The sequence below is a fragment of the Agelaius phoeniceus genome, chromosome 1, assembly GCF_051311805.1.
Source record: "Agelaius phoeniceus isolate bAgePho1 chromosome 1, bAgePho1.hap1, whole genome shotgun sequence".
Lineage (NCBI taxonomy): Eukaryota > Metazoa > Chordata > Aves > Passeriformes > Icteridae > Agelaius > Agelaius phoeniceus.
Window position 1 is genome coordinate 12,076,950 of NC_135265.1, and position 144,179 is coordinate 12,221,128.

The following is a 144,179-nucleotide window of genomic DNA, read 5'->3' on the forward strand; positions in this document are numbered from 1 at the left end:
TCATAGAAAAGGTAACTAGACATTGGAACGAGCTGCCCAGGGAAGTGGTGAAGTCACCATCACTGGAAGTATTTATTAAGGAAAGACTGGACATGGCAATCAGTGCCATGGTCTGGTTGACATGGTGGTGTTGGGTCACAGGTTGGACTCAATGAGCTCAGAGGTCTTTTCCAGCCTGGTTGATTCTGTGAAATGGGCAAGGGCACACTGGAAGGAAAGGAAAGTAAATGCGTCAGAGTTTTTCCAAATGTAGAGTCATGAAGTGTGGAGAAGCATGAAATTCCCCAAGTCTCGCTGTTGCGTCATCATCAGAGATGCTCCGTTTATTGCCAGGAAGCCCATTAGTGAAATTCTGTGAATTCAAAAACAAAAAAACCCCACCACTCAACCTGGAACTGGCAGGAATGTACTGTACAAACAAACAATTGTCCATTTCATCAAGTGGAACTATAAAACAAAACAAAAACTGACTTGGTCATTAAAAAGACCCTGCAAATTATTGTAAAGAGAGATGTTTAACTTATGGGAAGGGTGGAGACTATTTTCCAGCTGCTGGTCAGAGTAAAGTGAAACAATTCAGTGCTACTCTGACCAAGAAAAATGAAAGCAAGGAATTCAACATTCTGATTTTGCACAATAAAAAATTAGGTCTGTTAGGCAACTGGAACAATCTAAACCATAAGAAATTTGATTTTTTTCTATATAAAATTTCTCAGTTACATACATATAGGAAGATTGTATATACATGTCCATGTCACACTACTGGCATTGCTTTCAAAGCCCATGGTAAAGAGAACTAAGTATTTATTACAGACATAAGTTTTTCTAGTCAGAAATAAGTGTTTAAAAAAGAATAACCTTTCAAGTTCATTTACTGGTTTTCTTTCATCAACAATCAGCTTAACAATCTTTATGGTCTCATTTACCTCTGCAGTTAAAAAAAAGCCAGTCACTATAAAAGTTAGGTTTAAAAAATTTCAACAACTGTTGTTTTCAGATCTTGTGGCAAATTACTTATTTTTTCTATATAGTAAGTCAACATTGAAAATAATATTTTTCTGTATGGATAAATATCCATATATATACACATTGGTTTAGAATATCTTGCAATTATATGTTCACCATTTAAAATATCTTCCTGAGTTCTGATAACAGCAAGAATGAAAATAAACTTATCATATTTTAGTTTGGATTATGAGATGGGTAAATCTGTAAGGTTTTGCTGTGAAATATTCTAGGATTTGGGGAAAATTGTGTCTTTTGGTAACTATGAATCACAAAGTTTTAAAAATACTTAATAACTAAATGTTATTTCAAATAACTCCTCTAAAAACATGAAAAAAAAAGTGCTAGAAATTTAAATTCATTGAAAGCACTATTCAGAAATACATGTTTCATATTTTTCAGGTTGCATGAAAATCCAGATATAGCTTTATAAGACCAGAGTTTATAAAATGCCTATGGCATGATGATGCATTTTCCTATAATAGCCTGCTTAAAAAAAAAAAAGGAAAGACTTTAATTGTTACTGCAAGTCAGGACAGATTTTCTTATGACTGACAAATCTAGAAGATTGAGTGGCTTGTACAAATCTTCTAAATGTCCATTTCTGGGAACTGAAAATAAACTGGCTTCATTCTCTCCACATGTATTACCTCCTCTTCCCATTCATTTTGCACTGAAGTTAAGTTTTCCTAAAGCAAATTGCAGACTGCTTACCACATGTAGCAATTAAAAAAATTATCTTCTATAATTTTGTCACCTAAAATGATTAAAACCATTCATGTTTATAAAAATTCTCATTAATTTAATTCAATCTTTTTATGCTATCAGTAGATGGAGTTAGTCCAAAACCCTGTTATCACCAATTCCAAAACTACCATGATCCTCTTACACAGTGTCAAAAATCTGTTTTATTATAGAAATGTATCTACCTTGTGTACATCACTCCTCAATTTAAGCATACCTGCACAAGTGCCATAAGCCTAAAATATTTTATTACAAATGAGGCTGGCAGCACCTGGTTTATGAGGTTTCTCTTTATTTAGCAGAGGAGAGTTTTGACATTAGGTCTCCTACATCAGGTTGCAGGTTTATTTGCCAGGCTTCACATAAATGTGGGTGACTTGCCATGAATTTTTAAAGAAATGAGTAATCCTAAGTTTTCCCAAAAACCAAAATGAAGGTGCTTAGTCTCTGGAGACTTCCAATTACACTGTACAGCAGCATCTGTTTTTTACCACCCACTCAGCTACTTTATCAAAGCTGCAGATACGAATTGAAAATTGAAGCCAAAGTCACTGTAGCAGAAACCATCTCAGATGTTTCCATAGTCATCTGTTATATCTTTATAGATTTAAAAATCCTCGTTTCTGGAGTAGTACTTCATAAACAAGGACATTAAATTGTCACTGGAAAAAATCTTTTCATTTTGGATGGTATTATCCATTCTTTATTGTTTCCCCCCCTTTTTTTTTTAATCCTGAAACTTTTCCATGCAGTAATTAATAATAAAAAAACAGCTGGTGAAAGGCTGAAAGTGCCCTGTATATTTCTAATTTCATCGACTTGTTAAATGTCAGAAGTTTTTTAATGACATTTTCTTGCAAGTAGTTGGTGGAATCTGGTGAATTATTCAAGATAGAGGTTAATGCATACTGGCCAGCTATTACAGTGCACATTACATATATATTTGAAGGGAAAAGAGAAGTAGCTATAACATTAGGCAGTAATGTCTGCTCTATAAAAAGGATTTCTTTGGAACAATTCCAAAAGGGACTGAATTAATATTGGAGTACATCATACACTTTTGTTCAAGCCTTCAGTTCTGGAAGCCTTTGAGATGCTTGAATTTATCAGAACTTCAGCTCTTTGAATTCGTTTACTCAAGCCATGTAACATTCTTCCCCTGTACACTCCTGAGCCTGACCAACATCTATCCCACATTTAAGCACAGCACAGATCCTGTGTCTGAAACTCTCAAGGGAGACAGTCTGGTAGCTTAACACAAAATGACACAACTCTACTTTAGTGGGAAGACAAAATAGATCAGCTCGAGAGAGGAGTCAATGAAGTTTAGTTTTAAGGCATGTCTGGGGAAGAGCAGCAGTGCCTCTTCATCTTTGTGTAACAAATGAAACACATATTGCACTGGAAGGCTGTGCAGCTCTCACACTGCCTGCACTGCCTCTGCAGGAAGTCTGGGCAGGCACAAGATTTAACTAAAATGTTAACACCAGTAGGATGGCTATAATATTCATCTCAAGTCGGTGCAGCCTTCCTTAAATCTGCAGGTTATAATCTTCCTAAAGTGAAGGATGCCACCTATGCTTCTGACTGGTTTTATCCTACACTGTATAGCAAAATAATTGGGTTTTTTTTTTCCAAAAATATTGCCCTTGTATTCGATCACAGACTGATAGAACAGTCCAGATTGGAAGGGAATCTCTGGACATCACCTGGTCCACTGCCCATGGCCAGAAGCACCACACATGGCAGCAGACACTACCCATGGCAAGGACAAGGAACAAATTCCCTTTTTAGCTCAGTCTCTCACTGTATCTGGTGTTCCAGATCTGTTTTATAGCAGCTGACTTTTCCAAGTACACTTTCCAGAACCTTTGTACCTAGCTCAGGAGCCGAGTCCACATTAGGAAATATGTAAAGATAAAAAATATGATGAGGCTTAGGAAGATTCCAGAGAGTTGAAATTTGGTAGAGTTTTGCTATAATTAGGTTTCCTTTTTGTTGAATTCTTGTTTCTGTTATTGGCTTTTCTACTTCTTCATTAATTCTTTCCCAAAACAGGAATTTCATCTGCCAATCAAAAAGTATACATTTTTCTGATAAGAATTTAATGAGTTTCCATCCTTTTATACTTATTACGTCACTACAGGTTTTTGTGCACCTTTTCATGAATATACTTCTGTGTTAAAAGCATAAATGACTGCTTTTAATTTATGGTTTTAACGCAGAAGTACATTTTTTTTAAATTGCAATGACCTTTAAATAAGTGAGAAATCCTATAGAATTTAGTTAGAATTAAACAGTGAATTTTGAGGTTTTCCATTTTAAATTTTGAATGAAAAACTGTGACACTTTAGGGAACAGCTGGACTATATAGCTAATTAACAGACTTTCCATAAACATTTTTGTATTTTTTTCTGATAGAATTGAGTTAATTAATAAAAATTAAATGCTAGCAAGGCCTATATTCATTCACACAGAAACAAGGTAAATTCAGAGAAAGTTATCCAAACAAAGGAAAACCTTTAAAAGGGTAATGCAAAGTTAAAAGATGTGTGGCAATGATTTTGAAAATATTGATGATTTTTTATGTCATAATTATTTAAAGTATTATTTTCAGGGACTGGATGATCAGTACTTCCAGGAAGCCAGGCCTTTTGACTGGTGCCTTGGTCTGGATGCCAGAAAAATGACATCTATAATGCTTCATATTACAATATTGGTGAAAGAGATTATATAAACACAAAGCACTTCCAAACACGAGCTCAGGAATATCTGACACAGAGCTCAGTTGTTGCATGAAAAGTTGTACACAGAAAGAAATTAATGAGAATTTTAAAACAGATGTATAAAGCTCAGGAATAGAAAGCAGGGATTATTAAATCCTATGGAAGGAAATGATACCAAAAGTAGTAAGGATTAATAATTTTCAAATGAGTTCAGTCCTCACCACAATGTTTAAGCAATCTGATCATTTGTACAATTATTTTAATTAGGCAGTGAAGCAGTTGTGAGAACTGAAAATGAGGCAGCTCCTGAAATTTTCTGGCTTTTAAATTAGAATTCAATCTGGCTGAGTTAAAACTTTCTGAAGAATGTTTACACAAGCTCACAAAAGTGTGGAAAAAAATATGCAGGGACCTCTAAAATCACCAAATCCAGCTTCCAGCTCTGGCACACACTAAATTTCATTATACTTTTCATGAATTTATAAAGGTCATATGTTAATGCAAAATACAATTTATCACTACTCCAATTAGAAAATTGTCCCAGAATCCAAGAGGTTGTAAAATTCCAATTAAATACTGGTATGTTTAAAATGGTCCCCGTAGAGTAGAGTGTCTCCCAAAACAGCTGTGCTAAGTACTCTGGAGGGCCTGGCCCAAATGAAATCAAGAAGCCACCAAATACAAAGGCACAAGATCTCTGGAGTGATGTGTTGTCATGGCTGTCACTCTCTACAACCTACTCCTGCCACTCAGTTATGCCACATACTCAGAGCTTCAGTACTCAAACAATACCTTCCTTTTGAAGCAAATTAAACATTGGTATGCAATCACAATTTAATCACATTTGCCTTTTCTTCGAAAATGTAGTGAAATGTGCTGAAAAAAGACAATACTGACAGTCAAGTAAAATATTCTTAAAACATCATAATCATAAGGTCATTAAATCACCATTGGTCTTCTACATTCACCCTCTGGATTCTTGTGTGCCTCATGTCCTAATAGTCATAACTGATAACTTCATAATAATCAATAATATAATGTAATCAATAGTCATAACTGATAACTTCACTTTCACTTAATTTAAAAAGTGACACACTTTTATAGAGTTGTTTGGGTTTTTTTTAAAGCAACCTGAATTTCTTATCCATGAATCTCAGGTACCTATAGCAGCAACAAAATACTAGTATTCTCTCCCCTTCCTGGTAAATACTTCAGTTTTAGGATTTGTCATTCTAAGTTATGATGAATTTGCAAGACAGCTTCCTTGTGAAGACTAAAGATTGAAATAAATATTGTGTGAACATGGTTTAGATCATGCTGCAGCCTTCTCCACTAGGAATGGTAGGAATGATTACAGGCTGATATGACAGGAAAGATATGATTATGGTAGGAAAGACATGATTATCAGAGGAAAGAGTCTGTCCATGCTCGCATTATTGAGTCTCTGGAGACTTTGCTGTTCCTGGCTCTTCTACTAACACAAGCTCTCACTTAGGCTTTTCTGTTTTACTCTGTAATAATATTTGGGTTGCTTTCTGCAGACAGAAAGCCTTCTGTTAAATTTCCCAATGGACACTCTTCTAGAGATCAGAATTAAAGTAATAAAGAAAAAGTGATTGCTCAAAGGTCACCAGAATACAAAGTCTGAAGGTCCAGATCTTCCAAGTTCCATTTTGGGGACTTAAAGACAATTTATAACCTATATCTTTACGAGGCCTAACAAAAGTTAATTATTTCCTCACTATCAATCTTGTTGAACTAGTGAAAGCAAATTTTTTTCTTGAGAGCTATGATGCTATCATTTCAGTTCAGGTCTTTAATTTGAAATTCCAAGTGGTAAAGTCAGATGCTTAATTACCAAACTTGGGTTCCTTTTTCTGAAGAGCAGGAAATTGCCTTCTTTCAGATCTCACTTTCACTTTCTGCAGTCACGTTTCACACAGCAAGGTGTGCCTTTTCAAAAAATAGCTAAAAAAAAAATAGGTGGGGCAGAGTAGGAACAGCCCTCCCACACACATTAATCCCAAACAGAATGGGATCTCCTAGCAGAAGGAATTTCTATAGTTCCATAGTGAAACTGACACTATTCCATTACCTCATTTTTAGAAAATGAGCCATGGTTTCCTCTGTCAAACCAGCTGTAAAAGGCCAAAACACAATAAAGACTTTGGTTCTTATGATCAATAAATTTACTGTGAAATATTTTTCATTATTTAATTATTTTAAAAGTCTTTTGTTTCTTTGCAAATGCTTTAAAGAGAAACATAGTAGAGCAAAATTTTACCACATCAGTGCTGAGAACCTTATAAGAGGAAAACCACAATACAGGAACAAAATATTCAAGTAAAAAAGCTAAAAGTAGTTGAGGTGCCAGTGTCTGCCACTAATGGTGTTGCAGTGCAAAAAAGAAAATTATATTATCCTGAAATGTGAAGCCTAATGTTGAAAGTCAAGCTGGGTGGAAAAAATGACGTGGCAAATTTTCAAACACAAACATTTGTCAGTCATCTTTCAGGACAAGAAAAGAAGTCTATCATTTTAACAACACACAAGTAGCATTTATGCTGTTAAGATAGTCTAATTTTAAAGGAAAATAAATTTTTAAAAAAATCTGTAACTGAAAGATTTGTAGATTCAAATAAGGTTATTTACATCACTACAAATTTTCTTGTTTCCTCTTTTCATTTTTTCTGATTTTTTCTTCAAGAGAACATATTTGAATCCTGACATTAACAGATGATTGCAGACCCTCACAAAGGTGAACTGGAGGCTCACAATATGGTTATTTCATCAGTCATCTGGGAAAGGGCCTCTACTAGCACACACAACATAAAGATAAACCTTTTGAAAGCTGATATGCTTTAGCTGCAGCCCCACCACACTCCTTCCCTGAATACACTCACCAAAGCAGTCAAACCCAATTTTATTTGAGGTACAATAAAATTCTAAAAAGAACAGATATGACTTTGTCACAGAATACTACTCAATAATCCTGGCCCTAAATGAATCCCTAAGATTTAGGTCCACATCTGCAGCACCAAGGTAGTCAAGGGTCTCACACTGAAAGGTGTGATCACATTGAAATGGCAATCAAGTCTGAAAATGTTCCAGGCTCCAGCACTGATGTCCACTTAGCCCTGCTCTCTATTCAATCCTGACGTGGCACTATGCTAAGACAGGACAATCCTCAATTTGACCCTTCCCCAGTGGCTGCAGGTATCTTATAGTAAATATTGAAGTCCTGTATCCAGAGTCTACTGCTGAAAAGATGCTCATGAGACAGCTCCAAGACAAGATAAAATGAGGCCTGTTTTACCACACACATATAGTTATTCTCAGACAAGTGGCAGAAGTTGCCCTTAATTCCAGCTGTTAGGTTCATTACAGTTCCATTGATGATTTATGAATGGCACATAGAGAATTGACATCCACTAGAATTATTAAAGTAAAATTATTGAACATGGGCAGATATTCTGTAAAGGGGCAAACTGACAAAATACTACAGATGAAAGTTACAAATATAATCTGTATGTAATTTCCAGAAGCTGGATGTTAGGTACCTAAGGACTTCCAAAATTACAAGCAAACCCACACAGAAAGAGCATCAAAAACCTGGTGCAATCCCCTTTCTTTCAGCAAGGGATGCAGTGCTTAACATTTGGCCAAACTATCACAGAGAAACTTCAGGCAGTAAGATGAAGGAGCTCAGATAGGTATAAAATAACAAGAACAATACAGTTGGATGTTCAGCAGGCCTGCTTTGAGTTTTAATGGGATTTAAAACTCCCAGGGAGAAAATGTAATGAAATTTTATTGTTCTTACTATTATTCTTATTACTACTACTACCACTACCACTACATTTTCTGATTTTGTAGGGGTTAGTTCTCTTGGAAATTAATTCTCTTCAATACCTCAAACCTTCAGTAAAATAAAAATTTCTGCAGATTACTTCATAGTACTTGGTGCAGCTTCTGGAATGAACATGTCTCCATATACATATATGTGACATGTAATATATGTGTGCATATGAGTTTGTGTTTTATATTCTGAAATAAATATAATAGTTATAGAATTATAAACTAAGAAGTTCACACAGGAAGAGTACAGTTAAGCTTTTTTAAGGTTCAATTACTACAAGTACATACAAACTACATGGAGTAAGTTATATGAAATTCTACATTCATACTGTAAATACAGAAGACAATACTATTCATATTAAAGAATCGTGTGCCCTGTATTTTAACACCTGCATGTGAATATTTACAAACTGTTAGTAATAAAGTTATTTTAAAATCAAGGAAGATAAAAATGAACATTTTGTTCTACAGACTTTAGGGGTTTTTTCTGTTTAAATAAAACCTTCAAAACATGACACCCATATACAGCCTCTCTGTTGCCTGGAAATCAACACACCTGAAGGGATGGAATACTGAAAGAAGATAGTTTCACTCTGCATCATCTACTGAGGCATGAGTGATGAGTAGGTGGTCAGAAATTAATAGAGGTGGAAGACTATTTAAAAGGGACTCAGCTGACAGAATGGTAGCCCAGGAGCCCTACAGAAGTGCACAACCAGGAGCTGAGTATTATCCACAAGGTAGGCTTCTTTGATTCTTTTACTGCTTTTTCTAGATGAAATTTATTTACTCATTTCATTTCTTCCTTTTTACTTCACCACTGTAACACAAAATGAGTTTATGAAAAAAAGTCCAATTAAAATACAACCTAATATTTAGAAGAAACTGCTCTAAATCATGTTATGAATTAGAGGTAGCAAAGTTGCAGGTTAATATGAATTACAGCAAACCACTGAAAAACTGGAAAAACTCATTTTTAATTCATTAATTAGTACAAAATAGTTTATATTTAGTCAAATTTACTACAGTAAATAATGTCAGTTTTCTAGATACAGTATTTATGAAAATAAGTATTTAAAAAAACCAGAAATGAATTTAAAAAAAACCTCCACATATGCAACCCTTAATATATTATATAAATATAATTATATATAATATATATAATTTTATATATATATATATATATATAATCTTTTAAAAAGGGTTCCCTTATACAATTTTTTTCTATTTGTACCTTTCAAATGTCCCACCATAAGAGCTGAACTTGTTAGGACTATCACAGAACATCTGTAAATGCAGAACACAGTGAACAAGCAACAGCTAACAATCACCTACACTTGTGTTACTCAAAACTGTAAAACATTCCTGATTTTATTAAGCCTCCTGTCTTTTCCTGCTAGTTCCAGAACTTGACAATGTATTGCCCTGGGAGCTGCTTCTTCCTCTTAACTGCCTGCCTTATTGCTACATCCCTTGGTAACCCCCAACACAGCAGCCACCAGTGTTTCCAAAGCGTGCCATGGAGTGAGGTTTTACAGAAGATTGAGCAACTGGTAAGTCAAAGAATAAAACACTGCCACAATCTGTAGATGTCATTTTCCATCTTTCTTCAGTTTAGGGGTAAAGAATTCTCAGTTGTGTAACTGCCAGATTATGATTTTTGCTCTCACATAATTAAGAAGTTATGAGTCAGATGTTCCTTCTCTCCAAAACCAAAAATAACCAAAAATCTTAAATTTAGATCTTAATTCACACTCATCCTGTTGAATATATGACATTTGTGTACCTTCCCAAGAAGAGTGCAGAGTCATCTGGCAGTCCTTCTAATTGGCCTCAGGGGAAACTGTAGCTCCATAATGTACTTTACCACAACACAATCTCACTGAAAGAAAAAGACATCCACAGTCACAAAGTTTTTGGTACAAATACTCTATGCAGCTGGTTTTGAAATCAGCTCTATGAAAGATTCCTTACCCACTTTTGTGGCCTGCCCTTTCCTCAACTCTGTACATATTGACATCCCTGGAAAATTTGAAAAAAGTTGAAACAAGCAGCTATTCTTCCCATTTCAGACAGCCTTGGGAAGCAAATTAATCTTCTTCAAACTCATGAGATATAATATCAGTGTGGTCAGTTTTACACTTCATTGTAAAGAAACCAACTGAGAAGTGACTTCTATGAATTTTTTACATTATAAACCTGGTTTAGCAGATGCTTATAGTTTCTTCTTTATGTTTTCTTTAAGAACAAAAGAGGCTTTTCCTTGGAGTGTGAGGAAGTGAGCAATGAAGATTTGTGTTTCCCTGAGCAGATGCTGAAAGCAGTAAGTAGAAAAGCACATGTACTTGACATTATCTCATTGTAGTAGCTCTACCTCACACAGCCTATTCATCTTGTCATGAGATTTCTATACTAGAATTGTGCAACCTTGTATTACAGGCTTAAATGATAACTCTGACTGTTGACTTTTCAGCCTAAATTATTTCCTGAAGAGGCTGTTTATGGAAATAACTGTTTTCTTACTTCTCCTACTATTTAAGTCACTTTTAATGCCACTTTTATAAGGAAAGGGTTAGATTTTTCTTGTTAGTCCTGCTGTTTAAGGGGGAAAAATTAGTTAGAACCAGTCTGGTAGAATAGAAACCACCAGAACAGCATGCTGGCATCCGTTTCAGTCAGAAGCAGATCCCATAAAGGCAGTGCAGGGGTAATTCTGTGTACTACTCAGCACATACATCACTTTATGTGCCCAGCTCACTTTGCATCCAGATCTGCAATGCCACAAAATAAGATACTGGCTGAGAATGTGGCAGTGCACCCCAGCAACTCATTTTGAATGTTTCCAGCTCATCTCTTCAATGGATCTTCTAAAAGGCACCCAGGGAACAAAAGGACAAAGGATGCAATATTGGCCTCTCCTCTGTATTTCATCTTCTCCGAGGTAGAGGGAGCTGCCCTTCATCAGCCGGGGACTGTGCCTGGGAGGAAAGCCCTGCACAGTCTGATGTCTTGGGCCTGAATTCAAAAGATCTGCTTCTTCCTCTTGGCCTTTTATTGACTATTGTGTATGCATTGTAAATATAAAAGTATATTAATGCAGCCCAAAAATGCGAGCTAGATTAATTTTTCAAAATAGGGGTCCTCCTTATGAAAGCAACTTGAATTGAAGCAACTCATGAACTGCAACTGCAAGTTTAACCTACAATTTCCGATTTTCAAATAAATGCCATCTTTGCAATGCATGTTACTAACTAGATTTTTTGTACTGAAAAATTTAGAAAAGCACAGGAAAGTGGTGAAAATTATTTAACAAGTTATGATAATTGGACTCAGGTAGTTGAAAAATTAGCTGATGTTTAAGTGCAGACTTTGGAAACTGAATTTGTTTATACTCTTTTTTTTTGTCATCACAGGTTAAATATGATAATGCTGCCATTGTTCATATATTGCATGAAATTGCTGAGTTTTTCAAGAGAGCAGACACTCCTTTTCAAAATAAGGACACTTTTCTAAGAGAAATGTATGAGACTCATGCTCAGCTCAAGATATGTGTAAGTACAATTTATTCATTTATATGGCATGATATTCAAGTCAGGTATTCATGGTGAAGAAAACTGACAATATGTCCGTTGAAAATGCAATAGAAAACTTAAAATACTACATTTTAAAATAATGATACCTAAATTTTATGTCTGAAAGTAAAGAGAGGCATCTTTCAACTCTTTTACTGACCTGTATGATACAGGCAATTTTAAATTCACACATTTTATTTGTGGGCTTATTTAAAGATGTGATGCTAAAAACCAGTATTTCACTTTCTTCTCCTTAAAGACTGCACTAGTTCTAAAGAGAGTTACTTACTATTTTAACTAAATATCAGTTTCATGCGTTTTTCTTCAAGTATGTATGACTTCTGACAAGACAAGCTAACATAAAAATTACATGCAAGTTGTAGGCAAAAAAATCTTAGGTCTGCATTCAGCCTATTTCAGCTGAGTGAACTACTTAAACATATGTGCAAATAGTTAACTCAGTTGGGGTCAGCTTAAGAACTATTTACAGAGGACAAAGCCTCAGATTTACTGTAGCTTCCCTTGGAACTAATGCCAGTGCCAGGCACCAGATTTGCCAACAAACCTGCAGGAGAGCACAACTGGGAATACAAAGAGTGGTGCAGGGGAGGGAACCCCTGCTCAGCTCTACAGGGCAGGGAGCTTTCCATGGCTGACAGTGGCCTGAGCAGGAGCACAGGGGCACTGACCTCCAAACCCACTCTGCTGCTCCTGCCAGGAGTTAGTGACTACAGCCATGGACAATAACTACTGCTTAATATATATATATATATATATATATATACACATACACATCAGTAATTATTTTGTGTTACTAATTGAACATAATCACCTCTGTACATCTGGAACACTGAACGTCAGTGCCCACCAGTTACTCTGAAATCTGTTTCCTTCAGACAGCACACACTGACAAAACCAGTATTGCTCAAAACAAAAAGATCCATAGACCCTTGCCTTGCCCTGAACATTGGTGTATTTATTTCCTGATCTCTCTGCAGACAGTGTGTGCTGCACTACCTTTAGCATTAACCCACTCACCAGGCTTGCATATGGCAGCAGAATTACAGTGCTCCCAGTTGATAACCATGTCCATCAGAGGGCACTGTTTGAACTTTTATATACTAGTCATCGTGCAAAATAACAGTTTTCTCTCTTCTCTTCTCTTCTCTTCTCTTCTCTTCTCTTCTCTTCTCTTCTCTTCTCTTCTCTTCTCTTCTCTTCTCTTCTCTTCTCTTCTCTTCTCTTCTCTTCTCTTCTCTTCTCTTCTCTTCTCTTCTCTTCTCTTCTCTTCCCTTCCCTTCCCTTCCCTTCCCTTCCCTTCCCTTCCCTTCCCTTCCCTTCCCTTCCCTTCCCTTCCCTTCCCTTCCCTTCCCTTCCCTTCCCTTCCCTTCCCTTCCCTTCCCTTCCCTTCCCTTCCCTTCCCTTCCCTTCCCTTCCCTTCCCTTCCCTTCTCTTCCCTTCAGCTGAAGCCCAGACGTAACATTAGCCATGAATCTCTGGTGAAAGACTGCTTCAAGAAAATGGAGGAATTTGTGGCCAAGGTAAGTTTCTTCGGCTGTTTCTTCCTGGACTGTTTTAATTTAAGGAAGTCTAAAGATAAAAACAGCTTCTTACACTGGAGGTCCCACTGCTGATCAAAGCTGCACATATCTGTGAAATTGTGCCCCAATTCCATGCAATAGAGATTATCACTCACTGAAAATCTTCTGGTGCACACTCATGTCAAGGCCAATGTATCATCATGGGCTTTTAAAAAACATTTCATTTTAATTCAGCACCAAAACCTATGACAGTCTGTGCCTATTTAGAAAAACTTTGCATCACATTGGTCAGGATTAGCCATGTGTCTGTTGGTGGAAAAGAAATGATCATCACATATACTAAAGAACATTTATACTTTAGATAGACTTCCTAAAATTAATATTATTTTTGTTCTAAAATTTCTTTTAAATAATTATATGCTTCTTCTCAACTCACATTTTGCTTGCCATAATATTGGATGTAATTTTTTACAAACCAGTTAATAGACACTTCTTAATAACCTTTTTTTTCCCAGTCAAATGACCACTGCGTTTGGCAAGAGATCCATGCACACTCCAGAGAGATACTCCAAAGAATTGAAAACTACTCTTTCAAGAGAAGGGCAAAGCATTAGCAAAGTCAGTTTCCATCACATACTTCAAGGATCTTCTATCAAGTCAAGATGTAAAAATTAAAGAAAGAAGCAAATACACTGCTTGCCTTTAAGACTATAAACAGATTAACTTATTTTTGTCAAGATATTTTTCTACACTAATATAAAAACTTAAGCCTTAATAAAAAGGATGCAAAACCCCCTATGTGAATATATTTGTATTTATTTGTTTTACAAAAACAAAGGTGATATTTTTCATAAAATAGGTATCATAGATAAGGCCCTCAAAAACTGTTTTCCAGCTAAAAAGTCAGCATATCTGTTACAGTATTTGATTTCACATCCATCAAGCTATGGAAATACAAACCTCTGACAGCCTAATGCTTTTCCAATGCACATCTCACATTTGCACTCTTGCACTTTTACCACTGCAGTCACAAGGCTCCCGAACCATTCATGTGTGAAAAGATCAGCCTCTTTCCACAACACTGTGCTGCCAGGCTTCCACAGCCATTCAGGAATTCTGAGATTGCAGTTTGATCATCCAGACACAAATTTTATATATTTACAGATATTTAAAAAAAAAAAAAAAACCACAACAAAACAAACAAACAAAAAATCTCTACTTTCTATTTCAAAGACTAGGCCCCTCAACAGCAAAACACCTTTAAATGCTCACATGGTATCTAATAGGCACTGGCAGCACTGCATACTGGCTGGCACATTTTTCCAAGCAGCTCACTGATTATTTCAGAGCCTGTAGAAGAAGATAACATCTATGAAGCTGACAGTTTTGAAGGAGAGAAGGGAGGGGTACAGTGAATGAACAGTATTTCACAACATCTTTTAGCAGTGTGATACGCCTTATTCCTGTGGTTCCTGATTTCTAGGCACTGGTTTTCAAGCTGTCTCTTCAGACAAAGATGTTAAAACAAATCAGGAGACTGCAAAAGATTCTAATATTCACACTTAGATTGCACAAAGATGAAAAGAGTAAAAATATTTGTAATACCCTTTGTTTTAATATCCTATGTGTATAATTTTTCTTACCATTTTTGGACATTGGTTGGTTGGTTTTAAATCTGGTTTGAGTCTTTACAGGCAGCTTAGCACCTCACTTCAGTGTGACTTTCCCAAAGTCACAAGATCCCTTCATCTCTCCTTTCAAAAATGGCATCAGAAAAAACCCCAAACTTTTATCTTTTACAAAGAAATATTAGAGTAACCAGTTAATCAATATTAACCCCTTTGGACCATCACTTTGTCACCAAGTTTAACACAAAACATAGTTGTATTCTTTCATGACATATTCATTATACTGTCCTGTTCACGCATCATCTGAATTGGAAAGTGTTCACTCAGCTGAGACCTGATCAGTGTGCAGACACTGTTCCAGCTGAAAAAAATAACCCCCTGAAGTCACACAGAAATCAGTACAAGAATCCATATTCTTCAAAGAATAAATTCCACTAAGCAAAATACTACAATAAAATAATGAACAGACTTTCCACATCTTTGAACTGAGGGAGTGTTTTGTATTCATTACTTTCTAAGGCAGATATTATTAGACATTAGTGTTATTTTTATTTAAATCTGACCTTTCCATCATAAATGGTAATGTGCCAGTGTAAGCATATTATATATACTTATAGCATTAAATACTTAAAAATATAGTAATAATAATAATAATAATAATAAAGTCTTATTGTCACTTTCTAATGTGCTCCCTTGATTATAATTCAATTCAAAACATACATACATTTATTCTGTAACATGTAGATATTCGTAAACTGAGTCTGAGTATGATTATTTTTCTAAAGCATATGTCTGAATATTTATTTTAATAGTGGTCATAACTTGTTTTAATCAGATTGGAAAGTACAAAAGGCATTTAATTTATTTAATGCAGAAAGTATAAGGAGACAAAAACAACTTTGCAAAAGTAAAGGAGTGAAGAGATGCACTGGGCTTTCAAGTTTCAGATAATGATGAATGCATCATTTTTACAATATATATCCCAATCTTCTACCGTAGAGGAAGATTGACTAGTATTAGGAAATTTTTAGGCATCTAGCAGTGACACTGTGCATTTCAAGTAGCCAAGGACAGACACTTTAGTTTCTGATGGAATAGTTGGCAATTTCTAACTTTGTTTGATCTTCAATGAATAAACCAACCTATGCTCTCTTCATAAGAGCACACACATTTTTCTGTGTATTCACAGATTTGCAGACAAGTTAGAGCAATATATGAAACTAAGATATCTGTGATATTCTGTCTGGGGACATCAATCACAAGTCATGGCCACAATCCACTCTGTGTGCCAGACAGTGACAGAAAGTTTGGACCAGAAGGTATATATATATATATATATATATATATATATATATATATATATATATATATATATATATACACATCTATCTATCTATCTATCTATCTATCTATCTATCTATCTATCTATCTATCCATCTATACATACATAAATACATACATACATATATATAAATTTATATATATTATTTTTTTCCTCCATTCTCAGGAAAACTCTGTACAGCTCAGGGTAGTCCAAAAATATCTGAGCTAACTTTAAAACACTTGGCCACAGCATGATCAAAAAACAGCCTGGATATCAATACTTCACTTGGGCTCTGAAGAGCAGAATAACAGCAATCTTGGTTTTATACAACAAAAATTTAACATGACTCAAAAAATACCAATGCATAACTCACTATTCATGAGTGGTTTATTCAAATTTTTATTTTTCCTGACAAACAGCATTAGAATTGCAAAGGTTTTTTATGCTTTGGGGAAAAAAAGACAGAAGTTATTTAGCATCTTCTAAAACACTAATTTTGCAATGAGAGAGAAAAGAAAAGGCTGGAGGAAAAAGATTTTTTAAAGGAAGAGAAATAAAAAGATGAAAGAACTATCATGTTAAACAGCCTACACTTTTTCTTGGAAAGCTGTAGATACAGGATTAAATATATGTTATCTTATTTAGCATATGTTTATGAAGTATTTCAACATGAAAGTATTTCAGAATATAAATAAAGCAAGCAGACTGTACATACTATGAAATGACATCTTTGGAATAGACTACATTTATTAATTTTTCTCCCATTTGAAGTCACTAGCATGCACAAATTTAAAACTACTCTTTTCTAGTAATCTTTTCAACTACTTATGTCCAGCAAATGATTTTATCTGCCTAGAAGAATTTTTAAAATCAAAATTTAAGCATAGTTTATTTTACCAGTTGAGTATTCACACTCAAAATTTCATCTTAAAAGCATCTTTGTAAAACCTTATTCCTCAGTTGCAGCCTTGATAATTACAAGAAGCGTGTACATCCTCAGATGCAGCAAGCAAAATCTTTTAAGTAAAGAACATATTTTTAAGGTACAATACTGGAAATTGACTGGCAATACTGTATTATATTAAACATCATTTTTACTGATACCAGATTAATGAGTCTCTAATTCCAACCTATGAAAGAGATGAGCGTGGTCACTCTTTCCAAAACATGTGTAGATCCATGATGACTTTGAAGGTTTTCACACCTGCATGCTGATTTCCATAGGCTTTTCCCAATATCATGCAATGTAATTTGATTTTAAACTCTTCCCTAGTCTGTATTGGATAACCAGCATCATTAAAAGTCTAAATTTACCCTCGTTATAGTCAGAACTGATAAATTTAACGAAGCACATAGCACAGTTTGGTTTGTCACTCACATTCAGCATGAACATTTTAGTGTACCTGATATAGTAAGAGCTTGTAGCTGCCCTTGACCCAGCTATCTCTCAGCAGACATGCGCCTGGTGGCATACAGGAATGGCAAGAATGGCAGGAGCAAGTTTAAATGGACATATTTATGCTATTAGCATATGACAACCAAAATATACACTAGTTATTTGATGTTTGGAGTTTTAATCCACTCCATTTGCACAGAGCCTTCTCAAGAGGGACAGGGAAAAGCAGCACAAGGCAAAGGCACAAATGGGAAAATTCTGCTTACTACTGATTTTACTCAGCTATAGCAATTGAGCTGTTTAGCTAACAACAGTTGTTGTTCAGTTTTTAACATGAACTCACAGCTGAAAACAAGAAGAAATGAGTGCCACAAACCAGCTTCTAGACCTTAATGAGAATACACGGCTTTCAGTTTAATCTGAGCTAACCACAGCATTGGAAGAAAGCAGCCCCACATTGCCTTTTTATGTGATCTTCACTCAGACATACCAGAGGAAAAAACCTTGCTACAGCATGGCCTGTTACAGGCTGGGGGAGCTATTTGTAGCTCATAAGAAAAAAATAGCTGCTCTGAATGATTCTCCAGAGAACTCTCCTTCGTTCCTGATCATAACAGAGAGCTTCCATTTAGCTTAAGCTCATATGAGTCAGTCCTCACTGCATATCAAAACACTAATAGTTTATGGTGCTTTGATGAAGGGATAATTTTATACTGTTTTGTTGGACTTTGTTAACAACACACTCTTCACGTGAAAACCTTATTGCTGTAATCATCCTAAGTCTAATTTGCTTTAGATAATTTCGAAATGCTTAGAGAAAAGTGGTAAGGATTTTATAACAACCATGTTGCTCTTTACAAGTTACTTTTAATACTCGATCCACTGTGATACAACAACATTATTGAATTCCACTTCTTGAAACCACTCAAGTCCAGTACAATTTAATAGTCTCATTGTCTTCAGGTAGCTTGGAACACCAAAATGTTTTTTCTAATGGGAACTGTTCACAGACAACGCTCTTTCTGACAAACAGAACAGCAGTTCTGCAATAAAGAAGCTTTATAGCTAAAGCTTTTTCCTTTCCATGTTTTTTTATTCTCACCCCATCCTTTTTCCTTCTTCACTTGCATTTTCCCTGGATATACCACAACTGCATATCAGAAAAACCTGGCAAAGTCTAGCTGAGTTACCAAGTTGTTTTCCAAGTAAGACTTTTTTGCAGCATCGAGTCCTGAAAATAATTCCATCATCAATAATCTGAGTTCATAAGACAGTCTCACTAAAATACAGAATTTTTCTGGAACCACAGGTTCTCCTCTAGAAGGGCAGGTCTAGCACAGAGGAACATGCCTGGCCTGTGTCCAGCTCAGCAGATTCACGATTCTTTCTAGACTCAGCCTTGAAACTTCAATGGACACATGGCTCCAATGTCTCTACTGTTAAACTCGCATAGGGTAAATTTCAAAAACCATCTAGATGCAAAATCCTGTGCAACATTTTCTAGGGTGACCCTGCTTGAGCAGACAGGTTGGACCAGATAACCTTCCAGCCTTAGCCATTCTGTGATCTGTGACTTTCCTCTCTTTTGTCACAGAACTGTTAATGCTGCTGGTTAGAGTGAATTATTGCTCCTGTTGATGAAAATGAACATTCTGCTCCGGCTATTTAAACACTGTCTATCTTTTTGTTTTGTGGATAACTTCTGCCTCTTAAGAAATATAGATAATATAGGTAAAATTGCTAGTGAATATTAAACATTACAGATGAAAATACTATTGCCATATGGTACTCTCTTATATCTGAATTCTTCATTTCTGGTCAAAGAAATTTTCTTATTAAACTCTTACGTCCTGAAAGATATAACTAGATGCAATGTTCATTTTTAGTACAATATCTAGATGGCAAAATTATTTAAAGCTAATTTGGAAGCTACTTCAAATTGTTATCTCATGTTATTTCATAAGGTCTAACTTTGAATGCCTAACCCAGAGCAGAGGTGAAACTGTGCTGCAAACCTGGTGATGTGAACTGATTACAAGGCTGAAAAGGTTGTAAAGCTGAATTGTCGCAGACATCTTTTGTGAAAATCCTTTCCTTTAGGATTTTTTCCCTTCTGAGAAGCTGAGGCCTCAGAAACAAAATGTAAACAATGGTTGTCTGCTGCTGTGGAATGCAACACAGGTGGATCTGTGATTGGTCTCCTGTGGATCTTTGGATTTAGTGACCACTCACGGCAGAGCTGGCCCTTGCTCTCTGTCCGAGACACGGATCTTTGTTATTGATTCCATTCTATTCTTGGCTAGCCTTCTGAGAGGAAACCTTTCCTTCTATTTCTTTTACTATAGTTTTAATGTAATATATATATATATCATAAAATAATAAATCAAACCTTCTGAAATATGGAGTCAAATCCTCGTCTCTCCCCTCATCCTGAAAACCCCTGTGACCGCTGTCCCGCTGAATCAGCTCCACGATAAAGGAACAGAGTACAAATCTCCCATTTGCCCTCCCCGTGTGATCCATGTGCTGGACCCGTGCTCAGCAGCCTCTCCCTCCAACACCCACACTACACCTTTCCTCCTAAGGATAGTTATTGCCCTTTTCCACGTGTTTGCTGACTGACATTGCCTGAAGGTGCCATGGAAGGGATTGCTGCTCCAGACTTGGCTGTGCGTGCGCTGCCAGACCTACTCCACAAGTCATATTCACTTTCATTTTCAGGACTGGCCTAACTCTGCAGCAAAATCCCCTCCTTTAGTGACATCACCTACAGCAGCAGGCACTGTGACCTCTTCTCAGGGTGCATGGCTTTTGGGAAATTGTGGCTCTAACACCTGCAAAGAAAATGCCTGTAATTTCAATAATTTTGGCCTCTTCATGCTTCTAACAATTCTCTTCCCTGGACAAGGAGGTACCCCTTGGGTGTGAAACTGTTAGCTATGAAATGTTTCCTCTTTTCTCATTAATCACAATCCTGCACTGACTCATGCTGTTCACCCACACAACTGCACAGTAAGAATTTCCTCACAGCCCAAGTTTCTAAAACTATACTGGTTCTTTCTCAAACAAAATTATTTTCAGGCTGGCTGCAACTCGCTTGGCAGTGGAACCACATGTGTAAGCCACACCTGATGATTTTAGCCTGCAACTGGCATTCTTCCCTTCCATGGAAGATGCTATACCATGCTCCAAAGTACATCCTACACTGTGACACAGGGGAGGAGATAAGTCACATGGACTCTCTGATTCCCTGGATGAAAAAGGTTGAAGAGAACTACACCAAAACGCTTGTGAATGCAATGGGAGACCTGTGCCAACCTTCCTCCAACACTGAGATTCTAAAGACAAGATGCTGTGTGAGGAATTTGGCCTCAGCAGCAAATGGAGACACTCAAGGTCAAAGAAACACCGCCTTCCTGGAAAGGAAATGAGCAGCCTAAGAAAATTGACTGTAAACATTAAACATTAAATGTGCTCCATCTATGCCTGATCCAAACAATCACCATTCAATTTACTCACAATATGCCATCTATTTTCACATAATGATCCTAATGGTATTACTCAAATGTATTTTAAAAGGACTTTGGTCACTTGCAAAAACAGTCAAGTAAATCAATTTTTCTTCATTTGAATTCTAAGGGGATTCAAGGAACTATTATGCGAGTAAAGAAAAAAGAAAAACAAAAAGGCAAGAAACCAGATATTTAATATGTTTGAATATGGATATTTAATATATTTGAGCATTGGCTCAAACTCTTAAATTCTTCAATTCTACGCTACACAGAAGTTTACAACATTATTAATTCTGTAAATAAAAGCAAAACCAATCTGGTTTGGGCTTTTACTCAGCTCTGTTCCATGGTTTAAATATGTCACTTAAATTCTCAGTTAAGCCTGTCAAACTATTCCCAAACTGTAGGTTCTGGCATAAGCAATATATTTGGGCTTTTTTTGGGGGGGGCTTTTTGTGCTTGACTTTTTTTTTTTTCGGGGGGAGGGTGGGGGTTGTGCTACAGAATCTGAGATTAGACTTTTTCTGGTGTTGTTCTGTCCGAGGGATGCATACAAATGCATTTTCCAAGGAATTCAATATTAAATGCATCTTTGCTAACTTATTAAATTTCAGAGACAAGGAGAAATGAGATGTTATTAATTCCCCTCACAGGAAGAAAACAGATCACATTGCATAAGGCATCCAGACTGGCTTCTTGCAAATGAAAATGGCTCTGCCAGTTATTACAGGCTATATTTAAAATTCTGTAAAGGAAACATTACATATTTTTCATCCTTTGTAATGGTACTGAATCAATGCCATAAAAATATTTAGAAGAAAGAGCATGAAAATTTTAGCAGTTAACTACTATACTAAAACTATAGTATGGGAGTGAAAAAAAAACTCCTGTTATTCTTATCTTCAATTTAAGAAGAAAGGAGGACAGAGGTGGGAAGAAAGTGGAAAGTGGTGAAAGGAGAAAAAGAAAATGGATAATAAGATAATAATAAAAGGAAGGAAAGGAAGACTGCTCTTGAAATGCTAATTATTTGGATGGAATACCTTACTTCATTGCAATCTCTAGGTACTTGTAACCTCTCTCAGAACCTACAGGCTGCTAACACACGTGTAATGATGATCCCACTCTCAGCTCTGGTACCAAAATTGTTTTTCCAGTCTCCTCAGTCGTTCAAACACAACCCTGTGGCACTGTACTCCCCAGAGAGTTTTCGAAAGAGACAAAAACGTCCTGTACACTCTGGAACACATTCCATTTAGAGCAGCTATGCTCTCCCTCCACCTCACTGCCCCCTAAATCAATGTCTCCATTAGGCTTAGGCAATTTTTACTCCTCTTTAATTCGAAGACACCATGCTGAACAAGAGCCTTTGGAGGACCAGGGTCACAGCACGTACAATAAAATCTGCAGTCATGTATCACTCTGTCCATCTGATAGGGTCACAGCACGTACAATAAAATCTGCAGTCGTGTATCACTCTGTCCATCTGATAGGGTCACAGCACGTACAATAAAATCTGCAGTCGTGTATCACTCTGTCCATCTGAGCAGTCTATCACTAATGGCTGCCTGAGGTCTCCACAGCCACCTAAGTTATTTTAAGCATTGCTGGAGCTGCCATTTTCAGGCAAGGCACAAAACTGCAAAGAAAACATGCACAATCTCTATTGCAAAGAGTGAAATCTATCCTCAAAGGTAAAGTAAACCAACAAGAAATATATATCAAATCCATCATTTAACAGCACAAATAAAAGCAATATAAATTCTTACACTTCAACAAAAGCATTTGGTAAGCAGGAAGTTGGATTTACACTGCAATGGACAACAAGGTCATCTATTTAACTCTCATGTATTACAAAACATAAAGATTGCAAACTATAAACCACAATCAGTTTTTTTTTTTAAATAAACTAAAATTCTCCAGTATTACAAGAACTGTTGAATATTTGGGGAAACTGCTGCACAAACAAGTATTTGGGAGGACTGCATTCTTAATTCATCATATCAGTAACCATGTAATTACGTTTATAATACTTCAACTATACTGCCATGATAACTCTGTAAAATTCTATTCTTTGTGGAAGGGAACAACCCTTGTGATGCTTGTAAAACATCAGAGCTTACATTTAGGAATGAAGTTACACTAACCAATCAAATTAATGAGATCAGATCATTACTAATGGTAGCATTTTTTGAAATATAGTTATGAGCACATAATTTTAAGTAGAAAAACATTCCTGTGATTTTTTTGGTTGTTTTTCTTTTAGACATAAAAATTATTCCCAATGTCATAAAAAAGGGGAAGAGACTACTGTCTCCTTGAGCAGCCCTAAGTTGCACAAATCATCTACATTCTTTATCTCTCCTAGTTCTTTCAGACTTTTCCCCTTGCAGGTATTTCCATCAATCCTGCTAAGGGAAGGAACAGAGAAAGCTTCAAGCCAAATCATCCATTTGGCCCCAATCCACACAAGCACTTAGTTGATGTGCTCTGTATTCACGTCTTTTCAGAAACAAGTGGCTAAACATTATTCTAACCAAACTCTGTCAAGGAATATGGTATAACAAATCTTCAGAAAACTCCTTAATATCATTCACTCTTTAACAGTAGCGACCTCCATGTAAAATTCCACAGTGCACACCTTTATATATATATATATATGTAGTCTAACAATTCAGCACATGACTAGGAAGCAATACTCACTGAGATAAGTCTTGTCCAAGTACATTGAAGCCTTCCTCCACAATCTGCCCACCAATCAGGAGGACATTTTCTAGATGGGGACACTCCAACACTCCTGGTGAAGCTTTACCAAGGATTCAGTAATTTAGATGTACTGTACAAAAGGATAATACCACGGATAATCAATTAGGGCATTCATCTAAAAGAAAGTTCTGCATTTTAGACAATGTTCTAAGTTTATTGTTCACATTTTTACACTGAGCATCAAACTAAACAAACATAATTTGACAATTATCCCATGAATAGTAAGAATTCTCCTTTGTGTCTCAAATCCTTTCGTACTACTTAAGAGAAAACTGCAGAACTCCCTCATTCTGAGAACACATGAGTAGTCCATATCCTTTTAATGCAGACTATGAACGGGTATACATGGCCCTACCCATTTCCCAATGAGACATTTACCTTTTGTGGCTCATAGTACAGCCAGTTTGCAAATTATCCTGTGGTGCCAAATGATGGCTCACTGCGGAAGTTTTCTAGGTGAGAAAGGCTTTCATTTTCTTCGCCCCCAAACATGGAGAAATAGCTTGGTCAATTGTATGATTGATTAATTGACTAATTAGCACAATGTAGTGTTCAGCAGGGTTTTTTCCTGTTTCTGAGGGTTTTTTAAACCTCTGAGCAATTATCATACATGTATGACTAGCATGGCTCAATTTTTCCAAAAAGAGTGTATCTTACACTATGTATCTTTCACAGTAACACAGATCCTCTTTGGTCTGCAATAATTTTGGGTGGCATTTAGCTCAGTTGTGAATTTTCCTACCCAATAAAACACAAAGAAGAATTCACTTTTCAATTAAGAAGTTAACTCCAGGTCACATCAAACCACAGAAAGAGGAGGTTTTAGGGATTTAGAACTTGGTTGGATTTTTTTAAATAATCAAAGTTTGAAAGTTAGATAACCCAGACATGCATGTTGTCTGAAGGTAACACTAAGTAGTAAATTTAGGAGCTGGCAGCAGGAGGAAGGAAAAACAATGACACATAATGAACCTGTTGGGCACAAATTAAAAATGTGTATGTGTCATTTAAGAAATCATACATGAATTTAGCAGAGAACAAATAACATCAAGCCTAAAGACCACACTGACATATTTTCCATATAACTACTTATAGAATATTTTCCATAAAACCCTGGAGGCTTCAAAACTACTATAAGCTGAACAATAGCTTTTGGTTTTAAAGCTATGTAACAACATTCCCATTCAAAATGTTTTGGCTAGGAATTAATTTGCTACTGATTTATCATGTTTTACATTTAGATTCCAAGATAAAAATGGAGTGGAAGGAACTACTTCTTCAAAATGCTGTTCAATCATTGTCTTTTTTATTTTAATTTAGAACAGTTATAATTAAGTAAACATAGGAATTAAATTTGTGCTTTTCATTTACAGAAGGCCAGATTAAAGTGCCATTAGAATCTCTTGTACTTTTATTTCAGTGGTAATTTACTCAATGCCTTACATTTGTACCTAACCTTTCAACTGAAGAATCAGTTACAGTAAATTCAAAGCAACAGCCATTTGACATTCAAGGAAAGGCTGTAGCTCATGTTCAATAAGTGATTTTCCTTCATGTTGAATATATGCTGATGTTTTGTCATTCCTTACTGAAAACAATAAAAAATCCTCTATAGTTGACATGTAGGACCAGGAAATATTGTCATATGGGAAGTAGGGGAGTATTATGAAAAAACCAGTCAGTTCTCTTAAAGAAATCACTGTCTCCATCTGCTCAGAAATGATATCTAAATGACTTATTAGTTCCTTCTTTTCATGCTTATCTGCGCCTTCCATGACTAGCTGGCATAATTTTAAAATGTCAGAATTTCTGTAAATTCTTCCATCTCATTTTCTGTTCTCTGCCTGGTTTTTAATAATACTAAAAGGTTGAATATGCAGAATTTATTTGTCTTTATGATTCCAAAGTGTCATGAAAGAAAGACAGCTGAGCAGAAGAAACTCCTCCAAGCACCTCAGACAAACTTGGAAGTGTGGGCTCAGGTACCATAGATGCCAGAAAATCCACACCCAAGAAAGGTCTAGCTGTAGAAAACTGTTTCACTTGGCTGGAAATCCATTCATTCAGTTCTGGAATCCATGCTGTAATCTCATTCTCTTTAGGCATAACTTGTTCTTCCCAGGTGAACCTGATTTCAATGGAAAATGCTGTGCTGAATGTGGTACTGGGTGCACCTGTGGTACCACACCCAAAAGATGAACTGCTGTACAGTTTAAAGCAGCACCTGTAATGATGCTGGTGTAGCAAGGGGAGGTGGGTAGCAAGCCAAAGTATGTTAAAGGGTCAATCAGGATTTTTTAGGTCATGATAAGATTGAAAGATGGGCAGATGTGATTGACCTATATGGCACAGGGAACAAGCAGGCAATGTGAAAAGGATGCACTGGACCGCCTGCAATGGTCAGTATCAGACAACAGTCAAACTCACCTGTCCTCTCCCTGTTCCAGCTAAACTGGTTCCATTTAGCATTACAGTAACAGGACAATTATAGCACCTAATGTAGTGTGCAAATGACCTGCTGAGGCTTTATTCAGATACACAGTTTATCTGAAAAGAGCCTATTCTCTTAGTGTCAGTATGATTTATACATGTGTACCTAGCTGCATTAACAATATCTCACAAGGCTAACACTGCTTTCCCCAACAATCTTCAACACTTAAGCCAGGCAGTCACTCACTCTTAAGATTATAGGCAATTGTATTGCTGGAAGATATTTAAGTGTATCAAGACAGCCTCAGGAACAAACAGTTCCAAATCCTTTCCTCTCCTCCCACCTCTAAAAACCCGACACAGCCAAAACACAATTCTTCCCTGACAGCTCTGCTGAAGACCAAGGAGTAGCTATAATAAATGATGAAAATATAGGCAGATTCCTTGTTACACAAGGTGGAAAAAAATTAATCACAAGTTTATATGGACAATAGAGCAATTGAAGAAAAAAATACTTTCAGAAAATACAAGCTCCTTAGCATCGAGGTTATATTGGGAAGCAAGAGGGATATGTCTACTTCCAGACAAAGTGTGAATGCTTTAGCTACAGTGAATAGCCATTTTTCAGAAATAGCTGCACCAAGCAAACACAAGCAACAAGAAGTGGTTGTCTTTGTCAAAGTGGTCCTGAGATGACAATGCTCCTTGGTCCATGGTGCTAAAAGTCATAATATTTTCTACCAGCAAAAGATCTTCTTGATTTTACAGGTTTTGGATCAAGCCCTGAATCACTCAAAGACCTTAATTCAGCTTTTGCAGAGCTATTCTCAAATAAAATAATGTGATTTGAACATAGTGTGACTTTGTGGATGTTTACATATTTCTGTAACAGAAGTCCACTTTCATTATAATCTGTGACTCAAGACTTCAGATTCAGGAAAGAATATAGTAAATTCCCTACAGAGATATTAATGTTCATGGTATGCAATCTATTTGTCAATAGATCGTTTCTGTTGTCAAATCACACTCATTATAGTCTCAGTGTAGATTTGCAAATCTGAGCTGCCCACACGCTAGGGATAAATATCCATTTTCAGGTATGGCTTCAAACACTTATCTATGAGTAATTTTGACTGAACTACTCAAATGACTGTACTTCCACATGTGCCTGCGTGAAAGCCGACAGGATGAGCACGTGTACTTTTTACGATGTGAGTTGTCTGTGATGTGATGAAGACATTGAATAAAACCAGTAATTAACACAGCAATTAAAATATAAAACTCGAGTCAGCATTTTGATGCTGTTCCTGACTCTCTCCCTGGCTTGCTTTATTATTTCGTGCAAATAAACTGGCCCGATTTCGCAAATACTTTTACTTATGCAAAGTACCACAAACAACTGTAGAGAGGGTAATACAGCTTTATTTGCTTAAATTACCAAAACTCGGCGCTTTTAATGTTTCTGTGACTACACACGCTGCTATGATCAAGAGAATTACTCTGCTAGCGTGGTGTTACAATACAGGGAGTTTAAGAGCGTACTTAAGTAGTAGTACTTAGCACTAACCACTCCCCAGGCAAAAGCATCAGTGCATAACAGGAGAACGAAAAGAAAGGCAGGAAGATTGCGATTTCCACCCAGAGCAATTCCTCCCAATGGCTTTGCCTCTGTTGCTCCCTTTGACTCAAACTCTGTCTCAGCCGCCAATACTCACAGAACAACCTCCTGTTCCCACCGGCGCCTGAACGCCCACTGCGGGGCTGAGGAGCCTCAGCGGGAACACACACCTGAGCATGAGAGCCAGAGGAGCAGAGCTCGGGGCCTCAGGGTGTCCCTGCCCGCCCCCGTGACACGGACCCTGCCAGACGCGGCCAGGAGCCGTCTGTCCGTCCGTCTGTCTGTCCCGCATTCCCAGCGGGAATGAGCCGCGCTCTCCGCTCCCTGCCGGAACCTTCCGAGCAGCAGCCGGGCGGGCCAGCGAGCCCGAGCCGCCCCGGAGGCATCGGGCTGCGAGGAACCGACGCACTGAAGGCTCGAGCCTCCGGCAGAGCCGTGAGGGCGGCGGGAAGCTGCCGGAGAGCCTCCGCTGAAGGGGCTGCCCAGGGGAGCCGCAGGCGCGACGGAGACACGCGGCGCTCCTCAGCCGCTACAGCGGGGAGGATGAGCCAGCTCTAGCCAACACAACTCCCTCCCCCGCGCTGCCGCCGTGCCAAGGCGCCAGCCATGTTCCCGCATCGCCCCCACCCCGGGCGCTGGGAAGGAGAGGGGGAAGGGGAAGGAAGGCGGGGAGGCGGTGCCGGGACTCCCGCCCCGCTGGGGCCGCCCCCGCCCACCTGCCCGCGCCCCGCCGGCGCCCCCGCCCCGCCCGCCGCGCTCGCGGCGCCAGCTCGGCCGCTGATTGGCCGCATCGCCCGCCCGTCAGCGCCGCTCCCGCAGGGCTGAGGGGGCGGGGCCGCGCCGCGCTGTCAGCGGCGCGCGGGGAGGGCGCGGCGGCGGGGCAGAGCGGGGGGCGGCGGGTGAGAGGAGCTTAAGAGCTGCTGCTCGGCTCGCTTTTTTTCCCGGGCTTTTGCACACAGTCTTGCTCCTTCCCTCAGGTTTTCTGCAAAGATTTACCTGTCGGTAACCATACGCCCACAGCGGGCTGCTCGGGCTCTTTTCCCGCAGAGGCCGAACGCTCGGTCCAGCGGAGCGGGGGCAGACCCCGGCGGCCAGGGGCTCCCTCAGCGACCGCGCTCCGCCTCGCCCGCCGGTGCCGCTCCCGCAGCGCCATGGATCACCAGCCCAAGTTCTTTGAGAACCTCTCGGGCGCCGGGAAGGCCATCGCGGTGCTGACCAGCGGCGGCGATGCCCAAGGTAGCGGCTCACACCGTTTGCTCCGGGAGCACAGGGAGGACGAGGGGAAGGAGGCGAGGGGGAAGGAGAACGCGGGGGAGCGGTGGGCACCATGGGGAGTGGGGCAGCAGCAGGAGAGGGCGAGGAGCCCCTCGAGGGCGGTGTGAGGGGCAGGAAGGAAGGGCCTCCCCGGCTGGCAGGGCGCCCATGCGGGAGGCCGGGGAAACAGCGTGGGCTGCTTCGGGGCTGGTGTCGGCAAGCCACGGTGCGGCACATGGAGGGTGTGGAGAGAGGGCTCTGGGAGCGGTTCACACGGGATTGCAGTGGTGCTCGGGCTCTTTCCGTGCTGGCCTTCGACCCGGCTTTCCTACTAAGCGCATTTAAAAGATAAATAATTTTGCACGGCTTGGGCTCTTAAGGCTCAAACATCCCTTCCCTTCTCACCCCTTCTTTCCCTCTCCCTTCCTCTCCACGTTTCTTCTGCCCCAGGCTGGGCAAGGGAGAGGGTAGAAACGCTGCTGCAGTAACTTTTACTACCGAGATGTCTCGTTCCCTGGAGAGATGGTGGGGTGAGGAGGGATGGCTGATGCGAGCGGGGGAGGAGGAGGTCGTGCTGCCCTGCACGGCGGGTGGGAAGCTTGGCTGCGCTGCTGGGGCTCTGCCAGCCCTCGCCTCATCTGCTTTTCACTTCGTTTTGGCACCAGCAACACGTTTATGCTCCTACCCGTGGTTTAGAACGCTCAGATGGTGGTTTACTTCCCCACCCCGTAGGAGTATGTTAGAAACGTGTCTCGCCTTCTTAAATCTCTTCAGTGTAGAGGAAGTCGTAGCTACTACAGGACAGGGCGAACAAAAGACCTGCAGACATTAAGAGGGATGGCAAAGGAAAGAGGCTCGATCACAATATACCTAGTCAAGAATCCATTCTCTTTTACACTTTAGTTTCCCCTTTCCTACCAGAATGAGTCCTTTCCAACTCGGCATATTCTGTGATTCTATGGTAATAGTTTGAAGTTTCAGTTAATTAAGATTTCAAACACGCAATGCTCCGTGCTGTTCGAGAGGACTCTTGCTCTGCTTGTACGAGGAGAGTTGTTCAATCAATGATAATTGCTTTTAGCACCTTCTCTTAATTTACGGTTGTTTTACTTTTTTTTTTTTCGCCGGGACTGTCTCGAGAGTACTTTCACTTAAAGAAGCAGCGGCACTCTTTCGCGTTCGTGAAGAGAATGGGGGGTGGGAGCCTCTCCTTTCGTTCTCCGTGAGCTCTCTGGTTTAGGGACCGGTCTCTCCCCGGATTTTACACGGGGAGGTGCCGGGACGAGGCCGGGGCAGCCTCCCCTCTCCCCTTACGCGGGTTTCCCGGCGTGTCCATGGTGGTGCCTTGCATGGACCAGTGTCTCCCTCCCTCTCCGCTCCCTCCCTCTCTCCGCCGGTGTGTACGTGATCCGCTGCGAGTCGCTGCAGATTCCGCCTCTTTGCGTCATCTGGGCTGGGAGAAGCATCCTCCCTCCCCCTGCCCGCAGGAATAACGGGGAGCCCCCGGGTTTACCTAGGATTAGCCGAAACTCTAATCGGGATGAAAGGGATTTGTTGCCATCGAAGAGGAAAATGTTGCAGTTCTGGAGGAAAAAACAAATCGATGCGGTTAAATGGCTTCTCTTACCCCTCGGTGGGGCTGCACTTGTTCAAGTTTTATCCAGTTTGCCCTCAGGGACATCGGTTCCACTGCTAAATGATTCTCGGAGGAACTGAGAATCAGAGCATCCCTGTCTTAATGGTCTGGAGGCCAAATCGCCATTTTAATTTAAAAGTGTGGCAGGGCACTGCCTGAAGCAGCAGTAGCGTGCTCAGCAAGAGGCTGAGCCCTGCAACTTGCTTCCGCGTGGCTGGAGATTATATAATGCAGCAGCAGATGCATCTCCTTTTATAAAGTACTAATCTTCACTGGCCACTGTGTGAATTAAGGCATTTGAAGGACTTGCAGAATCCACGGGTAACATCTAGACTTTACATCTGGCAGGTTGCCACAGAAGCACGGAGAGTTCCAAAGTAACAGCCTATGAAAGTTACTGTCTAAGGAGTGAGGTTGTCACAAAGACCAAAAAAAGTAAACTGGATGCCTTCCAAGCTGTTTCACTGGCAGCATTGTTGTCCTAACTTTGAAGAACAAGGAAATAACCTTACCAGCAATTTAGAACTTGATTATTTCACCTGAATCACACAACACAGTGTGTGACCATAACCCCTTAGTATCTTGGTGACAGCAGAGATGTGTAAAATAAGCAGCCTCAAGTCAGTTTGAAGGTTAGGAGTTAAACAAGGGACAGAATGAGTCATGCCCTGTCAAGGTCGTTTGCCCTTTGGAGGACAGAGTGTAAATGTGTGAGAGAAGTGAAGTCCCAAAGTACACGAAGAAGGAAGTATGTTGCTGTTACTACTATTTGAAAATTATCTGTTCAAGCAAAGTGTAGGTGAGGCAAAGCTACTGACTCAGAAGTAGGCAAAAATGTTCCAGTATTAGGAATAAAGTTCCAGTCTTCTGTTTTGTTTTAGATTCATCAGACAATAAAAGTCTTCAAAATATCTGTAATCCAAACTAAACTCACAAACAATTGAGTAGAAAAAATGCCTGTTAAACACAAAATCTTTATATGTGCTAGTATTTAGATTGGACTGTAAGTCTGAGCACAGACTAAAATATACACGAAATTATTTTAAGGTGAAAGTAATCCCTTTGCTGTTCTTTGTACTTCTAATAATTTAAAAGTAGAGTTATGTAAATTACACAAGGCTTTCTATTTATAGGGCATGCAAAGTTTTCAGTTAGTTACCCGCATTAGTGCTACTTCCTTAAAAGTTTCATTTTTCTTTTTTGTGTTTCTACCTGTAGAATTTTAAAGACTAGAGAATATATATGTGTCATACTGGACTTTTTTTCTTTGTGGAGTTAGAGAATTTATCAGTGATCTGTTTCACAGGAAAAAAAGATCTCTATTTAGTACACTTATAATATGTATAAGTACTAAACTTTATAGTCTATCACTTCAGCTAACCAGCTGTTAAATTGTGAGCTAAAAATATACTTTCCACTGTAATCACAAGTACCTTGAGAGGCAAAAGAAGTTCTGACAATCAATTCTCAATATTTATGGGTTGGTTCAGTTTCTGGAGTATTTCTAAATTGTACTGGTTGCAGCTCAGGAAGGTGGTTTAATAAATGGGGTTTAATAAGTCACGCTTCTCACTTTGTTGGATTCTCTGGCCATTGTGCTTCAGGTCATGAAGTGCATGGGTTGAGTTTTCTGTGGGTTGAGTTTTCTGTGGGTTGAGTTTTCTGTGGGTTGAGTTTTCTGTGGGTTCCCAGTGGCTGCCACAGACAGTTTTGACCACCGTAGGTGACTGACGTTCACACAGAGCCTATTCCGGGACCGCGGTGGGTACAGGAAGCGTCGTGGGAAGCTGCTGACAGAAGGTGATTGTGCACTCCTGGGGAAGGATGTGCTTGTGGCTCTGGAGCTGCTGCCCAGCCAACTGACTCAAGGCCATTGTCTGAATGGGGGCCATGTTGTTTTTCAGACAAACTCAAAGATTCAGTGTTGAGGACAGCATAAGTAAGGAGTGCAATGGTCTGGAATATCATAGCCCATCCTGCTGAAATAAAGAGCTTTGTATCTCTGCGTTCAAAGCATTCCAGGCTTCCCAAAAACCAAACCAAAGCCAAACCAAGGTTCCAAGGTTTTGTTCGTAGTGTAGATATACAAGTCTTGTCCTGGTGACATAGATTGGAAGAAGAAATCATGGCACTGAACAAATAAAAAAGCTCAGCTCCTTCAGCAAATACTGGGTTTAAAAACAGCCTAAAAAGAACCCTAAAGAAGCCTTTTGGATTCCAGAACTTTGGAATACCACTGACCATGACTGTGGAAGTAGATTTACATATTTCTGCTCGTGAAGCATTAGAGACTGAGGACATATTTAATATAGTAGTGTACATGTATTGATCTTGTCTGGGTGGCAAAATTTCTTTTTCCACCATAAGTTTCTCAACTAATACAGTAAAATAAAAAAATATATTTTTTAAGAAAGTCTCAAACTAAAACAACACATACTCTTCTTATATCATCCAAATTAGAATTTATTTGTTACCACTTAGGTGATTTGAACATAGTCACAAGGAATTTTTCAATTCTAGCCCCCCACAAAAGGCACCTTTTCCAGCTAAGAATAGTGCATGCAAATAGACATGTATATGAAATTCATATATATGTGTCTATAGATAAGATAAGTACTATTTGTATGTAAAATTAAGGAATGTAGTTATTAATGGATGAGTGTAACTATTTCAATGCATTTAGTATTTTTGAGAAGCTGCTTCTGTAATTAGTGGATTCAATGGTTGGAACTGGTCTCTTAAGATTTTTATTTTAATTTTAAGAAGGAGATATGTTTGCCATCTAGATGTTTTGCAATTGTAAGTATTTGTGCAATAGAATGTTCTGATCTAATACAGTTGGTGTTCAGGAAAACTGTGTAATGTTTTCTTCATGTATCTAGAATAATTACGGTGATATTATGCAATAAAATCTGTAATGTAACTAAAAGTAAATGAGACAAATTCATGTTGTGCTTTTATTGATTTGTTCAGGTCTTGTATTTGACTCCCTTCTCTTTTGGTAATTATAGGCTCTTACTGACATAACCATTTACATATTTGAATAAAGTCTTCCTGTTTGGTAATGTTTAGATATTTTCCTTAGTGATTTTTGTTATATAGTCTTTTAAGTCTGAGTCTTTATTCAGGGTAGCACTGAAACATATGTGCTAAGTCATTAAGCCTGCGTTAAAGCCAATGTTTATCTTTCAAATTGGTGATACTTAAGTATTCCTTGATGCTTGTCCAAGATGCATAGTTTTAATTTTGCTTTTGAATAGTTTATGTTACAGTTATTTAAAGGCATGTCTAGCTGACTAAAGCAAGGCAAACTTGGCTTAAACACAAACTCATGTAGAACCTCCTCTGTTGTAGTGGTGCATATGCACATGGACCAGGATGTAGGCACAAGAGAGGGATACTCTTTAAAAGCCTCTGAAATAATGTAAAGATTTCTGCAGTCTTGTTTTAACCCTGTTATGAAAAACCAAGTGCTCCTTTTAAGGACAATTGAATAAACAAGATCAAGGACAATAAATTATCAACTTTTAAATTAATTCAGATGCTATGTAAAGCCCTGAAAGTAGCTGCATTTCACTTAATCTTTGCTGAGTCCAAAAGAGCAAAATAAATATTTCCCTTTTTCCAAGGCTTTAATGCAAAAGCCAGTAGTAAGTCAGAAACATTTAAAATAATTCTTATATTATTAAAAAAATACTGGTTTTACTTGTGGCTTTCTTTTGAAGCTGCTATTTTAATCCTATATGTTTATCAAACTGCATTTATTATTCAGGACTAAATCCACAGTTAACCTGCTAAATCTCTTATAAAGTAATAAGCATGAGTAATAACATTTCATGGTTATTTCAGTAATTCACAAATACTTTTGTAAGATTCCACAAATAGTGAAATTTTATTAAACAGTTCTACAGAGGCTTCAGGAATTTTTTTTGTTTTTTCTTGAATTACTGCAGTTAAGACAGCCAAATTGTAGAAGTCTAAAGCTGCAATGTGTTAACTGTATTTTGTAGGTATCAAATGTAAGCCAGGAGCTTGTCAGTAGACAACCAAGTCCTTTTTCTCTATAAGGAGATAAAATATACAACATGAAATAACAATAAAATGTAGGTTACCTAAACTTGTAAAACTGCAGTGGTAGTACTGGGAAGATTCTGTCTGTCTGTGATCTGTGGGATTACAGATTTTTTTTTTCCTGGGTTTTTTCCTTGTCACAGAGCAGGCAAATTGTGATTTTTACCTATTTTTCATGCAAGAAACATGGAAACTGAAAGGTATTCACTAAGAAATTATATAGCTGTATTAAGCATTTATATACAAACTTTCCACAAACAACAACTATCCCCCTCAAAAAAAACCCCAAAAACCAAAACACAACTGCCAAAAAACCTCAGTACCAAGCAGCAACAACAAAAAAGCCTCCCACACAAAATGTGCTTTAATAGAAGCAAGCTGTGGGCTTTGGTGAAAGGAGTACCTTGTGCTGAGTGTTCCTGTTTGTGGAAAATGGCAGTGCTGTGATGAGCTGTCAGTCTGTTAAAATTAAAGGTCTTTGTCTCTCAGGGGTGTTAATTTTGTTATGAAAACTGTTTCACTGAGGAGATAACTTTGCTCTGTTTGATCTGAGATTTATCACGCTAACTTCCCTTTCATTACAGACTGTCAGATGAGATTCTCTGTTTTTCTTTGGCATCATCCAGTTCTTTGTCTAAAGCTGTGCTTTTAGCTGTCTTGGCATTTGAAAGCTTTTTCCAGCTATGCCACAAGGCCAACTCTGCTGAAAGAGTTCTTGCTACAATTTCCTAAAACAGAACTTATGTGAAAACATTGTTACTTCTGATTTTTGTTAAGTGTAAGTGGCATATACACAAACAGCAAAATCAACTTTTTGGTTGTGACCAACTTAATTTTTTTGTTTCACTTTGAGCAACTTCAGGGACTTTCTGGTGTGCTCATAAGTAATGAATCTTTGAGAAAAACTCGGTCTGATTCTTTAGACAGGTTGACTTGTACAGCTCAATATTTTTTGCAGTAAAGGTAGATACTGTAAGATTAGATCTTTGGGACTTGCTGTGTTGTTTATATATTCTAGTTACAAGCTTTTTATATCTGCAGAGAGGTGAACACTTAACACCTGTATTGAGCAGCAGAGCTTACCTGCTACTTGGCTGTTTTGATATTAAATGCAGCAGATTTGGGGAATTGGTGCCCAGTACTTTGGGTTGTCATCCTTCTTGCATCCATTTTTTACTGGTGTGCTAAGACACACAGTATAGTCTAACTATTTCTCTCTTCGTGTTTTGTGTGATCTCTTATGTCTGTTTTAGTGGTATGGAAGCAATTTGTTGGTTAGTTCTGGAAAGTTCCTGAATAATGGGTAAGGTAATGCAGTATCTGAAGGAATGAATGATAAGAGAAATTCATTTGGCCTCTGTAGAGGGACCAGTGGAACTTCCACTGTTGCTCAGGAGGTTAAGTGTTTGACCATGGGACATAAATGGAAGATTTTCCAGGACTATCGTTTGTCAGATGTCTTGTGAGCAGGGAATTCCAATCAGAGCTTGCATTTTTGGGACCAAAGGGGTGTTCAGATGCTTTTCTGTCAAATGAGTCAATGCAGTATTATTTATGTTAATTCACTGCTACTTTTGTCTTTTTAAATGAGCATCTGTCCAGGTCAACTTTGGCTCTGCTCCCCACAAAATGCTGTATATACACCTGTGTTGTTTTGGAAATCCCAGAAAAACCGTTCAAATGTAATTTCTCATCCAAAGAAGCTAAATTTTAGCTTGCTGAATGTTTTGCATTTAAGACTGGAAACTAACCATTATTGCAAAATTAATTTACTTCGTTGTTCAGTAGCTGTAACTCTACAATGCTATTTTGCAGTCAGCAGCAATTTAATCTCTGATTAACACACATACTGGCATTCACATAATTATTGTAACAAAGAATAGTTCTGAACCCTTCATACTCATGGGCTGCTTGCACTGTCATTAAGCAAATTTCTGTTTTAATGGACGCTGGTCATTGTCTTTTTTTAGGAATGAATTAATGCTCCCTTTCTTTTCAAGACACAATACTTTTGCTATACAGAAAGTGCTGGATGACTATAACAATGTGATTTTGCTTTTTCTTCCCAGGTATGAATGCTGCTGTGCGGGCAGTAGTGCGCATGGGAATCTATGTAAATGCCAAAGTCTATTTTATTTATGAGGTTAGTTTTGTTTCATTCATTCTGTATTTTGTCTTCTCACTAAACTTGAGTTTTTGTAAAAATACCATGGAGACTAAATAGGATAAATTAAAAAATGTTGTAGGCGCCATTCCTTTTTACTGTGTGTTTTATTTAGTACTTTTTTTTAATGGAAATTTACATCTCACAAGGTATATTATTAAACTATTTAATTTAAAGTAATTTCTTAAATGTATGGAATTCTTTGTGTGCTACCAAAGACTTGAAAGCAGTTGTCACCCTGCAGTGAGCTACATACCTGTGCACTTGTTGGATGTTTGGCCCCACTTATAGTACTTCATAAATATTTTCCTAAACCTGTTTAAAGTACTGATTGTTAATCCTTTGACTCCGTTTTCCTAGGGTATGATAAGATGTATCCTCACCCTCACTTCACAGCTTGGTTTTGATCAAGAGTACTGTGGCACTGGTGCCATCTTGCCTGGCTTATAGGTTGCAACTGAAGAAACTCAACCAACAAACAAAAGAAAAGCCACATCAAAAACTTGACCCTCCTTGGTCTGTCCTGACATTAGAATTTTGTGGTTGAAATTTGTAACTGTATGTGCAGAAATATTGTAAATTTCTCTAGCAATCATGCAATAAGAAAAAAAGATGGGACAAGTTTAATGTCAGTACCAAGGTGATGCTCCACGTATTTGTCTTCCTAGTAAACTTTTGCAGTTAGACTTCCTTGTAAAGGACACTTTCAGTTTTTATACAACTTTTGTAGATTAAACAATACAGTAAATAGATACAATAGATAAGTACAATAAATATAATACACTCACTAGATTCTGTTCCCACTGGAATTCCTGTACAGGTCATTAGTAGTCTGAGGTTATTACAAATCATAAGAAAAGATTTATATGAGACAAAGCTTGGTAAGTCCCCAGTAAAGTCTAACTTTTATATAAAAATATAAAGTACTAGAATTCATAAAAGTGCTTAGAAAATGCTTTCATTTTAGTTTTGTGCATGGTAAATACAGAATTTATCTTTAAAAAGTAGCTGTTCATCCATTTTTTCCCTGTCTGCTTATTCCTATAGCTCATTTACTAATGAGATGCAAAATATATTGAAATGCAAATAAGCAGAGGACTGTGCTCCAAAATTCTTTCCTACTACTGTGCTAGGGCAAGTTGCTCTGAATACTTAGTGTGTGCTAATTACATGGCCAATCTCTGGAATTCCTTCAGTGTTCAGCTCTTGTGCAGGCTCACTGAAATGGGTCAGATACTTCTCTGGAAGTAAGGAGGGTGGTTTGGTCATCTTTAAGGCCAGAACTTCGATTTGAATTTATTTTTTAATTAATCTTAAGTCAAGAATTGCCATATTTTTTCACCTTTTAAACATACTTGGTATCACAGAGTGATGAATTTCAAGAGAACTGTGAATATTTGTTTTTTCTGAACTGGACTTATCAAAATAGCGCTATTTAATTTATGATGTTCCTGTGTTTGGTAGAGTTGGCCAGTGTGAAGTCACAGATAATTCAGAATGAAAAGTGATTGTAAAAGAAGTAGTCAATGTTGGGAATTTTCAGTTTCCCATATATATTATCCTACTGTCTTCAGTGTGACAGCAGGGTCTGTGAGGAAATGCACATTTCAGTGCAAGTATGGGCTCTGAAAAAGATCTTGCTTCTAGATTAGTCCATTCAGTTCTGTGTTTCATAAAGCACTGAACATTAAGCTTTGTTCTTCTCTTGCTGGTGATAATTGAAATATGAACTCAGTTTTCCTTCACAATGCTTGCAAGTACTTCAGAGAAACAGAGTTGCAAGCATTGAAATTAAACAGCTGTTTAATTTTACCCCTTTGAAATGGGAAACAGATGAAGGTGTCAAGTGTAATAGAAGGTAAAAATCTTCTGATACTTGTCACTAATGTTCCCTGTTCTAAGCCTTTGCATGATGTATAAAGGGGGGATGGATTTTTGGGTATAGTTTGAGTTATTTAATGCTTTTAATAAGGTGTTCCCTCTGAGTTACAGTTTATTGAGTGTGACTTGAGTGTGTTAAGCAAAGAGAATAGTGTATCTTAAGTCTACATTTTGAGCATTTTACACCATAGGTCAGGATAAAATAATATTTGTATTTGAAGCTGCTCTGAAATAATGAAGGAAAAACCTGAAGTGACCATATCCAAAATAAGAAAAAAAGTATTCTTACTTGGATCCAAAACTAGAGTTAAAGGTCTCAAGCTTTTCAAGCTTACTTTGCTCTAGACATCACAGGCTTTATTTCTCCTGTAGCTGTGTCTGTCAAATGAACTTTTTTTGCTCTGCAAAACCATCTGTCTTCTACAGCTGTGGCCAGCACTATTCCATATTCTAAGTAAAAAAGTAACTCTGTTTTCCTAAATCCATTTTTCTTCATCATGTTATAAGAGATTACTAAGGTAAATGAATTAAAATTGCTAATGAATAAGATCTAAGTAATTTTCTAGCCTTTTTAAAATTAGTTTTATGAAAGCCCAAAGAAAGAAACAGTTACATACTGGACTTCATGGCCTATTTGGACTTCAAGTCCCAAAAGAAAAAAAGAATCAACTCATGTGAAAATGAAAACTAGAAGATAAATAATATAAAAGCTATATTACCTGTTATATAGGTTTTTTATAGTTTATATAAAACCTGTGAATTTTTAGCTATAAAATTTAAAAAACCCCTTGTGTTTCTTAATTCACTGAAATTAGCACATTTCAAATTTTTGGTATTAATTGCAAATCTATACAATTCTGCTAGCTTCACAGTTTTGTATTGTTTAATATTGTATTTTAGTCTGTAGTTATCCTTCTTGACTATCATCTCATTATTCAAATCTACTCCAGTCTGAATTAAAATTTGAATACCTATGGATTAATTTCACTCATGGTATGGAAATCTAGGAGCTGGAAGTATGTGTAGAGTATCAGGCTGTTCTAGGGAGCTAGTTTGGTTTTTTTTCACTAATCAGAAACTATTAAACTCAGAATAATTTTTGTTTTGTCTTGTTTTTCCTTTTTAATTGAGAATGGGAAGAAAAAGTGATGCCTCTCATTTATGGCAGCTCAGTTTTAGAAACTTGAGGTCTTCAATATTTATACAAATAACCTGCCCTTTTTCCAGGATTGAAGGACATAGTTCCCAATGGATGCATGCTCTTGCTACTAAGCTATGGAGCTTTTAGATTCTGCATCTTGATTCAGAGTCTTTTTCTCAAGAGGCCAGCACTGGGAGTGCAATGGTACAGCAGTCATGGATTTCTGTGAGGCAAACTTCATGTCCTTCCTCTGGGGGTTTGTGCACTCAGTGGCAATATTATTTTATGTTGTTGAGCAATGGCTAGGAATCCTCAGTGAGTAAATTCACATAACTGTCTCTCATGTAACACATCAGAAGATGATTGTTCTTTTTCAAAAGCTTTTGTCTTCATGTTTGCTCCTGCCATGCTCTCCTGGAGTTGCAGTGTGTGTGAATGTACCCTGTGAGCCTTGGACCCACAGAGATTTCTTCTTTGAGTATTTAGATTTTGGGTACATGAAGGATTAAACACAAAATGGAGCTGATCTTCACACACGCACTTTTTGACAGTTCATTTTTTCCATTCTTGCTACACAGTTTCAGTATCCCAGTACACAAGCTCCTATATTTTTAGGATCTCAGTAAGAATTTACTTTTTTAATATAAATTGACAGATTCCCACCCTCATTAAGGTCTGTAGTCACATCTGCCAGGGTTTTTTGGTTACAATTAGATTTGGTTACAATTAGAGCAGTGGTAAACATTCAAACATACGTTGTCCAGTCCTCATCAGTGTTTATCTAACTAAAACAATAAATGGAAATCATCATCATTTATACTCAATTGTATTTAGTAATAATTTTTTTTCCCCAATAGCTTTTTTAGAAAGCTGTTCTAATTCTATAGCTTGTATCTTTTAATGGTGTGGAAAACAATATGACAGTTCTATCTACTTTTTTCAGAGGTAGCATACACATACTTGGCAGACAACTGAATTAGGAAAAGTAACATATAACATATAACATATAACAGTTCAAACAGATTATGATTCCAAAGGTTCCCTGCCCTTACCTTGTATTGGGAGGAATTGTTAATGCATCCCCAGTTCTCACTTGTCTGCACAGATAGGAACTCCTGACCAAAATGCACAAATTCCTTCTATTTCAAAGAAACATGGTGCAGGAATGGGTCATAGCTCATCCTTAGCCTAGCTATGAGGTGTTTCATGTCTTATAGACAACTTATTTTATCTCTTTGCTTTTTTCTGTGCTTAGATTTGTTAATCTGAAAATTGAGAATTTTATTCCATCAGTCTTATTTATGTATAAATTTATTATATGTTATACTTCTTTGGATGCACTTTTGTTTTTCCTCTCAAGTTAAAAAGGAAGGTGAATGACTTGGGCACACATGTACTGTACATGTTTTTGTCAGCTCTCAGTGCAGCTTACTGTAGTCAGCGTTACACACTGAATTAAGATGCAACATTATACTATTTTCTACCAGTGGATCTCTTGAGTTATTGTAGCTGTCAGTAGAAATACTTAGAGTAAAAGCTTTCACTCCATTACTGAGTGATATAAGGAACATAAAATTCTATGTTTTTAAAACAAGCAAAGCAAAGCTGGTGATGAATGAACTTAGTAACTTATTAGCCATCATCAAGCTTAGTTGTATCTATTGTGATGTTTCTTTCTGAGGATCTTTGCACTTTATCTGAGGGAGAATTGTTTTAAAGTTGCTATGTATATTAAGCATTATTCTTTTTCCACTTTGCTCTAATTTTAACAAACTGTGTAAATAATGGCTTAGCTCTTCAAGTCATTGTGTGTGTACATTAACATAGAAATAGTGTGTCCTGTATGTAGGGGCCCACAAGGGAACTGGGAAGAATGTTCCCCAGGAACTGTAATGATGGGCCAAGGAGTAATGGGGGCAAAGTGAAGGGGTGGAAATGTAGGTGAGCTATTTGGAGGGAATTCTTTACTGTGAGAGTGGTGAGTCACTGAGCAGGCTTCCCAGAGATGTGGGTGCCCCAGGCCTGGCAGTGCTCCAGGCCAGGTGGGATGGGGCATTGAGCAGCCTGGTCCAGGGGGAGATGTCCCTGCTGATGGCTGGGGAACAGGAAGCTGATGGTCTTTAAGGTCCTGTTCAGCCCACACCATTCTGTGTGTAGACATTAGATACATCTCATACACATGAGACCATACAAGATATTGAAAAGGTCTATTGGGTGGCAGGAATTAGAGATATAAGTAGTTTTCCATCTGGACATTTTTTGCTATTGCTTGGTCATATTGTCTCTAAATTATTCAGTCAAGTCTCACTGAGCAGAAACTTTCATGCTTTCCCCTTGGAATCTGGACTGGAATTCTGAAATGCCTAAATGAGTAACTGGTACTTCTGCTGTGTTCAGGTTATCTTTACATTCTAATTTTCTTGTGATGGTGAGGACTCAAAGTTTGACATAAAAAATCATATATATTATATGAATACTAAGCCACTTTAGGCTTAGTATGTTTCCAAGTTACTGCTTATTGAGTAGATTCTGCATATACCCTCAATTGTGCTAAATTAAATTTTTCCAGGTTATGATGTCAATTTTGCTGTTTTCTGAACTTCTTCTTTTTCTAGTTCCTGACTTACTGAAAAAAAAAAAAACTTCACAGAGAAAAACTGTTAACTAATTGTTCCTTGGTATGGGGAATATGTACACATAATCTAAAAATGGAGATGTAAACATTGCCATGGTTATTTTTCTTTAGTAGTTTTTGTTTATTTTCTTTAACATGTTTTGATTTTCCCTGTGGATTTAAATAAATGTCAAAAAGTTGAATGGTAATTCCAGTTTTATTCTGGTGTCTGTCAGTTAGGGTTTTCTAAACTCAGGACTTGGGTTCTTTTTTTCTTTTTCTTTTTCCTTTCTTTTTTCTTTTTTCTTTTTTCTTTTTTCTTTTTTCTTTTTTCTTTTTTCTTTTTTCTTTTTTCTTTTTTCTTTTTTCTTTTTTCTTTTTTTCTTTTTTTCTTTTTTTCTTTTTTTCTTTTTTTCTTTTTTTCTTTTTCTTTTCTTTATTTTATTTTTTTAATCAATGTTCACTATATCACCTAATGGAAAATAATCTGTAATTGCCATCCTGCTAGTATTTTTGTAGAGAGGAAATAAAGCAAAGCCAGACAAAACCCTTGGTGGATAGTTTTCCTTCTTCCAGATAAATGTAGTTCTTCTCATATTACAGCATGCTGTGGTTTCAGAAGACCATTTAAGTTAAGGTATTAGGAATTTCTTAAATGCATAACTAAAAATTGTATTTCTTTCCTGTTAAATGTCTTTTATTTATTGTGTGACTGCCTAAAAAAAAAAAAAAAAGAAAAAAGGTTGTGTAATCTGATTTCTTGTTCTTTCAAGAAAAAAATTGGGTTATTGCTCTTTATCATGTTTTGGTTATTACCAGCACTGGGGGGAAAAATGTACAATGTGTTACAAAGATTTCCTAAGTTCATGGCCCCAGGCTGAGGTTGTGTTTTTAAGGAACATATTTTATAATGCATTTTAAAGTTCTTTGTCAATTTTTGAAAATATATTTGAATATTTATTCTTAAAGAAGAAGCACATTACCATTCTAGTTTTATAGCTGTGTAATCTCTGTAAAGTATTACCTTATCTTGATGTTGTTTTTGGAACTGATCCTTTAGGAAGAGGGTTTGTTTTGCTTTTTCCCCCATTAAAGAAGCACTGATACCTTCTTGAATACTGTTTCATTTAAATTGAGTATTTTTTTATTCAGTGTTTTTAATTAAAGTTGTATAAAGTGCACAGTGAGTAACTACTGTAGTGGAAATTTGATGTAGTTTTTAAAATTAGACTTATGAAATACTTTCCTTTTTACAGGGTTACCAGGGAATGGTTGATGGAGGTGATAATATTGTAGAAGTTTCATGGGAAAGTGTTTCGAGTATCCTGCAAGTGGTAAGTGCTAAGGGGTGAGAGTGGGACCCAAAACCTCTTTATTCAAACAGAAGAGCCAAAATTCTAGATGCAGGCACCTGCTGGAGTTATGTATTTGGGCTGTGTGTGATGAGTCACCAGCACGTGCCACTTCCAGCAGAGCCTGCTTTCTGCAGTGACACTTGCTGGAGATCTTGGTGTGGTCTTGAATTTGGAGCCCAGAAATAATCTTGAAAACCTTTGTTCTAGATTTGCAATGTCACCTGTCATTAGCCTCCTAAAGCCATACTGGCAAGTCTATATTTAATAGAAAAGACATTATAGGGCCAAACCATGAAACAGCTGTGTTTTGTAAGGCAATTAATTTCTTACGAAACCCTGTTGTCTTTCTGTGTAAGTGGATTTAGAATTATAGTAACGGATGTAATTACAGTGCAGTTCTGCAGAGCTCAGATACTGCCAGTGACTTTGTACATTTTGGTTACAACATTCTGCAGTGTGGCCATTTGGATCTCCTCAGCTTTTGCTCAGCATGGTAATGTTGTTGCCTCTTCCAGAGCAGGTGCTATGTTTGGCGAAGAGGCCTTACTGCTTGCCAAGCTTTCTGAAAACTACCTCCAGGTGAAGCGTGGGTTTCTTTGGAGTTTTTTGTAAAGTTTAAGAACATAAAACAGTTAGCAGAGACAATTTTTTTTTTTTTTAAACCAATGCCCTGGAGTACTGTGAGGTATTTTGTCCCCTGTGTTTGGTTGTTTTTCTTTTCTTCTTTTTTTCCCCCATGTCTATCTTGCAGAATCTTTAAGTAGAATCATGGAATATATCAAGTTGACAGGGACCCATGAAGATCTTTGAGTCCTAAAACTAAATATGACTAGGAGCATCATCCAAATGTATCTTATGATGACAGGAAAATTGAGTTTTCTTGGCCAAGCCACACAGAGTATAGGCAGGAGCAGGATGTAGGCTCCTGTACGTGTATAGGGTAAAAGAAAAACATCTTTCTGAGCTTTATTGCTGGTTAAGTCAACAGACCAACAATGAACCTCAGCATGTATCTTACAGAATAGAATGTGTTTAGTTGTTTTGATGAGACAGATTTTACAGCCCATTGTGTATTTGTTTATCCAGAACAAGTAGCACTTTGTTTCTAGTACAGTTTCTTTTCCTCTTGCAGCTGTTTTCTTCTAAGTATGAAAATACCTAGTTTTAGAGACATTTTTAGTTCTGATTTTTTTTCAGCATCTCCATGGGTACACATCTACCTTTTTTTCTGGAGACAGCTGAATTCTGCTCCACTTCATTTTTTCGTTCCACTAGCAGCTATGCAACACAGATGGCAAACTGGCCTGAGAGCTGAAACATCTATTGATAGGGTAAATTGTGTCAGTACAGCCACTGCAGATTTAAAGTTCAAATCTAGATGGATGTGACAGATTTACTATAAGTTAAAGTAAAGGGAATGTTTATGCAAAAGGGATGTAATCATCTCCAGATTTGCTTACAGGAAAAAAAATAGTTTTTTCAGTCTTAATTGATACTACTTTTTACTGTGACAATAAACAAGGCAAAAATTAAAGTTCTTGAGTGACTGAACAACAGAAACACAGAAGATGTGTAAAGGATATGTGTCCAGCAAAACCCTCAGCAGTTTTCAGTGACAAGGCAGTTCAGTTATTTTTAAAATACCACTGTTTCCAAAAGAAGCTTTTAAATTCATATTAATTAATGCAACAGATAATCAATAAAACAGAAAATGTAGCATTAGTCTGATCTATAAGGAATTATAGGCATTTATTTCCATAATTCTGTGGAATGACAATGGGTGCTAATTTTGAATTTCAGGGATACATTTTTTCTCTTATTGTCTATGTATCTTGTGATATTAGGGGGAAAAATACCACACTGAGGCAAATTAATGTAAATACTTAACTAGTTAATATATCACTTTTACTCTTGAATGTAAGTAGCAACCTATTTATTTTAATACTGCTAAAATTAATCTGATGTAATTTAACATTTTCCTTCCAGAGTAGCTCTTTATCAGTCATTTTTGAGTGGTTTTTTTTGTTGTTTTTGTGTGTGCATATATCTGTGTGTGTATGTATCTGTTCTTGAACATAAATTCCCACAGGTTTGATAATTTCTATGTCATTACCTTACCTCACTGTAAAATTAAAAGACGGAGGTTATGCTACAAAACTCATCGCGAATCCATCTTAGAAATGTGTCGCTATAGGACACAAAAGAACACACACTCACACCGTTTTCAAGGTGAAAGAGAAAAAAGGGCCGTTCATTTTCTGACTCCAACATTTATAGTTTTCCAAAAGTGACAGTGGATTGGAGGGTGACAGTGGCACCTCTCCAATGCCACTGGTTAAACCAACAATCTATCAACTCTCTCTTCCTCCATAAAAGAATGCAAAACAATGAGTTATTTACAGAAAGCGTGTGAGAAAATTCACTACAAGAATGTCAACATCAGAAGGCTTAGAAAATCTTAAAAACCCAGGGTGACAGAAATGCACAGCGATATACCGGACCTCTAACCAAAAGTGCTGTTCTCCCCTGTCCTAGGGGGGCACCGTCATCGGCAGCGCGCGCTGCAAGTCGTTCCGCACGCGCGAGGGCCGCCTGCAGGCCGCCTGCAACCTGGTGCAGAGGGGCATCACCAACCTCTGCGTGATCGGCGGCGACGGCAGCCTGACCGGTGCCAACCTCTTCCGCGAGGAGTGGAGCGGGCTGCTGGAAGAGCTGGCACAGAAAGGTCAGTGTGCCTTCAGGCCCCCCAGACTTCCCCTCCGGCCTGCAGGGGAGTTATGAACCCTAACTGCAGGTGTGCAGACTGTATCCAGAGGGTAGATCTAAAGTTTAAAAATTAAAGACATTCATTCTAGGAAATCGCATGGTTCTTCATAAAAGAATAGCTTTTGGTTTCTGTAGATCCACTCATGTGAATCATAGAGGTCCAAAAAAGGCCAAATAAGTTACTGGGCAGCAATCTGTGTGACTTTTGTCCTCTATTATGAATAATTTTCAGGATCTGAACTTCATGCCTTTTGCTTGAAAAGCCCTATGCCCTCATATCCAATCTGAGGTGGTAATTCCTTTCCTACAAAAAGCTGCACATTTGTATGTTATTTAATTATGATGCTTTCCTTTCTGTATGCCATTATTTCTTTAAGATCAGAATATTAAGAGGCTGTTGATAGAAATACAGCCAGCCCATAGCATCCAGGAGATAGCATCCAGGAGAATGTATAGGGAAGAGTAAAGACTAAAATAATGCTGTGTTGGTGCTATGTGTTACTCATAATACATAAAAACTCTGATAGGTTCCATCCATTTCTATCTTCAGAGCTTCCTGAACCAGATGCTGGTAGCAGTCCTTAATGAATTTCTCTTTCATGAATGTATAGAGTCTACTTGAAAGCTTACGGAGTTTTGCTGAAAACATTGTGTAGTAAGGAGTTCTGCAGCTTCACTGAATAATGAAGATTGTGAAGAATCTTCTTCTGTTTATTTTGATCCTGCTGGCTTCTAGATCATTTGATATCCATAGTTTCTGTGTTACAGTAAACCATGAATGATCAATCCTGCTTCCTCTCTGCATGCCACTTGAGATTTTACAGCTGTCTTATTTTCCCTTCATCATCTCTTTTTCTAGATGGAAGAATCCTAGTTTGCTTAGTTGTTCCTTATATGTAAGTTCTATATCTTTGATCATCTTTGTTGCCCTTCTCTGAACCTTTTCCAGTTCTACCCTGTTTTGAGGTGGGGAGGACCACAACTGCACCCAGTATTCAAGATGAGGGCAAACCATGGATCTACACAGTAGTATAATGATCTTTGTTTTGTTCTCTATTCTTTTCTTAATATTTTCTAATATTTTGATTTTTTTTTTTACTGCTATTGAGCATTGAAGCTGATTTATTAATGAAAACAGCATTTTTATATTATGCTGGAAATAGTGTTATTTCGTTTGTGATGTTAGGGTACATTTTTTTCATGTGTCTTAGTTTACATTGATCTGCAATGAATTCCATCTGATACTTTACTGCTCACTGTGTCTTGCTAGTCTTCATTTCTTCTCAAACACTCCATATATTTAGATCCCAAGTAATGCAGTTTGATCAGTAAACTTTGGCACTTTGCTGCTCATTCCCTTTTCCAGGTTATTGCTGAGTGAACAGCGCAGATCCCTGTAGAGCTCCATTGGTTACCTTCCTAAGATACAAGAATTTGTGTTTACCACTGCCTCGTATTTTTGACCCTCTGTTTCACATTATTTACTCTATGAAAAGCCTTCTGTCTTGTACAGTGACTGCTTAGTTTCCTCAAAATCCTTTGGCAAAAGACTTTGTCAATGGCTTTTTAGAAATCTAAGTAGAATATGTCAGCCAGATATTAAGTCACATTTGGAACTCTAGAAGAGGTTTGTAATGCATGGTATACATTCACAGAAAACATTTTGATTCTTCTTCACAATGTTATATTTATCTTCATGGACATTAGTTATATTTTTTCATTATGGTTTCTGCTGTTTTTCTGTAATGTAGACATTAAACACACTGATACGTAGTTCTTAAATCTCATATTAAAAATTTGGCATTATATTTACTACCATCCCATCCACAGATACTAAGGTAGTTTTAAGTGCTTAAGCAGCTAAGGTGTTTCATCCTTGAGATCCTTTAGAGCTCTTGGATGATGCAGCATTTTCATTGCTGTCTTGGGAGACATCGCTAAGACATAGAATAGGAGCTTTTCTGTTCTGTTTGCTTATTAATCATGAAATCAGAGCCTTTCAGTGTTGCAAAAGAGAAGTCTTCAGAAGTTGGATGCTGGTTTCTAACTGTTTACATATGCCCATAATCATATCCAGTTTGCATCCTTCTGCTTCTTCGTTGCATGTTCTACACTGAGACTACAGTTTGAATGATATTGTTTTAGTTTGAAACCATCAATTTCAAGGTTGGTTACAAAACTTGATAATTTTTTGACACTTTGAGATGGACTGAAAAGCTCTTATTTCCTTCCTTACTGTAAGGAGTTCTGTGCAGGATTCTTTTGTTTGGATGTTTGATTGGCTTTTGTTTGTAGTTTTGACTAACCTTGTTACCTAAAATATCTAAACATAATTTAATGTTTGGATATGTTTAGTTTATAAAAGTAGAGCACCCAAGCAATACTTCTAATTTTTTTTTTTTAGTAGTAGTCTTACAGCTCTTTCTCTGAATACTTCTTTACAGGAAAGATTGATGCAGAGGCTGTTAAGAAATATGCTTACCTTAACATTGTGGGAATGGTTGGATCCATAGACAATGACTTCTGTGGCACTGATATGACCATAGGTACTGACTCAGCTCTGCACAGAATAATTGAAGTTGTGGATGCCATCATGACCACTGCTCAGAGGTAAATTGAGCATATTATAGAGACTGATAACAAATACACACATGTTTATGCTTTTCTTTAAGTTCATTTTAAATAGAGGTTAGGTAGGTGGGGAAATAAAATTTCTTTTTGGCTGCAAGTTTCAAATGTCTTGGTTTCTTTTTTTCTTAGTAACTGCTTTTTCATCATTCCTGTCATGGCAGCATTTCAAGTATGCAATCATAGACACTGCATCAGCCTTAGGGGCAGACTTGGTTTCACTGTTTTTAGTCTTTTTCAGACATAGTCTGTTAGAGAAGATCCAGACACACCATGAATAATACAAAAATAGCATCTGTGTTATATAAGCTTTGTTTCAGTGAGAGTGAAGCAATTAATTTTTTTTTTAATACAGCTATACCATTATAGTTCTTAACTATGGGTCTGCATCATTTACATTTCCAGAAAGGTTCATATCTTCTCTCATAGTATGTTTTGCAAGAAAGTGAAAATGAATTATGCATTGGAAGATACTTAATTTTAAATATATTATTTAATATGACAATGATTTTGTTTTCCTAATGTTTTTCTGTTTTGCTAAAGAATTCTGAGTTCAGTAATCATAGTAAACACAAGCTGTTTCATGATACTAGATTCAGTTAATTTGTTTTCTTATTTTGACAGCCATCAGAGGACATTTGTTCTGGAGGTTATGGGGAGACACTGTGGGTATGTATTGTCTTCAGCATTTTGTGTCTTGTATAGGTACAATTATGAAAGAAATCTGAACCATAAAAGTCTAATAATTTGTTCTATTTTTTAGCTATCTAGCTCTGGTTAGTGCCTTAGCCTGTGGTGCAGATTGGGTGTTTATTCCTGAATACCCACCAGAAGAAGGCTGGGAAGATACAATGTGTGTTAAGCTTTCAGAGGTAATTTGTTAATGTGTTTGAGATTCCCTCATGTCTTTGTGGATGTTTATTTGAAAACAGTAATTAAAAAGTGTGATCAGGACTTTAGGCAAGTCTTTGGTTTTGGTGTCACATAAAATTCTCTGTGATCTTGAACGTTTCTTTTCTTGTACTCTCTGATTGTTTTGAGGAATCATATGACCTGCCCTGGGAATTGCATAAAATTAAATCTATATAAGCCATATGTGTGCATTTCCTCAGCAACTTGATGTTAGACATTTTACTTCATCAGTGAAAAGAGGTGTATGAAAATGAAAGGTGTGAGAACACATAGCGTATGAGTGATCAAATACAAGGAATGTTTCCTCAAATCCTAGCAGCTTAATGTAGAGCAAATGATTATAAAATTATGTTGTAAATTACTCTCGCTTTTTTTAACTACAGGAATGTGCTTTTATTTTTATTACAGAACCGTGCACGAAAGAAAAGGCTGAATATTATTATTGTAGCTGAAGGAGCTATTGATTGCCACAACAAACCTATAACATCAGAGAAGGTTAAGGATGTAAGTGTCAACATCCCTGTGATACCAGATTTCTGTTGATAAGATGGAGCTTATTGTTAACAGTAACGTTTTTGTAGAGTAAATCTGTTCCCATTAGGTAGCTTATCACACAATTGTATTTTATCCTTGGGCTTTATCATCTAAAATTCCATAGTCAAATTAGAGGGCAGTGTTTTCAGTGGCAATTAATTGGAACCTTTTCTCCTTGTAATGCAGCAGAGCAGTTCAAAAGCATCTGCTTCATGTGTGCCTTAATTGATAGTTTGAAATCAGCTCAAACCTATATTTATAATCCTATTTTACTTCGTATGTCTTGTAAAATTTTTACTGTTAGTCTGTCTCACAGTGAACTAATACTGTGTGCTTTGGACAAAGTCTTGTCCAAATGGTTGCTTTGATAAAAATTTCATTGGTGTTTAAGATTAAAAAAAACTTTTAAGCTGCATTTTTCTGCCTTTTTTTTTTAAGGGCTCATTAAGAAATAAATTGGGAAATAGTCACTGCTGGAAAGGAGCTATGATACTTTGGCTTTACCTGGGGTTTATTTGTCCTGTGACTGTGAAGCTCTGTTTTCCATAGCTGTCAGTTTTAGAGAAACCTTTGACTTCATTCAGAATTGCAGTTTTGTGAAGTACCATTTAGCACTAAGTGGTGTAAGTGTACATGATGCTAACATCCATATAAATAATGATAATGGTAAGCCCACTGTATTTTGAAATTCTTTGCAGCTTGTGGTGCAGCGGCTTGGTTTTGACACCCGAGTAACCATCCTGGGCCATGTGCAAAGAGGTGGAACCCCTTCAGCTTTTGACAGAATTCTTGTGAGTATTCCTAAATAACTGCTCATGGCACCACGTAGGACAACTGCATTTTATTACTTATTTGGGGGTGGGATGGTTCTCTACCTGATTAACTTGACAAATCAAACTGTTACCTCACACCAACTGTCTGAATAGTTCAAATTCAGAGTGATGAAGCACTTGGTGTGAAGGAATCTTTGCTTAGGATCAAAATGCAAAGCTTAATTGTCCGTACCTATGGTTGTAAACAGCCTACAACTTTTTCACCTTACCAAGGAGTGATTTGTGTCAGCTTGACTTACAGAGAAATCAGGACCATATCTGTGATTGGAGGCCTTGTGCATTTCAGTGCTTGCTTGAACACTCCAACGTTCTCTCCTTGCAGGCGAGTCGTATGGGTGTGGAAGCCGTGCTTGCCCTTTTAGAAGCTACTCCAGATACCCCTGCCTGTGTTGTGTCCCTGTCTGGAAACCAGGCTGTCCGCCTGCCTCTGATGGAGTGTGTGCAGATGGTGAGGCTCTGGCAAAAAGCCAGTTTATGTTACTTATTTACTACAACAGACTACTGTGTACAATAATTGCCTGTTCTCATTAGGACACTGATGGAATGTGTCTTTCCCATATTTGGGAATGAATAATGAAGTTCATATATGTTCTCTTTGTGTTACTATTCACTATTCATTTGCAAACTATCAAGGAATAAGAAATACATAGCTTCTTAATTTTTTCTAAAATTTCATCTCAGATCTTCTGTTTTTATTGTTACAACAAATTCTTCAGATGCTTGTGTCCATTTACATGTCATACACAAGTCAGGTTTCTTCACTAAAACTGCACAGTTTAAACTGAAAGAAGAAAATGCACAATAGATATGTTGATTTCTTTGTCATATTAAGGCTTTAGATATTTGTTTCTACTTTCTTCTTCTCTACCCTAATCTATGCTATGAGAGGAGGTAGCTCATAAATTGAGGAATTGTATTTCTTTTTTCACTGTAGAAATATATTAACACGTGGAATATATTAAATAATCAAACTCCTGTGTTTTTTAAACATACTGAATAATCAACTTGTTTTTTCAAGACTCAAGAAGTCCAAAAAGCCATGGATGAAGGAAGATTTCTTGAGGCTGTGAGGCTTCGTGGAAGGTATGGCCAATAGCTTATATCAGTTTATTTGCTGTAGAAAAGCATATTGCTTTGCTGTTATGCTGGCACATGACATTTTATTTTAAATATTTTAATAACTGTATGTTTTTATGGGTTTGAGAATGAGAGGAGACAGAAGAGTTGCCTAAATAGAATAATTGAAATTCTTACTTGCACCCAAACAAAGCAATCTGTAATTCTCTGCTGTGTCAGACTGGGAGCTGTTCCTAGGCTAACTGGTCACAAAGCAAAAAGCTGCTGTGCTGTATGACCTGACTGGTAGCTACCATAAGTTTGTTTATTCATGAATTTGAGGCCAGTCCTGTGAGCTTGTTTTTAAGTAGTTGGTAGTTTTCCAGCAGTAATGTTGGAGGAGGTATTCTTCAGTCCTGTCAGGAGAGTGATTTCTGGTTCAAGTCATCTGATAATAAAATGCTTTCTCCCCAGTCTAGAAAACTTAATTTGTTAGCTGCATAGTTGTTTTACATTTTGTGACTCTTATCTTAAAGAATTGAATATTTTTCATTGTTCTCTCATTTCCAATTTTTGCCATGTTTTGCATTTGCAATAACAATGGTGTTAATATTTCATACCACTTTTTTAATGTTTCTGAAAAATTCAAATGTTTCTTTAAAATAACTGAATTTAAAATTTTACTATTTGATTTGCTTATCATATTTGCTCATTTGTTTAGGAGCTTTGAAAACAACCTTAACACGTACAAATTACTGTCGCACAAAAAGCCAGATGCTGAGCTTCCAAAGGTAAGGGGGTTTGTTAAATGTGCAATGAATGTCTGCTTTTGGGATCCATTAATAACTCCCTTCAAACCTCTATTATAGCATAGGTTACAAATTAAATATTATGAAGATACTTGAAGCACACTAGTTTATTCTAATAATAGGCAATGTTTTTAAAGTTAAATACAATTGTAACTAGAAAATTGCTGTAGACAGTTTCCTTCTGTTTTGGATGTACAGCTGGTCCCAATTGTTAAAATGTCTGGTCCTAATAGTTACTGTTTTGCCCTCTGTTTCTTACCATGGAGAGAAGGAGGGGTGATGTTTAAGGTCATGATTAAGACTCTGAAAATCTTTAGATAAAGGAGAGTTCTATATTAAAATAATTCTAAGCCTTCCTTTTGAAGGGTAGAACCACTCAAGGGCAAGGGCAAATACAGGAATTCATGGGAAGCAGTACTGAGGACAGATCCATCACCTTTAAGTGAAATAAGTCACTCTGCATAATAGAGTAATGGACATTTAGTTTCTTTATAGTTCCTAGGATTTGTATAAGAGGAAATTTGGGTTTATTTAGGAAGCAGACACTAAATTTTGTGTGCAAACAAATCATATAAGGGATTTATTTTTGGTTTTATTAGAAATTTACTGAATAATTCTGTTTGATCATAGTTGGTGACTATGTCATCTCACTCATTAATTCCTCTTTTAATTGTGGTTTGTCACCATTTGTTACCTTATTTGCATAATGATTTGCTGTTATACTTTCTAGAAATCTTTTTCCCAACTAAATATTTGAGTAATGATTACTGGTGGTAGCTTCTCAATATTATTAAGGGGCAAAATTGTATTGATAATACAGTAAGGACCTAAGAGTGACCTTCAAGAGATCAAAGAATTCAGGATATTTTAGGTGGATATTTAACATTTTCTTTGGCAGATCAGGTGTTTGGGTGGTGGGGTTTTTTTTTGTTTTTAATACAGCAATGCAAGTCCAGGACTGTTAGCACTGGGCTTTTGTATTTTTTTAGATACTTCTGTCATACCTTCTGTGATAAATGACATTAGAAGGAAATGTAGGCCATGTGTAATTACTAACTACTCAGATTTGACCATACTAACAAAATCTGTGTGTATTCAGTAAAAGAGGTAGAATAGGAATTAAAAAGTAGATGAAATGTGCATGTCACAGGAATTGAGGAAAGAGCTAAGCTGATCGGATCAGAGGAGCCAGCTGAATGCTCTGCTTCAGCAGTGCTTCTGCACATATTATATTTTGCTGTTTGTGTTTGCATTGCATTTTTATACAATCCCTCAACTGTACAAGAACAAAAAAAAAACAAAAAAGCCCCCTACATACACTCTGGGTTGTGTCTCTTTTATTGTGGTGGGGGGAGGGGGGAGGGCTGTTGTTGGTTTGGGTTTTTTTTTGTTTGTTTTTGTTTGCTTGCTTTGGTTTTTAATCAGATGAGATTCCAAAATAGTTACTTAACAACTGTTCTATTTTTTTTTGTTTTGGGTTTTTTTTTGTTCTCATCTTCCAGAATAAAGCTAAATACCTTCTACCTCTTCTGCAGGACCAAATTGTTATAATTGTCATTCAAAAATGTTTTAAAAACTTCCATAATCTGAAAATGTGTGGTGTTGGGAAAGATGCTGAGTGCTTGTGTTCACTAATGTATTGTCAACTGCTTGAAAAACCTGGCCAATAGCTTAATTTTGAAACTTGTCTGTTCCTCTCTGCATTGTACTGATGATACGCACATAAATGCTGTGGTGCTAGAGTCAGTTCCTACTTGTTTTTTCTTTTGCTGTTGTTGGTGTGTTTGCAAAAAAAATTCCTGCTTTAGTAACATGAATCTGGTTGAATAACAATGGCCAGGTTGGGTGGAGCTCTGAGCAGCCTGGTCTAGTGAATGGTGTCCCTGGCCATGTCAGGGGGTTGGGATGAGATGATCTTTATGATCCTTCCAACCCAAACTATTCTGTGATTCTATTTTAAGTTTCTTGAACCTGGGCTAGAATATAAAAACCTGAATAATTTAACTTGTAAACCAAATGGAATTATGATAAAGTCTTATTTAAGAACAAACATTCATATTTTTTTTCATTGTTTGTCTCTTTGATATTCTGCAAGTGGGGAAATGTGTCTGCACCTTGCAGTTAACTTCAAATTTTCACCATGTTTAGAGGCTTTGAAATTTTGTTTCCTGCATTCCAGTATTTGGCAACTGCATATGATGTACAAATTAACTATGGTATAGAAATCAAAGTCCTTACTAAATATAATTTTTTTTCTTCCAGAGTAATTTTAATGTGGCAGTTTTAAATGTGGGTGCCCCTGCAGCTGGGATGAACGCCGCCGTGAGGGCTGCAGTGAGAGTTGGCATGACTGAAGGTCACAAAATATTTGCTGTCATTGATGGTTTTGAAGGGTTCGCTAGAGGCAAGGTCAGTGTCACGTGTGTGCGTTACCAAGTGCTAGGTACCCCCTCCCACACCACCACCTTTGTTCATGTTCTTGCAAGGTATGTTCTGTCATAACTGCTGAGGGAACTGCCTCTCTAAGTGCTTTTATTTTATTTTAAAGATCTCTAAAACCTAGATTGTAATTGTATTTCTCAACTGTTCAAGTCTGTAAATTCATTTGTGCTGAGTGTTACTAATCACATGGTGCAGAGCTACAAAATCAGTTCAGATGAATCCTGCCTTTGCGTTTTGGTCTATGTTGAACATATTGAAGTTTTTTCAGAGTAGCAGAATAATCTCTGATTCTGAACAACGAGCTATTGCACATGTATTCCTTTGCTGTAAGAAACTTTTTAATGGTGCTTATTGAGGGAGGAAGCTTTTTTCCCTTAGGTAAGTTAGATTCTTCTAATCACCTGTTTTTAAATGTTATGCATTGGTTGGTGTACTGAAGAGAAACTGAATGCAAGACTAGTAATTTTGGTGCCTGGCTGGAGCCACAGATCCCAAAACTTACATCAAGAACCTAACTTCAGATTTTTTTTGCTTCACATTCAGTAGGAGAGGATAGCTGAAAATAGGATTGAGATATGAAACACAGAGACAAGGTTCATCTTGGTCTGGAAGAAGAAAGAACAAATGGAATGGAAAGGACTTGCAGCCTAATGCAAGGCAACAAAACAATTAGGGTATCCAGGGGTAACACCGAAAGGGATTATAGTAATTGAAGACAAATAGAGTTAAACTCCTGATGCTGTTTTCTTCCTTGGCTTCATTTAGTTTTAGTGATGTCAATGCCCACAACTTCTTCCAACAGATTTTCATGAAGTAGTACCTGTTGTTTGCTGCAGCTCAAGAGAATTAATTGGATAATCACTTAACAAACTCTCCATTTTTACTTTTATTCAAAGATTAAGGAAATTTCCTGGGGAGATGTTGGAGGCTGGACTGGCCAAGGAGGATCAATTCTTGGTACAAAACGGTAACATCAATATTTTTGTCAATTGATATGATGAACTGTAGTGCTTTATATACCCTCTGTATGATTCCATGTTCTTTTCTTCCCACTTAGTATTTTTAAGTCCTCAATTTTTGTACATTGTGGTTTTTTGAGTTTGTCTTTTGTTCAAATCCTTCTGTTCCAACTTGGGTATCTTTATAGTATTGAACCAGCTCTGAAAAGTGGGAATTGGGACCTCAACTTAAAAATTTCCTGGGGTCCTTACATTTTAAAGGATTTCAAACCTGCAGTTTCTTTACACTTGACATGAGTCCTTATTGTTTATCTGGAGGAGCTACTTGCATGGATAAATATGTAAAACAAAAACCATTGTGTTGCCTGCTGACTTTATGGTTTCAGCTTAGTAATAAATTCTTAGTGCTTCAGAGTCTGTAAACTGTTTTTATTTTTCTTTTGGTTTAATGATTTTTAGTACTCTTCCTGCAAAATATTTGGAGAAGATTGCTGACCAGATGCGCACTAACAACATTAACGCCCTTATGGTTATTGGTGGATTTGAGGTACACTGAAATATCTAATTATGTCTAAGTAGACTAGAATTTCTAACAAAATTAATAGTTTGGTTTGATTTTTACCCAATCTTCATGTAAGATGCATTTGGTTCTATGTGTATTTGATACATGACATAGATAGTGTTTGGGATCATAAGTGCTGTCAGTCAGTGGTTCTCTGGAAAGCTGGCATTCAATACAGTGCCTAGAACTGCTAAACATGTGCTAAATGGATAAATGAGATGAGATAATGTTATAGTTTTTTGTATTAAAATAAATTAATGACTTCTGCTGTGCAAGTTTCAGTCTATACAGTATCAACAATTAGAACATCCTTGCAGAAGTTCTTGACTCTTAGTAGAAATTGCACTATGGTTCCTTATTTAAGCCACTCCTCTCACATAGTGCATGTCAAAATCTGTAATGGATCTAGAGAAGTTTTTCCTGTATTTCATGTTTGTTTTTTTCTAAAAAAAACCAATTAATTTTGGAAATTTTGATTGAGGAAAGTATTTTGCCTACTCCTTGCAGAGAAGAATGTGTTCATTGCTTTTTGATAAAGAATGTATCTTCCTTTTTTGTCCAAGTTGTTAGCTATGACCCTAACTCAGGAATATCAAGATTTTTAAATCAGGAGTAACAGTACCTGAAGATTGGGGAACTAGTTTGTTTTGTTGAAAACCAACTTTCTGTGCCTAAATTGTTCATTTTCAAGAGAACATATGCTCTGTTTATTGTTTTCAAATATATGCCTGTTTCTAATGCTTTCTTTTTTGTCTGTGTTAGATTTTAGTGGTTCCTTAGTGCTCTGACTTGCTGAAGTGTGCTGTGGTAGAAATGGCTCCCCCTGTGGCCCTTCTCATTTTGTCACTCCCAACTCTGCCCTTCCTTTATTCATCCTAATTTTTCACCTGATGCCTGTGCCCAACAGGCTTACCTTGGACTTCTGGAATTGTCAGCAGCTCGGGAGAAATATGACGAATTCTGTGTTCCAATGGTTATGGTTCCTGCAACTGTATCCAACAATGTACCGGGTTCAGATTTCAGCATTGGTGCAGATACTGCTCTGAACACTATAACTGATGTAAGTCTGCTCTGGTGTGCATATACTAACAAAGCAGTTGTTTAAACTTACTCAATTGGCTACTACTGGATATTTTTGTAGACCAGAACTTCAGAAATGTGATCTGGGAAATTATAGTTACTTGATATAAACACAGTCATGGCACCACTGCAGAAAAGAGAAAGTCTAGGATCCCAAATGCTTCCATTTAGTTTCTGCCGAAACTGCAATGACCTCTGAATTTTTTAAGTGCAAGATAAGATGGCATCTCTTGTTGAATAAGAGAGAAAGAAACCTAAAGCTGAGACTTGGATGATCATTTGCAGTGTAGAGGGGAAAAAAAAATCCGTGTTCATAATAGAGAGTTGTAGTATACCCAGCTGGAACACTGAGGAAAGTTGCTCTGTTGAGAAGGAGATTCTTAGTTATGTAACATCTTTACTCCTCTAAGACAATAGATAAAATCCTTATTTTTCAGTAATAGGCATTACATTTATTCTCCTAATAGCAGATTTAATAAAAAGAGTTGAGACATGTGAAGTAATTTTTTAAAAAAATCAAATCCAGTAATACAACATAAAGTAAAAAAGTGAATGTTTAATCTCTTATGAGGAAAAAGCTTCTCTAGTTTGAGTGTGATAGAGCAGTGGAGAAAGCTGCCCAGGGAGGTTGTGCAGTCTCCTGTGCAGATAATCCAAACCCTCCTGGATTGTTCCAGTGTCCCTTGCTCAGGTGTTCCTGCCTTGGCAAGGGTTTGGACCACACGACTTCCAGAGGTCTCTTCCAACCCCAGCCATTCCTCAGTTCTCTAATACTAATTTCAGTTGAACAGGAAGCTTAGTCAGTTGGACAAAAAGAGTTTCAAGTTGCTTTTGAAAATTAAATGACAGTTCTCTTATCACTTAAATGTATTTGAAAATTTTAATCATGATAGCTTTTTAATGTCGAGGATTCTTCAGATTCCACCAACTCTGAATGCACTACCATATTTTTTTCCCACCATTCTAACCTAAATAATTTTAACTTCATCAAAGGAAACCCTTCAGTTAGGAAATATCAGTTTCCTGAAGTATTGCCTTGAATAAGACTGTAAGCTAACTAAAATTCACTGAATTAATTGTTTATTGACAACTTGGGTTATATATCAAACAAGTTGATGTTGTTTCCAGTTCTGGTAAATAAAAATATCTGTCCAAAATGACTGATCATGAGCTAAGGTGAGTAAAATGATTGTGCATAACATCTGCTTTCCCTCTTTTCTTATCTTCATAAACTTTGTTAACCATACTGACTTCTTTTTATAGGTTATTTCATGCAAAGGAGATATGTAGTAGTCAGTCTGTGTTGTTGTGGTTTGCTTTTCTGTTTAGGTTTCTAGGTGTCATTTGCCTTCATTAGATAAAACGTTTGTATTTTCAATGTGAGAGTTGAAAACTTTTCAAAAGCTTTAATTTTTTTGCTAATGGTTTTCTTCTGGTTGTTTTGCATTTAATTTTGCCTAGATTTTTCTCTGGATTAAATATGAAAAGTAACGGCTTTGCAAGATTTATATTCAGTTGAGTGGAAAATTAAATTTGGTGGGGTTTTTTTGTTTTGTTTTGTTTTTGGTTTGTTTTTTTGTTTTTTCCTTTTGGAGGGAGCAGACTTTTCAGACTTTTGCATTCGGAAGACGTCTTTTCAGTTTTTTGCTCTGATTGTTTGAATGTGATTCACAAGAACTCCCAGTGAAAAATGCATCCTTTCATTCTTGTGCCATGCTCAGATCAGGTGCAGTAGCAACTGTGCCTCTATTAAATGTGACCAGATAGGCTCAATACATGTCATACAATTGGCAGTGGTAAACAAACGTAGGAGGTGGACATGAATATCCATTTTATCAAGTTTATAGATAGGTTTTATTCCTGTTACCACAGTTAGGTCAATAAATGCATCATAGTTTACAGTGCTGTCAGAGCACCAAAACTGCTCAGTTTTTCAGTGTTGTCTGAAACCAAAGTGTCATCACACTTAGTTTTTCTGTGGTATGGTTCTTACTTGTGTGCTCTTGCCTACCTCTAGTCAGGTAAGTACAATTGTGCTGGTAATCAGGGATTGTTGCTCTTTGGCATCATTAGACACTTGGCAGTTGTTTTAACTTGTCAAGTGTAAGTAGTATGCTGAAACATTGGCTGATAAAATGTGTTAAAATTCTGCATTTAAAAAGAAAAACAAAAAACAGACTTAACAGATACATAACTTCTGAATGACAGATTAGTAAAGAGTGTGCTCCTCACAAAGGCATGAATGTTGCTCAACAACTACTTCAGATTCTATAACTGATCATGAGGACCCTTCTGAAATGTTCCATTTTTTCCATTTCTGTTTTAAAATCCTGGCTTCAAATTTGATTTATCTTTTGAATAGTGTTTTAAATTTGTGATAAACTGTATTTTTCACTTCACTTTTCAGAATATTAGAAAAACTGCTAATGACAACATAAAGTACCTGGGAAAAGCTGGATTTTTCTACCTGAGGAGAATATGCTTAAGGCTGATCTATATAGACATAAAAAGTTATCCTTGTAGGATTGCAGGATAAGAACATGAACTTCAAATTTTCTATTAAATGAAGCATCACTAAAATAACTACCATAATAAAAATATCTATATTTTCAAGTATGTTGCTAATTCTATGAAATGAATAGGATATTATTTTAGATGTCAGACCTCAGGAATGTCACAGCCATGAAAGGAAAGGAAAGGTATCAGCTAGATGAGAATAATGGAACCTGAAAAAGGGAGAGGCTAAAACTTTCCACTATGTTTCTTTGACAATCTTACCTTTCTTTTCACCCAGGGAAAAGGGGGTACAGACTGATGATTTGGTTTTGTGGGGCAAAAAAAAATAAAATGTTCCCTGAGGAGCAAAGAAAGCTACAGTCAGATGCCTTAAGGCAGTCTCCACACATTTCCCATGGAAAACAGACACCTGTACCCTCCCAGTAGCATGTGTGGCTCCACATTACTCTGAGCTAGGAAGCTGAAAATTAGCCAGGCCACTAGCTAACCTGTTAATTTTTCATCTCCTTCAGTCCTAGTAACAGCTGATGTGGAGTAAGGGCAGTAACTCCATTCCCTTCAGTGGGCATTTGTATTTAGATCATCTTCAAGTCAACAAACAGTAGTCTTTTTTTGACTGCAGAATTTTTATAAAGCATCCTTGGTTATGTTGGTTATGGCAACAAACTTTTCAGTAAAACAAACCCAATAAAAGGGTAGGAAATTATTAAACCATTTTATTAACATAGTGCAGTATCCCTCTATGGCCTTACTGTAGTACTTAAAAAAAAATAAATTCATAGCAGTTGCTAAAACCATTGATTACTTATTTACCCTTTATAATTAAGTGACCATATATTAAAAGCATTTTCATGTTTTGCCACAGTGATGCAAAGATGTTGCATATAATCATCTAATGCTCGTGCGTGGTGAAGGTACAGTCATTGGATATGTTGGCTGAATCACTTGCATCAAATAAAATGGCAATATTTAATGCAAGTACAACATATCATAACTGCATCTTAACATATCATAAATGCAGACTAACCAGTTATGTTAGTTATTGCTCTACATCTCCCTTTGACTTGTTTTTCCAGAAGTCTTAATATGAAACCTTTTAGAGAAACTCATGTTCTGCAGATCTCCAGGAAGCTGTGTGGTTTTACCAAACTGCTGTTACTTTGTATGTCTTTATTCTTTTAATAGAAATAAAAGTTCAAAGCAGCCTGACTGAGCCAGGCAATTACTGAAATTTCCTAAGTGAAGTCTCAGCCACTCAAAAAATCAAATCCCAAATAAACCCCTCCTATTTGTTGCTCCTGGTTGTAGTTCTTCTGAGCTCTTTGGGTCTGAAAGTGCCATCTTTCAGACTATGTTTCAACCTCAAACTGAAAGTATAACACTGAGCTGTTCCATTTAGAAAACAGTGAGGAGAGAGAGCTTTTTTAGAAAGTCAGTTTGCATTTATGCACCTACAGCCATAAATATCCTGTCTTCTCACTGAACAGGATCTGCTCTGTCTAGGACAAAAGCTCAGAAGAACTCTCACAGGTAGGGGATTTACCCATAATTTTCTTCTATGTTTTTCCTTAAACACATCACTGTGCAGATGTGCCTGGATATACCTCAATAGGTATCTAATTTTGATCTGCAGTAATTGGCTTCTCTGAACCAATTTGAGAAATTAAGAAAATGAGACTTCTGTGAACATCAGTTTCTGGGAGAAAGAGATGAAAACATCGTGTACTACGTAATCAGGCTTTCTGGTAGAGAGCCATAACACAGGCAGTTTGAAAAATTGCCACACTTCATGAGAGATACTGATGAGTTTAGATTAGAAATAATTGGAATAATGTAATGCATGTTTACTTAAAACAGCTGCAGAATCTCAACATTTATTTTGACATCCACTAGGAGCACCTAATCCTTTTGACATGATAATATATTCTGTAGAATTTGGAGTCATTCCAAGGACCTAAAACTGCTTTTCAAAGAAACCTTGAACTATACTTGCAAACTTTATTAACTCATCCATGTGCATATGTTCCTGGATTTTTCTAGGCCTACATCCAGTCTGTGTTCACAGAGGCAGATGTGTGATGTTGATAGAAACTTTGAAGGCATGGGTGAACTTTTTTTTCCTTTCTCTTGGTGGAAATAGATGCGTGTCTTGACTTTCTAGGATAACATAGTTTTTTTAAAAAGTGTCTTTCTTTAAGCATTTTCTTCAAGTTGCAAGGGTTTTACTAGTTAACTTTCTAAGCTCCTTAGCATGTATCAAACTCTGTTCTTTAAGTTCTTTCTTGTGGAATGATTTCCAGTCTAGCTTTTTGCTATCCTTTCCTACCCAGCTGCTTCAGACCTCTCTGCTGTGCACACTTCACCTTCAGTCTGTACTAACTTGTACTAATCCTCTGCATTTCTTCAAAGAGCATTGTGCCAATGCAACCCCAGTGCACTGTTGTGGTATGTACAGGATATTTCCACCCCCCCCAAATAATCTCACCAATTGTATTTACTTGGGCCAATGGACAGCCACATTTACCATCACATGCCAGGAGTCATTAGCAGAGCAGTCCAAAGACAAGGAATGTTTCACTCACACTTGTACCACTGCTTCAGGCCTTTGAAAGTTGTCTGCAGCTCTACGAGGCGCGTGCCAGCTTTGAGGAGTTTAAAGTTCCTATGTGTGTTTTGCCTGCTACTATTAGCAACAATGTGCCAGGCACAGACTATAGCCTTGGTACTGACACTGCCTTGAATGCTATTGTGGAGGTAAGACTGCATATCTTTTAAAAGTTAAGATGATAAAATGCATAAGATGAGGTTACTTAAAGACTTTGAAATGTCTGGTTTTCTTAAAGAACTCAGTTACTTGTGTTTTTTAATGGTTAATACTTCAGTTTTCCAAGACTGATTAAAGATTAACCTTAGAAAAAATATTATTTAAATGCTTAATTTTTGGGTACTATCTTTAGTTCTTCAAGACTCCTGCATTAGTACTTAGGGTATTTGCTTTTACTGAGAATCAAATATTTTGCTTTCTTCAATTTAATTTTTTATCTAATTTTTACTTATTACTTAGGTAAAAGAAGAAAGCACATATTTTATAAATAAATGCCCCATTTGTTGGATGAACTATTGACTGAGCTCAGTGCAGTTGAGCATTTTAAGTACATGATTAACACTAAACACATGAATAATCCCGTAGACTCCATTAGGCTTAACATACATTAAGTGCATATAAATGCATGGATAGTATAAGCAGTTAAGTCTGTCACTGATGTTCAGCTAAACAATGCAGGGTCAGAACAATCAGTGTCTTAGTTTTAGTCTACCATAGTTTTTCCCTTGGGTACAACTGCTTCATGAGCTCTTTCAGTCCTATTTGCTCTGCTTAAGACACAGCAAAGGGAACTGAGCTGAGGTGTAATGCAAACAAATGAGTAAATCTTACCAGCTCTGAGTTTCATCAAACCCATCATTAGCAAGCCGTGTAACTAACCATGAAGTAATTTGCCAAGGAAGTAAAATCAAGGCTACAGATCCAGGGGGTTGGGAAAAGCAGGTTTGTTTTCCTGCTTTATACAGTGTTCTTACACAGTGAGTGAAAAAGCTCAGTAGATAACTGGAAGAGCTGTGGCAGAAAACAGGGTGGCCTTTGGGAGCTGCATGCAGCATCCCTGGGCTGAGATGTCCTAAGGTGTTGTGTTGGTGTCATCATGTAACAATGTTCATAGGCAGGAAATGGGTACTTCACCACTCCTCTAGCTTTTTCCCCCTTGTCCTGACATTTATTCAAGTAGCTAAATCTGGTAATTGTGAATGACGCCCCTTCAAAAGTGATAACTTTGGAAACACAATGGGGTAACAAATGATTTTCTATAGTGCTGCTTCCTCTTACATAATTGTTTTTGGTACTAATGTAATTACAGTTTGTATAGATATCAGTGATGCTCTCTGTAAAAAAAAAAAATGGTTGCATCATTTGAATTTTTTTGTCATTAGGATGTTGAGTTAATGCTAATAGCACACTTGATTTGGTGTTTCAAACATTAGGATTTCTCATTAAGCTGGGTCAGTTCATATAAAAACTGAACTAGCAACAGAATTCCAAAACAAGTCATCAGACCTTGTTTATGATGTCTGAAACCTGCACCAGGCAGTTGAGGTTTGGCTCTTCCAGCCTGTAGTGTAGTGTATGAATTAATAATTCATTTAAGTCTACCTGTGCCAATTTCATATTTGGGTATTTCTGTCACAGTAATTCTGAGAAAGCAAGAGTAATAGGAAGTTTGTACTCCATCTCTTGTATGGTCAAGGACAGAAACCCTTCTAAGTAGATTTCAAGTGATTAGTCCCATTGGCAATGACTGATTTACCTCCTTGCTTAGTACTTGGAGATTCTCAAAAGGCAGAAAATTCCACTCTCCTGCCAGCAGATGGGAAATCTTTTTAGAAATCTTGGGATTTACAAATACTAGAAGTCTCTCAAAATGGTGGAAACCTTCACATGTATCTCTATTGTCTAAAGACAAGATTGTTTTATAACGTAAGTTAAACACATAGTACCTATCCAGTTTCAGGCAGCTCTTTAAAAAACGAGTTAAATTTCTCCAGTGCTACAGTATTCTGCAAAAATTTTCATGAAATAATGTCTGCAAGGAGAAAGTAAAGTACTTGGTGACACAGTAAAACCCAAGATAAGTAAGTAAAAGTGTCATTTTGAAAAACTGACAGAAAGTCAACATAGACTTTTGTGACATAGTATGTTATGGAGATAATTCTCTGCTTGGGATAACAGAATATCCATATTCTGAATAAATTCATGTGAATGCTGCACTTTTGTGTGTAAGCACATAATATGCATATATGCAAATACATAAATAAAATATGTATAAATAAAACTGCATGTATCTTTTGCTAGCTTGACCTAAATACATGCATATACTGGTCTTAGTCTTTAAATGCATTAAACTCTCTTATGTTAGAAGTTCTAGAGTTTTTATATTAAGTTTTCTGATATATCAAGTAATGATTTGTTCTGTGATGTGTTAGGTATGGTTTTAAGGGCCATATTGCTCACAATCTGAATTTCAGAAGTAGTATTTTCAGTTAGCTGAATGAAGTTCTGGTTTTGAAAAACTGTGAACTAGAAATACCTCAAATATTACAGCACCTACAGTTACTCATTCAAAAAATCAGAAAGTTGGGGGATTTTTTAATGTTACCATAATTCAGGTTGCAAGTTGACAGACTTTCCAGGTACTTTCATTTCCAATTTTATTAAACAGAACTGGTGTTGGGACACTACATCAGTTTCACAAAATTCTTCCTGTCAGAAAGTGTGGTATATCCTATTTATTTATTTGTTTCTAAGACAAAGAAGAAAATAGAGCCTCTTTATTTCTCTGACTTGCTTTCTGAAAGGAAAATACATTAATGAACAACTTTAAAATAACTTCAAATGGTAGAAAAATTCATTCCAGGAGGTGAGTTTGTCAAATAGATTCTTGAGTATTACTAAAACCTAAACGTGGATAGTAAACTAGTTCCTAAGTTTCTGCATTTTCCTGAGTTACAATATTTTCCTAAGATTCCTAGGTCTTGCCACACTGGAGATTGCCTCTGTCTTTGTTACTTTCCTCTTCTCTTAAGCAGCTCTAAGAAATACTGGTGTTAACTGGTTACATGTAAGTAACAGATCTCCATGTAGAGAACATTCCTTATGCTGGTCAGAGTAAGGTGCAAGTGGAGATTTCAGTCTTTTTACAGTAACTATGCACCTGTTAGTAAAAAACCAAAAACATTTTAAAACATGCACCAGTAGTGCTTGAAAGAATTATATTTATCTGGAAATCATTACTGGAAAGTAATTGGGCAGTACCTGCTCAGGACTTAAGAAGTTCAGCATAGATAGGAATGCAGTGAATTTTAATATCAATGCTAAGAAGAAGTAATGAATAGAGTTAAAGAAGAGAAGTTTATTCATCCCACAATTCCTTGAAAAGCTTCATTATATCTACTTGTATCTGTGTTAGAAAATGCAGATACACAACTGGTTAATGCCACTACAAACCAAAATGAACTCTTGTTTCAGTATTTACAGGAAGCAAGTGTATGTTAAGAATTACTAGTAGAAAAACATTTTATTTCTACCCTGGTGTTCAGTATATGATTTATAAGAAATCCTTTATTGGATAATTATTGCAGTTACACGGGCTATAACATTTTGGAATTCTTTAAAGATTCATTCTTTACAAATGCTTTATTTTTAACTTTTTCATTACCAGTAGGTGACACAAAGTTGCATGACATACAAAAACGTAAGCAGTGAGGGGTTGTAGTGCATACTCAGGCTGTGGTGTCTCTGAGCAGACGTGTGACCGCATCAAGCAGTCGGCCAGCGGCACCAAGCGCCGCGTCTTCATCATCGAGACCATGGGCGGCTACTGCGGCTACCTGGCCAACATGGGGGCCCTGGCAGCAGGAGCTGATGCTGCTTACATCTTTGAGGAGCAGTTTGATATCAGGGAGCTCCAGGTACTCTGCACCTTTTTTGCTCATTCTTAAGCAGATCTAAAGCTGTGTATCGTGTGTATCGTAATGTGTGTACTTGAAGCAGATGGCTCATGAAAGAAAGAAACAGCTGAGGTTGGGCCTAAAATCTGGCTTGTCATGCCAGTTCCATAACATTATATAAAGGAATGTGGACACAATCACTGTTGACAACCAAGTTCAGTAAAATGACAAAAATAATTGTATTGGCCATTAAGCACTACTAGATTAATTGTTTCATTTTTAGTCTTCTGATTGACATTCAAATTAAATGAACAGACCTGGGTAGTTTTAAAATAAAGCCAAAAAGAAGAGAACAGTATTTTCTTACTACGGTAGAGTTGTATTTAAAGGCTGTTCAGGACAAGAACTGACCAGTATGTCAGGTTTATTTAGATACTGACTCTGTTACCACAGCTATTCAGAGCATGTCTGGAAGTGTTACTAAAATAAAGCCCTCAGGCTTTAAGGATTACGGATTATGGTGTAGTACATACACAAGCTGATATGGAACTTGTCTGTTGTGAGGACTTTACACTTCTGAGATGGTTAGTGCTAGCTGCAGTCATGGACAAACACAAAGCTAAAAGGATTGAACTTTCCTGAGAAGCACAGAGATGTGAAATGAATCAGAACTTATCCCCATGCAGTTGTTGGCAGGACTGGAAGTAAGGGCAGGCTGTAAACTTCAGTGGCAATTTGTGTATTTTTATGTATATCAAGCTGGATGCTGTACCAGTATAGAATATAAATTTGATTTAATAAAATCCTTTGATTTAATAAAATCTGTTACTTCTGATATAGAGAAAGATGTTAGTTTTAACTCAAGATGAATTGTCATACACAGCATGTTATCCTATATCTCCAGAAATCTTGATAATTTCAATTTGCACATAATGCTTTATGTGGAATATTTGACAGAAGTTCTCAGGAAATGTAGGCTCGTTAAAGTTGTTTCAGATACAGAGTTCTGTATGGATCTTTAAAAATACTTTTGTTTCCAGGCTAATGTGGAACATTTGACTGAAAAAATGAAAACCAGTATCCAGCGTGGTCTAGTGCTGAGGTAAGTAAAAGTACTTGTAATATATGGCATCAGTGATACTGAGCATTCCCAGCCAGGTAGGTTGCTTGGCCACTTGGAATGACACTCCAAGTCTATATTCCTTGATTATTCCTTTAACTTGAGATTTTTAGAAAAGCTGTGCTCCAAAAGGCAATTCTGTGACCTGTCTGGAAGTGCAAGTCTAAAAATTCTTTCTATGTAAATATATTTGCTCTGTAATCTAATACTTCATCCTATTTTCAGTCTGTTTTCTCATTGGGTTTGTCTTTTATTCCAGATTCCTACTTACTAAAGGTAGTGTGCCACACTGTAGCCTTTACTGTAAAACCCCTAAAAATCATGAGCCTGTTACATGAAAGTGAGTGTATGTGATCAGATGAAAATGTCCCAGCCAGAATTACTGCTATCAAGAAAAGGAGAAAAGGAAAAAGACTTGTCATTCAGTAGCTGCAAAGACATCCAGTGCTTTAGAGTAAAATTGCTAACTGTCTGGCCTTAATTGTTACAGGAATGAGAACTGCAATGAGAACTACACAACTGATTTCATTTATCAGCTGTATTCTGAAGAAGGAAAAGGAGTGTTTGACTGTAGAAAAAATGTATTGGGCCATATGCAGCAGGTAAATACAACCCTACAGTTACAGACAGCACTAACTCTGTGTGCATAAAGTATATACACTACACTATTCAAGCATTTGAAACACGTCTGACTCAAGATTAAGGGAAAAAAATTTGAATTTTTGTTTGTAGGCAACTCAGAAGTATTTTTTAGCATCAGGTTTTATTGCAAACCCTTTTTAAAAATCTAGGAAAAATGCATTAGATTCTTTATGAATTTCATTTTTATTCCTCTTCTGTCTATATTAATAAATAATTCCACTTTTTGTCTTATATTGTAATACTTTCTTCATAATACTATTATCTGCCCATCCATAATGTCTCTGCCTCTTGAACCCTCTTGAAGAGCAGAGATTTCATTAAGAAAATCTATGCAGATGGGTGTTTTTGTGGAAGAGACAGAAGTGAGCTACTCCTTTGGCCTGTGTTGTCTGCATGGCTTTATCTCACTGTGCAGCTGGTGGTTGGGCAAAGGGAGTTCCTGATTTGGCTACACTTATCACTGAGGCTGACCTAGAGGAGAATGCACAGTCCCCTCCATTCTTCTAAATGAGAATTAGAATTGATTCTGTGGGAATTCCACAGGTGCTGAACACAAATTTTAAACACCTTAGACTGACTAATGGGGTGGGGCTTTTGGTTTGTTTTACTAAGTGGGGGAAATGGAAATCAGAGGTAGAGCAGGCCATTAACAGAGATAACTGCTAGAACAAACACCAATCCTGCTTTGATAAGCTAACCCAGAATTCAATTTTTGCACAGGGTGGAGCACCTTCACCATTTGATAGAAATTTCGGGACAAAAATTTCAGCAAAAGCTATGCAGTGGATCTCCAAAAAACTGAAGGAAACCTACCGGAAAGGTGCACAAAAATTTGGTGCAGTCTCTTGTTACTGTCTTTGATTGTCTGTCAGTATGTAAGATTCCTCCACTTTGCAAACATATGACAATTTGTTAGTCAACATACTTCTTCCCATCTTGGTGTTTTTATTATTCAGTAGTGCCTTTCTGTGCTTCTTGGTGTATGAGCATTTCCAATTCAGTGAGGTCAATAATTCAGATAGCTGCTTCATCATCCTCTTAAAATAGCCAATGTGATGGAAGGTTTACATGCTTGCAGGAATTGATGTTTGTATAGTTACATTTGTTCTTTTTTGTTTCATGCTGCCTTCATGGGAGACAGAAGGAGGTAATACTTAAGTCTTTGAGAATTATTGTAAACCACTACTTCCTAAAATCTGATCTAAAACTGGATGCTAAAATTCAATCATTTTGTTGTTTAACTGCACTGTTATTTCATTGCTAATCACTGAAGTTAAGCTAAAAAGATCTAATCCTATTAAAGTACTAATCTGATGTTATATCAATCTATTAAATAATCAGTAGCTGAAATTAGGCTACTGTAAGTTTTTGTTTAGTTTGTTAAGTTTAATTACAGAAAAGTGGTATTTGCTCTTATACTTGTAAGAAGGATGCTGAATTACTTCATTCTTTTTAGGAAAAGTATTTGCCAATACCGATGACTCCGTTTGTTTGCTGGGAATGCGGAGACGCAACCTTGTTTTCCAACCCGTGGCTGAGCTGAAGAGTGAAACAGACTTTGTGTACGTATGCACTGCCTGGTGGTAAACACCTCACCACAGCCTGCCTTGCACCACTTCAAACAAACACTTCCCAACGCCTTCCTGCTTTTGCCTGAGGCCTGAATTCTCCCAGATCCACTTGGATTGTTTGCTTCTCTCTTGCTTTTGTGCTTTTACTTCATCCTCCTTACACCTGAAAGTCTCATGAAGTCTGGAACTGCTGTCCTGTTAAGTAACCTCCATGTGATTGCCTTAATGCCTAGAATTACTTTACTTCTGTTTCAGTTCACTGGGGCAGCATTTTTGTGCCAGATTTGGTATTAACACTGTTCATTTCTTTGGGATTCTGTCCTTGATTCTTCTCGTTTGTGTCAGTGTTTTACATCCCCCCATGATGGTCAATGCTTGATTCCATTCCTAATGAAGGTGTTTGCCTTACCCCATGTGTTTCACCTCCCTGTTTCCCCCCCAGACACAGGATTCCCAAGGAGCAGTGGTGGCTGAAGCTGCGGCCGCTGATGAAGATCCTGGCCAAGTACAAGACCAGCTATGACGTGTCAGACTCAGGCCAGCTGGAACATGTGGCCATGCTCCCAAAGGAAGCTGAGACTGGAGCCATCTAAACACACCACATTTAGATTGTTGTCATAGATGCACATTGTGAGTAACAATGCTTTAGAATCGTTAAAGCTTTGTTTTGTAACATTTAAATTATTGTTCCAGCACTTTATGTGAAACATGACGTTCAGCTGTCACACAGATTTTGTCCTGTTTGTGTGTTCTATTTGAAACAAACCCTTGCATCTAATGGAAAACACCAGTACTGATACTGCCCTTTAACAAGCAAGTGCAACACCGTTCTATGCACTCCGTAAGTTACTCATCTACTGCACTTTGTTTCAGAGTACTTACACCCAAAAATAAGTGTAGATGGCTAGTTCTTGTGTTGAGTTACAGGATGTGCTTAATGTTTCCAAAATGAAATAAAATACTGTTGCAAACATCACATGTGTGTTCACTTGCTTTTAAACAGCTGGGGAAATAATACTTGAAGGATTCTCTATAGACTCCAGTGAAGGAAAAAGAAACTCCCCTTTTCATTCCTCAGTGCTGCAGGAAGTAGTCACACCAGAGCAAGTGGTTTTTCATTGCTGCTTCAGGATCAGGCTAGGAGTTGGAATAATTTCCCCTTGTACAGGAAAGATAAAACTAGTTCTTGGGGTTGGGAGTGGGGAAGAACAGCTTTAGCAAGGTGAGATTCATAAGGGTGTAACCTGGCCCTTGCTTCGTGTTTTCTTTTTCTCAGAGCTTCTTTAAGATTAACACCCCCAATACTGATCAGAAAGGGTAACGAGGCTGAAAAACAGACAAAAATGTTTTCTCATGCTAGTTTATGTTAACTGGACCATCACAAGGTAAATACTAAATCATGGTGTACCAAAACCTTGCCCTAACTGTCAAGCACAACCGAACTTTATACAAAATAGACTCCCCTGATTGATTAGGGATTTTCCCACTGCACTGCACACTCAGCTTGGTGGAATGTACTGTCACAGACTGCTCAGGGTGGAGGTGGCTTATGCAAAGGCAGCTGGAATTACCACACCACAGAATGAAATCTGTCAGTATGAGAGACAGCTCTTTATATACCCAACAGCAGACATGATTTCAAACAAAACACCATTTAAAACTAGAGTTTTACATATACAAAAATATTTCATTTATATAGTATTCATATGTGATAGAAGGAGTGAGGCTTCAGTAAAAGATTAAGGTCTGTCTTTGCCATGCAGAGCATGTAATTCTTGCTCTCAAATACTGTATGGTTAGAAAATTTTTCACATTGTTATTTTGAGAAGGTGAGCTTCTAACTGATTTGGTGAACACTGTTAAAAACCAGCAATGAATATTTCAGTTGGACCATAGCACTGCTAAAAGTTACTAAAAACCCCTAATGTTGTAGTCACACCCAGAGAAAAGCCAAAGTCATCGTTTGACCCATGAGGGATCTTTGGTGATATCTGCATTTTCTGGGCCAAGTACAGCTTGACCACGAGTGCTCTTCCCAGCTGCAAGGTACCTGGAAATAAAAAAAAAACCATAAACAAGTGACAAACTGCTACATTTGGTTAACCACAGCTCTGCTGTGGAAGTTAAAAATACTCCCATCTCAGGAACAGTGTCCTTTGCTGCAAACAACTTGTGTTGTGCCCACTCATCACAACAGTCTCTCCTTAACCCTGTACTTGGCTGTACTTGCATCTACAGTGGAATTCAGAAGTCACACACAAAATGCTGAAAGTGGAGTAGATACCAGCTCCTATAGTGCACTCATACCTACTCATGTAGTCATACACCAGACAGTTCCTGGGCCTTTCAAAAGTAAATCAAACCCAATCTCCCACAAACTCAGAGTGTAGGAGGGAATTGCATCTGCTAAACGTGCAATAAACAGGATATAATTAACATATCCTTTTCTAGGTTACAGAAGAAAATAGTGAAAGTAGTATGAAAGACCAAGGGAAGAAAACCAGTAACTTAATTATGACAACTGAGCAGAGGCTTACCTGTTTGATACATCAACCAAGTTATCACTGTTGACAGCAAAAAGTTGTTCTCTGTGCGACTGCTTCATTTCATCTGAAATGCCATACAAGAAATGACCCATTCCTAGGGAAAAGAAAACAAAACCACACACTGCTCTGGTGCACTGCAATCTGTCACAGCCACATGCAAGGAATGAGAGCAAACTACAACAGGAATGTGTGCTCAAAAGAATAGAGACTTCCATCAAACCATCATGCTGAGAGAATATTGAACTGAATCAAGCACAGTAAGTTAAAACCAGGGTGAGGTAGTAACAGTTTCCTATTTAGGAAAAAAGCAATTCTATTTTGGCATATGATTTAGTTTGTCAAAAATCTGCATGTAACAGTGGTCCAGGAAACTTAGACATAATTCATTCTGAAGAGAGTCAGCTCTAACAACTTTTTAAACAAACTGCATTTCATGAAGCTTCTGTTTTTGGAGCTATTTTATTTCCAATCAGTTGTGATGTATCTGCAATGTGAAGGTTTACTCACAGTTTTGTACTACACAGAAATCTGCACACAAATGCTTTAATGTTTTGTTGGAGTATTTGCCCACAGCATTTTAATTGCTTCTTGAACAACCAGAGAACTCCAAAATAATCACAGAAAAGTTTTTTGTCAGGCACATAACCATAGGGAAATAAAGGTAGCTGGAAGGATTTGAGTCAACTTATTCCAACCTCCTACCCAAGGCAGGGCTGACTTCCCAGCCAGGTAAGGTTTTCACATCCATCTGCAGTGCCCAGTGACTCAAAAGCATGAAGGGACAGGTGCTCCTTGCACCAGTTCCCAGGCCTCTGGAACAGAGCTCTCCTCTTCAGTGCTCTGTTAAGATCTGTGTTCAAATGCCAAAGAATGTTCATCATCCCTTGCTGACACCAACACCCAAAGTGCAGGCACTGCACTCATGTGCACCTGGCACCAATTGCTTTTTAACTGCCCACACCAAAACCAGATCCTGACAGGTAAAAGCTTAATTTGAAGTGTTCTTGTTTAAAAAGTTAGTGCTAGTACAAGCACATTTTAAAATAATGCTGATCTTAACCTTGCAATTCCTTTTTGTATGGGAAGGAAATGTGCTTTAACTGGGCAAGTTTCAGACTGAAATTCAGCAGGAGAACAAGGGAGGGAAGTGAGCACAGCAAAGCTACATGTCAGTAAACTGCACAGATACTACCAATGCATCATGAATGTGCAGACCTGCAAAGAAGCTAAAAACACCCTCCACCCCAGCAGACAGACTTCAGTGCTCTAACTTCAGAGAACATATGCACAAAGGGCAGGTGACATTCACAGTCAGTATGCCTGCTTGAGTCAGGAAAGTAATCCCTCAGCTCTTTTTGCATCAGAGGACCAGTATTTCTTTTCATTTGTCTGCATATAATGCTCTCCAAACCTAAAATAATTTCCTCAATCTACCTCCATGTGACACAGAGGACCAGTAACACAAAACTTCAGCAGAACCTGAGTGGATGAGGTGTTTCTGAAAAGGAGCAACAGGAACCAATAGATTCATCAAAACTGCCATTATCTCTCATCTTCCAAACACAAATTTTATCATCTAACACAGTTTAGCAAACTATTTTCTTCCCTTTAAACAGAAATTAAAAAGGAAATAAACACTGACAGCCCTGGGAGGATGATGAGAATGTACCTTTGTCTGAAGGAGCTATTGGTGCATCCACAGCAGCAAACACTGCTAGTTTAGCTTCATCAATATCTTGCTGGGTGAATTCTCCAGATTTGGCCCATTCGACTGCTTTTTCAAATGTTTTCAAGGTGGCTAATGAATTTGGGTCTCTTAGAAGAGAAAAAGAACATAAAAATTTATTACTTCAGTCTTAAAAAATGAAAAACCAAAATTCCTTTATTCTCACTTCATTCACAATTTACTATGCATCACACATGGGGGAAAACAAATTATAATATTATGTATCACTTTTTAAGTACAAAAAGAGGTTCTGGGGTTTGGTTCTGCATTTCTTTTCCAGAAGAAAAGTATTGTTACAAACCAAGCAGATTCACAATTTTAGATACACAGGTACAGAATCCAGCTGCCTAAAAGTAGTTCCAAGATGGTGTAGAGTGAAGTGGTGTAATAAAAGCAGGTCAGGTAAGCCAGTGCTGTTCACAGTGGGCTCAAAAAGCAGCACTGCCATTACTGCCCACACCAGGAATATTTATGATATGCCCTATCTTCTCTCAGTTGCTTTTCTTGCCACACCTGTTTTTACTCTCTGTAAAACAGGTGCCACAGGTTAGCTACTACTGGCAAGTTGAGGACTACTGCCAGGACAAGTCCTACCATGTTGAAACTTTACAGAAAGGCCAGACTACTCAAACCTCAGCCAGGAACCCTGACCAAGCACTGTGCCAGCCTGCCTCTGGGCTAGGAAAACAACTGAAGCCAGGACTCCAGCCACACAACACTGCTAGTGGGGATTACAACTATAATACCTCCAGCTGAAATTTCATCAGAAAGTGCCTTGGTGAGCTAAATACAGGGTAACTGTTCTGGACTGGCAAAAGAGAAGAATAGAAAAGAAGGAGCAAGTAGTTCTAGCTTATCACCAGCAATGCTTTCTGCTGAATCTCTGATGATTTCAGCCAGTTGCTTTAAGGAAGATGCATATTTTCAAACTCAGGACCTTAGGGAACATCCCCATTCTACTTCATGGTCTCAAATTTAAAGCAGTCTTGAATTTCCTTTCTTAGGGCTTCCTTTACCAAGAAATAAAGTGCAAGCCAGTTATACATAAATGTGAGACTGAGACAGTGAACACCAAAGTGCAGAGGTGCAGCAGTGGTTGCTACCAGCAGAGATAAATTAAGCTTTCCCAAGGATACAAACAAGATAAAGCAAGAATGGTTTTATTAGGCAATCTAACTTCATCAGCACTGAATCACTCACTTAATTTCATCCCTTTTATTTCACTTCTTCTTGAAAGACTGCTACAAGGAAGTCAAAGATAAGACACAGCAAAATGCAGTCAGTGGTCCCCTCAATCATCAAGAGGAAAGAAATGCACTGTTACCTGTAGGAGTAGAATGTGAATATGCCATTTTGACTAAGTTTAGCACCTCCACCATAAGCCCCTCCTTTCTCTCTGATTTCTGTATGTAGGAATTTAGCTGTCATCAACCGTGCTAGAATTCGAAGGCTGAAATGAGAGAAACAGAAGCAGTGAAGATGTGAACTGGGCAACAGTGATAGTCTCAACTGCCTCTAAAGGTCCCCCAGATCCCCATCTGCCATGCACTGCTGCTTGTAATCTATGACAGTTTCAACAGCAATGCTCACTATTTAATAATAGCTGAATAATGTCACATCACTGTAAGAGGGGCTCTGAACTTTGTTACATGCATCAGGACTGTAAACTCAGGACATGTCTGAGTAGGTGGGGCTGTTTATTCCAAGGTAGGGGACAGCAGCCCCTCATTACTTAATCTCAGCATTTACAGGGCTGCTCTGGGCCCAGCTGCTTCGTAAAGATTTTGTGACAAATGCACTACAAATCATTTTCTATCAACACTCCATTTTCTGCAGTCAGCCCAACCCTTTCCATTTTGCTTTGTGCTGTGCAGAGCACAGAGAGCTCCCTGATGTTCTGCTTCCCACCTGGCATAGTCTGCAGCTGTGTAGGGAACTGTTCGAATGCATTCCCCAATATAGTTCACTGGGAAGGGAAGTACAAAATGGGTCTTCATCTGGCATGGCTTGAAAGTAGGATCCTAGGAGAAGAACACATTATTGTCACAGCAGCAGAGATAATGTACCCATCTGAGAACTCTCACCTTTTTGAGAACTAGGAAGTTCTGCCAAACATGCACACAAATAAATGCTAAAGCTGCCACTTATCCTACCCTGCAACCAGTGACATTTCCCTTGTGCATGTATCAGCAATCCAGTACAAAGAATTGCCCTGGAAAACTAAAGGAGAGGGTACCATGCATCAGCTACCCATCCTTTGCAGCCCCTCCTTTCAGTTCTGCAGATTTTGAATCACTACCCAGGAGTTTGGATTTAGCCACGGATTTACTTTGATTGAAACGTGTTCACAACTCTCCACTTGTGTCACACATGTACATGTCACCACATCATATCCCAACCCATCCATTCTAGACATTGAAAACAGAGCCAGGAACTGTGTACCCACAAAAACAGTAAGCTATTTATGATAGCAGCTGTAGTATAAATTCCTGCTCAAACATCCCCTGCAACAGACTGAATTCTTCCTTACAACCTCACTTCCAAACTTCCAGTCCCCTTCATGTCTCTGGGCCTTGGCAGAGCTTGCTCCTTTGCCTCTTTCACACATACATCTGCTTGTGTGCTCACTTAGGCACAAGCAGATCCTTACACACCTCCAGTGTAACTATTTCAGAACTCTCCATCCTTTCTTAAGTTCAGAAACCCCATTCCCAGATCCTCATACAACTCTGGCTGGGCCAAGCAGAGCAGTGCATTTGCAGCACTGGGCTGAGCTCTCCATGCCCCTCTCTTCTAAAAGGAGAGTTCAGGGTATGCTCTTCATCCCTGTAGCCAAATACAGCTCTTCCTTTTCACTAATGCTCTTCTGTCAGGTGTCAGTCACATCCAGAATCATTCAGGGAGGAGACCAAGGAAAGGAAGGGACTAACTGGAAGTGATTGAGTTTGATGGTTAGTTATGGAACTGAAGGGCATGAATTATATTTCAGTGCTTCTGTAACAGTTTAAGATGGACCATTACCATCAGTAACAGCCCTGTAATACCAATATCCCTCACCAATAATGTACTTACATTAACTAATTTCCTTGTGATCTGCACACCAGTACCCATTTCACTTCCCACAGGCTTCACTTCTGAAGATTTCTAGAAGAGAGCCAGTTCTCATATTAAAAGATGATTTAACAATTTAGACCAAGACTACTACAAATGCAAACCCTCCACTCAAACCTCTCTAAGGCAATCATCAAACCATGCTTTCACAAACATAAGCAAGGTACTCAATTGCTTCTTTATATTTCCTAAACAAATGCCATATTATTTTCTTCCAAGAGTAATCTGGCACTGAGAGACACCAAGACCCAGATTAAATGAGGCCCATAAAGCTACAAACTATCATTTCACTCATGGGTAAGGAACTGGGAGCTTATTCCAGTTTCATCAGAAATTAAGACAGATCTGCATAGTGACAGAGCAGATCCTTTGTCAACTCCACTGAATCAAGCATATTTTGTGCCAAATGTCCTGAACACCCTGATAACAAAACAAACTCACATGCAACTGAAGAACTGCACATCATGCCCTATTTGCTTTTGGCCACCATTTCAAGTAAAGCTCAGTTAAAAGTTTTATGCAACAAGGAAAGGAAGAAATTCTTTTTCCACATCCCACACTGAAGCAGTAACCCCAGGGTAAGGCTTAACAGCTGATCTCCTGCATTTCTATTGTCCACTGTGCTGCAGTGAAGACACTCCATGGCAAAACACAGAGCAGCAGATCACAGGGATGTCTGCCAGACTTCTTCAGACATGGACACAATATCTGAGTTCAAACTTTTCTGATTGCACAATGGTACTGACATGATCAAGTCAACTGTATTTGATGCCCTAATGATGAATGACATTTTCTCACCTCAATCACATGTGGACGAACAGGTTTTCTCTCTTTTTTACTTCTGGCTATTCCTTTTAGAAATTTCTCTACTTCTTTAGATGCTTCTGGTATCTGCTGAGGTGCTGCATTCACAGAACATCTGTCAAAAATACATATCAGAATTTTAAGTATGGTTTTATGTTTTCAGAGAGTCTTTTATAATTTGTACCACTTTGTCTTTCTAAACATTTTCTATTAAATCATCAGAATGTTAGGTCAGTGATCTCAGGTAATCACTAACAGAGAGAGTGATTTTTTTCCTGATGTGGAAAAAAAATTACAATCCAATTGCTGTTCTTTTGCTCATCTTAGAACACTTTCAGACCAAAAGTTGAGCAGTAGCTGTCAAACCCCTTCTGTGCACAAGACAGGACTAGCTCAGTTTTGCAAACAAAAAGGTCTCTCAAGGAAAATAATGCCCTCTGTATCCTCTGTTTACAGGCAGGCCTAACATGGTTTTGAACACTACAGACATTTACATAACTTCATTTATCATTTCATGCTTTAAAAAACAAAACTTTGCAACTTATGTCACTTCAAACAGACCCATTTTGGGAACTAATGCACCTGACATTAAACTCCTTAATGTGCTCTCTTTACTTTTTCCAATACATGCATAAAGCAAGTTTCAGAATGTCACTGCTTTCCTTTTAGGAGTGAAACAAAAATCCAAACCAAACTATATTTAACTGTTACAAAACAATATAACAGTATTTGTCTAAGTGGCACCTTGAAAGGAAAAACAAAAGGCAGATTTTTGACTATTTCTGTAAAATTGCACAGGTCACTTACAAGCTTTGGGTACAACTGTTACCTATAAAATGTGCTGTAAGTTTCTCAAATCATTTAAAAATTGAACAAAACGAGCTACCATAACACCATAGCTACTGCTCCGTAAGCACAGGGGATGTAAATTAACATTTCTGTAGTTTTGTCACAAATGTCCCATTTCATAAACCCCAGTACACCATGAGGTGCACTGAGAAAAACATATTCACAGGCCATGGCCTCTCTTTAACCAAAATTCCCCTTTCTTTTTAGCTCACCTGATGTTGTCACTGTTTAATAAATACTTCTTAATGCGTGGTAGTTTGCGTAGTACTGGTTTAATATCAGGCATTTCTGCTATTCTCTTCATCAACTTCACCTGTGCAAGAAGGGAAGGCAGAAAGACCACAGATTGAATCAACAGGAAGAATTAACAAAAACCAGCCTGTAACTCCACAGTCGAGGATTTGGGCCTTGCTGAAGGGCATTATTAACCTCTCACCTGATCCATCCCACTGAACATTTCCTGCAGCTCTCCAGAAGGTGTAAGGTTTTTGCTGGCTCTAATAGAGGCATATAAATGCCCACAATCTGGAATGCCATTTGACAGCTCCTGGGCAGTCTTCTTAACCAGCACTCTGAAATGTTCTTCTTCCTCGAATCTTGGGCTGAAAAGGAACACAAACAGGTCTCATGCAAAAGGACACCAATGAAATTTATTTTTCATCATCCCAAGTTCAACAAAGTGCATTTAAACTGTTGGTTGTCCATTTAATCCACTATATAGCCATGCTTTTGATGCAATATGTAAATTTAGAAAGACAGAGACAGAATTATGAAAATAAATCCCTAAGTAGGATCTCTAAGAAGAGAAGAATGGCTGGGGAAAGAGTGAAAAAGAGAACCCCAAAACACATGCAAACCCACAAACAAACAAAACCCAATGTACTGTACTTGTTAAATATTTCACTCCATAAATTCATCATGTCTGGCAGATTTCTATCCAAGCACAGAGATGAAAAGAGCACACCCTGAAGGAAAAAAATAAAACACAAAAACCCTTCACGCAAGACAACCACAGCAATGGCCCAAGAAATGCACAGGAACTTTTCATGGATGTGATACAATGATGCCAACCTAATGCTGCACATTACAAAATCACTCTAATGCAGGCTGTGCTACTGAAAAGAGAGCAGACATGAAATGTGATTGCTCTTCTCACAAAGCAAGCCTGGTAATTCCTCAATTTCTTCTTCTCAACACCAAGCAGCAGTTCAGACACAAAATTTTGTATTTTTTCCCACGAAGTTTAAGTTCTGTTCTGGGGTGCACCTTTCTCCAAGGGAATTCCTTTAATTTAACTCCAGGATCCATACAGAGCAAACCCCCAGAAAATTTGCAAAAATCTCAAGAAATATTGCAGAACTGTTATGCCTAACACATAGATCTAATGATGCTGCCAACAGTGACATAACACATTAACAGCAAACTCTGTGTGTAAAACCACACCTTTCTGTTCCCTCCCTCTGCTTCCAAAATATTTTGGAGCACTCAAAAATATGGTGACAGATGCTAGTGAAGCACTGCCCTAGACACAACACCCACATCAGGCACTCCCCTTAACACAAAACACTAAGTTACTGTAATTATCTAATTTATATCTTACAAGGACTTTCACTGCACATTAGTTTGACCCTCTGCCTGGAAGCCCTGACTGACCCTGAACTACAGAACTGTTACTGCAATTGTAACATCTTCAAGGTTATGATTAATTTACCTGCTCATAAACATCCAGGTGTGAATCATCTGGAATGATATGTGGGCTGACAGACATACCACCTGTTTTTAGTTCTATTTTCTGGGCTTGCTCCCTGTAATCAAGGGCTCCACATCCCATCCTGTGAAAAACAAGAGATTTGTTTCCCTTTTTAGTGTAAGCCAAAGCCAAAATCCATGTAGCATTAGTAAATCAGCCTGTTTAGGACAATACCAATTTAGCAACTAAACAATCTGGGGCATTATTAAGCAAACATAATACTTCATGTCTTATAAAAGCTTCCCACCAAGCTTTTCAATTAAAGCATCCTGCTAATTTAAAATGCTGTATATTAAAAAGCATGCTTTATGTGCAGGCTTGCTACCAACATCCTTAAGAACTACATTAATAACATAAGTTATTCTCATCAATAAAACCATACTCCTCCCAGCCCAGGTCACTTGTTCTGCTCTGTGCTCCTCTTTTCCCTGTGATGGGATCACTCTGTCTGTCCTCACATGGCAAAATTGCACCAGAAGTCTATTCAAGCAAAAACTTTAATCTCTGCTAGGCTATTTCTCATTTACAGAAATTTTCCAATCTGTTGAGGGAACACTTGTGTTGACACTGGGCAAAAAGGCAATGCAGAGACTGGTGGAGAAGGGGAAACAATTTAGCAACATTGGGGAATAAAGACTTTTTTTCTGCAGGAAACCAACTTACCAGCCTTTCTTTCCCTTTTATATTAAGAACAGATGCTGGAATCATTCAAGTCAGTGTTAGTATTTTGGCAAGCTGTGTCACAGCCTGTGGCCTCAGCTTCCAAGAAAGCAAACCTCTCACCTGGTAATGACATTGCAGAAGAGTGGCACATATGGCTTGAGCTCCTCAGGAAGGGTGTTCAGGCTGGACACAGCTCGGAAATAAACCACCCCATTGGTTGGCTGAGCACAGTACTGGACAGGAATGTCATCACCTAGGGATAAAAAAACAAAAGCAAACAATAACCAGCAGTTTCCTACTACAAACACACAACAGCAAAATGATTTCTTACAAGAACATCTCATTAAGAATAATTTTCTGTTGGTGTTTCAGAGCCACTTCTTGTTTAAATTTTGCACATTATACTCAACACTGGACCAAAGGGGTTTTTCTGTTTCTGTCCATAGTAAGGTAACATCTGGACAATTTGAAAAGAGATTTCTTCTAAGAGAGGTCATATTTTAGAAATAACAATCAAGTAGCAACTTGTTCCTGAACAAGTCAGAAAGTTTTTCTTCCTTATTTTTGCCTTCATCTGTACAAAAATTGAGGAAAGCAGTTTCTTGTACTGTACACTCTTCCTGAACCAGGCCACCTGAATACAGACATTAGAATTTTCCCAAAACCAGGTCATTTTTTGCATCAAAATTAAACAGTCTTGACACTTGCTGATAATTTTTGAAGAAAAATGTCCATTAGAAATATATTAAAGAACAGTATTTACCTGCAAAATTTTGACAGAACTGTAACAAAATTCAGAACTACCATCTCCTATCAGTCCCTGGGGAAACCACTAGCAAAATGGAAAAACTTGCACTGAAGGTATGAGGAATTACTGTAACTTATTTTTTTTCTGTGGCTCCTTTATGTCATATTCTGTAAAAACAGGTAGGGAGGGACTGCAGCAAGGAAGGCTTACTGCCCCAGCTGCCAAGATTCTGCAACCTGGGTAAGCCTTTGGAAAGTGAGGGGATTGCTCAAGAGCCCTGCATGTGCCAGTCAGAGGAGTGTCTGGCTGGCACATGCAGTGCCCTTGAGCAGGGCAAGGTGGGAGCTCCTGCCAGCCCTGGGAAAGCCAGGAGGATGTTCCATGCCCCTCAGAGGCCATGGCTCTGCAGATCCACTGCCATGTCTGCCCACAGGTGCTGGGCTGGAGTGGAGGAAAAAGAGCACAACTATGGGCCACAAAGCCAGTCCATGTGCTGGGCAAGGGGCCAGCAGCCAGGGAACAACCCAACAGTGCTGCTCCTTGGGACATGAGACACTGGGGACACCAACCTGTGAGTGCTGTCTCCAGCACAGTGAAGGGGATTTTGGGCTCGATGTCAGACACTTTTAAAGCTGGGAGACAAGAGGTATCCTGAGGTTTGCTTTGAAGAGCAATTAATTCCAAACCTAGTAAAGAAGAGAATACCAAATTGTCATTTTCAGCTTGTAGTGAAGGTGCTGTCAAGACCTAAAACCTACTGAGGTGATACAGACCAGAAAAACTCAAGAGTCAAGTTTGGAGTCTTCTAACAGCAATTTTGCAAATATTTTCCTAAAGCAAATTCTGCAGATTATCATGTAACAACAGCAAAGAAAACACTCTTGTTAGATTCTCTTTCCAATCCCCTCTTCACAACATGTTTACAGTAACATGTAATTTAATCTTTAAGTGACACCTGCCAGTCTGTCCTGTCACTCAGCAAGCATCAACCCAGACCTGGCAGATAAGGAGCTTCTTTCTAACCCAATCCGTTCCAGTTCTTACTCAAGTGCTCTGTCAGAACACTGATGCAGCTAAATTGTTGTGATTACTTTCACATTTCAGACTTTCAGATACTAGCTGGTCACCTCTGAGTACTCTCCAATTTATCTCTGTAAGTAGAAAGCCTCCTCTGATTTCGTGCTCCCCTATCTCCTGTCACACACCAAAGCTTCAGAAGATTAATGCCACATTTTTGGAGGATTTCTGTGACTAGACACTGCTTTAACAAAATTAGATGACTGCCCACAGTTTTCAAGCATAAGTTATTCTCCAGAATAAGTTAAACCCAGCATTACTTTTATAGTTGGCTTTTTAACTGGAAAATATAAGAAATATAATTACAAAATATAAGTTTTACAGGAGCATGGAGCAGACCTGAGGCTCATAAATAAACAGCTTCAAGGTACATGGTATGTAAGTACCTGAAGAGAGGGTGCCAAGAGGATGGAGCCAGGCTCTGCTCGGTGGTGCTGAGCAAAAGGACAGGAGGCAATGGGCACAAACTGATGCACAAAAACGTTCCAGCTGAACACAAGGAAGAACTTCTTTACTGTGCAGTGTCCAAGCATGGAACAGATTGCCCACAGAGGGTGTGGAGTCTCCCTCACTGGAGATATTCCAGAACCCCTGGATGCAATCCTGTGCCATGTGCTCTAGGATGCCCCTGCCTGAGCAAGGAGTTTGGCCCAGATCACCCACTGTGGTCCCTTCCAACCATTCTGGGATTCTGTGAATTCATCTTCCACTCAGTGCAATTTAACATGGGAAAGAATAAACAGATTGGTGTTTTAAAACAATTTCCTTTCTTCTGCCCTAATGAAAACATTGATCATTCTATTTTTGACTGTTAAAACTAATGAAATATACCAACCATACACTGTAGTGGAAGCACTGCCCTGCATAGCCCTGTAACACATACACACAAATTTGCAACAAAAAAACCCCATCCCTTTCAGAGCAAATACTGGAGAGTGCCTGAGAATTTAAAATAGTCTACAGGATAACAGCTAAAAAACTGTTATACAAATAAAAATGTGAAAAAGCAAGTTAACCTTTTTCAAAGATTTGTGTTTTTTCTTCTTCAGAAAGTGCATTGACCTTTTTTTCCAGCTTTTCTGCTTCCATTTTAGCTTGTTTATCATGGTAGTCCTCCTCTGGACTCATTGACAGAGTCAATTTGTGCGGATTATCCTGCAGAAATAAACCCCAAAACAAAGCATTAATTCTGAGGGCAACTTCCTTGCCTCAGCTTATTGCTCCATCAGCAGCAGATGAACAGCCTGAGCATCATTTGGCTTGCACCTTATCACAAGTATCACAACCACACATACTGATGAGCCCTTGGTTTCATACAGAACAAGCTGCTGTGGGGAAGAGGCAGCTCACCACTGGAACAAGCACCAACAGCCTTCTGCTAAGTTTCACTCTAGAGTCACAATCCCTCAACAGCACACAGTAGTCATTAGTTTAATTAAACTACCCATGTTAAACAACTGTACATAACACTACATGCCCTAAGTTTTATCTGGAGGGTGTAAGATGGGGAAATTCTGTTAAAGGCAGGAGGGTTTGAATAAACACCTCTTTCAACCTGCCCAAGCTTGAGTGCACAGAGATCCCAAATGATGTAGAATGTGCATGCTTCATCCTGCTCAGAAATGCTTGACACATCAGCCTCACTGCCACAGAACTGCAGGCATTACTCAAGTGTCATAACTGCTGCTGAATTCTTCTTTGTTTACACCAGACTGTGGAATTTTAATATCAAAATTACTCAAGCAGCTCCCATTTTCCATAATAGGAAAGGGAGGCCAGCCAAAAGACAGTGACCTCAAAAAATGTCCATTTCAATGTAGGAGTCAAATAGCAACATCTGGCACTGACAGACACCAATAATTTGGGACAATGTAATCAGATTCTGTTTTATGAGTTTATCTCCCCCGTGCCTGTGTGAAAAGACTACAGAAACCTGAATACAGAGTTAAAGAGAGAAATGTGAGATTAACCAGTAAAATGGACAGGATTAATAGCATTCTCCCCCTTGCTCCCTGCCTGCCTGCTTTAATAATTTCCCAGCACAAGGTACAACAGTGCATAACCTTATGATGTAATAACATCCAACCATTCTCACATTTCCTACTGAGATGTGCCTTTGCCTCAGCCCCCTCACAGAACTGTACAGTAAAGGACATTCACAAAAACACTGCACCTGTGTTTCTTCCCTACAGAAGCCAAAACTTTAGCAGCTCCCTACTACCTCCAGACACTAGTAAATGTTCTTAGAAAAACTGATTTCAACTGATGCTACTGACTCTTGGGTTTTTTTCTGAGTATATTAGAATCTAGCTTTACTCCAATCAGGGTGACAGTTACTTTAAATAAAACTGCCTTTCAAAACAAACAAGTTGACTACAGAAAAAAGACCCAAACAGAAAACCTACCAAGAAAAGCAAACAAACAAAACAAAGCCAACAAACAAAGCCTACAAAAAATCTACACCATTTCTGCATTGCTATCAGTGGATTTTTTTTTTCTGGAATTATCTAATTCAGGGCTCCAGAACTATTCAGCATTATAATGCCTTTACTGGGTATTTTTTATTTCTGCAAAAACTCCAGAAGACCATATGGAGAGGAAGAGAAAGAGCAGAAAGTAATTGGCACTGACAGCAAGATTCAGACAGCAGCTCAATGAACGTGAGGAACACCAAGACAATCTTACTTGAAACCAAATCCTTTGCAAGGAAAATGAGATACACCTTGCTGTGTCAATACTAAGGAACACACTAGGTCCAAAATTCTCTGTTCACATCTGAACTTCTCATCAGGAAAAAGATGTGCCCTTCTACAGGAGTCACAGTTTGGTAAAACATTAGCATTTTATCAGTGTTCTATTGAATGTGGTTCCAAATGACCAGCCAGATAATTTTTTTTCCCCTTTGAAATTGTGGAAACTTAAACCATTAAAACTAACATGTTTCATTTGAACATGCTGCTGCTCAAGCCACACCTGGAAACAGGCACTATGGTGATAAAAAATTAGCCTTCAGTTTAACTTCAAATACAAAATTGTGTTTTAAAAATTAATACAAGATAACTTTCTGTAAGTTTGCCTACCTTGAAGTATGTTTTAACTTTTTCCTGAAGAAATCTGGGATTTTCTTTAAGACACTGCTTGAACTGAGAGACTTTATCTGCAATCTTCAGAAGCTCCACTGGATCCCCATCTTGATTCCAGCATGAGGCTATGTACTGAATGGAAAAGAATAATTAGGCAAGCAGGACAATCCATCTGCATTTCTCTAACTGACAGCATCAGTGTTCCAAAACCACCTTAACATTTATACTTGAATAGCAGACACAGAGTGAGTAATCCTAACCTAGCTGTAGGGGGAAAAATATTGTTCAGACAAAAGTTCTATTCCATCATCACCCATTCCCTGTTTTCGCCATTCTTGCCTCTAATTTCACCATACCAAACCGCCATTTTTTAAGTTATTACCCTTTTTTTTGCATAGCTGTGCACATTTGGAAATATACTATAATATTATTTAGTCCCTCACATTAAAATTAATTTTTCAGCTCAAGAAAGAAGGAAAAGAGAAACAGGTGGTAGAGACAAAGTAGTACATGCATACTACAGCTTTGTATCAGCTAGATGAAATTATTTATAGGAAGGTAACTCAAACACATAAAGTATGCAAATTAGATGGGACTTTGGAGAAAAAATACTGGACAAAAAAAGTATCCTGGGGATATTTCTGGTTATTTTCTAATTTGAGTATGCTCAAGTTGCTATTGAAAGTTCTCCAAAACAACTCAAGTGCAAGATAGCAAAAGTTTCTCCATTTCTACTCTGTGTGAATGGGGAAAAACCAAAAACAAGACAAAGTATAAAATCCCTGTCAAATCCACCTTCTCTTTTCTTACCTCTTTAATTACAGGCAGGTTCATAAGCCTTCACCATTTAAAAATAATAACTATTTTCATCTATTCTTTGGAAATTCCCTTTTATGATACAAAGCAGAGTATTACTTTAGAACATGCTTGAGCTAATTCTCCTGGAATAGAAGCAGTCACTCCTTATTCGAGGTTGCTGTGGGGTCATTACAAGTTCAGTCCTGGTTCTCAGGAGGCAGCCTGAAAGTTTAACCATGTATCTAAGAGCATTGTCCAAGCAGTTTTTGAGCACTGACGGGCTTGGGGCCATGACCACTTCTTCAGTGTCACAGTTCACCCCTGGCAGCTCAGCTCCACACAGCCACTAACTCTGTTCCTCACAGCAGGATGTGGGGAGAGGATCAGAAGGGTGAAAGTGAAGGAACTCATGTGCTTAAATTAATGCAGTTTAACAGATTAGGCAAAAGCTGTGTGTGAGCAGAGCAAACCAAGGAATTCATTCCCTGCTTTCCAGGGGCAGGCAGATGTTCATTCACCATGCCAAGCACAGCAGAGCTCCATCACATCCACTGGTGACTTGGAAGACAAACACCGCCACTCCAAACACCCCCTCCTTTCCTCTTCCCTCAGCTCCTACTGCTGAGCAAGGTGTGGACAACCCTTGGGTCATTTGGGGTTGGTTGTCCCCTGGTGTCTCCTCCCAGCTCCTTGCCCATCACCACCTTCCTGGCTGGTGGGGTAAGAAGGACAAGCAGAGAAGGCCCTGACTGTGCCAAGAGTGAGCAATAATGAAAACACCCCTGTGTTAGCAGCACAAACCCAGAACACAGCCCCTTCCAGCCACTGGGAGGAGATTTAATTCTATCCCAGTCACCTGGGAGAACTTGTTCCAATGTCTGACCATCCCCTTGTGAACAGCTTTTTCCTAATATCAAAACTGATGCCACTTATCTTGACTTTCACAGGATCTTTGACAGTCCCACACAACATCCTCCATTGTTAGACTGGAGAGACATGGATTTGATGGATGGACAGGAAATTGCCTGGATGGTGACATGCAAGCACTTGCACTCCAATGGCCAATCCAAAGGGAGATCAGTGACAAGCACTGCCTGTCCCTCAGGGGACTGTAATGGGTACAATACTATTGAACACCTTTATTTATAACACAGCCAGTGGCACTGAGGGCACTCACAGCAGGTTTGCAAGATGACACCAAGCTGAGAGGTGTGGTGGACACCCTGGAGGGAAGGGATGCCATCCAGAGGGACCTGGACAGGCTTGAGGAGTGCACCTACATGAACCTCATGAAATTCAAACAAGGCCAAGTGCAAGGTCCTGCACTGGGGCTGGGGCAATGACCAATAATCAGCACAAGTTTAGTGATTTAAGGTTTGAAAGCAGACCTGCAGAGAAGGGCTTGAGGATATTGGTAGATGAGAAATTGGAAATGAGCCCACAATGAGTGCTCCCAGCCCAGAGAGCCAATTGTATCCTTGGATGCACCAGAAGAATCAGGCTGAGGGAGGTGATGCTGCCCCTCCACCCCACTCCCATTAGAGCCCACCTGAGGTCCTACATCCAGCTCTGGGGCCTGCAGTGCAAGACAGACATTCACCTGTCAGAGGAGGACCTCAAAAACGATCAAAGTGCTGGAACACCTCTCCTACAAAGGCTGAGAGACTTGAGGTTGTTCAGCCTGGAGAGGGAAAGGGCTTTGGAGAGACCTTACTGTGGACTTTCAATATATGGGAGGCTTATAAAGGGACTTTTTACACATCCTGTAGAGACAGGACAATCAGCAATGGTTTTAAACTGAAAGATGGCAGATTTAGACTGGACATAAAGAAGAAATTCTTTACTATGAGGGTGGTGAGACAGTGGAACAGGTTGCTGACAGAAGCTGTGGGTGCTCCATTCCCTGGAAGTGTTTGAAGACATGTCAAAAGTGCTCTGAGTAACTGGATTTAGTGAATGATGGCCCTGGTTATGGCAGGGAGGTTGGACCTGGATGATCTTCAAAGGTCCCTGCCAAAACAAACCATTCTATGCTATCTGTGATCACTTTAGTTATAACCTAGGGCCCTGTAACTAGGTCCTCTTCAAAGCCAACTTCTCAAACATGACTTCAGGGAAACAAACAGAAACATAACTCTCCTCTATGGGAGTATTAACACTGAATGCTGCAAGACTGGTTTTTAAAAGCAAGAAATATTAAAGAGGTTTCTTTTCTACAATGAAGACGTAGCAGTTAAATCAATTTCAAGACTTAAAAATGTTGAGGGATAAAGTTATCTGCATTAATATTTCATCAGATAGAATTACTCGCAACATCTGAAGACATGCCAGAAAGTACTGACTATTAAAGCCAGGCATATTTGGCCAGATTTACCATGAAACATGACAGGCACTTAAATATCCATAATTTGCCTATTTGGCTGTATGGCAATCTGGTTTGAAACAGCTTTTGTTTGTGCTCACCCATTTACAAATCTCCCATTAATCCAGGGTTCTGCTTCTCTGCCTAACTGTATATATCTAGGAATGAGACCCTGCTGATGCAAAGAATATACATCACCTGAAAGTCAGAAAGCAAAGAGCCACTGAGGAGCTGAAGTTGCTGCAGAGCAGAAAGGAACAGAGGAGATTAAAGAATGAGTGGCTGCAGGAGACCCCGATTTCCACAGTGACTGCAAATGCTGCACCTCACTCATTCCAAATTAAGGATGACTTGCAGACTCCTTCAAGACACAACATTCTGCTGTGGAATGGATTTTCTGTAACAGTTTGGCATTAAAATTTGAGGCCAAGAATTGCATTACTGTACATTTTCCCTTGTGAATCTAGAAATTAACTTGCAGCAGTACAATCCTGAAGTCCACAGAAAAATACAGTCCTTCTATTTGGCTTTTAGAAAATACACAGGCATCTAGCCAAAACACACAGTTCCCAGAGCCAGTATGATATGCCCCTCACAGAATAACCAGTGCTACTGCAATCAAAGCTGCTATTCAGGCAAAGACAACAGGCTCACTGCCTGATTAACTCATACACTGGGAAGGCCACAGACAGTCTGACAGCTACTGAAAAGAAAGATGTACACAATATGACAAAGGAAGAGCCCTTAAGTGGAAAGTTTTACATATCAGGAGCCGACAAAATGACCCTGTATTTTATAAAGACATAGGTGGTAGATTTTTTGTAACTATTCTTAAAAGAAACACACACACAGACTTACAGATGTCAGGGCAAGTCCAAAACTCGTAGACTGATGCTTCAACTGTATTTCAATTTTGTGAAGTAGAGCTTCAATCCTATCTTCCTCAAATCCTTTCCTTTGGGAAGGGGTGATGAGAGAAGGAAATCATATCCATTAACACTGATCACTTTAAGTGAAGTTATGAAAATTAATTATTAGATTGAAAAAGGAAGCATTACAATATAATGTCTTTCACACTGAATTAAAATTGATATGAAATAATGTAATCATGTTGTATCATTTAGAGAAACTGAACTAACATCATTCAACTCCTGAAGGTTACACTGATGAGAACAAACTACAATAAAGGAAGTAGAAGACACAAATTGTAAGAGTATTGGACAATATTACTTTTGCTTTGGGGCCTTAATTGCAATATAACCCAATTTTTAAGGCATGTTATTATATACAAGTCTGAATTATTACATGCCTACATATTATTATATTAACCATGAGTATTCTGAAAAATTCAGCATTACTCACGCAATAACTTCATCAACTGTTCTGTCAATGATCTGTTTCACAGTATCAATGTCTCTTTCAGCAATACCCTGTAGACCCACACTGAAATAAGCTTCTCTTGTAGAGCCATTAAACCTAGAGTAAAACAAAATCAACTCAGTGGTAAGTACTAGAACTTAAGCATTAAAGCTGCCAACAGAGGTAAGAGAAGGGAAAAAACACCCATTGTTTCCACATATACAAACACACGAGATTTAAAAGCTAGATAGAAAGTAAAGTAATTACCAAAGAGGCAAGAAATGGAACTTAAAAGCATTTTTTGTTCAATTTCAGTAGTAGTAGCCACTGTTAAGAAAACCCACAGTATATGATTTTAGAGAAAGAAAAACAGCTACAGAAGTAAAGCTGGAATTTTCTGTTCATCTTCCCATTCATCTGTAATTTCTTTCAGGTACAGAAGTCTTTCTAATGTGGAAATTTTAGCTGTGTGTAACACCAAACATGTACATTCTACTTAAGCAGGTGAGTGGAACAGTATTTCTGAAGCAGTATTTGTAAAGTAAGTGTTAAGGTGAAGTTTTCCATGTTTACTGCAATTGTTATCATATGTATTAAAAAAAATATAACAGTGAAGACAATTCTGTCCAAGCTATCAGGCTCATCTTTATAGAGACAAAATGGCACTTGCAGAAATACAGAACACCTAGCAGTTCAAAGCCAACAAACAAGCAATAGGTGCTCATACACTAGTAAAAACCACTACTACATGTGGTCTAAAAACCACAGAAGGAAATCAATGGCAGGCTCAGGCCCTGGATTTTGCAATACTCATCTCTGGGCTCAAACTTATGCTTGTAGATTCATCACCACAGTCACTAAGACAAATTAAAGCCAACTTACTGAACAGTTCAACTCTCTATCAATCCAGCCAACCTGGAAAAAGACCAGCTGACAAAAAATACAACATAATCTCTACTTCAGTGTCTAAAGAAGGATTTCTACTGCCATGCTCTGGAATATTAAGATGTCTACATGGCACTGGCATGCATGACACAGGCCTTGCACAAAGCCCACTACTTCATGTAGAGACAGGTCAAGCCAGGCAGAGTAAGACACTAAAATTATGGGCGAGCATAATAAGGTTTTCCATTCAAAACACCTGAGACAGCCACTGAAGAAAAAGGCAGGATTTTTGCCATCCCAAGTCTAAAAATCAGGCAGATGAATCATGCCTGGAAAGCACTTCCTTCTTTGTGCTGACAAAAAAGGCAAAATGTGATGAGCAGCTGAGCCCAGGTTCAGGGCAGATAATGCACCCACCCTCAGCCTGCAGCAAGCTCAGGAGATGGGCTGGGAGCTGCAGCTGGAAGCAAGGACTGGGAGCTGCAGCTGGAGCAAGTGTCAGCTGAAATACCCTGCTGAGATTAGCAGAGTTGGTTAGAGCATGGTGCTAATACCACTGAGGCTGTGGGTTCACTCCCTGTATGGGGCCATTTATTTTAGAGTTGGACTCAATGATCATTCCAAATAACAATATTCTGTGCAATATTCTGTACTGAGGTGATGGCAAGTTAACAGCACCTGACTGCACAAATACACACTTGTGACAAGCTTAACTACTACTAAACCATAGAATTAAAGCAATTAAAGCAACATGGTTACAGAGAAGAGCTCTGTAACCTCACAAATACTTCTGAGTAATACTTAAATGCCCAGGATGAAAAATTTAGGCACTGAAGGTATTCCATATTTTATCCTGTCTATCCATTTTTTATGGTTCATAAGCTGTAAACAATAAAACTTTGATTAAACCAGCTTAGCTTCTATCCAAGTACTTTGATGAGACAAAATCTGAGAATACTTTACAGTTCACCAGCAGAAACCCTTACAATGTTTTAACATTAAAATAAGATTACTGTGGTGTAAATTGCCAGTATAAGAGATGAGTTCTTCCAACTTAGAAGTGCTTTTTAGTATTTATAACATTGCTTATAGTGATGAAATGTGAATTGCAACACTTACCCAACATCAGGAGAAAAATCTGTACCAACACCAGACTCAATTAAGGCTTTGTAAAAAGGAGAATTCGGCCCATCAACCAACAGTGAAGACAACAGGCTTAGGGTGAACGTTTCAAAAGTGTCTGTAATACTGAACAAAAACAATCAGATCCTAAAAACTGTTTGTGACACCCAGTATCACTGAGTCCATTTCAAAAGAACTAGAAAACAAAGGCAAAGGGAGCAAGGAGAAATTATTGTCAGCTGTGAAGCCCACATCAGACCTTAGGGAAATAAGAGGGCTCTGTATCTTTCACTTGTTATAACTACCAGGAAAGCAATTTGAATTGGGCTGCAAGGGGAGATAAGTTAGCAGCAGGGTCATACAGAAGAGCTTGCACATGGCAGGAAACTGAAAGGAAGACAGTGTTTTCAAATGTCTCATCCGCTGAACAGTTCTGTAAAGTAACACCTGATTTTTCTTGTGTCTATCCACTAAAGCAAATTATTCAGCAAGTAAACTTTTATTTAGTAAAGCAGGACTGAGCTATCTTCCCATGGCATTATTTTCTTTAGAGATGACATTTATCAAGAGGGACTAGGGACAAGAAACATGCTTGCACCTTGCTTTAAGATCTAAATGAACCTTTTATTCAGAATTTCATTTTGATATACTTACTCTGTCAACAAGTAGCTGACACTGACAGTGGTCTGCTTGGAAGGATCAGCAGCAAAGGAGTCTAAGCCACATGTTACCCTGTGTTCTCTCTATAAAGTACAGTAAATGATACACAATAAACTCACAGCAGAAGTTACAAACAAAATGTAACTTGCACCTTCACAGCATCATCTTTCCAATTATTTAAAATAATTTCACAGATGCTCATGAATAAATTCAAGATCCATGAGCAAATACACAAACACACACTATCTTGAAAAATAATCTCAATGTTTAGAAGTGGACAATATAGGAGAGGTTGAAGAAAGTCTGGCCATAAATAAAATTCTGAGCTATTTCTGAAAGAAATGTTTACACTTCTGGACAAGCCAGGGAGGAAAATGAGGAGGAGGGAGGAAGAGAACATGAGAATTATTTTTGACACTCATGTTTGGAAGATTAGATACCATTAGAAAGCATATTTCCTGACACTAAGAACCACTTTTCTTTCATTAGCCCTAAATGCTTTCCATTAATAAGTGCTTCAGTGTTTCAAATGACAAGGGACTTGAAATTTTGAAATAAGAAAAACAAACAACTGCAAGCAATCATTACATTACTGAAACTCAAAAGGAACTGTAGTTTGTCCCCCATGTAACCAAAAATAAAAATACTTAGCTCATTTACACAATTTTAAACAAATCAGTAACTCCAGCAGGTTAAGTTAAAATATCAATCTAGGGGGTTTTTGGGTTTAGTGGTTTTTGTTTGTTTGTTGGTTTTACTTACAGGCTTATCCCAGAGTTTCTGTTTAGGGATGTCAGTATTTGACTCAATTCTTTCAAATTTTGCCAATGCTTCCTCATGTATTTGCTTCAGATGTTGCTCCAGTGGAAAATTACCATAAGTGAAAAATCTGCATTTCAAATGAAATATTGGGATTAAGCACTTGATTTAATATGAAATTTACAGTAGCTATCTGTATTATACTCTGAATTTCATATGCTTTCCAGTAATTCTGTTACATCTGGAGTGGAAAATAGTTTGGTGTGTCTTCAACCTATACAACATATATAAAACTCACAATCTCTTGATAAAAATCCACATTTCTCAGCTTGTGGGCCACAAAACACCTTATTATTTTCATTACGTTCAGTTTTATTATGTTCCAATTTGTTCAGGTGCAGAAAAATACAATGTTCCAGAAAAAAAATAAATTAGTAATTGAAGCCAGAAACCCAGTGCTCCTAAGTTTCAGAAGACAAAATTCTTATGGTCCTCACACTTTAAGTATAAAATACAATGATCCATGTCCTGGGTTTTGTCTGTCTATAAAACATGGCTGGGTTCCATGGGTCACTCCACCAAACACATACCCACAGCTAAAACACTTCCACTGAACCAAATATGAGCACAAGGTTTGCCACAGGTAAATCTCATCCCCTGACTAAAATCTCAACACCAGTACAGCAGAATACTTAGGATGATGAGAAAAATCAACAGATTGTAAATGCACAGTCATGACACAAGCTGCTGACGTTCCACAAGTGAATGAATCAGAATAACAGATTGGCCACAAAATTAGTACAGGACAAAGTTTTATTACCCTGCATGTAACTTTCAAATTGACTTCCAGTTTAAATACCTTATTAGTATCAACCAAATCAGTACCTGAATCAAATAACTATCCATTATTTAGAACTCAGTACAGTAATATGTGATGCAGGAGGAAATGAAATCATTCATTTGTAAATTCTAACTCAATCTGTGTTACTTCAAAGAGGACAGGAACCCTTAGATTAATCTCTGCTACTTACATCTTAACCCCTTAATATTACTGCTAAATAATTATTAGTACATTCCCTTTCCCCCCAGCTCATATGAGTTCAGGTCAACTGATATCCAAAACACATCTGCATGATCAGGCAGACATACCTGAGAAAATCAGCCACCTTTCCCTCCTGTTTTCAATTCACTCTTCACTGCTCTTTCTAGAAAAAATTCCTTGCTTCCATGCTGTTTTAACTGCTCTAGGGCACAGGTTATCTTTGTTGCTGGCCATGTGGATAAGAACACTGTGCTTCTGGTTTTCTCCTCATGAAAGTACAAAGAAAGCACTAACCCAGTAACCTAGGAAGTTAGTCACCAATCTCACATACCTGGAATTGCTTGGATGATAATGTGTGGCATGGAACTGCTTAAGCTGCTCCCATGTAAGGTCAGGAATACATAATGGATCTCCACCAGAAATTACACCATAAGTGTGATCAGGAAGGATTTTGTTCTGCAGGTGCTGTGCAAATATCCTCTCATTATCTGTCTTAATAGGAAAACACCACATTTCAGTGAAAGCCATCAAAACACATTTAAAAGAGAAAAGGTGCTCAATAATAAGACCTCAGAGCTCTAACTTACACAACCTCCTCACACATACTTTAATAAAATAAGCTATGGTTCCATACTGATCTAAGAAAGTATTTTACAATAAAATCCATTAACAAAGTGCCTTTCTATATGTAAACAAACTTTTGATAGGCTAACTTCAAAAAATCTATGCAACAGTGTTGACTTTACTGAGGATCTAAATTTTCAAAGGGAGGAATGGGAATCTCTGGTGCAATAATGCCATTGATAACCTACAGCTGAAACCACTTCACCATCTGCAAGAACTCAAACCAAACATCCACAAAACTTACAAATGCCCCTTTCATTTCATTAAAAACAACTCCTTTGAAGACTAGAGGTGTCTGAGGATCAGCTGGGTTCTCATGTTCTAACCTCCAACCTTCTTGCCTGAAAAATTAATAACAGAAAGTGTTGAGAGTTTGAAGGTTTTGTTGATGTGGGAGCTGGGGCGGGGGGAGAGTTTGTTTTTTTTTTAATTTAATAAGGTTTGCATACATCTCAAACTGTCTTACCAGAAATCTAGCTGACGTAAACATGGAAAGAAAGCTGCGTCCAAGTACACCGACAGGAGGTTCTGAAAGTCCTTGGGATTTTGTGTTGAAAATGGATAGAGTGTGTAATCACTAGCTGCATACAAATAAACATAAAAATAATCAGAACTTCTGAAAGTCTAAGACATGTTTTGCCCTTGTTGATTTTTAATTTCTCATCCATATAAATAACTGGAAGAGAAGAAATGTACTAAATGAAGTGTATTTTTGCTGAGGAATACACATTTAACACTGCAGCTATTTTACCACGAAAACTTTGCTCTACCCCTATATCCATATAAATAATTAAATGTATTTTTGGATACTATAAAGCTCCAGCTCTACTGGGATTTTGTAATGGACAAATGAACAAGACTTATTTTGCTGCCTTGCCTTGTTAGCTTTTTAATATCTCACAACATTCCCACCCAATAATAATGGCTCTCCAAAGCCAAATCAAGGAGAGCCAGCAGACAGCTCTACTGCAATAAAACCTCATGCACTTGAAGTGGCATTATTTCCTTTGGACTTACCTGTGAATGCATTCATAAAAGTGGACAGTGACCTGTTTAACATTTTAAAGAAGGGGTCTCTGCAGGGATACTTTTGGGAACCACAGAGCACCGTGTGCTCCAGAATATGAGGGACGCCGGTGCTGTCCATCGGAGTGGTTCGGAACTGGATGCTGCAGGAGAGAGCATGGAGAGGAATGCAGTCACTGGGAGGACAAGTGCCCCCACTCCTGCCTGCACCTGTGATTTATGGCAGCATCATCACTGCCCAACAGCTAGCATGGCACACACCAGATGCAAAGTTTGACTTCTTCAGACTCCTGAGTGCTCAGCCATCTTTTTCAGATGGAGTACAGCCTCTGCACTTCTATTTCTGGAGTTAGTACAGAAGTTTTCAGCACATGAGTAAACACATTTATTTTTATCCAAAAGGCTCAAATAAAAAATCTTCATGGAAGGTTATGGTTGCATAATCTCTGTCTCTGAAAGTTTTCAAGGCAGGAACTGGATCTGAATTTAACATTGATCCTGTTTTGAGCAGCAGACTGAACAACAGACTTCATAATATCTATTCCAACCTGAAAAATTCTAAGAAGTACAAAAGAAGTACTGTCCTCCCTGTTATCACAGAATAATCCAGCCATGATGCCAGATTACAACTGAAAAAACAGAGGGTGATGTGGAGATTGAATGTGCAATACCTATGCTAATGTCTTACCTGAACAGATTATTGGAGTCCTCCCGAGCCACATGCAAATACCTGGCTCCTGTACCATCGTGACTAAGCTTCACTGCAGTCAGGAACAGCTCAGGAACAGCTGTCACCTGCATTGGAAGAAACATCTGTATTGCAGTGTGACTTCAACTAGGTCAAATAAATCGTGCATGATATAGGAATTACAATTTGTTGGTCTTATACATAATATATGTTGGTCATATACATAGTTTTTTTTATGCTGGCTTACACAGTATAAAAAGAATTTTTGCTCCTGTAGTTCGAGGGGAAAAAATAATTATGTGAATGGAAAATGAAATTTAAATGAAATTTTTAACCCAATGAAAGTATACTGTCACTGAAGAACCATACTCCTATGGTACAGATAAAAATTCAATCTGAAATATAAATATATTCAAATGTCAGTAGCCTAGGGCAGGTACAGAAAAAGGACACTGTTATACCACTAGCTCTGTCACTAGCAATCACTTCTCACAAATAACCTTTACTCTCCACTCCCGCTTTTTCCTTTGAAAAAGTAGAAAGAAATGCAACATATTTCCATGGTAGCTTTCCAACACAGGTATTAAAAGCATCTTAGAAAATAACACTGTTACTTGAATACGTTTATCAAAACACATTCACACAGTGAAGTCCTGTTATCTATCAGGACTTTTAGAAGGCCACACGGACTGGTCACATCTGCAGCAGACACACCTGCAGCTCGTGGGGTGCAGTATTTTCTCTAGAATTAGCTCTCCATAAGAATATCTATTAATGGCATCTACAGTATTTATCTGCAGAGAAGTAACTACAAGGAACTCCTGAATCATTTTTATGAGTGATTACCCAAAGCAAGTATTTAATGCGCAGACGCCGGGCCTCACCCAGTGCCTTGTAAGCCCAGGGAAGTTTATGTACACAAACAGAGCAAACGCCGGCGGCGGCGGCGCTCACCTGCTTCACGGTGAAGCCGTGGATCTGCTCTCCCACCCGGTACTGCAGCGCTCTCTCGTTCGCGGCGATGCTCTTCCACCTCCACGCCCTGCGGCTCAGCGACCTGAAACGACACAAAATTCCCTCTGAACAAACGCGCCCCGGCCGGCGGTGCCGCAGCCGCGACCGACACCGGCCCCGGCGCTCCAGCGAGGGCTCCCCCGGCGAGCAGGGCCCCGTGCCCGGGCAGGGGCTCGGGGCTCCGCGCCCCTCGGCCGAGCGCCAGGGGCTGGGGCCGTGCAGGGCGAGGGTCCCCGCCCGTTCCGCGCTCGCTCACCGGCCGCGGCCCAGCAGCCCCCGGTAGCGGCTCCACATGGCTGAGCGGGGCCGGCGGGCCGGGCCGCACGGCGGAGCACAGCACAGCACAGCGGGAACCGGCGCAGGCGCCGCCGCCCCGCCCGCATTGGCCTCGGCTCCGCAGCTCCGCCCCAAGCCCGAGCGGCGGGGCCGGGGCCGGGCCTGCCCGGCTGGCCATGGGGCCGTGTTTGTCCGTGCTCCGTGTCTGTCCTAGGGAGCGGGGCCTGGGATGGAAGGGAAAGCTCTGGGAAATACCTTTGCGTTGTTCACGAAGTTCTCAGGAAAATCGAAAGCTCCGTTTGTTATGAAAGGAGCGACCTTTGAGCAGAGCTTGTTGCTTGCTTTTCCAGATTAAAGAAAACAGCAAAACAAAACACCCGAGATCAGCATGTTCCGAGGGCTGCCGCGCTGCTCGCCCACGCCTTGCCGGTGTATCGATATACTGATGCAAAGGCTTGGTGAGGAAAAAGGGCAAGGTCAGCAGCAGTAGGTGAGGTTAAATGACTTAAATGTCCGCTTCAATGACTGTCGGAACTCAGCACATCCCTCTGGGTGTCCAGAGTTGCCGGGGACCCTGTCAGGGAGCTCGGAGACCCTGGCACGCAGCCCAGAACACTTGGGGATTTGACTATGACCCGTGGAGCAAATTTCCAGCTTCGTATGAGGACCTGAAAGTCACAGAAGTTTAAGTAGTATAATAATAAAATTATCAGACTGAAAAGTTAGATTTTAGGATTTTTGGAATGGGGGTTTTGGGGACAAGATGGAGGGACTTGGGTGTGTCTAGCCTTTCTTCTTCTTCTTGGTCTTCATCTGCTGGGATGCTGGCACTTTGGGATTGGTTTTGAATAGAAGTTCACTGTCTAACATAGGTGATAGGTATTGGAAAATAACTGTAAATATGTTATACATAGTTTGTAGTATAAAAAGACAACACCGCCCTGAGCACGGTCAGAGTGCCACTGGCTGCCCTGCTGAGCAGACCTCAGCTGGGCAGAAAGAAAGTTTTATAGATAGGATTTAATAAACAGCTTCAAGACCGAAAAACTGAAGAGCTTTGACTCATTCTTTGGATGCATAGGCCGAAACAGAGACTTTGCACATATCTCAGGGCTGCAATTAACAACTAAACTCCGAGAAATGACGTGCGGCTGTGCCTGGGTGTGCAGAGCCCCTGCAGCCGCACAGAGCCTCTGCACGGTCCAGATAAGCTTGGAAACATCTGTGTCACTGTCATGGTGGGACCTCACTGCTGCTGCACAGGGTGTCGTGTCCACTAGGAAAGTGCTTGTACGTGCCTGGGCTTTTATTCCTTCTGTTTTGTAAATAAATAGGATTTTGAGATAGTAACTTGAAATTTGATTTCATACTGCATGTTGATGAGGTTGCCCAGAAGGACAGCACCTGTGAAGTACGGCCACCAAATTGCCAATCCCTTGTTCCGGGATATACGAGCCTCGTTACATCATTTAGACAAAAGATGCCTGCCTGGTGCCAAATGAGAGTACATGGGATCTTATATATGTAGTAAAGGGCAGGTGCTCAGCAGATCTCACCTCTTGTCCTCAATTCTTTGGCTATGATGTTAACCAAAAAAAAAAAAAAAAAAACAAAAAAAAAACCAAAAACCAACCAACAAAAAAAGAAAACCAAACCTCCCCCCCAAAAAAGCCAAACCCAAAAAAAAAAAAAAAAAAGAATTTGAAGTATGCTGGGAATTTTTTGTGTCCATTGTCTCTGATCTCTTCTTCCTCCTCTTTTCTGGCAGCAGTTGCCTGCCTCCAGCTACTGCTGCAGTCAGTCACTGTTGAGATTGAGATTTTATCACCCTCTTGTGACTCTGGATGCACATTAGGCCTCCTGCCCGCACGGGGTCCTTCCCAGTGGCCACGTGGCTCCTGATTGCTCCAAGACCCTTCATTTTCTCTGGTTGCCTCATTTGTGTTTTCCATGTAATTTTCCCATTTCATCAATTTTTAAATTAAATTAAAAAGCCAATAGCTTGCCGTAGTTAAAGTCTGGGTGTTGTGCATTAACCTATATAACCTGTCATCTATCTTAATTCTTACCTTCCTCATCCTTTTAAGGTTAGTGAAATGATCTAATACTTCTTGTAAAGCTTAGATCCTGGATACTAGCAAATGCAATTTGTTTGCTACCTGTTTTTATTATACCAGATTTCTTCATTACCTCCTCTCAATTCACCTCCTCTCTTTGTCTTATTTTTATGTATTTGTTTCTGATTAGGTTCAAATAACACCCCTTTTCATAGGTCCTGCTTCCAGTATATGTTTATTTTCAGTATATGTTTATGTTTCCAGAAGTTATGTCTAACACTGTGAAGAACCAGTCATGATAGCAACTTCAACATTTTTTCAAATTAAAACCAGACAATGATGTAAACATATAATGAACAATGTTCTCAAAATAATGAATATATTTTAAAAAGTATTTTTGAGCCTTGTGTAGAATTATGAGATTACACTGCATGGTTCAGTTTTCAAATAGTTCTAAATGTTTTCATATGCTTATGGTTTGTTATTGGTTGCAACAAGGTCAATTTGTCACAATTTTTGTATTCAAGGATATACTGTTGTTTCTGTTGACTGTTCAGTTCCTTCATTTTACTAACAGTTTGCTAATCTGACCATAAGCTGCTGTCTCTCTTTACAGATTTCTTGTCATCAATATTTAGTTTTCTTCATGGCTTATAACATTCATCTTAATGGAACATCAGGCTGGCATTCTGCTGCAGACATTTATTTACTTTTAGTTGATGTGTATATTGGAAGGATGATTTTCTGGCTGTCTGTTTTCATATCACTGACATAGCGTTTGACAGGCAACCTTTCACAAACTTCACCAGTCTGAGCAAGCAGAGTTTCAAAATACATCAAACATCATTCCTAAACTTAATCACAAGATAGAAGTCTTTTATATGATCCTTTAGACAACTTTAAAATATTTTTTCTTTCTTCTGCTATTGTCCCTGATATGCTTTGTACATCAAAGCTTTTCTTCTGTGAGACAAAACAAACTAGTGTGTTATGGTACTATTTTTTTTCCATTTTCTTACTGCGTAAGATCTCTGGTGATAATGTAGGAGTAGTACATTATATTCTTTGTAAAATATAGTCATATCATATATATACAACATGATTTCTGCATCTTAAGAAAAGAATAATTCAGAAAAAACACTAGTATGGGGAAATACAACATATTTAACATTAGTTGTGTTGACTTGTCTTGATAAATGGCATAAAATCATTTTGATTACCATGACCAGATTTTGCTTTCAGTTATTTAGTGACAAATTCTATGTTACTGTAATTGCATCAAATGAGCTTTTCCAATGATGAGAATGAGATGATAATTTAATTCTCAGTGTTTACTCAAACACTGAGATACTTTTGCTTAGTATTATTTTCCTTCAAAAGATTTAATTTTTAATCACATGTTTGTTGTTGTTCTATTTCTAGAGTCCCATACTGTTGTTATCGGATTTCTAAAGTCCATACCTCCTTGGCGTGTTCTTATGGCTGCAGATCTTCACAGCACAGACTCCTTCTTCTGCATGTTGTTCTCTCTCAATTCAGGGCTTCCCCAAGGCTCTCCCTGCCTGGCTAACCCACCCCCTTTTATCCCAGTTATCTTCATTGGTCACAGCTGCAGCCCAATTAAGGGCATCACAGCTGCAGCCCATCAAGGACAACCAGGACCTCCCAGGGCAAAGCCTCTATACAGATATTCAAGTACAATACATTTCCTCTACTATATTTCCCCTTTTCTTTTACTTACAGAACCAGGTTTTACATACAATACTTCAAGTACAATACACACATATTTCCCCATGACTCACAGGCCATGTACAACCCACACAGCTCCTTGCTCTAAGGCCATACTCTTTCACAGCTCCTTGACCCAAAGGCTATGTTCTCTCACACCTCTTGCCTGTCTTATCTTCTACCAAATATCCGTAGCTCTTGGCTGTCTTCTCTTCTACCAACTATCCCAGCTCTTGGCTTTCTTATCTCCTACCAACTATCACGTTGAGGATGCCAATTGTTCTTGTTCTATTTCTAAAGTCCCATACCTCCTTGGTGCGTTCTTATGGCTGCAAATCTTCACAGCACAGACTCCTTCTGCCACATGCTGTTCTCTCTCAGCTCTGGGCTCCTCCAAGGCTCTCCCTGCCTGGCTAACCCGCCCCCTTTTATCCCAGTTGTCTCCATTGGTCACAGCTGCAGCCCAATTAAGGACATCCCAGCTGCAGCCCATCAAGGACAACCAGGACCTCTGGGGCAAAGCCTATATACAGATATTCAAGTACAGATATTCAAGTACAATACATTTCCTCTACTATACATGTTTGTCTAAGTTAGGTATTTGGTCTAAAAAGTCCCATGCCTACACAAGCTGTTTCTTTCAAAAAAATTCAACATAATTTGTTCAGGAATGGAAATGCTATTTTGTGTTTACCAAGAAGTTCCATTCTTTATCCTTTGCAGCAGAGGTTGGTCCCTCCCACTTGACAAATGCATCTTATATTCATAAACAATGAGGCCCAAAGTTTGCCAAGTTAAAATACCTGAAAAAGAGGGAGAGTCTGCCTACCAGCCCTTTCCTGAAGGCCATGAGTAAAGGCTTTCTTTATGAGTGAAGGGGGTTCATGACAATGGTGTTAGCTGGTGGGTTGAGAATGACCTTTAGCATCCCAGATGCCAGCCCTGCTCTACCCCAGTTCCCTGCAATCACCACCCATCACCTTCCTGAGAGAGGTTCTGCTAATAATAAGTCTTTGAGAGGAGAGGAACACAATCCCAGCTTCAGCTGTACTTTGAGCATCACAGAACCCTACTGGTACCCTTTGCTTTTGTACCAATTTTGTTTCTGGAATTTATCATAGAATCATACAACAGTTTGTGTTGGAAGAGACTTTAATGATCATTTAATTCCAACACCCCCTGCCAAGGGCAGGCACACCTTCCACTATGCCCAAAGCCCCATCCAACCCAGCCTTGAACACTTCCAGGGATGGGGCTTCCACAGCTGCACTGGGCAATCCACATCAGTGCCTCACCACCCTCACAGCAAGAAACTTTTTCCTAAAATCTAATCTAAACTTCCCTCTTTCAGTTTATGGCCGTTACCCCTTGTCCTACCCCTTCAGGCCTTTACAAAAAGCCCCCCTCTAGATTTCTTGTAGACTCCCTTTAGGAATGTTCATTTCTATCTTTAAGTGTATTTTCTTCAATAACAAAACCTCAGCAAGCCAAAGATCTTGTATCACAGTTGTCAGACAACATTTGGTGGGGCACTGAAATCAGTATTTTACAAAGCCACATGGAGAGGAACCCCATGCCTCAGCACACCTTCTCATTTACCCTGTCTGTACTTTTTTCCAGACAGGTTTGCAAGAGGCAGACAGAAGCTGATGGTTGTACTGCTGATGCTTTTCTTCTTCCTTCCTTATTTTACAAGTGTCTATTTAGCCTGAAACTTAGGATTTGGGGCTTTCCCAGGGATTGTCTGCCCACTAGCAGCTTCCTGTCTGTAGCATTTGGAAGATTATGAAACAAATATTTGTTAAAGAGGGGGGAACATTCCCCACAAGGATTTTGCTGTAGAAATCAGAATTAAAACAAAGCCCAATGTTTAGGGCGGTGATTTTTGTACAATTTATTTCAAGAGATCCCACAAGGTGGAAATAGGCTTTGCACTGGGCTTGGTGACCCCCTGCAGGACTGCAGCTGGCACATGCAGACCCTGCTTTGTACTGTCTGTCAGAGAACAGCATACTCCTATTGCTGCAGTGCCAGAAGTAGGTTTGTTCCCAAACAATCATTTGAAAGAAGGAAAAAAGGAACCTCATGTGCCTTACTAAAAGCCTGGATAAGGTAGTATATCAGAAGTGCATCTGTGTTTTAGGGTTGTTGTAAGCAGACCAGAATATCTGGTTGGGGTGTCAAAACAAAAACCTTACTTAATGGTTTACATTTAAAATAATTTTACTACCCTCTTTAAAAACCTCAAAATATAACATTTTGATCACTTCTTCTACTAACAAATAGTGTGACAGTGAGGAATTCAGGGACAGGAAGGTAAAGAGGAAATAAGGGTTTTGGTCAAGATTGGCAAAAAGTACCTGGTCCTGTAATTTTATGCATACCTATAAGTGAGGGCACGTATCAATGTTATTAGCACAAAGCAGGATATTATGAGGAAATAAATGAAAAACATTGCTACAGAATATCACAAATATAGAAGTGGAAGTTTGCTCAACACCTCAGTTTCTCAGGAGTTAAGCAGAACTTTGTGCATAACTTGAATGCTGCCTCCAAATTACAATTTAGCGTTGTGTACAAACTCTGTATGAGTCACTTGTTAACAATAGCAGCTGAAGGAATTTTTTTCTGTTTGGAAGGACCTTCCTTGGCTGGTTGCTTATAATACCCAGAAATATTCTGCTATGTGGCTTACCTATTCTTACCAGACTTTTCATTTATCCTTTTACAAACATTTTGGGAATATCTCCACTTAGCATTAGTAATGTTACTTGCTGTAGGGAGGTAGCTCTAACACAGATTATCATGAGTTACTTTGAAGTCCATTTCTCTCAACAGAAAAAAAGAACTAAAGTCTCACTGATAAGAAATTTCACTGTTGTTGTCACAGACCTGGTCATAAACTATAGTCCACAGCACACCAAGAAGAGGATAAACATATTCTCAATACTGCAGAGGGATCTAGATTTTATGAATTTTCTTTTAAGCTTTGTTGGCCAACCTTAGTTGGATTATATTTAATTTCTCAACTTCTTTGTTGAACCACAGTGAGACAAGCCAGGGTAGAGATTAATGCTGTGCAGATGTGGTCTCTCACATAACTCTAACAAGGTTCATCAGTCTTGCTCCTGTCACCCTCCTGACAGATAACTTTTATTAAGTCCTTAGCAGTGCAGATACACAAATAGCACAGCTACAGGCCAAAGCAAACTCTTTGTGTGTGGGAATAACAATGTCTGCATAAAGGAGTTGTGGAGTTCATGCTAGAATTTTCATTTCCAAAGGGAGCTCACTGCCTATATCTGCAAAACCACATTCTAGATCCTGTGGAGATGTAATAATGGAAAAAAAGTGAAATATTTGCCTGCACTATAAATGAAGCATATATTGAGGACAGGTGAGATCTAGTCCATATCTGATGCTGTCCAGAATAGATGGAAAATTGCTCTGCATCTATTTATGTTTCAACTACCACTCTGGAAATAATATTTTCACATTATCTCTTACCTTTCATTTTGGCAGGACAAGGACTAAAAGGAGAGAAAAAGTATTTAACCCTTCCATTTCGAGCAATTTTTACATATTTAAGTGTCACAGCATAAATTGAAGTCAAGACAGCCATGATACACGGAGTGACACCATACAATTTCAGAAAGCTTCAACCCATACACAGCAACACCTAGCGCTTCAGAAAGCTTTCATGTGTCTGCCCATACAGAGTCACATCAGTTCTTTATCCCAATCTTTTATCTCCTCCTGTTGATGCCTTGCACCTGTGTGCCCCCTGTTCCTTTGGTGGTTGCTCAGTGCCCCTAGGCACCCCATGGCTCCTTGCTGTCAGTGCTGCTCACCTGCTGCTCACATCTGTGCCCATTGGGGATGGGGCTCAGCCACAGCCCCACTCCCAGTCACCACAAACTGTGTACCTGCACTTAAGTGTCAAAGTTACAGGGTGTCCCCATGATGAAAAGCATCTTCAATTGCAAAGCCAGAGAGAGAAGATTGTATAAATTAAGACACTTGGCCCATGGTCTCCTCAGGTCACTATGTGGCCCTACAATATAACTGAGGAGAGGGAATTTTAGTTTAAATTACCTGAAATAGTGAGAGCTGTAATACAGCTTACTGGGGCAGTGCTTTTATAATATGAAACTGTTCTTCATCCCTCTTTGTGTGGAAAAAGGGCCTTGAAGGAATCTGAAGTGCAAAGCCCTGGCATTAGGTTATTAGTTGTATAAGGTGATGGCAGCCTAACCCTGTAAAGTCCTGTTCTAGTTGCCTTTTAGAAAAGGTTTTTGAGCAACTTATCTCCATAATTTTACCAGGTTTCATTTCAAGACTAGGTTATTCACTTCAAAAGCCTGAGAGTGAATTAATGTTTATATGATCTGAACCACCAGGGGATGGTATTGCCAGAGTCTGTACTCCAATAGCCAGAGGAGCAATTCCTTACTGATCTTCAGCTTTCTTTATTATATTTGAATGCATAGTGTACTCAGCTGGGTGAATTCAGACATGCTGAAGTAGCAGTGACAGTAAAAATGCCATATTTTCAACTGTGACTACCTAAGGTGTCAGAAGTTTGTTATGTGAAGAGACAGGTGCTTACATAAGTTGTGTACATTACATTGAAGTGAAGACATTCCCCATTATCTGTCCCCATATTGCAGTGTTGTCAAAGCCTCTCATTCCTGCTCTGATTTTTCATTTTCTGTGCTAGCAGTGTAAAATCATAGAACCATTTAGTTTGAAAAAGACTTTTAAGATTATCAAGTCCAACCATTACTGTCACATTGCCAAGTCCACCACTAAACCATGTCCCAAAGCAGCACATCTACATGTCTTCTAAATTCCTCCAGGACTGGTGACTCAACCACTTCTCTGTCCCAGTGATTGACAACCGTTTCCATTAAGATATTTTTCCTAATACCCAATCTGTACTTCCCCTGATGCAGCTTAAGGCAATTTCCTCTCATCTCTTGTCACTGGGAGAAGACGCTGATCCCCACCTGGCTGCACCCTCCTTTCATGGAGCTGTAGAGAGCAATGAGGCCTCCTCTGAGCCTCCTTTTCTCCAGGCTGAGCCCCCCAGGTTCCTCAGCTGCTCCTCAAGGAACTTGTGCTGCAGACCCTTCCCCAGCTCTGTTCCCTTCTCTGGACACAATCCAGCACCTCAGCTCTTCCTTGTCAGGAGAGGCCCAAACTGAGCACAGGATTCGAGGTGTGGAGTGCAGGGGAACCATACCTTCCTCAGTCTTGCTGGCCACACAAATTGTGCTGGGTTGGACTGAGGTAGAATTAATTGTCTTCACAGGGGCAGGTATGGGGTTGTATTTTGGATTTTGCTGAACACAGGGTTGATAATTTAGCAATGTTGAGCTGGGCTTACATTAAGCCGAGGCCTTCTCTGCATTTCATTTGCCCACAGTGGCCAAGGAGGCTGGGAGGAGACAAAGCCAGGACAGGTGGCCACAGCCAATTGACCAAAGGGACATTCCAGACCGTGTGACATCATGCTCAGTATATAAAGTGGGGGAAGAAGGAGAAAAGGGGCATGTTTGGAGTGATGGGGTCTTCACAAGTCACCGTTATGTGTGATGGGGCCCGGGTCTCCTGGAGATGGCTGAACACCTGCCTGCCCTGGGAACCACCAAATTAACTCCTTGCTTTTCTTTCCTTTGTTTTTGCTTTCACTGGGTCTTTACCTCAACTCACAAATTTTACCCTTTTGATTTGCTTCCCCATCCCACTGGTGGGACAGTGAGGGAGCAGATGTCTTGGGTTTGGTTGTTGGCTGGGGTAAAACCACAACACAAACCGTGATGCCATGGCCATCTTGGCTACCTGAGCACCACGTAGGCCACCTGGGCAGTCACATGCTGTAGCTGATTTGGGGTGATGCATGGGCTGATTGCTCAGCAAACTGAGCATGTAAGGGATAGGCTCTTCCTGATTTTCCCTCATCTGAGCACTCAGCTTTTCTGTTGCTCATCTTGTCTCTTTAAACAAAACATGGAATCTAATATTCCTGGGACTTCTGCTCTCATCAGGTTCCATTGCAGTTAGTTGGCAGAGGAGAGGGGAACTCAGTGATAGGCAGGAAAAGCATGAGCTGCATGTCTAATTTTCTTAGCAAACCAAGATGTACAAAGGATATCCAGTTAAAGTAATCAAAACATTCTCCAGTTCACTGACTCTTTCTGAAAAACAAGGCATGTTATATTCTAAGTAGTCCTTGGCCTTAGATTTTGTACTGAGTCTTAAACAGCTGTTTAAAATGCAGCACAAAATGCAACTTGACTTACACTTTATTATTGTAAACAAATGCTAAGCAGAAACCATCTGTATCTTCTACTGTTAATGTCTACATGGTGCTGCAGTTGGCCAGCTCTTATAAACACATTGTAGACATGAGACACAATTTCAAGTCTTGTTAAATGTCTTTTTTGTGTCATCATTTTGTACCATTGAAACTAAACTTTAAAATGTGGGTCATTTTTCTGAAGATTTGGAATCAAAACACTTCAGAAATGTTGAAGATTGTGCATTATTTTTTTTTAACTTGCTCCAAACCCTTGTTTTCAGTTAATTCTCAAGTCTCACGGGTCAAACAATTTTTGCTAACTTACATATGCCATAGTAAGTCATATACTGAAATAAACAGCATTTCATGAAGTACAAACCAGTGCAATATGGTCCCATGGTTTTTGTTCTTTATGGTGCTTTCTCCATAGCTGCTGTTACAGTGGCAGCTGACTGGAAGGAGAGATGCACAAGTACTGCTACCACCAGAAAAGCACCCTTCTGACAGAGCTGCAGCTTCTGCAATCCTTGAGTTTCAGGCAGGGTACAGGAATTCCTGTAAATCTCCTGGGAGCTACACCTAGGTAAGGTTGCAGAACTGAGGCAGGGTTTTTATCATGCACATTTCACTTCTACTCACAGTTTTCAGGACATGTAAGTCTCTCTCCTTTGAATAATCCATAAAGTCTTCAAATAGGCAACATGACCTAATCTGCTGAATGATCTCATGCTTTGTCAGATGTAAAATATTATCCAAAGTGAATGAAATGAGATGATTTGAAGTTTTGAAAAAATGTCTCTGAAATGTATGAACATATTTGTTTCATCTTCCACATGTAACCCAAATAAAGAGCCTATTATGATGTACTCCACACAGTATACAGTTCATTATGTTCAGCAACATGTCTCTCCCTTCATGTATTAAAGCAAAGTATTCTCTTTTATCTCTGTTCCTGATAAAGACCTGCCACCTTTTACTGCTTAATAATTGAAGGCAACCTACTACAGAAGCTTAGTGTTGGATGACTGCCTGCAACAATAACATGAAAATTGAGTTAGTATTTTTGATGGCTTTAGTAGTTATTAAAATCGAAGACTGTATGTCATGACTCCAGGAATCTTAACTTTGCCACTGACTTACAAAAAGAAGCCCTGACCTTGTTAAGGTTAATGGACACTTCTGCATCACTATAATCTCTACTTCAGTCACCAAGTCTCTCAGTCTCATTATTTCTCAAAGGATTCATGAGTTAAAGTTGCTATTCTTATCTGTTTTATATATAATAGGATTACATTAATTGATCAGTAGAACTCAGGAACACTATTAATTTCTTTGTCAGAAACCTATTTGTTGACATATATGGGTGGAACTTATGGTGTTCCCGGAAAGTTGGCACTTTTTACAGAAATGCAAATTTATTTGTATACATTTGAAATTCAAATATATGTTGCTCTTATTCCTTCATTATGACTTTCAAAACAAGGCAATTTTCTGAAATATTTATTTTGCATAAATGGACTTCCTACACAAATGGATCTGGTTTGAACACATACTTCTAAGTCATCTCTGTGGTGAATTTATACATTTTGAAAACTTTAGGGTTTTTTTGTGTTAGTTTTCTTGGCAACATGAAAAGTAATTCAGCAGTAAATCTTTCTCAAGAGCAGCAAATTCTCTAAAGCTTGCTTTTTGCTCGTTTTAACCAAAATCATAGCAAAAGCAGTGTTAAAAGAACTCATGATGTTAGCTTGTAGCTACAGCCTCCTGCATTGTTAAAACAAACAAATGAGGAGCATTTCAGTGTGGATTTCATCCATATGTATGGGGAATGTCACACAGCTTTCTATCCCTTTGCAATGTCACCTCCCATGTCTTTCACAAACAAATGGAGAATGAAGAGGATGTGAAAAAATGCTGATCAAATCAAGGACCACTCTGCAGATAGGGTCAGCACAGCAAGGTTTCAGTTGCAGGTTTGTCCTTCCATTTTATCAGGAGAAACTGGACTGAACTATGACTAATGGGGTATGAAGTCACAAACAGAAAAATTCCAGCCTGAAGTTGTGAGGCTATGACAAAAGGGAACTAAAAAGAGATTGGAAGACTCTAATTAAAATATGTGCAGCTGGAAATATGGAATCCTAGGAGCCTCCAAATCTTACTGACAATAAAGTGTATATAATATTTTTCACTTTACCCATTCTATATACTTCACATTTCTGTGCTTAGCAAGTCAGAAAAAGGCACTCTGTTTCTGGAGCATCAAATATTGTTTTTTAATTTTCCCTGTAAGATGAATACCCAATAAAAACATCAAGGCCAGGCAGCATGTGTCAGTACACTATGTCTCTAGAGTGACAACTGAGCACAAAAGTGAACATGATAATAACTTTGACTTATTCAACTCTTAAACATAACTTAGGGTGCAATTGCATCCAGATGAGGCAATGTCTCATACAGTGCTGCTCTGGGCCAAAGCTTTTGCCCTCTTGCAGTTTGTGTGCCATTATTATGATAAGCTCTTCTATTGTGCTTAACTCAAGCACATACAGTTTGCCATTCAAAACAGAACCAACAGAGCTTTCAATAAATGCAGTAATGTACATCCTGAATGTCAGATACAACATCAACCATTAGAAAAATCACCATACGTGGAAAAATCATTGAAAATACATGCCCCAGGCCTGGTCACAGATACACTTCTTTCAGTAATTTATCTATTAAAAGCAGAGCTCACCAAACTTACATTTTGCCTTCAGATAATTGTGTTTGGCTAAAATAAACTATTTAGCTGTGTGCTGTGTAATGTATCAAGCACCTATGTATGTTGTACATATGCAGACTATTTAAATAAATTACCAAACATGCCAAGAATACATCAAGTTTGAGATTATAGATTATAGAATATCAATTATAGATTATAGATTCTGCTGTCTTAATGTTGTCCCTAAACCTTCTTCTGGTACATCAACAATTTCCAGAGGAAGGTTTGATGTAATTAAATTACAAGAAGGGCTGCATTTATTTGCAAAACTGCAGTTAAATTTTCTGCTTAACACATTGTTCAAAAATAGAAGATATAAAGTCAAGCTAGGAATTCAAATACATATTCATTTTCAAAAATAACAATTTTGCACAAATAGGCTTTGAAATAATATCTCATGGGTAAGCTTGTTTTGAGAGAAGATTAATTGGAGAATTACATAATGTTGTTAGTAAGCAATTAAAATTCAACAGAGCCTTAAAATTTACACCTTAGGGAACGCTGGTCAAATTTACACATCTTTCAAAAATAAAAGTACAAACTGCTTCCGAAATGCTATTACATGCCATGCATATTTAAGAGTTTTCTGCTAAATGATCCGTTTAGCATTGCTTAAATTATCTTGGGAATACTCCTCTAGTTTGGTGACTTTGGAACTGTCAAAAAATTATTTGTCCTCCACAACCGAACAGGTATTGTTACACTCAATCCATTCCTTTGATGACAATTTTGCTTTCTTCACACATATTAATGGTTGATTTTTTTAAGGAACCAATACTGACAGTGGGGAATTTTAGGTTGGTCTGATAGTAGGTGTTGGATTAGTGAAAAGTTATATAACTCCCCCATCTTCCACACCTTTGGAGACTCTGGAGAAGGTAGAAGGAAAACTAATAGAATGCAAGACAAAGCTGGTGGGTATTTGTGCTACACATAGGGTAATTAAAGCTGGCCGGAGAACAGGGCAGGAGAGGAAAGCTAAACTGAGGCTATGCCATGGGAAGGGGTGATATTAGTTTTAGGTGAGATCGAGGATCATGGCAGATTTAATGATCCAGAAATGGTTTTGGAAACCATCAGAGCAGGCACCTGCTCTGATTTGTTCCAGGAAAGTCACAATTTGCAGCCTCAGAAGCTCCTGAATCATCTTACAGATAGCTTTAGTGTTCAGACTGATAGCTTTAGTGTTCAGTTTTTGCAGTGGGTTTCATGGTTTAACCTCAGACTGCTAAGCCCCACACAGCTGCTCACACACCTTCCCCCAGTGGGATAGAAGAGAGAATTGGGAGAGTAAAAGTGAGGAAACTCATGGGTTAAGATAAAGACAGTTTAATAGGGGGGAAAAAAGCTGCATGTGCAAGCAGAGGAAAACAAGGAATTAGTTCCCCGTTTCCCATGTGCAGGCAGGTGTTCAGCCATGCCCAGGAAAGCAGGGTTCCATCATGTCTCATGGTGACTTGGCATGACAAACTCCACCACTGTGAATGTCCCCCACCACCTTCCTCCCACAGCTTTGTACCCTGAGCATGGTGTCACACGGTGTGGGACATCCCTTGGGTCAGCTGGGATCAGCTGTCCCCTCCAGCTGTCCCCCTTCTCTTGCCCCCCAGCCCCCTCGCTGGTGGGGCAGGGTGAGAAGCAGAAAAGGCTTTGACTGTCAGCCCTGCTCAGCCATAGCTGGAACATCCGTGTGCTAGCAACAGTTTCCAGCTCAAATGCAAAGCACAGACCCATGCTAGCTATTGGGAAGGAAATTAACTCTGTCCCAGCCAAAGCCAGCATGGACAGCTCCCAGGCCTGCCCACAGCCCTGTCCTGCCAGCACCCCTGCAGCCCAGGAATTTCCATGACCTGAGTCTTTTCACACCTGAGCTGCAGTGAAGGATTTGTGAGCCCAAGAGAGCCAGGTTGGCTGTTGGTCACCAAGCCTCTGGAGAATGAGGGCTCTCCCTCATATCCTAAAACCTCCTGGATATAGGATTGAGTTCTGTTTTGCAGCATTACTTCTACCCCGGTCTTATTTAAAGCTGATGCCATCACTCTTTTTTTATGGCAAAGCCTTGGCTTAACCTCCACTTTCTTGTCAGTCACCCTGCTGGTTTTAGCTTCCCTCCTTTTGCTGCTCCAATTGCATTATCGATTGGGCTGCCTCCAGGAGGAGCTTTTGTTTGACACAGTTGGCAGTGAGACAAGCCGAGCACTTAGAGCTCATTAGGTGGGTGGGATTAGATTCTTAAGCTAAAATCTGACACTGCAGCAAAGTGATAAAACTCCTCCAATGCTATTCACAACCTTCTCTGAAAATTGAAGGCAGTTATTGCATGTGCAATTTATGATTTGCCGTCTTAAAAGATCTCAGTGGAGATGTGGTTCTCCACTGAAATTATAAAAATTTTTTAATATGTGGTCTAGGCTGAATTTTTGTTGTTTATCTTTCTAGAAATCTGTCCATGCCATGACAGAATTTTGCAATGTGATTATTTTAAGCTGAAACTGAAAGCAAAATCTAGGTTTGCAAATGGAGCAAAATGTGTATTTTAAAATGCCATTAAACCGCTCCCATCACTGCAAAACCTAGCAGAAGGTATTCTGTAATAGGATCAAAAACAGAGAGTATTTTTCCTAAACCAAGAAGAACAATATCTCCTTTTATACAGCATAGTGAAGATAAGGCCATGTTTGTGTGATACAAGACAACACTCTGTTCCAGATCCCTCTGCCAGCTTCAAGTTGTTTGGTGTGGCTGAAGGGCCCATGCCCATACTCATCTGAGTTACAGAAACAGTGTGGTTTTCATTCCATGGCAGAAACATCTCCTTAAGACAAGGTGCAGTGGGACATTGGTACATTTGTAATGCTTTTAGTTTTGTGGCTGGCCTGTCCATCCCTCCACTGCTTGGTGCACACATACCTGGAATTTATGAATACTTGTGAAGAATGGAGCTATGATATAGCATGAAAAGGCCACAAAGAGATGGAACATCCTATGTGCACATTTGGCTCTAAACAGCACATAGTAAATAAGAGCCCAGTGTTGAGTGTCCTGAGAGTTACCAGGAGTATTAGTTTATGGTGTACTAGCTACTATCACCACTAAATAACATTGTGGGAAAAAACAGTGTGTGATCAAAGACAGTATTCATTAATTAACAATTAGTTAACTATCTTCAGCCTTATATTTTCTGTGTGCTGGGTTTTTTATACTAAGTTTCTAAACTTAGTTTTGTGAAATAAAATGCGAAGATTGGTATCTAATGAGTATTTCTCTAATGGAGACAGGACATATGAGAAATATCCCACTCAGCAGCCTGGGCAGGAGTAATCTAGAAGGAAAATAACTGAATTATGAAGAAACAACATGAAGAGTCAAAGCCAAGACTGCAGAGTCTCTGTAAAACTTCCTGGCTGTTACAGCTCCAAAGGGAACCACAAACAAGAAAAGAGTGGAGACCTCTCAGCTTCAGATGTAAGAAAACAAAGTTAGAGCACTCACTGATCAGTGAATACTGCCCTGTGCAAAACATCATTCTTTAATTAAAACTCTTCCTGTCTGCCAAGGGAGAGGACACCATGCAGTTTTCCTGGCAGCTAACTTTAACCAATAGATTGTAGCATTCTCTATGTACAATATTTTCTTAAAGAACCGGAAGGTTGTGGTTGAAAGGAATGAATGTTTCTGCCCTTTGCACCCTGGAACAGAGGGAAACACTAATTGTCCATGAGGAAACAGCCAGCTCAGTTTTCCCATGGCCACTCAAGCTGTTGCACATCTGCACAGAATTAAAAGTTATAATTTCCAGCTAAATATGCATACATATGTAAACTGTGCATTTATTAGTTGTGGTTGTGTTTAAAGGCCATGATTAAAGATCGCAATCTTCTTGCCTAGAGGACTTCACATGAAAATGAAAGGACAGTTTTTGTCCCCAGCCTGGCTGAGGGAAATCCAGTTGGAATATTTCCCCATTATGAACTACGATTAAGCAATGCCTTGAAAAAAAATGTAATGAAAACATTCTCCATCATTTTCAATTGCACTTTTCCAATTAAATCAGAGCATAACCTATTTGACAATTAGCACGCAATGATGTCTGTCCCTACTGGTAAAAAAATATCAGTTTGACTCTGCTATGATGAAAGCTTTTACTTTTCAAGGGTTGATGCACTCACGTGTTTGGAAGTAGGCTGATATCAGATATGTCCAGCTGGAATATACATCCCACTCACTGATGGAATCTAGTGAGGGGTGTTTTCCGTGGGCGAAGTTCACCAGAAAGGAAATGGAAAAGGGGCCAATATCAAAAGGCATTTCGAGCTGCACAGAGAATACTCCATATGTTAGATTCTGAAATCAGCAGGCAGAGTGCTGAATGACACAGGGTGGCAGCACAGATCAACAATACTGCCTTCTGCCCATAGAAAGCATAATAAATCCCCGTGTCCTTGCAGAAATTTGTGGTTTTTATTGGGGCTATTTTGTTCATGGTTTATTGTCACTGTGTGATAGTTTTCCTTAAAAGATTGTTCACCTCAAGTTGGATTGAAGTCAAGGTAATTACTCTGGCTTGTTCTAGCACTAAATTAAGTCAATACTGGGAAAAGAAACAAGTTCCTAGGGTGGACAAAGTTAGACATTCCAGGTGAAATCCTGGAGCATTGTTGAAATCAAATAAGTGGGTTTTTATGGACTTTAATGGGACCTGGATTTCAGTGCTAGTCTAGGAGTTTCAGCAGATCAAAGGAAAGGGCAGTAAGATTCAGACATTTAAGTCATTTAAGTCACTTAGGTTTGAGGACAATATTGCAGAGGAGGGTTCTAACTTGTTTGAAAATTCTAATCCCAAATCCACATTCAGCCACTTGCCTCACTGACCTGATTCCTAGGAGTTTTTCATGTCTGCACTCCCTGTTGTCAGAATGCAAATATGTAGAGAAAGTGTGTGATGTTACCTTTAGGAAGCGCTGTTCCTGGAATTTCTGTCCTTTAAAGGGTTCAGTTTGAAAATGTAATATATTGTTTTAATTTCCACATATTCCTGTTGCATAATGATATCCAAAAGGCAAAACTAACTTGTAACTTTCAGCAGAACTAAACTTAAGATTTATTTCTCCCTGTCTGGGATGCAGAAATTTGGGTTAATTTTTGTACTCATAGCGGCTGCTTTGTCCATCTGCGTTTCCAGCCCACAAAGACATATGCAGCTTCTTAACTTTAAGCATACTAGTTTTGCCATTGCAATCACATGAAATTACTCCCATGTTTTAAGTGCATTTTAGCAGAATCAAGGACCTTAAGTACACTGTGAGGTAGTGATCATTCTCTAAATTCTGTGACTCAGTGGGAAGTAATAAATGTGTAATGCCCTTGCATTTTCCAGCCACAATGTCAGCATTGCTTTAATTTAATCCATTGTATTTATTGTCTCAGGAACAAAAGTCTCATTTATTAGTAAGTTTGAAAAAGAAAAAAAAAAAAGAAAGGGTTTTCTTCCATTTGCTTAGTCATTTATTATTCTTTAATGTGCTTTCAGCTCTTGTCCATTGTGAAAAACACTATAGTAACTGGAGATACAATGAAATTATGACATCTCAGGAGAAAAGAGACTGAAATCTGTGCAAATGAGAGAAGAAAGGATTTTTAGCCACTGTTCATAACTCTTTTAATTCATTTTGAATGATATCTACCGAGAAGCTCTGTCTACTAAGCATTATATGAGAAAATAGGTTTTGCTTTTTTGTATAGCTAACACTGAAAATAGGTGCTTTTTTCAGATTTGATTTCTTGTCTTCTGAATTAAAAACCAAAACACTTCACCCATCCTTTAAATGCTGCAGTGAAGATAAAGGTCAAGTGCTTTATCTTCATATAAAGATGATTACAATAATCTCCTTACTCATTCCCTTCAAAAAGCTGACTTTTCAGTGCCCTCCATATCTTTCATGCAGTCCTTTGCTTCTGGACATCCTTGTTTTATTCCCATTTACTGGGTATGAATGCAAGAACACTGCTTTGGTCCAAGTGACTGCACATTGCACCCACTATCATTAGATACAAGGAAGATAATAAATGGAAAAGAAGTTAGCTATAAGAGGGAAGAATTCTGCCATGAGTTGAGGCAATCTGTGTCAATGTCAAAAGGAGGAAGGACATTTTCATGGCATATATTATGCAGCTCTAAACACTTCCTTGAATGTACATTCTGAGCACATAGTCTCTATGATAGAGGTTGTAAGGGGATTTTTAACTTTTATTCCTCAGGGCTTCATTCTGCAATGTGGTGTTTAAAGGCTGCAACTCCTTCTGAAATCATGAAAGTAGTGGCAAAACATTAGCTGATTTAAATACTTGTAGATCCATTCAAGTCTTTCTCCTTCTTTCAGTAACAGTTTACCCCAGCAAAAATCCTAGTCCTTAGAAAAAGGAATTTAACAGTTCCAGAAGCTGTTCATTTGTTACAGGATCAGATCAGCAGGCATCAACAGCACCATGAAGCATATTCCCAAGAGACAGCTGGGATTTCATACATCTTGGGTATCTGTCAGAATTCTGGTGCTAAGAAAGTAAGCACAATTCAGAGAGGCAGAAAAACCTGAGCAGTAACTACTTTGTTGCTAATATTGAGGTGGCATCTGATATTTGAAGCTCTAATCCTGTTATATTATGATACACTCAGATTAGGCAGTAAATGAATTTTTAAAATAGCCAAAATGGCTAGGGATAATTGCAACCAAATTGTCCTCAGTACTGTTTAAAGAATCATTAAGATAATAAAGATCATTAAAAAATTGCCCAAAATAGCCCCAGCTATATTGTCTCACCTCCAAGTAAAAGTACCCAAGATGATTCCATCAGCACATCAGAGCATGGAGAATTTCTATGGAGATGTGAGGTGTAATGGATAATCTGACAAATGTAACTATTATGGTTTGAGCACATCACCAAAATAGCTCCCTGCCTTCTGGAAAGTAACAGTACGTTTTAGAATAGCTCAGACTCAATTCATATTGATCCACATAAAGAATAATGACCAACCACACTGTTTCAGTAGAATTAATCCAATCTCTTTCCCTACTTCTCTTGTTGAAGCCTCAAGAGAGAATTATTGATTTCTTATACTGTTATGCTCATTCACTTACTGTGTGGCAATGACCTACTTTCTGTTTAACACAGCAAACGCAGAACTCTGACTGCACCAACACACAGCATTAGGCTTATGCATATAGAGCTGTGATTGTCAGAGATAAAATCTGACATCCAATAAGTCTTTGATCTTGAAAGGAAATGGTGCTTATTTGCATCTAAGTGCTTGCAAGCAATTGCAGGTAATCCAAATGGAGAATCAAAGCCAGAGGAGCTTTTTGTGAGTAATTCACATTTTAAAATTCTAGGCAAAAAGCGGCTTGGTTTTGATTTGCTCAGAGAAGCATGGGCACTAAATTTGTTGAAGTTTATAAAAGCAGCTCCTTTCCTAGTCCCTGTGACCTTGCCTTTGGCCATTGCAAAATAAATGCTGATTAATGGAGCAAAAAGTTATATTTATTTGTTCCTTGGAAGTCTCTTACTTGAGAAGGATGCAACCTGGAGGGGATGTTGATATTGATTATTATAAAAAGAAAATAGCATGTTTCCTCCCATGTTACAATCTTGCACGTGTACTGGGGAGAATGGAAAGCCAGGTAATGAAGAACAGAAAGGTTTGGCTCAAAGGCTTGTGGAGGGCACATCAGCATACCCAGGATTGTGGGCAATGAGCAGTGTGAGTGACACAAGGCTCTGTGGCAGGACTGCTTTGGTACTGGGCAAAACTGTCATAATCCTGCATGCTTGTGCCAAGAAAATTGATTTACTTGAAATGTGGAAAATTGGATGATCCCACTGTCAGTTAGTGATGTCCTTCATGTGAAGGTAGGAAAAAGGCTCCAAAAATTTTTTAAAAAATTGGGAGATTTGAAAATTTGGGTTGAGAAGAACAAAATTTCCACTGCAAAAATTCTCTGTAAATGGAATTTTCATTGGTGATTTTTATTTTGTCTTGTTTTGTTTTGTTGGTGTTTTAGGTTGGGGTGGTTTTTTGGTTTTGTTTTTTGAAGAAAAGTCATTTAAAAACAAAATGCAGCATTTTGCCCAGAGGTACCGGGCAATACTTTGTGACACAAATAAGACTTTCAGTTTTTGTCTAACTTAGATTCTTCAAAATGAATGCAGGCTGTGGTACATACAAGTTTTGATTGAATTCATATTGCAAGGCAGATTTTCATATTTTTCTTTTCAGTCAGCATTCCTCCAGTGTCTTCATAAAATTCCTGGTGAAGCTGGGCATTGCTCAGTCTAGATAAAGTTATCAAGCAATCTCCAAGTGATTATGTAGGACTTACCCAGGTGAGAACCTTTAGCCAAAAACAGAGTTTAGTGCCTCATCCTGGTGTGCATGTCCTAGTTTTCTACTGTTATAAGCTTGTGAATGATGGCTACATGGATAATATATAAATGTATGTGTCAAATGTATGTGTCAAAAGTTTCTTTATTTTTCTACTGCATTTGTTTGAGAATAGTAGCATTTTCATCTACTCAAAAATAAAGGAACTATGAAAAATGAAAAAAAAGGGGTTTTTATATAGTCTAGTGAAAAAATATCAACAAAAAATTATATTTTTTCTGTTTCTAGAATCTCTTAAAAATTAATTTTATTTCTTTTAAAATATTCTCTTTCTTATGTTTAACAAAAATGAAGCCATCTCCTGAAAATGAAAAAAACTCCATAATAAATGAAAAGCAGTATTGCTACAAGACATTTCCAGTGACAGATCCTTAGATTTACTTTTAATGTGCATATATGACAACATATTTTTAGAATTTCAGAGCTGTGCCTCTGTAGCTGCTAGTTGCCCTGTGTTACTTGACAACCAAGTCTTTTACAGTGCATCAAAGAACAGGATCACTAGCCATTTTTCACATGCCAAGTTTCAAATACAAGTTTATCTGGTTTTTGAATGATCTTTCTGGGGGCAAAAGTGCTCATATCACTTTTTTTTTCACAGTTCAGAAGCAGCAAGGCTTTTCACCTTCTCATAATTCAAAATACTTTACCAACTTTATTCATGCTGTAAAAGTTAATTAGCAGCTATTATAACATTCCTTTCACTTTCTGACAAGACATATAGGTGTGTGTGTATACATACATATATAATTATAGTTTTACATCCTTTCATTCAGTGCATTGCATCATCTGAACCTGCATGGTAAATGACAATTATTGTCTCAGTGTTTTCTAGCGGTATTAATGTTCAAAGTCACAGCAAACTGTCCTTCATATAAAGAAGTTTAATCCTAGAGTAATTAGGTTCTTCTTTCATCTTCTCTCACAAGACAGAAAAGGGGGGAAAAAAAATCCAAACCACTAAAAACAGGCAGGCATTGAGTCAGTCTTTCTAGGATGATGTAAGTGAACAAATAGACCACAAACTTTCTGGAACAGTCAGGAGAAATCCTTTCATGTGGGGTGGAGCTCAGAAACCCTGTTTGCAAATGTCATGTATGAAATGAAATGGATCACGTTGGAAGTCAGGCTGCTCCCCTGCAGCAGCTTCACCAAAATCTGTCTTGGTTTGGAAAGACAGATGTCTGCTAAGGAAGGCAGGAAATGGAAAAATGTAAATCCCCTCCCTCCAAATTGTTCTAAATTTGAAATTAAGGGGCTCTCAGGCAAAAATATGGGAGCAGGAATAGCAGTTATTTACTAGGGAAGAAAAGAAAAAGATGAAATAAACAATGCGGTAATACAAAACAACAGTGCCGGAGTCAGAATGCAAACTGACAGCCTGTGGGTCAGGGTGTTGGTACAGTCCCATTGGAATTGTGGCTGCAGCCCTCCTGCAGTGTCAGGGCTGGTTCTGCTGGTGCAGGGATCCTGCAGAAAGGTTCAGTCTCTTCCTCTGAGATCCAGGGCAAGAGGCAGCTTCTCCTCTGTTCACTGGTGCTTTCCAGGTTGATTGAAAACAATCAGCTGGAAGGACCTGCCTACACAGGGAAATGGCACAAGTGGCCCTTGCTAAGATGTGTAATTTCCCTCTTATTATGCTAATTAAAGAAAATTGCCCTCAATAGTACAAAATGATATATCTATATTGGTTCAATTTAACTAGTTTTCCATAGCTGCAAAGGCAGTCCACAAAAGCAAATAAAAAGATATTCAGGTAGAATTTGTGGAGAGTGTTCAAGCAGCTCTCCAAAAGAAGGGTTGAGGTTTAGTGTTTCCACACTACAGATCCTGCTTTATTATGTCCAAGGCATTTTCTACACTGTTTTTCTGATTTTGTAATATAACACTTGCTGACTCTCCTGATAAATCTGATTCAATGAAGACAGTATTACAAAGTGAAAAATGCTGTCTCCTTTCACAAAGAGAAAGCACATATTTTTTTGTCAGAATTATGTAATTTCACTTTCCAAGAACAAGAACAAATAAAATAAAAATCTTTTTTAGGTTTGTCCCAGGCTACTGAAGATTCAGTGGGCATCTTTTAAGTAAACATTAATAAAACTTCAATCTAAACTGCCTTAACTCTGATTTAAAGGGGGTAAAACAAGTTATGCAGCAACTATATTATACAATGTGGAAAATATAATGGCTGTTGTCAGAACCATAGTTTTGTATTCCGTGATTAATTTCCAAACTATCATTGTTTGGGATACACTTTCACATAATTTCCATTTGTTTTAGGTGACTAGAAAGCACAGCAAAATTTATGGCTATAAAAGTGTTCTTATTTTGAGAAAAAAAAATCATTGTGAAAATAAAATGTAATGTGATTGACTGCAATAATCACAGTTTATATTCCAGCAGCAGCCATGAAAAACCAACCTTTTCTGGATGCTGCTGTAAAACACAATCCTTTTTTTCTATGAATGTGGGAGATCATGAACTTACATAAAAAGGGGTGCATCACTTTATTGTAGCTCTATGGTGACTTGGTAACTATTGGGGTGCAATTTTTCCATGGGTGTGTCAAGTATAGGGGTTAGCTTTGGCAACCATAAAGTTTATGGCATTTGTGGGAGGATCCATTTCTTCCCACTGTGTTAGTGTTTTCCTACTACTGTGGGCAGGAGCCTAAAAACACACCCACCACCAGCAAATGAGCTAGAGTGATAAAATAATGACTCTGTCATTGCTGACAGTTCTAGAGAAAGTGCCAAGAAAAGTTAAAGTTGGGCTGTAACCTGTGAACTTCAGCCCATGTGGGAAGTGTAAGGAATCCCAGCAATTCCAGCTTGGGAGCACACCCTGTCACCTACAGCAGCAGAAGGACCCTGCACACTCTTCAACTCTTGGAAGAAGATTCCATTTTGAAATCTCTTAAATCTTAAAACTTGTTCTGCTTGGATGGCCAACAAGTCATCCAGTTACAAAGTGGTTTCCTGTTCAAAGAAGGAGGTGCAAGGTGTCAATGAATTTCATAACCAGCCCCTGAGAGGTTACACTTTGATTAGGTTTTAATTGGTAATCAAAGTAGAAAGATTCTGTCCAGTTGCTGGTTTCTGAAATCATTAAAACTCCCACCTCTGGTCAAAACTTATCATCTTCAGCTCATATTTTAAGTTAAATGAATATTTGGAAACCTCAATTAAAGCAAAGTGACAGCAGGATGAATGAATTAATTTATTTTGTAGCATTGGCAGAAAAAAAGGAAAAGCACAAAGTAAAATATTTCAGCTTTGCTGGCAAGAGATGCATAAGGGAAGACCTGTAGTTTGGCTTTTAAATAATGCATGTAAACTCTACACTGGGGTTCCAGTCAGATCACCTGGTTTTTCAAGTAACAGGGTTTTTTTTAAGGTCATCTCTTTCTCAGAAGTAGCTGGAATTCACACTTTGTTTTCTCTCTGTGCTCTCATTGAAGTTTTATCTGTCTGCACCTTTTGTGGATTTTTTTTAAATTTGTGGATTTTTTTTAAATTTTATTTTATATTGTTTCTTTGGGTTTTTTTGTGGCTGTACTATCCAAGCACTTGACAGGATTCTTTTTTTTACACTTAGAGCACTCCTGTTAGGATTTTTTGGAGTAATTTTGCAAATAAATTATCACAATACAAAATGGAAATCCTCCAAGGTCCCCCTTCAAGAGCTATAAATTCAGAAAAGATTATATCACCTGCCACTTCCTGCCTACATTGTTCCTATGCCAAATCATTTATAGACTGTGGTTAATTTTTTCTGCACAAATGGCAGCCACTGAGCTGCTGTGTAGCTCTCTTGGAGAGCAAGCTAAGCACTGGGGACAGGTGGAACATGCACAGTTCTGCACAGGGAGTGGTTTTGGGTGTGTATTTGGCTGGGGCAGGTCTTGGTCTCTGCACATGGTCACCACCATAAAGCACAAACAGACCTGGGGACCCAAACCACACCGTGAATGGGCAGCATTCCCTGCTACAAACTGGAGGCAATCTGTGAGGAAAAAAAGGAGATATATCATAGCAATACCATTTATCCATTAGCTGTCCAGTTGATTCTTCCCCTCATATTGTAAATTTTGGCAAAAATCAAACTGCTCTGATGAGAGAAAAAAGGAATGAGGTGCATGGGAACTAAAAGCAAAGCATCACAGATTTACAAGAGGTTGTTTTGTGCTGAGAGGAGTAAATGATCTTAGAGTGACTTCTAGGTAAAATTGTGCAAACTTACAGATGTTTCTCTTGGAAGAGACCTACCTAATCTCTTACAAAATCTATTTTTAAGATTTCCTATGTTACTTTCTTGAACTTTATTTGGTGTAAAAACTGGTTCTAATAATACCATGAAGACAAAGAGATATCAAGAGAGACAAACCTGAGCTGTTTAGTGAGATGATAGAAATTTATTATTCACAGCTGCATACACACAATTTTGAGTTCTAACAGCCAGCAATTAGTTTAAACAGTAATACCACCAAGGGAAGCATAACTTAGTTAAAATTTACATTTAAATGAGATCATTTGGAGAAATCAAATGCAGAACAATCTGTTATTTTTATATAACATTTCATAGTAGATTTTCTTAGCAAGGTATTCCTCACAATATAGTTTTATTGCTTGCTGGTTGGAAATTGCTGTGATTCATTTGTATGTGTAGCGGAAAAAAAAGTCTCACTAACCATTTGTTCATTAACAACCTGATGCAGAAAATTATCTCTGTTCAGGAAAGCATATTAACCACGTTTAACTTAACTTTATTTAGCTTGGCCCTGCTGAAAGCTAAGCAGGTACTTAAGTGTTTTTCTGAATATGAATTGAAATTCCAAATGCATTTTGTTGCTCTCTTCAATCATCTTCTCAACTTACAGAGATAGAAACTGTTTCTGTTATGAGGCTTTTTGAATTTGTCAGCTATTTTGAATGCTTGTAACCAGTTAAAAACAGTGATACATCATCTTTCACTAAGACTTGGTGGGGATTTTTATGTCAGATAGGAATCTCTTGGGATTTAATCGTGAATTTTAGAATTAGAACAAAATGAATATTGGATCTTCCATATTCTGGGAAGCCCTTTCATTTCAGTCCTTTTTTAAAAATCTGAATTTTTGGCCATTATTAGAATTAAAATGATCCACAGAATAAAAATTTTCTAAATAAAGAATATTGGCATTCCCAAGTGAAAATAAATCCATTCAGTTTTGTCTTGATGTTAAGAATTAAGCTGCATCTTCCAATGAAGGAAGAGTATTTATAGGGTTCCAGGAATCTTTTTTCCAATTTCCCCACACAGCTGGACTTTCTGTCTGGACTCATAACATAGAATATGTAATTTTTAAGGACTCTGGAGAGTAACTGTCTTTCCTCTGTTACAAAACAAATGTCCAGCTATTAGCTTTAGCAGGACCCAGGCAAGGAACAGGGGAAAGCTTTTGGGGCATAGCACTCTGGAAAAACACCTTGCAAAGAGATTGGCAGAGTAGGACCCCTAACCCTGAACTCCCTGGGGAGCCAGGAGACATCCAGCCAGCCTGGGGAAATACAGAGGATTCTGCTCTGGGAGCTGATTCCTGGAGTGCCTTTGCTTGAGCTGGCAGGTGGCAGGCCTGCAGGCAGCCTGCAAAGGCACTGACAGGAATGTGGCTTGTGGAGTTTATCAACAAAAACACTGTCAGCCAGGACTGTATCTCCTGCTGGAAGGACTGCAAGAGCGTGCCTGTATCCATGAGACACCTCTCTGCTGAATAAACTGGGTATGACAGAGTAGACCAGAGCCTGTAATGGATGGCTTCATTATCCATTCTGCACCTAGAATGAGCAAATGTTTCCTAGAGGACAGAGTGAGATGGGTTCATGACAGAAAGCATTTATATAAAGACTTGATGGGACAGCTAATAATGAAAAACAGTTACATACACAGAATAAGGAGGTCCAGGACACAAAGGTAGCTGAATTGAATTTATATTAATAGTGAAGAGCTCTGTGATCTATTAATTATGGAAGAATCTACTCTTTCATTTCTTATTTTTATCACTATTATTTCTTATTTTTCTCCCTTTTTTCTTCCTCTGACTTACTGCAGTGGTATTTAATACATCAGTAGCATGGCATTTTCTGACTAAAAGCTAAACTGGGCTCCTTGAGCTTTCCTCTCACCACTAGACAATGCTAATAAAACCTCTCTTGAAAAGCATGAGGTAAACCTATTTTGAGATGGGTAATTGGATGGGGATCAAAAAGGCCTGTGCCAGCAAAAAAGTTTAAAAACATAAAAGCGAATGGTCAAGGCCAAAAATGATGTAACTTAATGAAAACTTGGCCATCCTCAAACCCGAAACCCAGACTCATCAGTCATTCCTGATCACTGCTGCAAGCTCCAGCGTAATAAAACAGAGTTTTAAACAGTCTCGTTTTGACATGTTTATGCATTTGTGATGCACTCTTGTCTCTATCTGAAAACGACCCTCTGGCAATGTCAGCAGACAGAGAGACCAGGATGGGACAGCCTTGGAGGCACTCGTTTCTAATGGTCAGCTGTGTGCCTGGTCAAGAGGGAGCAGGGCACGAGAGGCAGCCAGCTCCCATATCCCTGTGCTGGCCTCGTGCCTTGGTGTACCCAGCTGCCACTTACAGAAACACTAAAATTCATGGTTAAAAATGTCCCTCGGAGGAATTTTAATAGCTGGCAACTAAGCTCTAAGTGGTATCATTTGTTCAGTTGAAAAGTTTCTTTTAATTATCAAGACAGTTTTCATTGCGACCTCTTAAATGTGTAGTTTCAATGTTTGTTTTCTTTCAATTGGACAGGTCCTTGTGTAAAAGCACAGCTTTTCTCTCTTTGCTGTAGGCAGAGTGACAGCTTGTCAGGTTTTATTACAAGAGTTGCCAGCAGTTTTCCTTCAGAGTTAGCGGAAACCTGAATTGGAATAACTTCTCAGGCTTTAGCATTTCCTTTGTGCAGCACAGACACGTTGTGCAACCAGGCAGTCAGGCTGGAGTGGGGTGTGATAAATATTTGGCCACCCCACTTGATCAGCTGATACCAACTGGGCAAACCCATAAGGGTGAAAATGCTGCAGGATGGATGATTCATTCTGGTTTGGGGCAGCAGCCTCCTGGCTTTGTTGGGCTTTGGCTCAGACCCTGAGCTCCCAGCAGACTTTCAGATACCCCTTCTGCTGAGCATCTGGAGAAGGGAGTGGGTGACTTAAATTAGGGTTAACTCCTTGCTATGAGGGAATTTTACTGTTGTTCACATGAAAGAAAAAATTATCTGCAATGGCTACACCAGTAATGGCTCTTTAGAGTCAAGATTTCTTCCTTATGTCATATATATGCAAGAAAAGGCTTTCTGCTTGCTGCTGCTGCTGCTGCTGCTGCTGGCAAGCCCCTTGCCAGTGGATCCAAACAGGACTTGAATTTGCATTTGCCATCCCCCAATCATCAAGCAAGGGACACATCTGCCTGTCTTCGACTTTTCCTGTCCTGAAGTACATTGATAGAATGTGGCTTTGAGAGAAAACTGATCTTTGTAGAAACATGTGCTGTTTCCTTGCACAGGGTTTCCTTGCTTGTGTGAGTGAGACAAACCTGTCTCCCTCACACAAGCAGAAATAGTTGTTCTTTTAAGAACTGTGGGTGAGGTAAATATACACTAGACCTGTAATTTCAAGAATTCATACCCATAAAAGTTGATGTGGTACAAAGGTGTATTTGAAACACTGAACTTGATTTTAATAGCATGGCCATTGTTGTCTGCAAGGAATAAGTCAGTCTGCATACCTCCAGAACTGGGCTTGAATTTTTCAGTATTAAAAAAAAAAATTAAAACTGACTCATTCTTAGGCTATATGTCATTTTAAAGAACTTGCAAAAATAAAAACATCCTGCTGTGAATATTTATAAACCAAAATGAAAATTGTATTTTAACTAGAATGTAGAACTGAATAGAACTTAATAGAACTAAAATGTATTTTAACTACAATTCTGTCATATTAATGTCTGTTCTATTAAAACAGTCTGGCAAATAAATTTCAGTTGTTTCAGTGGAGAATGAAAATTGTGCAGCTGCTTGACTCTTAAAAATTGCCAACATTTTGCTTTCTGCTCTGTAATAGAAAAAAAATTTCAGGTCTCATTTGGAAATTTTTAGATTTCATATAGTATTGACTTATTATTTTACTTTCAGCATTCTCACTTCTTAGATATTCTATACTCATGGAGTGAAACTCAGCATGCATTACATTAAACCAGCTGAAAACAGGAAAATCTGTGCCAAGGAGGTGCCTCTGCAGTACAGAAAGGGATCAGTTTTCCACTGTCCTTTGTTTGCACTTTTAAGGAATTGGTCCTATCTGCACTGCATGAAAAGACTATGTTTTTCTTTTCTCAAAGATACAAAGATACTGTACTGCAGATGCTGGATAGACACTGCTGACTAATCCAACTGTGCTGACTGTAGTGCAGGTGAACATGGCAGGACAGAAAAAATTTTTCCTTCTCTGGCAAATCATGCCTTGACTTCAGCAGATTCCACTAATATTGATGCCCAGGTGAAGGTGGGGATGCCCAGTGACTCATAAGTGAGCAGGGGAAGCCATTGATCTGTCCTTTGGTTTAGGATGGTGAATAAATGCAAATATGGTCCTCACTTGTGTTCTTTAAGGGAGCTTTGCTCCTCCTGAGCTCTCCCAGGGCTGTGTGGAAGAGCCAGAATCGATGCCAGGCTGTGTGCTCACTGTGGTTCCTGAGCTCATTTCTGCTTCAGCAAATAAGAACCTGGTGCACAGACTGACACAGGGCATGGTTCTGAATGGTGATGGGAACAGAGATTAAATCACATGAGATTGTGTTCCTCACTCCTGGCTTTGCCTCTGTCTATTTGAAGTGCAAAATAAACTGGACATGTTCATAAAAAGTTTCAGCGAATGCTTGTTATATCTTGGCTCTTATTTTCTGTGTGTGTTGATCAAATAGAGACAGATGGAATCTGGTGGTGATTTAAGACATTAATGTGGCCACAGATTGTGCTGTAAACCATATTATAATCCATGTTTCATATGGAAGCTGAAATTCTAGACTGAATAACGGTTTTACTGTTCAGATACAGTGCATTCACTGTCATTTATAACATAAAAGGACAACTGCAGTGTAAGAAAATAAATAAATATATGGGGTTACTTGTAGGAAAGCAGAATATTTATCTATTTGAGCTTGAAAAGGTGTCCCAGGCTGTGATTTAAGAGGGTAATGATTGCAATAAATCAAATGAAGCAGGGGCCTAGATTAAAGATGGGAAAGCTAACATGGCCAAGATAAATGCATTTGAGTAAAGTTACTTATTTGTGATGATTGCAAGATTGGGTTCTGCAGCTGTTGTAAGACCCATCCTTAATTTTCCTGCTAACAAAACAGGTTTATAGGCACCGTGTTACTTGCTCTATAACTCCATGAATCTTGTATTTTAACTAGAATTCTGTCATATTAATGTCTGTTCTATTAAAACAGTCTGGCAAATAAATTTCAGTGTCTGGAACATGCTGAGGTGTATCATGAACTGTCAAATTTTTGTACCCACAATTCTAGTTCAACCATTTAATTGCCTGTGGCCATAGGACTCACAATACCTGGAGGTAAATGAAACATATTGTATGGATGTGTGTCCATTTATGTATTTAAATATCTGTATATGAATAAGTTGGTTTGTACATTTATCAGTATTTTTATGCATAATAACAACAAGATTCATTTTCCTTATTGAGTCCATTGTCTGAAAGTACTTTGTTGCTAATATTTTCCATCCTTGGTATCATTGGAGAGTTTTTTTTTAAAAAAACCACAAGAACACAAATGTTGATAACTTTATTATTTTGTATGCTTCAACCATTTTATCTGATGTAAGTATTTTAAAATTATTTCACTTTTAATCTTATTTTATACAATGAATAGAGCAGTGGAGAAACTCATAACAGAAATTGAAAGCACTGGGATAAAAAAGACGAATAAGGGAATGTGATAAAAAATGCAAAATAATAAAAAGTACAGAAGAAATAGATCAGGAGCATCTGTTCTCCCTGTCTCATAACACAAGAATATGGGGGCTTTGATGAAATTAAAAGGTGGCAAATTCAAAACAGATAAAAAGAAATATATTGTTGCACAGAGCTGGTAAATATTAAAGCTTCTTAGAAAGAATGCTTTTAAGGCTAAAGACTTAGTAAGATTAAAAGGTAGCTGGATGTTTATGTAGTTCCCAGGAATGTCCCTATCAACAATAGTGAATGATAATATAAATTCTGAAAGATTTAATAAGCTTCATGGCACGGGTTTGTTGCAATCTTTATCTGTCACAGCTCTGGGCTCTGTCTGGCAGGCTTTGTGTTTCTTGGGTTATGTGATCACCTGCTTCTGGTGATTCCCTGGGAAAGGGCTGCAAGTGAGACTGATGTTCCTATGAGAAAATATGGTCTTTTTGGATAATGCTGATATTCAAGGAGCTTCCTTTTATTCCTTAGAGGCTCTTACTATAAAAATGTTATGTTTTATACAGAGTTATATAAAGAGCTCACTGGCTGAGACTACAGGCAGGTTCAGGGTCTGAGGTACCTCTGTGCCCTGTGTTTGTTCCTCACCACTGAGGAGATGGGGGGGCAATGAACCAGAGCTTCCAAGGGCTGAGCCTTCACTCATCCCTCTTCCCAGGGAGGTGATTGTAGTTTATATCAACCTGACTCATGAGTCTTGTGGTACAGGTGACATCATGGGGACTTGGGGGCTGCAGCATCGATTTACTTGGGCATCTTTGAGGGAGAAAGACTGAAATGTAGAGTAATTTGGGGTAAGACATAGAAATATTCTGAAATACACAAATTAGGAATCATGCATTTTCAAGGACATGAGCAAATTTTAAAAATCCAGCCCCTGTGGATTTAAATTAAATATATATAAATATATATTCAAGGAACATGGTTTATAGATTTATAAAATTGTGAACATTTGAAAGTGGGAGGAATTGGGGGGTTGGATTTACAAAGAAGTACAGAGGGATTAGTAAGGTCCTCTTTATTTTAATTAACAGGTGAATTATTTCACTCTCTCAAGAGCAGTAAAAATTAGATGACATTTTAAATGGACAGTCTACAGTTAAAATGTCTTAGATGAAATTTTCATCCCAGTCTATATTATTCCAGCCCTGGCAGTGTTCCCTGTGTCTCTGGGCACTTGACTGACTGCTGTGCTTGGGCCTCACATGCTTGGCTCACGTGCAGCCAGTGCCTTGGATGGGATTCATCTGAGTAGAGGTAAGCATCTACCTTGGACATGAACAGTCTGGATACTGACAAGCAGAGGGCATGAGGCATAACTCCTCAGAGTCTGCTCCTGCACTCACTGGCCTTTTTGACAGACAGCTTTGACAAGTGCTCATTGTCTTCTAATTCTCCACTAGGAAGAAGCACCATTCCCAAACCATTCATTCATAAGTTTTGCTCAGAGCAAAGAAACACTTCAAATCATTTTCTTGACTTATTACTCTGAATTTTCTTTAAGCTGTTGAACAATAGATAGAGACCTTCAGGAGCTCAGGAATTACTTGAAAGTATGCATCCTCTTCAAAATTTTGTCTCTCCTTCTTTGTCTCTTCCTCTTTACTAAAAACTGAACTGCAAACTTCCATTCCACAATGTTCACTTTGCTCCAGTGAATTCCTAAGCAGCTCTTACTACCAGTTGTTCATCTTAGCCAAGTCTTCAGACTTGAAATATTGGCACATCCCGGTCTTTAAGCACTGCCTTGTCCCAAAGCGTTTATTATAAACAGATGATAATTAAGATTCATATGATAATTAAGGTTTAATGACCATTCATTATAATCCATGTGCCAGATGCAAATTTACCTCCAGTGGAGTGAAGTCAATATAGAGTGAAAGGAAGCAGTGATGGTAAACAAGCATCACATTTATCATGGCATAGTGAAAATTTCCCAGTATAAAGTTGTACATAGTGAGGTTCTTCAAACACCCAATTGGTCACAGTTCACTTTATAGGTATGGATTAGTTGTCATTTATTACTCCTTTGTTTGACTACCCTGCAAGCAAATGAGTTCAGGTCTGACATTATACATAGAATAATTATTATTTGAAACCTTTCATCAGTTCTCTGTGTTCATGATTTTTCTCAACTTTTCTTGTTTTTCAAAAGCTGTTGATGTCTACCAAAGAGACAGAGTTAAAACACTGAACTTGAGAACCTTGCAAAAGCCTTCTCCACTTTTAGCATGACAGTTATCCTACAGAAGGGCATATATTTCACAAATAACAAAATGCTCTTCAAACATTTCCTTTCTCCCACACTAAATTGCTAAGCATATGCAGAATCCTTGCTGAGCCTCTCAGTTCAGTTTTTGGTATTTAAGTGCAGAACTTCCCTTAATTATTCAAACAAATAACTCCTTGTTTAATCAATTCTTGGAGGTCCAAGTCTCCAGATAGAATTTCAAGGGTGGAGTTTTGATGTTCCAATAGGTTATGTCCTTTAAGACTGTGGGGAATTCTGTACCAGAGACAATAATATAAGCCTATTTCAGTATACATTTTGTGAAATTTAAATTCAAGAATGATACCCCAAGTGCTAAGAGCATTTGTCCTACAAATCAAACGAAACTGCTGACTGCAATAAAAAGTGACTGCAGCCTTTGAGAAAATGGGGAAAATCATATGGGACTGAATAGCCTAGCACCAAGGAACATAAAAGAGATGGAAATGTTTGCAAAAAAATAGCATCACGCTTTGTAGAAGGATAAATGTTTACATGGGTGCAGGGTGCTTGCTTAAACTGCTGCTAGAATTCTTTTCCCACAGCATCTAGAATCAACAACCTGAATTAAGAAAAGAATTTAAAAGGGGCATTTGGTTTCAGAAGATATGTCTGGGAAAATTTACCATGTCTGCAAATGCATTTCAAGTAAAATGTTAATAAGCATAAGCATAATTCTGTTCTGTTCTGACGTCTTCATTTTTAACCCTGCATATACTCCTAAATTTAGTTGCAGTCCTCTTCCTTACAGCTATAGATGCCCTAAGTTCAAATGTACTTAGAAGCAGATTAGTTAAATTATATTTATGATTTTTCTAACATGAAACATTTTCCTATCGTATTGAGGTTGAGGGGCTTTGGAGTGGAAGAGCTCACCCTTTTTTCTCTGACTAAGGAGCTAAGAACATAACTATGACTTTAATAGAATACAAATCTTCAGTAAGGGAATGTTCTCAATATAACCATCACATGCCTTCTGATTTACTCCAGTCTGTCTTGTACAGTTCCATTGAAATGAGTTAGTTTCAACTTCCTGTAGCTTTCCTCAGGTATTTTACACCAATGAGGTTATTTCTTGCAATAAGACTATTTCTTGCTCATTACCATGCAATTGCTATGCTATGAATGATGATAAAAGTACTAAAATAATTATTCCATTTTACAAGCTTGGGTTCATGTTAATGAATATTTTAAAATAGTCAGAGAATGAGATAACATTTGGTTACCATCCAGACACTCTCTTGCCCTTCAGAATATGGCCACATATTGTATACTGGTCATGAGTCAGAAACGAAAGGTATTTTTATAGCTAATGTGAAAGGCCATAATCTTTACACAGTATTTCTCTTTTTAAAGCAATCTTTATATATTATTTGGTTTGATTTTAAAGGTAAGCATGTATGTCTGAGTAATAATTGTAAAAAGACCCACAAAGGCATTCCCTTTATTCCTTGTAAATGGAAGGTGGGTGAGGGTTTAACCTCAGAAGAGCTGACTAGGGAATGGTGACTTACTGGGCTGTGCAATTGTGCTCATGGAAAAGTTCCAAGTTTGAGGAAATCTGGCAGTAGGACACAGACAGAGTTTTATGCTGATGATCAAACATGGCAAAGGTTCTGGTGCTTGTAAATTCCAGTCACATTATCTCTTCCCGAAAAATGATGACTTGTTTTGACATTGTGTCGCTAAATACATGCCTCCTAAATTAGGAGCCTGGGCTCTGGAGGAATGGATACAGGATGGTTGTTTGAGAAATGGTAAAATCTAAACTCTCCTCCACTACTGACCTGTTCTGTGTCCGGAGGCAAGGTCATCAACTCTCAGTCTCAATTTCCCCCATTGCAAATGTTCTCTGGTCATCTAAACTAAGCATTTGTTATGGATAATTAAAATTGTCTCATTGCAGGGCATTGTGAGAATTGTTTCAATGTTCTTTCCCTATTCAAAATGTAACATTTAGTATCAAATATTCATTTACTCCTGGCTTCTTTGAGTTCAAGGAGTCTCAATCTCTGTTTATTAATGTATTTGCCCCAAACTAAAGGCATCGATTTTTTTTGTGTGTGTGTGTGTATTTGCATTCGAAATCTTTAACTACAGGCAAATAGTTCAAGAGCCTGTTGAATGTGCGAAGCGCCCAACTATGATTTGTGATACATCAGTCTTTCTTGTTGTATGAAATTCTAGCTGCTTCTGTATTTTTCGAAGGTTTTAGCCGATTACTGGGTCGGATCCTCGGCTGGTTTCAACTGCCATAGCTCCACTGAAGTCAGTGACAGTGTGTTTTAAATCAGACCTGCAGGACCCAAGCATGATGGTGGCCAGCTGCATCAAACTGTCATACTTCACATCATTCTGTATCAAAGCTAAATGCAAATGCTGCATTGCATATGATACATTGCTCAGGAGTCAGTCAGATCCAGCCAATTTACATCAGCAGATTAGCTTGCTCAATTCGTATAACCAAACATCCAGCACTCAAAAAAACCTCCAAGAAATTAAAAAACCAGACTGTGGGGGACAGTGAAACCACAGAACAGAGGTTCAGGCTGGCCCTACATGTGGCTGCAGTGGGGAGACAGGAATGCCTGGGGTTTAGCTCTGTTGCTGTCACTGATTTATTGAGTGACCTTGGAAATGTCTTTGTGCCGTAGTGACCATCTGTAGCACCACTTAAATACCTTGCCAGCTTAATTGCTGCTTCTAAAGCATTGTAAGACCCTTTGGTAAAAGACATCATGTCTGTTTAATGTCACACTGTTTTACTTGAAACCCAGAAATGTTCAGAATATGCAATGCTGAATGTAACACTGTTCAAAACCATATGTCTTATTTCAATAATTCACTGTAAGTACCTAGGGAAAATGCTATGCAATAAAATCCCACGTTAGCCTTCCTCAGATACAGTAATTGTAAGTTATCTCAGATGTCTGTAGATTTCAATCCAAGGGCTTGTCTCAAATTCCAGCTACTTTAGTAATTTATAAATTACAGATCTCATCCAGCTCCCACTGAAATCAAAGGAAGGACTTCCACTGATTTTGCAGGATGCTGGAACTGGCCTAAAAAGAATGTTTGAGAACCACAGCCATTAAGAGAAATTCATGCAGCACCACCATGTTACACAAAAGAGCAGAGATGCACAACCCATCCTGGGATGGTGATACTCAGTTTTTAATGGCAATTAAAAGGTTTTTGTGTAGGTGGGCTAAAGGTAGAGTGAAATAAAATTACCTACACTATGTTGTCTGAGGTGGACTGTTAATTTTCATATGAAATGATGTATATGGTAGTGTAATTCAGCTGGTTATGATAGGAAACCTTCAGGTCTCAGTGACTAATTTGTTACAACAAGTCCGTATAGTGTGGATCCTATTTTTTAGTTTAAGTACAAAGAAACCTGGTAAGTCTCTCACAAAGTGGCCCTGTCAAATCTCAGAGAGAAATTCTGCTTTTTACAGTGTGTTTTATTTGTACTTGGGGGCATGTTCCTAATTACAGTTGTGGGAGTAATTTGTAGAGGGTATGCAATTTGAAAAATAGAGCTTTTCTTTCTGCTGACAGAAATATTTGCAAGTGGATGATGGTGTCCTCCAGTGTCTGCTCTGAGGTTCACTTGGTGAATCTCTCTTCCAGGCACTTCAGAGAAAGCAATTTTAAATGCCAGAATAAAAGGCATCTTTGCCTCCTGACCCCCCATTAGGCTCTTGTTGCATACTGAAAGAATGAGAGGAAAAGTTTGGCTGTGGCACACACAAAGCTGAAATTTTTGCAAGATGGCGTAATTGGAAGGTTTTCAAATTTATAGCACTCATCCCTTTGTATCCCCTCATTTTTTTCTAGTTTCATTCTTCTGGAAAAAATAATATGTTCTGCTTCTCCTTGCTATGGCTGAGCTGCTGCTAAGAGTTCTGTCACATTTGCCTAAACAATCGCAATAAACAACATTATTAATCACTACATTATAAATCATTCCTAAAACATGAAAAAGAGTCTATAAAAGTATACTTTGTTTTGTTTGCAATATATTGTCCTTCCTCAGTGGCTGAAATTCTTTGCTGCACAGAGATTTTACCTACCAGACTACAGAAAACACAGTGACCCAATGCTCTTCTGTTCAGGTCACATCCAAAGGACCTCAGCATAGACTGACAATGGACAGATAATCCATCATAATAGTGCTTGTCTTTGCCATCCTTAAGGTATAAAAGGGCTCTAAAGAAGACAAAAATGGTCTCCAGAGGATACTTTATGAGAGCTTGGACACAAACAGTCTTAAAACCTGGCTGAACACTAGTGGACATTTTAGGGGTTTTCGGGAACATTCTGAACACTGAATAATTCAACTCTTCTGTGCCCTTTGGGCACCAAGGGAAGCAAATCTGTCTTGTACTAAGAGCTGGGAGGGTTCTTGTACAGCCCCTGCATTTGGGTAATGAGAATAAAGCTGCAGTCTGTTCCTGTGCTCTCCCCTTGCCAAAAATTGCACAGATTAATAACAAGAAATATTCAACCAGATTCTTAGACAAAGGAACCTCATGTACCCATTGGCAGCACTGGATCTAGCCAGGTATTGGACAGTCTGGTCCAAAATACAGTGTCCTAATGTCCTAATTTTGCTGCTGATTATTCTTGTTGCTGATTTATTAAATCAGAGGTTATTTTAGGCAAATCCATCTTGTAATCCAGGGTCTGTCAGAAGGCTCCTGTCTGGAAGAAGCAGAGGCTAGAAGTAAGTGCTACTTAAGACTACTTGTAGGAGTAATTTCCCTTTTAATATCATATTATATATCAGGTGCCTGCCATGCATCAGCAATATAAAAGCTGGAGTAATCAAATTTAAAATAGGATGAAAGCAAAGCATGTTACTTAACTCTGTCACATGCTGTTTCTATACTGTGTACAATGGAAGCAGGCACTGAAAGTAGAAGTACAAGACATTAAATTTTATTTAGCATTTGCCTGGAGTGGATTTTCATTTAGCAATGTAGAGAGAGACTCCTACCCATTCATGCATATAGCTCTTATTTACAGTGCTGTGAATGACACAAGTCCCTGTGTAAGAGAACATATTTTTTTTCCAAACAGAACTATACAAGTGATGCTTTTGGTTGCTTAGAGATAACAACAGTAACAGATAGTCCCAGATTTTGCCTACTGGCTTTCTTCAGCTTGTCTGTTATTTTATTTATTTTTTTAAACAATTGTTTATTTATATTGGAGGCTTTTTTGAATAACCCAGCGCAGCACAGCAGCAGGCACTTGAGCTCCCGGGCAGCCCCGGGGTTTCGTGGGTGCCGGGCTGGCTGCAGGAGCATTCCACTAGGTGACAGTGTGGTCCTCGGAATCCTCGTCGTGAAGTGATGGGAGGTATTGAACCTTGTTAGGACTGTAATCATCCTTTGAAGAAAAATGTCCTCCAGAATAATCACTAGGAAAACTGCATACAAATTGCATTGTCTTTTCAGGAAAAAAAAAAAAAAAGCCCCCATGAGTTTAAAATGTGTTAAAAATGGAACTCAAATGCGTACAAGTAGCATGATGATTATTATGTCTCACCTCAAGAGAACCAAGCATTTAACTGAGGTTACAAACTGAATTAATATAAAAGAATATTAAAGACCACCCCTAGCCCCCCCTGCAATTTTTTTTTTTTTTTTTTTTTGAAGTAGGAGATGTTTGAGATTAATGTGGAAGGGTGGTGAGGAAAATGTGGAAAATCCTTCCATCTCTCCTGGTGGAAGAAGCAGAGAATCAAAGTATATATTTATCTTTGGTGGGGGACTATCAGATGATGTCTAAAGAAGAGATGCACCTGAGTGCTGTCCTGCAAAATGGGTCAGCCAGACTTGAATGTGAGGAGGGTTACTGGGGGTTCTTGGAGATTTCCCTTCCATCCAGAGAAATGAGATGTGAAATTAGCCTGTCATTCAGCAGAGTTCTCTGGCCTTCTGCAAATCAGAGGGAAGCTGAGATTCAAAATGAGCAAGCTGATCATGCAAACCCACTTAGGAGGAAGCAGTGTGATGTGCTGGAGGATCAAGGTATAGGAAAATAAAGCACTGTGACTCCAAATCCGGAAGGCATTTTCACACTGACGAGTTGTGGAGATGAGTTGTGCTCTTGCTTTCAGTGAGACCACATGGTGTGTTTCCACTACATGCACTGAAATACCTGACTGAATTAGAGTGAGTGACAGAAGTAAGGTAACAGGATTGAGAGGAGTGTGAGATCCTGCAACCTCCTGAAACTCGTGGATCCTCTGGAAACTATTCATCACCTGAATGAAACACTTTGCCATAAAACAGCCATTCTTTACATTAGTCTGCAGGGTGATTTCCTCTAAGGTGACTTAATAACATTACTAACATTTCAAGTCATCCTGTAGCTTCACCAACATCAGCATTTTCTCATCAGTAAATTTAGTCATAGCTCTTTATGTTGTTTTTTTTTTTTTTCCCTCCCCCTTTTTTTGGCTGCTGCTGTGAGTATTCTGGGTATGGATGTGATATTCGGGAAGTTGTGTGTGTGCAGTGTGATTGCTGATATCAAGCGCGCTTCCCAAAAGCACCAGATGCGGTTCTAAATCAAGCTGAGCCTCCAGGCTTTGGGAAGTGGTTGATATCACAGAGCCTCAGGAAGACTGTAAAGAAGGATGTTGCCAAATGGCACACATCCAATTAGCTTCCTCTGTGGCATATATAGGAGAATTAGGGGAGACTTGTGGATATGGGAGACTTGTGGATGTGGATTCTTTGGGGTTTTTTTTCTTTTTCTTTTTTTTTGGGTTTTTATTTTTTTTTTTTGTATCCAACAGAGTGTACAAGAAGCTATATGTTCTGGTTAAGTTATATGTACTGGTAGCCATTGTGCCTCAAATGTCCCACTGTTGACTCTAGGTAATAATGGTGTTACATTCTTAAGAATCAAAGACACAATATAATTAGAAGAGGTATTATTTTGTGTTTAGCAGAGCACTAAATTAATGATATATGGGCATGATTCCACTGGTGCACATCCCTGTTACCATGGCAACAATATTATGTCATGTGAGTCTGTCCTTGGTGTTACTTAGAGCAGCAAGGTTTCAGCAAGCTTCTCATTTATTTCAGAGACCTAAATAGCCGCTTTCTCTGTGTGTGGAATGAAATCGGTTTTATTAAAGCTACAAATGTTATATATTCCATTAATTGCTTCTTTTATGTTATCGTGTTAATTTACTTTACTTACATGGAGCATTAGCATTAACATAAAACAGATAATTAGTGAACTGCAAATGACTAATGCACCCATATTGTGCAAATTCCTCTTTTCATATTCAAAGCACTACCATGTGCTTCAACTTCTTCAACCCCAACCATTAACCTCAAGCGTTTGCAGACCAAAAAAGGAGATGGAGTCGGTCCAAGAGGAAACATTCCCAGCTCCAGAAGCACTATCTGCTGATTCACAAAGAAAGAATTTCAGAAATGCAGCCTCTCTCCTTCCCCCATCAGTTCTCCTCCCACCTTCTAAATAAAATAAAACAAACAGTTTTTAGAAGGATTCCTGCTCGGGGCACATGGTGTCAGGTTCGGTTCTCTGTTTTTCTGCTCGGAAAACAAAGTTCTTTGATCAGGACCACAGTGATTACTGTCAGTGTGACAGGGAATTGCAGTTTCTATAGGGGTGTATCCTAAAGATCGTTACCAGATTAGATTCTGATAATTTTGATTTATTGTTCTGTTTTTCTAAATGTACTTTGATTTGCAATAGTAATCTCTGAAATGTCTGGATCAATGTCAGCGCACAGCCCCCTCTCCCAGGCTGAGGAATTGCCGGCAGATGGCAGCTGCCCGCTGCTGCTCCTCATCATGCATTTTTCATAAAATATGCGAAAGTAAACCAAAGGTACATCTACTCTGTGTGTGCTGGGGGGAGGAGGAGAGGAAATGTTTTGCAAGTCTGAATATACAATTAAAGGAAAATGCCTCTTTTTTTTTTTCTTCATAACCTAGATGTGTTCATCAGATTTGTTCTGTTAGTCCTGTTTTATGAAGAAATGTTGAATCCTGGTTAAAACAAAATGAATCCCTTCCCCCACTTCAAGCTTTGGATACTTTGGAGAAATACTGCATCTCCCAACTACCAGCTGGTCAATCAATTTATCTTGTCATTTAGAGCTGGGAAGTTCATCTATTAATAAGAGAGGTATCATGTACCAAAAGACGATTAATGATAACCATGGATCAACACAGATACTGAACATAAAAGCATCCTCCTCCTTCTCCTTAGAAAATAGAGTTATAACATAAGAACTATAATACAAATTTTTGAATCATCCACTGTTTATTAATTCCTGGAAATACAGGGCAAGGTCCTCAGTCTGTGTAAATCAGTGTATCTCTGATGAAGACAGCTGGAATGACAGTGATTTAGATCAACAGAAAATGTGACTCACAGGCTTATCTGCAGCTTTTCTTACTGTTACATCTCTCTCCCTGGAGTCCTTTGCTTTCCAAAAAATTCAGTATCACCCACTGCTAAAATGGATCATGAAAGGCAAAATAAGGTAAAGAAAGAGATTCTTTATACGCAATAAAGAGTGACATTTATAATTTCTGAGAAAATCTGTTGCCTTTCTTAGTAATTTCCCCATTTTGGGTCACTGCAAAAGGTTAACACCTTCTGTGCAGGGAGCTTTCTGCTTGCCACAGAGCTGTCCTTTGTCACAGGAAAAGGAAGATAGAGTATCATAGTGAATAAATTCTTGTTTTACCCGTGTCCTTTCACTTTGCTCCAGTCGGGTAAAATAATGATGGTCAAAAACCCCATGTGCAGAAATCAACATTATTCTGAGAAAGAGGCCCACTTATACCTCCCCTGTCCCTCTCATCCTTCAGTCATCCTTCAGCCTGATTTGATGCTAAGGTCAATGGGAAAAGACTGTTGTCATGTGACTGAAAATTGGGATCTAAAATAATGGTTTTTTCCCAGCTCCTTTTCCTTCTTCTTTCCTTCCTACCACCACATCCTCTGTTTTCCATGGCTATTATGATAATAGCCACTGAGACTATCTCCATTTTGCTAGTGACTGAGTATCCCTTATTCCTCAGACATTAATTTAAACCAAGGAAGAAGATTGTTTACATGAAGAATGTACAGCTGTGTACAGTAGCTATGCCACATAATGTAAGTTTAATTTATACAAATGGCCCTATTGATTTTATTTTGGTTGCTCAAGCTTTTGTAGTCCAGGCTTTCCAGTGCTAATGTAATAAGGGCTGTATGGCAAATAAACCTTTCTGCTTCCTCCTCTCTAGTTCAACCTCCTTCTTATAAATCTCTCCTTAAAAGTTTTCTTAGCCTGATGTCCATTAAATGACCCTGACAGAAACTAACGTCACAAAGGTTCCATCTTTCCATTCCCATTTGCCTGATAGAAAGTGAAATATCTGTTCTGGCTGCATACACAGCATGAGAGGACCATGCTGTTACTAAACAAATGGGAAAAAAAGGAGGTCCATATTCCTATCCCATATTTATTTCTTTCCCCCCTCCAATAAAATACTTTGATGTGTGAAATGGTAAAAGTGTTAAAGGCAAATTACCAATCCCATAGGTATTTCTAAGAATAAGAAATAAATACCAATAACATTCATATTCCCTTGAGCAAGCTTCCTAAAATTAAATTCTTTAGCATGTCTGTCTTTCTTCTTTCCTCTTCTCACTGAGGAAAGTTAAACATTGTATTATTTAGTTAAATCATTTTAGTTAGGTCATTACTGCAGGCTACATAGGTTAGATGGTTATGAGTTTCCTTTTGTAGATTTGCTGTTCCTTTTTAGTTACTGCTGACAGTTTCCCCATTACCACAGGGCACATTCTCATTGGAAGGTTGGTTGTGCAGTGGATTTTATTAATGGTCTTAATCTGCTGTCGTGTCAGTCAGTGCATTTGCCAAGTGGTGTTACAAGGGTTGACTGAATCTTGCAGGGACTATGAGAGTGAGAAATGTGTGTAAGGGAAGCACTTCCTATAAAGACTGGGATTTTTGACAGAAATATTAGGAAGACCACACAAAAAATAGCAGTGGGATCCTGTGGAAATTCCCTTTAACTTTTTGAATCTGTGAACTTTGAGAGACTCAGTTTTTGTTAGTAAGCCATTTCCCATTTTATTTCCCTTATTTTAAATATAACCTGAGACAGACAAAGCTTAATATGGTAGTGCAGGTACTTTGATAAAAAGTTAACAGGGGAGATACTTTTAAAATTAATGAGATACCTAACTTGACATTAGTTGACTAATACCTCTTGAAATACTCACTCTTTATACAGCTTACCAGAGAGTTCATGTGAAATAAAAATATCTGGACTTTGAATTCCTGAGGGCCAAGGCAGTTCTTCAGTTTGGAGATCTTTCTGTGCTGATTTTTCTATTTAAA

At 38.5% G+C, this 144,179-nt stretch overlaps 2 protein-coding genes across 6 annotated transcripts; one reads left to right on the top strand and one right to left on the bottom strand.

Moving 5' to 3' along the window:
• The first annotated feature begins 28,981 nt into the window (after positions 1-28,981).
• PFKP (phosphofructokinase, platelet) lies at positions 28,982-72,144 on the top strand. 5 transcript variants are annotated; one of them, XM_054649606.2, is made up of 23 exons: positions 28,983-29,356; positions 37,151-37,224; positions 44,138-44,215; positions 46,772-46,961; positions 49,447-49,612; positions 50,255-50,299; positions 50,394-50,502; positions 50,951-51,046; positions 51,775-51,867; positions 52,232-52,357; positions 52,928-52,992; positions 53,687-53,756; positions 56,037-56,183; positions 57,113-57,183; positions 57,635-57,722; positions 58,645-58,797; positions 63,936-64,088; positions 67,692-67,856; positions 68,876-68,937; positions 69,446-69,557; positions 70,318-70,417; positions 71,054-71,159; positions 71,611-72,144. In XM_054649606.2, the coding sequence occupies exons 1-23, from the start codon at positions 29,272-29,274 to the stop codon at positions 71,759-71,761; spliced, it is 2,505 nt and encodes an 834-aa protein (XP_054505581.1). In that variant the 5' UTR covers positions 28,983-29,271; the 3' UTR covers positions 71,762-72,144. The 5 variants fall into 5 exon arrangements, with proteins under 5 accessions (XP_054505571.1, XP_054505581.1, XP_077027539.1 ...); XM_077171424.1 differs by lacking the exon at positions 63,936-64,088 and adding an exon at positions 70,739-70,744; XM_054649596.2 differs by lacking the exon at positions 58,645-58,797 and having other exon boundaries at positions 28,982-29,356.
• Positions 72,145-72,758: 614 nt separating this feature from the next.
• Positions 72,759-100,275, bottom strand: PITRM1 (pitrilysin metallopeptidase 1). Its single transcript, XM_054649544.2, has 27 exons — positions 100,121-100,275; positions 99,805-99,907; positions 98,851-98,957; positions 98,154-98,305; positions 97,603-97,717; positions 97,381-97,477; positions 96,844-97,004; positions 95,474-95,600; positions 94,706-94,794; positions 94,049-94,177; positions 92,048-92,161; positions 91,544-91,640; positions 87,523-87,657; positions 85,459-85,597; positions 83,935-84,051; positions 82,738-82,870; positions 81,916-82,036; positions 81,093-81,169; positions 80,641-80,806; positions 80,417-80,517; positions 79,350-79,470; positions 78,513-78,584; positions 77,349-77,461; positions 76,765-76,890; positions 75,384-75,529; positions 73,706-73,808; positions 72,759-73,218 (listed from the first exon to the last, which is right to left on the bottom strand). The coding sequence occupies exons 1-27, from the start codon at positions 100,156-100,158 to the stop codon at positions 73,125-73,127; spliced, it is 3,093 nt and encodes a 1,030-aa protein (XP_054505519.2). The 5' UTR covers positions 100,159-100,275; the 3' UTR covers positions 72,759-73,124.
• Between the last annotated feature and the right edge of the window lie 43,904 nt (positions 100,276-144,179).

What these genes read in the sequence shown, in the direction of transcription:
- PFKP (XM_054649606.2), top strand. Translation starts at nt 29,272, where the DNA reads ATGGATCACCAGCCCAAGTTCTTTGAGAACCTCTCGGGCGCCGGGAAG. An exon ending in CAGCGGCGGCGATGCCCAAG is followed by an intron (nt 29,357 to 37,150) that starts GTAGCGGCTCAC and finishes TTTTCTTCCCAG; the next exon opens with GTATGAATGCTGCTGTGCGG. An exon ending in AAGAGTGAAACAGACTTTGT is followed by an intron (nt 71,160 to 71,610) that starts GTACGTATGCAC and finishes TTTCCCCCCCAG; the next exon opens with ACACAGGATTCCCAAGGAGC.
- PITRM1 (XM_054649544.2), bottom strand. Translation starts at nt 100,158, where the DNA reads ATGTGGAGCCGCTACCGGGGGCTGCTGGGCCGCGGCCG. An exon ending in AACACAAATCTTTGAAAAAG is followed by an intron (nt 84,052 to 85,458) that starts GTTAACTTGCTT and finishes CTTCTTTACTAG; the next exon opens with GTTTGGAATTAATTGCTCTT. An exon ending in GCTGGAGACAGCACTCACAG is followed by an intron (nt 82,871 to 83,934) that starts GTTGGTGTCCCC and finishes TTTTATCCCTAG; the next exon opens with GTGATGACATTCCTGTCCAG.